We start from the raw sequence: 108,087 nt of genomic DNA, 5'->3' as shown, positions 1-108,087 counted from the left end.
GAATCTGCCACTGGTTCAAGACAGGGTATGCACCACTTCAATGCCTTAACTGCCACATGATGCTGAGGGTGCTCGTCGCAGCCAGATAAATGCATTGCTGGCCAACAGGGTATGAAAGCAGACAGTGCCTGGCCAACCAGTGAGACCCTGACCAGAAATAAGGGCTTCTGATTTGCCCACTTGAACTTAAGGTTTTGTCAGGCAATTACGCCCAGCAGACCAGCTACAACATGATCTCTAACCACCCGGGGATGGTTGCTAGGAAAAAGGGGGAGGCCGTAAACATGGCCCGCCCAGGAAAGGGGGTGAGCGGCCATTGCTGAGCCTCCTTACCCAATTGCACTCTCATTTTTCATCCCTGCTTACAACACATTTTCATAGCAGCTACTTCCAAATTGATCGTCGAAGTGATAACATGGCAAAAATAATTCATTAATTCCAGCTGTGCTCCTGCCTCTAAGTGCAGCTACTCACCCTCTGTGTTAACAGCCACATAAAGCTAGAATGAAGTGTGGACTCACAAGTGTCTTAGCCACACCTATGACTGAAATTGAGTCACTAATATACGTAGTGGGAAAGACAGATGTTACCCTTTAACAGGGTCATGACAGCAATGGAAAAGTGAGTTCAGTTTCCTTAGATTTCCCCATGTGAATTATGTATTTTCAACTGCTGAATAATATTGGCATGCATTTCCTTAAACAAGAAACATCTTAATCATTGCTCTTGTAGGTACTGGCAAAAACTGCTTAGGAATATGGGTGTATTTTGTTAGAGACACACACAGCGTGCCCCACCGCTACTGCCCATATTCAGCCCGGCCATGTTTACCTCAGTGTGGCTGGCATGAGAAGAAGCCACATCTTCCATCACAGGCTGAGCCAATTCCAACTGCCTCAGGAGGGCTTTGGCATGGACTGTCTCGTGCGGCACCAGGGAATAAGAAGGATCACAGCCTGAATGATCCTGGTCCCACATGTTCCTCTACCAGATTTCAGCATGAAGCAGCTCCGGTGAGTAACAGCTACAGAAATAAACAACAAATATAGAATAAACAATGAGTAGCAGCTATAGAATAAACAGCACATCCCCAACTTCGTAGCTTTTCTTGAAATACACACAATGGTGATTTACAACAATGGTTTGTTTGAAAGCCCGGCAATTTATTTTTCACTATTTGGTAACAAATATGGGTCGCAACTGACCCCTTTAGATAGAGAGCATGCACAAATCACTGCAGGTTTTTCTGCTTGCTCTTGCTCCCCACCATCATTCTGCAACCCATTTGATTTATAGCTGAATGCTGAGAAAGGAGCCTGTCTTGCCCCTCCTGGTGGCAGAACACAGTCTCTGGCATCTCCGAGTAAGGCAAGGAAACACTGCAGCCTGAAACAACTGCGTCAGTATAGAGACAACAGTCAGCAGCAAGATGAACCTATACAGTGGTACCTCGGGTTACAGACGCTTCAGGTTACAGACTCCGCTAACCCAGAAATAGTACCTCGGGCTAAGAACTTTGCTTCAGGATGAGAACAGAAATCGTGCTCCGGCAGTGCGGCAGCAGCGGGAGGCCCCATTACCTAAAGTGGTGCCTCCGGTTAAGAACAGTTTCAGGTTAAGAACAGACCTCCAGAACGAACTAAGTTCTTAACCCAAGGTACCACTGTAATCTGACTCACAGTGGGGCAGCTTTGAATGTTTGCATTTTCTTTCTTTAAAAGAAATTTAAAATGCTGTGTGTGTGCGCATTCATTCAATGTTATGTACATTTGTTTTATTGCTCTTTAAGAAAAAAGGTAGCATTCATTTTTAAATATTAAAGAGACTTCTTTGGGCAGTGAGTTAGTGACCTGACTTGTTTCCCACAAGCCACTGCTGTGTACAACAGCTTTTGCTGCAAAGAACGTATTTCCAAGAGAATTACATCAAAGTTCTATGAAAAACCTATTTCCTTCAAATTTAGAAACTTCGGGGAGGAACAAAAATATAAATAAAATTATTGGGCACACTGAATTCTTCCCTCCCCCGACTGCACAGCTAGGCATGAAGAAGATGTAGAAGAGATGAACAACACTCATTATTCACAGGTATTCCATGGCAGATACAGAAAAGCTCCTCAGAAAATATCAATATTGGCAAAATAACAACAAGATGGCTTGAGTGTGTGCTTTCTGATGGTGCCTGTGGCATAGCTTGGGTTGCCAGTGCCCAGGGCTGTGCAGAGGGGGAGGGAGGGAGGAAAACGGACGGAGCATGCTGTCCTCCACCACCCCGCATTCCCAACTGACAATAAAGGTAAAGGAACACATTTCTAGCATTTCATAGAATCAGAATTATAGAGTTGGAAGGGACCCCCCAAGGGCCATCTAGTCCAGCCCCCTGCAATGCAGGAATCTCAGCCAGAGCATCCATGACAGAGGACCATCCAACCTCTGCTTAAAAACCTGCAATGAAAGACAATCCACAATCTCCCAAGGAGGACCTTTCAGTGTCGGACAGCTCTTACTGTCGGAAAAACTGATGGACTTTTGGTATCAGACAAAATGAGTGGGAACTATCCTGAGTGCCTTTCCTTGCCACCCGAAAAATCCTTCCAGGTGTTCAGGGCCTTTGTACTAGGGTTGGGGAAGGCTGGGAAGCTGTGGCTCTCTGCAGATTCCATCATGCTGACCACTGGCCATGGCTGGCTGGGAGTTGGGAGCCCAATGACATATTGATGGCCACAGGGTCCCTCACGCCAGTTTTGTACCACCAGTGGCCAGTTCCCGGTCTCTCCTCGTGTCTGTTTGCACAGTTAAAACACTTTTCTTCTAGCTGGTAAGTGGTGCTGGCAAGTGTCCATGCTCCACCATTCATTCCAAAATGCTGCCTGGCAGTTGAAGAGTCTGCAGTCAGAACTATTTACATCTGATGGGGCCTGTGGCGTAGCATGGATTGCCAGCACCCGGGACTCTGCAGAGGGGGAGGGAGGGAGGAAAATGGACAGAGCATGGATGCTTATTCAACTGCCTAATGATGTCCATGACACCTAGGAGATAGCAGCTGCAGAGCTAAGAGTCATTCCTATTTCTGGGGAGGGCACTTCCTGGTTTGCATGGAAAAGCCATTTTCAATGGAGCCTGTGATGGAAGCGCACAGCTCTATTGAGGCAGCACCGGGTGTTGAAATTTTGTGCCTCTAATAATTTTGCGCCTGGGGCAACCGCCCCAGTGGCCCTCGATGCCCCATGCTGGATAGCGCCCAAGAACACTTCCATAGCCATTTGGGAACTGCACAACTCTGGCAGTGTAAAGGAAGGAGATCTAGAACATGTGCAAGGAATCTGAAAAACAAAATCCATGCCAAGAGCAAAAGTGATGCTTGTGATAAGGAGAGTGAGGCCACAAGTAGACATGTGGGAGATTGCCTGTCTGATACTATCGGTCACAGGGGGAACCTGTAGATATTATACTGGTATCTATATTATTTCTAAAAGAGCAAAAGTAGCTGTGTTGGCCAAATTCCACAGTAGGTCAATACCATTTTTAAATTAGCCAGAATATTGCAAAATAGTGAGCAAGCTCCCCGTAACTCTTCATAAGGCTAGTTTACCTCCCCCTGAAAAAAGTTCTGAAAAGTTTCCAAGTATATTCATTAGGTTATAGTGGCTGTCAAGACATAAAACCTGTTTACATAAGGGAATGTGAACTAATGCTGTGTTCTAAAATACCCATCAACATGACTGGCTACTATGAAATGCCCATTGGACCTTCTGTTCCCTGGTAGAGGCTGAGCACATTTTATTGTAGGATATAGGAAAAGTGTCTTGAGTGTGTGTACATTACGGCCTTGCTTCCCATTTTCAATGAAATCAAACATTTAAAAAACACCACCACCACCACTTTTTGGCAGTAACAGATTTAGCATTTGATACATCTTTAATATGCAGCATGGGTTTATTTATATTTTAGTGAGAAATTTGGTGAATCAATAAATGGTAACTGTGGCTTAATGTAGAGCATCCAGTTCATTTTTATAAATCTGTTCCAGAAGATGATAAATCTGACTCAATAGGCCATTAATCTGAACCCCTAGGTGATAAATATGGCTAGGAAAGCCATCTATCTGAGTCAATAGGTTATATATCACCTACTGAACTGCATCTGCCCTGTCTTATTTAATAGTTATATCTTTCCCTTTGAGTAATTTATCTTTTCAAGAAACAATTTATTGCTTGCTGTTTAAATTCAGCATGTAGGACATTTATTGAAGGAAGCGTACACATTTCAGTAGCATGTAATCTGCCATGTGTGATTTTTAGAAGCATCTCATGCACACATCACATTAGACTGAGTGCTTTAGGGATGGGCTTTCCGTGAGACATTTTTTCTTGTTTTGTTACACACTTTTAACTTGCCATCCATCATCTGTAGAACAAAACGTTAGTTTATAAAGTAAATTAAAATCAGAGCTATTGAGAAATGTAATCCAGTGTACTTTATTGCTTTTTTTTGCTGAACTTGTTGATAGTAAATCACTTTCAGCTGCTAGAGGGTGCTAAATCCCATTGATTTGACCAAAGTCCAGTTCCTCAATTAGCTCTTTGCAATTCAGAGCCATATGTAAATTAGCCAAAGTGTAGTGCAGTATTAGGAATAGACTCCTCTCGGGAGGAAAACTCACCTGGTAGAGCCACCTCTCTCATGGAATTCCTGATTGCCTTCCATTGTATTCTTGCACATAAGAGAATGGCTGCTGTTTTCCCACATGGGATAATTCTAAAAAACCAGACTGCTGCTTCTGCAGATACTATTACAGAGGCAGCAAAGTACTGTATTTTCACGACTCTGCCAGTGGCTGGTCTTGTGTGTGCAAGCACAGTATATCTTTAAGAACAGACGGCACAAATATTTACTGCATTCCTCTATTTAATGCACACAAATATTTATTGCACATATATCCCGACTGTCATAATGGGAGTCAGAGAATCATAGAACAGTAGAGCTGGAAAGGACCAGTGGGGTCATCTAGTCCAACCGCCAATGCAGTAAACTTTTCGTCCAACATGGGGCACAAACCCACAAGCCACATGCTCTCCTGACTGAGCTCTCCCACATAGTTGGCAGCCTGTTGGGCCAGAGAGATCTAGGTTTTTAAATCCCTGCCCATCCACAAAGCTTAAAAGGTGACCTTGGGCCAGTTAGTATTACCTGCCTCACATGCTTGTTGTGAGGACACAGAATAAATTAAATCATAAAGCAGCGGCAACAGCAAAGGGGCGCACTGCTTCTGACGTGGCTGGCAGCAGTCCTCGACTCTGCACAAGTCTCTGGGATCCTGTTGTTTCACATATCCTGCCAACTCTTTATCTTCATAGCGCTGACATGAACATTGGGCTTTGCCATCACTCCCTGAAGCGGTCTGCCAAATGTGACAGATCTTTCCTTAGCTGAGAAGGAGAAGAACTGGAAGAAGATACTAACAAGGCTCTTGTGCCAGCAGAAATTCCCACTTCTCTTGGGACTAGATTTTTGTCTGCTTGGATTTTTGTCTGCTACACGGTACTTAAAGCCACACAAACTGTATAGCAGTGGCAATCCCAAAGATGAAAACTAGGATAGCTGGTGATATCTATTTTTCTTTAATTTCAAACATTTAGATCTGATAATACATCATATACAAAAAGGAGGTTATGACCATCCTCTTCTGTGGCAAAAAAGGGAGCTCTTATTTTACCTGAAAAACTATTATTATTATTATTTTATTTAAAGACATTTTGGACAAAAGCATGCAAGTCAACAGAGCACAATGCTTTTGCATGCACTAAGTACTGGATCTGGCCTGGGAAAAGGTACAAGGGGGCAATTTTATACTGCTCTTTGAAGAACTGAGTATTTTCTTTGGGGGATTTTTTTGGTTGAAAACCTAAATTTCAGCAACCTGCAACATGGATTGATCTCAAATGTTTAGATGAATTATAGCCTCACAACTCTATTGCGCCCACTGTCCTGCAAACGGTGTTGGCAAGAGTCTGGTGCCAGTGCTGCAGGTTCGATCCCTGGATGGGGCAGCTGCATTTTCCTACATTGCAGGAGGCTGGACCAGATGATCCTCAGGGTCTACTCCAACTCTAAAATTCTATGATTCTAAGAGTGTGGAGGATTGCAGCCTTATTTATTTTTACATGGAAGACTGGGCCTTGTCTGGACAGGGCTGAAGGAACAACGGCCGACTCACTTGTTCCTAGTCACTGCCGCTGTAAAATGTTGGTTTTCTCCGTTGAGTCCTGCATTGCAGGGGGCTGGACTAGATGACCCTGGGAGTTCCTTCCAACTCCACGATTCTGATTCTAGAGTTCGCAGGGTATGGGAAACAGAAGGATCCCAGTGGACTGCAGAGGGCAAAGACTGCTGCCAGCCAGATTAAAACAGTGGCGTAGCATGGGTTGTCAGCACCCGGGGCAAGGCAAGTAATTTGCACCCCCTAACCCGTGGATTTGCACCCCCTAACCCATGGATTTGCACCCCCTAACCTGTGGATTTGCACCCCCTAACCCGTGGATTTGCGCCCCCTAACCCGTGGATTTGCACCCCCTAACCCGTGGATTTGCACCCCCTAACCCGTGGATTTGCGCCCCCTAACCCCCTAACCCTAACCCCCAGATGTTGCGCCAGGTGCGGCCGGGCCCCCCCTGCACCCCCCACGCTACGCCACTGTTAAAGCAGCCTGTCCCTTCATATGATTTCATAAACAGGCGTCTTTTATTGGAGTCTTTGGCTCCCCAATAAAATATGTGAGCCCTCCCCCCCCCCCAGATGATGTCCATTGCCATTCAAATGGTGTGCATGGGCTGCATCTTGTGATCAACTGTGGGGTTTTTAATAATCTGTTGGGAGCCCCTCAGAGTGGCTGGGGAAATCCAGCCAGATGGGCGGGGTATATTATTATTATTTATTATTTTTATTGAAGTTTGCACCCCGATTTCATATGATTGCAAAGGGCAGCTCCCGCCCCAATCCCAGGGGGCAGATATCTGAAACCCCCAGCGACCGACACGCCCGGAGGCCTCTGCCTCCGTTTCCCCCCTTGCATCCCCTCCCACCCGGCCCGGCGGCGCCCCGGACCCCGCGCCCCAGACCCCGCGCCCTAAGGGGAGCCTGGCGCGCGGCTGCCGGGGACGAGGGGAGGAGCTGGGCGCCGGAGAGCCGAAGCGCGCAGCCGCCGCAGGAAGGCAGGCAGGCAGGCGTCTCCGGCCCGCCCCGCCGTCTCCGGGGGAACGGCGGGCCGCGCCACGGAGTCGGGCGCGCGCTTCCTCCGCTCTTGCCGCCAGAAATGAGGGGCCCGCGCGCCCTCGGAGGAGCAAAAGGTATGTGCAAAAAGGAGAGGGGGGCGCAGAGGAGAAGCGGCTCGGAAGGCGAGTGCATTTCTCCGTTGGGACTTCGCCTTCCTCGGGCGGCGGCCTGCGGCATTTCTGGGCAAAAGCCCGACCTGCCAGTGGCGTCTCACACCTGCAGTAACCGGCGAGGATGTTCCCGGCCATTCACGGGCCAACCTGCGAACGCGGGCGCAGGGGCGCCAGCTTGAATAAAACGACACAAGACGCGGTGCGCACACACCGTCTGAATGGCAGTGCCCATCAACTCGGAGTTGGTTCTTGTGCCCAGTGACTCTTCTGAAATTCGAGATGAACCCCATTGTGCCCCTCTTATACCGTAAAGTTGTTCCAAAGGATTATTTCAAAGACACCCCCCCATCTGTTCCCTGGTTTATGCCAACTCGCTGCAGTTTATCATAAATGTCTCAACCTGAGCCCTAAACTGTAGTTACTGTGGTTTATTGAAACAGCCATCTTCAAACCATGGCTTATGATTAATTGCAGTTTAGGATTAAGATTAATCACAGGGGGAGGAGAATGGAAGAACATCTGAAAAGCCCAGTGCTTGTCTATGTAATGATAAACCATAGCTCTTATGTTGAAATGTAGTCAGCACATCTGATTATGCTGAGAAACTTCTTTGGAGCAAGCTGGTTTTATGGTGGCATTGTGCCTTCTCAGTGAGCAGCTACTGCCCCACTGGGTTACCTGCAGATGCATCTCAGGCCACATTTACCTTCCATCACCTGTTAATGTGTTTCAGCTGCTTGACTGCTCACCTCTCTCCAGTTTCTAACAACATTGCAAATCTTTGTTTTGCAAGCTAAAGTCATTTAGATAAGGAACTTGAGAACCCTCTCTGGCAAGGTCAGCCACTTGCTGCTCGTTCAGGTACATAGAATAAAGTGTTCAAGCGAGATGCTCCTGGAATGAGCAGTGCATGGATGTGTGTGCACTAGTGAAAAGCAGCCACACACACATTTATTTCTTGCGTCATTGGGAAAGCCATCTTCCACCTGGGTCACCTAGAAGCCACCCATTGTTGCTTAGCAATGGGATCTCCAACCCTTTCTCACTCACACTCCTTCTTCCCTCCCTCTCTTCTTGCCTGCAGAGAGAAGACAAGAAGTGCCTAAGAGATAGGCGGCTGAGTGAGAGGGACACACTATGGCAACTACCAGTGACCGGTCACCACGCAGTAAGTGCTCCAATCATTTAGGACTGAGGGGTGGAGAGGGGCCTGCCCTTCCCTTGACTCACCTGCAGGAGTGGGCCTTGTTGAGCACGGATCACATTTGCCTGCCAGTACTAAAGGGGAATCAGTTCTGTTGGCTCAGCAGAAATTAACCATACACTTAGCTACTTTGTGACTAAAAATCAGCTATCTCAAAAAGGAAGATGAAAATAACTACAGTAATACATCCACGAACATCTGCCTCGTTTAGCGTCCATTCCGGAGAACGTCCATGGCAAACCCATGGCTGGGGCTCCGGGACGGATCCCGGTCACAAAACAAGGTACGGCTGTATTTCGTGTGCGTGCATTTTGTTTTGCTGCTTTTGTAAGTAATAAAGTTGCATTCTTTCAAGCTTTTCTCTTTGATGCAGCCACAAGGACTAAAATCCTTTTCATAAGATGAAATTGGTAGCAGTTACTTCCTATTGCATGTTTCTTATCTAAAGTACAGGGCAGAGAGCTTTCTAAATTGTAATGTAATTGTGTGACACATGTTTATAGTGCTGGGTTGTTGAGCTGAACTCTGCAGAGCCTTTTCAAATATTTATATATTCTGTAGCAGAGGGAACTAAATAATGCAACTGTTCCCCGCCTCCATATGAAATACCCCAAAATTCAGTTGAGTGTGGCTTATGTTCATTCTAGGTTAAGAGCCACCTGCCATATCAGACTGAAGCCCAAGTTAGCTCCGTGTTTTGTGTCAACCAGTGGTTTCCCCCCAAGTGCCTCTGAGAAGTTCACAAACAGGACATGTTATTCTCAGCTCATCCTTCTTTATCCCCCCAGCATAGGTTGCTTTTAGCAAGAGTGGACATTTCATTTACCTAATATTGTCATAGTTCTATTAATTTATCTATTTTAAATATAAAACGCTCCCTTAAGTTAGTTACTTCATGTATATCTTTGATAACTGGATGGTTTGAGCTGCTCAACATTATGCAGAGCCCTGCATAATTCAGAAGCCTGCATGCACTACCAGTGTTAAGTCACTGGAATCAATACAATCATCATTCCTTGCCAATGTCCCTGTGCTGTCCATTGTGGCAGTTCGGACGGAGGGGTGTGGTGCTGCATACCAAGGTGGGAAAGAAAATGAGGTGGGAAAGCAGAACAGGAAGCTTAAGGGCTGTGCTCTTGTGCTTCTGTTATGCTGTGTCCATCATGATTCCATCACACAGATGCAACATGCAGATGCAAGCCCTTAGTGGACCAAATGACAGCAAGGCTAAAAAGAAGCAACTTGCTTCCCTTCAGCTCAAGGTCTAATGGGGAGTGGGAAAGTGTATTGTTCCCATACCCCTGTCAGATGACTCCTGCTCTGAGGATCGGGTTCAGGATGATCTGGACCCTCCAGAAACTTAGGAACAACCCAGAACAACAGCCAAGGAGCAGCCATGATCCTGCAGAAAGGGAGCTGAGCATCTGAAGCAGGGGCAGAACAACCCCTTAGCCCCAGGAGTGATGGCAGCTCTGGTCAGAAGCAGCTCTGCTTGTGGAGTAAAGGGCTACTCAGGAGTAGGTCCCTCAACATGTGAAGAACTCTCTGCTGAAAGCTCTAAGAGGCAGCAACTGGGCCCAGGATATGATTCTGGAGCCTCAGTGGGAGAGTTCTGATCATGATTTCTGTTTAGCTGGCCCTTGAACTGCCCCTTCCCTGAATCCTTCTTAGATCTGCTTGCGTGAAATTGGACCTTTGTGAAGTTCCTTTGGAGAGGGATGGAAATAGTTTAGGATTTTAGGAGTAGGTCAGTATGGACAGTAGAATATAGCAGGTTGAAAGGGATCACGTGATCCACAAGGACCTAGGTTTTGTGCATATGCCCTCACCCACAAATATTCCCACCCAGATTATTCCCACCCTCTAGTGTGCTCCAAGCAGAAACAAGCACTGAACTGCAATACAATTGGACTGGATGTGTTCTGATCCTGTCTATTAAGTATGTATTTTCCTTGCTAAAATGATTTTTTCAGGAAACCCACATTGGTGACTGTGCAGGCAAGAATGCGTTCTCACAGATGCTATGACATATATGAGATTAGGAGTCCCTGCTTTCTACCTGAAAGTAGATCACGTGCAAAGCTAGAAGAAGGTTCCTTTTAAGATGGCACTATGTAACTTGATCTTTTAAAACATATATTCAGTGTGCAACATGTCCTCACTAAATCTCTCTGCATTCTGATCTCTGCCTTCTCATGAGCGCTTTTACTCTGATTCTGGTACCTTCCCCCACTAAATAGCTGTAACTTAATCATAATTGTTCTTGAAGGTTGGGGATCTGCTGTCTCCCATTTTTTAAACAGTCTTGATGAAACGCTGAGATTATTCTCAAAACTTTTCTTTTCTTTTTCTTTTTTTGGTAGAGGGGTGATGTGGCGTGTCCAGAACTTACTCAATATCCCTAGGAGCCACTCAGTGTAATATTTATTTTGTTATCCTCATTCCCCGTCTGACAATGTGTATTTAAAATTACATCCATAGAATGACTAACAATTGCAACAAGATACTTTCTTTTCCCTTTGAGTATTGTTCAACAGTTTCCTTAGCCTTTTTAAAGGCTAAAATCCCTTGGCAAAAATCTTTCATTTCCCTTTTGTTTAATCTTTGCAGTCTCTTGGATTCAGAACTACCATTTTAATTCCAAGGCACTGGCAGTATTTTAATCCCCTAATCAAGCAGACTAATAGTGAATAGAAAACAGCTGTGAATAATGAGGAAAAGGTGTTTTAGGAGATGTTAAAGATTTGACATTTATTCCCATGACAAATGCTGCAAGATGAAAACATTGTGGAGTTCATTCTCTATTTCTAGTGCTGTTGTTAAGATGGCCACAGGGGTCGTGCCTCAGTACATTTTTATGAGCCGTGGGGGTTTTAGGAGTCTGCACAAGTTCACACACAAGGAGCAGTATCTGTATTTAGTCTGTCAGATACAAATCTTGATTGTAGTCCTTGATTTTTATTTTAATGAAAGGAGAAATGTTGGCCTGTTCCTTTCCTAGCTTCAAGTGTTACACCAGTGTGGTGTTGTGGTTAAGAGTGGTAGTCTCATAATCTGGTGAACCGGGTTCGCTTCCCCGCTCCTCCACATGCAGCTGCTGGGTGACCTTGGGCCAGTCACACTTCTTTGAAGTCTCTCAGCCCCACTCACCTCACAGAGGAAGGGAAAGGAGAATGTTGGCCGCTTTGAGACTCCTTCGGGTAGTGATAAAGCGGGATATCAAATCCAAACTCCTCTTCTTCTTCTCTATTGCTGTAAAGAAAACTGTCCCTGAACAGCCTCTCCTCACTTGTATTCCTTACATTATTGTTGCACACATACATTCTTTCACAAAAGCGTGAGGAAAGAAGTTAGAGTGGATTTTGTAAGAAGTCTTCTTTTCCCACCCACTGCCTATTGCAAAATGGCCTGAGGATCCCACTGCCCTGGAATACATTTCATGCAGGCATTTATCAAAAGATCCCAGAGTACAACATTAAGATCATAATGTATGCACCATAATAATAAAAACATAATATGCAGCATAATAATACACAGCATAGCATAATAATAATATAATCATAATAACAGCCCCCCCCCCGGCATTTAACAGGCCATAGATTATTTCAATGGCTGAGGGCTTGGGTAAAGAGGAATATTTTCACCTGTCATCTAAAGACATGTAATGATGGCGAGCCTCTTTGGGGAGAGCATTTCACAGATGAGGGGCCACTGCGGAAAAGGCCCACTCTCATGTACAAAGTTAATGTTCATGTTAATTTCATTCCTACCCAATTTTGCCTCTGGCCCAGGCCACCACTGGCATGTAAACCTCCCAGCAGGAAAGTAGTTTGATTTGGAATCAGTTTACTGGGATAGATGGGATAGATGTTGTCTGATCCAGCAATGCAGTTATTAAGTTATTAAGTGTTTGTATTCTCTGTTTTGATAGAGCAGAACCTACCAGCTAGATTGGTTAATGTACAGTCTTACTGAGAGCCTTGATTGCTAAACTATAAGATTTCCATAATAAAACATGTTTTTTCTTAACCTTAAGCGTCTTCTTTCAAAGTTTATTCCTCTCTAACCCAGATTTCCAAATGCTGTAAATGTTTTGAAAAGTTCTCTTAACGCAGGGTCAGATTAATCTCCAGTGTGAGGATTCTTTTGAAATTTATGGCATTGCTTTCTCCTGTACAGGCTTGCCTCCAGCTCCAGGCACCTCGGGGACAAGCTTTGCGGAGTTTTCCATGAGAGAGCGAATGAGAGAGAAACTGAAAGCTGCACGGGTGAGACTACGGGTGTAAAAATTTTAAAATGAACTCTGGTGGTTTAGTGCTTATCAGTCTGGAAATGAAACAAGGAAGAAGTGGCTGCCTACATGGAGACCCCCTAGCCATGCAGAGCTATCCATGGTTTCCAAACGCTTGGCAATTTGGCCTGCAAATGGCCTGACCAAAGACCTTTGAGCTTCCTGATTTGAGGACATAGAGTCAAGAAAATAGTAGAGTTGTTCCTCTCATCTGGGGAGAGGATCTCCCAAGTCCACGTTGAATGCCATTGTAAATCACATTGAAGACATGAACTTCTCTATCTGTGGAATGGGGTGCAGGGACTGAGTGGGAGGAAAGAGGTGCTGTGTTCCAACCAAAGCTAGGTGTGGGTGAAAACAAGGCATACTAACCGCCGTACCCACTCCAAACCCGAACTGCATTGGAAGAATCCTTCTCTAGGCTGACTGAAGACCTAGGTTAGAGACATACACTGAATCATTCTCTTGCTGATCCCAGTAATATACAACATTTCTGGTTTCTTCCTTAACATACCTATTAATGTGCTGCTGGCTGACACCACATGCTTTCTGATAAGGACTCTTGTTACCGATTTTAAACAGCTAATTTCACCTCTTCTAATAATAGATTGTTGGTTAGAGGAAATATTTGTATTCTAAGTTGAGATTTGCCAAGATACTTAAACTACTATGAAATAATATCACAATCTGTACACAGTGTGTTCATGTTAGCAAACCAGAAAATCGAAAGAGTTGGGCTACAACTTTGAAGCCAGGAGATTGTGCATGCAGGAGTAGCATCTGGGGAGAATTTGGGAGTTTCTTCTTCATCTGCCCTATTAGCAGCTCTGTGTGGAAGTTTTGTGTAAGCTGCCAAGCTGTTTTTTTGTACTTCCTGGTTGTGGACTGTTAACGGAAAGCAGCACATAACTAATGAAAGCTAAGATTCTTCCCTTTGTTTAGTCTAAAGCAGAAAGTGCTCTTCTGCAAGAAGCCTCAGGTCCTCATCTTCGGTCCCTGAAAAGCCTCAGAGAGAGGAAAAAACAAGCTAGTTTGGAGAATGAGGTGAGTAGATTGTCAATCCCTGTGTTGTTTCCCTTCATTACATCAAAATATTTCACAAGAAAGAGATGGGTTGTCTGACATTTGGAAGGTTAATTTAATTCCTTTTTGATGACTTCTACCAGTTCTTACTCTTATTTTTTTGTAAACTATTCCCTGTTTAGCAGAAATTGCACACAGGAACCCTGTACACTGAGTAGGAATCACTAGGTTTTAGGGAATCAAATGAAAGTTGCATCCTATGTGAGGTTGAGCAAAATAACCTTTTGCACCAGACAGGTGTCTTAGGTGTCACCCTTAATTGTAGTTCTTTCATCTTGTTATGCCCTTCCTCCACGGCGTTCAGGGCAGTTTTCATGATGTCACTTCTTCCCTTTTTACCCCTCTGACAAGTCTGTGAGACGGGTCAGGCTGAGAGATGATGACTGCCCAAAGATCACCCAGTAAGCTTTGTAGCTGAGTAGGCATTGTTTTGTTTTTAATTTTGTGGCTGGATGGACAAGTGTGTGTTTTATCAACCAGCTGTTTCTTAAAAAGAGATAGGAGGTTTGACTATTCCTGTCATCCCCAATGGAAAAGGACCGAGACCTGATTCTGCAGCGTTGAAAACCCTTGCTTGTGTTGGTGAAGCTTCCATTTCAGCTGAGCAGGCATTAATCGCTGCTTCCAGCGGCTGCAGCTCAGCAGCAGTAAGTGGGTGAAGGGAACAAGTCCAGAGTCAGCCTGCAGCACCAAGGAACTGCCTTATCACCTGCCCAAAAACTGAGTGGGAATTTGAACCCAGGGCTCCCTAGTCTAAGTCCCTACTCTGTCTGCTGCTCTACACTAGAACTCTGTATCATGCGCCCCTCCAGAGCTTGCCAGAACTATTACGTTCTAGGGCAGTGGTCTCAAATGGAATTGGGCACTCAGCCCTCAAGCCCCATTGCAGAGCCACAGAGGGCATGTATTGTAGTGACCCTGCATGTAGTGATGCCGTGAACTGGCTTCAGTTTGGAGCACAACTTGACACACATTTGCTGTCTCTTAACAGTGGCCAACCTGACCTCTGCTGACAGAGATGCAGGGTGTGTGTGTGGTGTGTGTGTGTGGTTTGTGTGTGTATGCATGTATATATGCATGCACAAAAACATTTTATTTTATTGAGATCCCCCATCATTTCCCACATGTTGCATGGCCGACATGTGACAACACCTAAAATACACACTTCCCCACATTCCGCCACTCATAATTAACAGTGATCATTAACAGTGTGTGTGTATGTGCAGGTAGATGAAGGTGAACTGAGTGCAACAGAAGAGAATAAATGCAAGGTGTCAGCAAGAGTAAAGTTCCATGATTCTGTAAAAAAAGTCAAGCAAAAATCACAGGTAAGGACCGATCTTATTTTGAAATAAAACGTGAGGTGTATAATTGCAATTTAAAATACACAGGCTGAGCCAGCCAGTCCTTTATGTGTACCATCTGTTATGTGCTGCTTTCCTCTCCCCAGAGAGTGATTTCTTGGGGAGTGGTCCCATTCCTGCAGCAGCAGCAGGAGGAGGAGGGAGTGGGGAGCGTGTGGCAGGTGACCAGATTAACCCTGTAGTTTGTAAAGCAGCCTGCAGTCTCTCCAGTTCTTCTGCATAAAGAGGCCTCCCTTCTCAACTCCAAAAGTATGCACATTCAGTATGTTTGCTTCAGTATAAATGAACAAAGTAAAACAGTTCTTTATTAAAAAGTAATAAACATATCAGTTGGTTGACAGTATAATCCCAAGGCTTGCTGAGCCTGCAAATATTTGCAGAGACTACAAAATATTAGCTGCTGCGTTTAATGAAAAGATTGCGAAACGTGACTTTTCAACAAGAGAGTCGGCTGTATATGATGCACAAGTTCAAATATTTTGGTTTGGAGTGTACAAGTTTTTTTAAATAAAAAATCTGGGGGAAGCAATCTGTGTTTTTGTATTGTAAACCGCCCTGTGAACGGTGGTGTAGAAATATAAATTAAAAAATAATTTTAACTGTTTTGTTTTCATTGAAATATTGCACTGTGAAACTGATCTATAATTACCTTTTTTCCATTCGTTCCAGACTAGTTATCCTTCTTCTGAAGAAGCCTATAATTTCTTCACTTTCAATTTTGGTCCTGAACCAGAGAATGCTGTGGATGACATGCAAAACAAGACTAAGGGTGTGTTGAATCTAGATGGCAAGGAGAGGGAAAATCAGGAATCTGCACTCAGCCCCCGAGAAGAACAAGAAGAAAATGAAATGGTACTAACGAAATTATGTGTCCCTACCTGTTTGGGCAAGGTTTTAGTGTTAAGTTATTTGTTTTGTATGGTATATGAAACTTGGAAGTGTGCAGCCAGCAGCTGAAGGGCAGCAGAATTCTATCTATATGACTATTTGACTTGTCCTTGCATATTGAATTTAATGGTACACCTGACATTTAAGCACATAATGTCTACCAGCTCAGACTTTTGTCTGAAACTCTGGCGATACACTGCAAGAAAGTGTGGCCGATGCTGACCTAGTGAGACCAATATTCTAACTTAGTAGTTTCCCGAGTACAGACGTGATTTGTGCAAGCATAGCCTTTGTGCTGAAGATGCTTGAGTGTAATTCTGAAGTGATGGACATGAGGCAGGAGTTGATAATGCAGGTGAGCTGCGCACAGGTGAGCTGCATTCAGGCTGCCGGCCAGCCCTATGGAGCCTCCTTTTATTGACACAAATATGCAAAAAAATATGCATTTTGGGCTGTGACCTTTACACATCTTCTGGTCCCGAGATAGTGGGGTGGTACAAAGTTATTTTGGCACCTGTTTCCACCACGTCATTTTCCCCTTGCACAGTGTATGACGAAGGAGACAAAAGGTCTCAGAGACAAAGGTTGCAGACAGGACACCGTAGACTACTGAGACCGCAAAAGGTTAGACAGAGGGTACGATGTTCAGACAGCTGTGGCTTGTCTGTGAGGGGGAGTGTGCCCCGCACCCCAAAGTCACGTGTGCAGGCAGGCTGAGGCTGCCTGCGGGTGGGGAGTGTCCTCCCTCCGGACCCAGCAATCATCCCTACATAATTCAAATAAGGAGTGGGAAGTTTTTAATATACCAGTGGCTGAAAAAAACATTTGCATATGCAGACCTGTGAAGTATGATGTCGTTTGTCCAGGGATTATGATGAAAAGTTGTTGTTTTTCAATGTTTGCATGTGAAATGCAGGATGAAGAGGAGCATCTTGTTCATGAAAAAGAGGGTGATGACCTATTCCTTATAGAACACACAGCCCCGGACTTCCTAGTGACGAGACCTGCAGAATATGAAAGCTACTCTGCACGTGTGCAGAAAGAGAGAGAAACATTGTTCACCCCGAGTATGCGAAGAGGTATGCCTGGTGTATTTTTACTGTGAGGTTTTGTGTGTTATTCAAGTTGTTAATTTGCCACTTGTAGTTGCAATAATTATTAGTTGAGCTTATGGGTCTATAAGTAAAGGGCATGTTTACAGAATGATTGGGATATGAAATAACTCAAGATATATTTGGTGTACAACAAAACAATTCTGAAATGCTCTAGGTGGGTGGCTTGTCTCATACAATGCCAAGGAAACATCCATCCAGGCCTTGATCTGCCAAGAACAAAGTACATGTCATTAATCTCTGTTGGCTATCACTTCTCAAAAACTAAATGTACCCAGTACTGCAGTCCAAAGCACAGTTAACATGGAAATACAGTAGTTTAAATAGCCTCTATTTTTTTATTTTTAAATTCAAAATCATAGAGCCAAATGACAGTGAAAGTAAGGATATGGTCAGGTATGTAATTTACTGATGGTATGGAAGTGACATGATAAACTGTATCTTCATAAGGGATTTTTTTTGCTGTTGCTGCAGAATTCAGAGGGTGGTACTAAGGGGATGTGGTTGCAATGTAGAACTGAAGCTGCAAGACCAAGACTAAACATACATGATGAAGGGCCAAAAAAAAATCATTAAAATTACAGTGCACGCTCTCTCGCGCGCTCTCTCTCTCTCTCTATATATAAAAAACATCCAGCCTGAATAATTGTTCTTGTTTTTTAAAAAAGCCACTATTTGTTGTGGTGGTTGGTCCTAAGAAAAGTATAATTTTGCCACCAGTTGTTCCCTTCATTTTTCTGTAAAAATAAGGTTTAATTGCTCAAGGTTTGTGCATAGTTTTGCATTTTTCTTCTTTGATGATTCTGACCCATCAATTTTTACAGCAGATTATTAAGGTAGATTTGTATAGGACTACTCAAAAGCTAGGGACGCGGGTGGCACTGTGGGTAAAACCTCAGTGCCTAGGACCTGCCGATCGTATGGTCGGCGGTTCGAATCCCTGCGGTGGGGTGAGCTCCCGTCGTTCGGTCCCAGCTCCTGCCCACCTAGCAGTTCGAAAGCACTCTTAAGTGCAAGTAGATAAATAGGGACCGCTTTATAGCGGGAAGGTAAATGGCATTTCCGTGTGCGGCGCTGGTGCTGGCTCGCCAGCTGCAGCTTTGTCACGCTGGCCACGTGACCCGGAAGTGTCTTCAGACGGCGCCAGCTCACGGCCTCTAGAGCGAGATGAGCACGCAACCCTAGAGTCGGACACGACTGGCCCGTATGGGCAGGGGTACCTTTACCTTTACCTTTACTCAAAAGCTATTAACATTTATTTCTTATTCATCTCAGTTAGACAGACCCTTTGACTTAAGGACACCTAGAGTTCTAGTTCTCAGCCATGTGCTTGGATCATTCACTGCTTCTGCCTTGAGTTCTCTGCCTGTAATATGGGTATAGCAACTCCTCTCAAAGCTAAACAAATATTGCAAAGAAAAGTGCATGTTGAGAGTGCAACACGTAATGGCGACATTACTGGACGAGTGGCTAATAGTATGTTTGTGTACTGTGTGTCTCTTGCTTTTAGTTCCTGCCTCTCTGAAGGTACCAGAAAATATGCAGCCAAGGTACCTTGAAGATGAAGGACTGTATACAGGAGTGCGTCCTGCTGTCTCACTGTCAAACCAAAATATTGTAGAGAACAGGATTCTCAAGCAGGAACAGGTAACATTGTCCTCTTCTTTTTCTCATTTTGGTGCCACAAATGCACTCACTCAAGCAGTGCCTCACTTCAGCATCATAAAAGTTAATGCAGGCGGAAGCTTCCTTCACACAATGCAGGAAAAGATGTGGCCTCATGATTTTTGGTGGCTAGGTGATCCTGCTACGTTGACAAGGGTCTCTCCTCTGCAATCCAGCCCAAGGGCCCTTGATCCATGTGAGCTGTGTCCCTTTCATTTTAGCCTCATTGACTTCAGGATTTCAAATGGCTGGGTTTTCATCTTGTTTCCCTTTTAACAAAACTTCCGTTTCCCTGGTAGTGGGAAAGGTTTTGTGTTTTGCAGGGTGAACTAAATATTCGTACAAATCTATTCAAGATTTCACGGTAGAATTATTTAAACAACATAAATGTGTATGGCATAAGAGCTGAACATCAGCTGCGTGTGTGTCTTAATTAATCGACAAAGTGAACGACAGGCAACTGGTTGTTTCCTTTCAGGTTTTCAGAATGCAGATATGGAACTGACAGAGCTGGTCAGACCATATTTTAAACATTTAGCTATCTTCGACCATGCAGTCTTATCTATTTATTTTTTAATAAAACAATGGACATGATCTGTCATTGTATGGGCAGAGTTGTCAGACAGTGCTATCTGAGCACTGAGGAAAGTGAAGGCATAGAGTTCAGCAGGCATAGAGTTTGTTCCTTTAATGGCCTGTTGTGCTGTGTGTGTGGCAGTCCCTAAAGGAACAAAGCTCTGTGGGGTTTTCTGCGATTCCTGTGGGTGGGTGGTTATGCCTGCATGGAAGTGTGCCGTGCCCAATGTTGCATATTCCATTGCTTTAAAAGCACTTAATTCTGGTGATGGACACATGAATCCTGGATGCACAAATCTTGCAGGATCACGGCAACTATTTAACCTATTAAAAGCCTTTCCAAGCTACGCAATATCTACAAAATCTGAACAGTGTGCAGAAATAAAAGCAGAAAAGCTTTGAAATGGTTATCATAAAAACAGAGATTTAGTAATCTCTCTATGGGTCAGGGAAAGGCTGAATGAAAAGAGACGACTTTGCAAGATGTCTGAAGCACCTGAGAGATGATGTTTGGCAGAGAGAAGGGAGTGGTGGAACGTAGGGTTAATGACGGAAAGTCACTGGACTTCCATTTATTGAAGATAGTTTTGAGCATTTTTATTGTCTTCTGTTGTTTGTAGGGGAAAAGGTGGTTTGGAGATGATGGCCAGATTCGGGCTTTGCCCAATCCAGTTAAACAGTCTCTTACTAGACCTCCAATATTCCCAGTCGAGGACGGGAAAGAACCAGAGCTGGTGACATTTTATAAAAAGGTGAGTTTGTTACTACCTCTTACTGATCTTTTCAGAGCAGTGTGGCCTACTGGATAAGGAGAATAAATTATTCTGTCTTAAAAGACTGGGCAGTTTTTCCAGCCTTGAAGCCAGCTATTTAAACAGACCCCAACTCCTCCTGTGCAATCGGTGTAGTTTCACATTCAAGCTTGTGGAACTGAAAGGACTCTAGGCTCCATAGCAGTGTATTGAAGTGTGTCTGGTTTGGCGCTGGCTCACACTGACTTCAGGAGCAGAAGCCAAGAAGGAGGCTAGGATTTGTATGCACAGTTCACCTCACATGAAATATTTTGTGATCTGGAGCGTACATAAAGATTTCTGTACACCTTGTGCTTGCAGTCTGTCCGCCTTACTAATTTTGGGATTTTGTGGCAAATGAATTAGATGTACAACCAAAGTTTCATGTTAAGTTTTGCATATGGGTGAGGGTGGGTGAGAAAGACACATATCAGTACTAGATTCATTTATTCCTCCCCTGCCTCCTTTCTTTGCGTGCTGACTTTGGTACTGCAGTCCTTGCCAGTTAAAACCAGTGTTTCCCAGTTCATGCAATACAATAACTCTGGTTTAACATTGGTTTGCTAACAGGGAACTTATACCACGTTCCTGGTTAGTAAATTGTCATTAGAGTTCCTAATTGTGGACATAGTGGAGAACTCTGTTTCAAACAGTGTTGCAGTACTGAAGCCAGTGTATGAGGCGTGGGGAAGAGTGAGGTTCAACACTCATTTCTAGATTGGCAACCCATCGTTTAGCAAGCCAGGATCATTACATCCAAAAGGGGCCAAGATGTGCATTTGTGGTTTCATGGCTCTGTTCTTTCCCACTCTAATGCACACCTCAGAGAACTGTTTTTGTGGTTTTTTTTCAAACCTCTGCTTTGTGTTTGCATTTTTAATCTGCTTCCTAGGCCATAAAAATGAGGCTTGCTAATCAGTACATTGTCGGATCCGGGGACCCCCAGGGGCAGTTTCAGCTGGATGTCGATATTTCTGGATTAATATTCACTCACCACCCCTGCTTTAGCCGTGAGCATGTCTTAGCAGCTAAGCTGGCTCAGTTGTATGATCAGTATCTATCAAGGAGACAGAAAAATATTACCAAACTTCTTACAGATAAGGTAATGTCAAAGTTTTTTGAAGCTTCACAGTAAAATAGAAATCCTGGTGAAGCATTGCAAATATACCTTTCATAACATGTTTGATGAGCATATAGCAAGTGTCTAAAGATCCACTTTTATATACTTTATATGACAGAAAGAAGCTGTCGCTCACCTGTCACCTGTCTGTGAGTTCTGCCTAAGTGTAGAATCTTCCTTTCTCTGTCAGTTTTTTAGGTTGAGTACAGTAGCGCAATTACAATATATCAATTAACACACACACACCCCGATTTATTTTTAAGCTGCGCGCTCTGAGAAATGCCTTGGAGAATATTTCAGATCCTGGCGAAGGTGGGATTCTTAATCCGGTAGCAAAACAAAGCAGAACTGAATACAAGATTGAAATAAGGCAAGTAGAGGACATTTTAGTATTTACTGCGTCTTGTGCGTGTGTAGAAAGGTTCTCCAACTTGATGTTTGAAGGCCTAGTTTCTGTGACATGATCAGCTCCCTGAACCACTGCTCTGGTTTGCTCATTACTTGCCCTATCCCGGACACTTGCCAAGAGTCAGAAAAGAACAAATGGATGCCTTTTTTCTTTTCTTGCCCCCTCTCCAAAAGCTTTTTTACAAAGATTGTCAAGCACACCAGCAGGCCTGACAACCTTTGTAGGAAGTTTTGAAAAAGGGTCCAATTCATTCCGTTCTTGGTTGGTCCCTTTCCCCTCATACCTTTAGCTGGTGGTACAGGCGGCACTTGGCATGTCTTTCCTTTCTTTCTGCCTGTGGGAAATGAAGATGCTGGGCAAGTCCGTTTGGACTTTTTCCTTCAAAAGGAAAAAGAGAAAGAAAGGGAGTTGTGGTTCCTGTTGCTAAGGTCACACCATAGCGTCCAGCCCTGGCAGCTCCTCTATGTGAGAAAGTCCTTTCTGCTCATGCAAATCTGGATCAAAGTCTTAGTGTTCTGAGCCCCTCATAGGCATGACATCCATGGCATTGTTTCATACAGAAGGAGCCAGGTTGTATCCAACTAGGTCATACTCAGAGTAGACCCACTGAAATCAGTGGACTTCAGTTAATCAACTGAAGTCCATGTATTTTAATGGGTCTACTCTGACTATTAGTTGGCTACAACCCATTGTTCTCTTTTTTTTTTTAATAAAATTTTTATTGGGTTTTTAACTTTTTTAACAGACAGACAAACATATAAAAACAAAACAAAACATGCATGATTTCATAACCTTACTTTCATTACCTTCTTTCATTGACTTCCCCACACCCTCCCTCCCACATTCCAATTTCATAAATTATCTCAGCAAGTTATTTCCTCTCATCCCTTAAATATTTCTTATCTTTTCCTAATATTTGTCTCCTTCACTTAACCCAGTTTAAGCTATCCAATTTTACACAGTAAATCATTTCCCTAAGGGCGGCCTAGATTTTCTCCCATGAATTCCTCCCTTCCCATATTACACCAAAAATCATATTATAACAATTCTAAAATCTCAGATATTAGCTATTCTACTCTCCCCTCCCCCCCTGCCCCGGTTTCTGTCCCTTCCCAAACCGATGTCCCAATAGATTGGCTGCTTTAGCCCGGGTTTCTTACGTCAGAGGCTCTTAAGCCCCAGTTAGTCTTTCTCCACCAGTTTTGTTGATAGTCCATTTTGTTGGCCCTCTCTTCTTGAGGAGGTTTTGTCATCAGCCCCTCATGTTTTTCTCCTTCTGAGTCAATCAATATCAGTTTCTGTTCGGGACCACTCATTCTCCCATGCTCCAGCCAAATGAAGAAGTCCCTATCATATTTGTTTACTCTTATATAGTCCAATATTCCAGTTATTCCAGGGACTTCTTCTTTTCTCTTTCCCTCCTTTTGCAAATTTGTGGTCCACTTGTCATTTTCTTTGTTTCCTTTGTTCCCAAAGGTTGTCGGCTTTTGATTGGTTTTTTCCATCAGAGATTCCTCTCCTTCTTCCTCTTCCTTTTCCCCCAATTTCAAAGTTATCTCATCCTCTGCAGCTGCAGAGTTTTTTTCCATCAACTTTGTATCATTAGCAGAGTTGCTCAGTTCCAAACCGAAAGTCTCCAATTGTTTACTCATTGTGGTACTTTGCTTTTGTAAAGTTCCCACGAGAAAAAACATCCTTTCAATCTCTGCCCACAGTTTCTCTTCTGCAGCCATTGCAATATCTTTAATTCCCTCCAGGGGGATTTCCATCATAGTCCTATTCCAACAATTCGTTACTGTTGTTTCCAGCCACTTTGTTATTCCCAATCACTTTGTTTCTAAAAGTTCAATTTTAATGTAGCTCTTTTAATCCAAAGAAATACTGGCAACACAGTTCCGCTTTACCGCTCGTTTGACAGCTCTTTTGACAGCTGTCAAACTCTTGATTCTTTTTCCTCGGGCTCACATACAGGGCACTCCCGGGTCCAGGGGGGGGGGATTGCCAAGAAAAAGAAAATTTTCCGAGATTCTACTCTTTTCCACTCCAGCACGATAACTTTGTAATCCAATTCATGAGAGCTATTTATTTGAGCACCAAAGTCTTTTCCGCCTTAGTGCTCCTCTCCTTACTTTGAGTCTTTCTGTGGGGGGGGGAGTGCGGACTTCCTTTTAACACACCCCCGATCGTACTCAATTTTAGGTATAAAGCTTTTAGTGCCGAAATTTCCTTCTACTTACGGGTTCTTTGTTTCAGTCCGAATTTCAGGAAGAAAGATAGCGCTCTCCGGTCATGGCTCGCGGCTCCGCTCCGCCAAGGCAGCGATCGACTCTCAGCACCACACCACTCTCCGGTCCACTCCGTAGCCTTTAAAAAGGCTCTTCGCGGGTCAGGGAGGGCGCTTAAGGTGCCCACCGAGTCACCATGTCCGCAGGCTTCCGCGCCTGCGGTTTCTAAGGGTCCCCGTGTCGCCAGCACGGCAAGACCCGTCCTTAGCGGAGCCGATTCCCTCCGGAGCTCGGAGGGAATCCGCCATTACCCGTTCGCGCTATCCCGGAAGTCCTACAACCCATTGTTCTCAATGGCTTCATTCTGTTTGTGCCTCTATTCAGAAAATAGATAATTAAATATATGGATATAAATAAATTGACTTCATGGGTTTTTTTAACTGACACAATAATACATACCTTCAGTAAGTATTACTTCATAGGATCACTGTAATTGCTGTTTATGCATGCTGACTATAATTCAGCCCATAGCCATGTGTATGAATTTTTGGCTTGCACATAATGGGACTTGCACATATTTGTGGGTTGGTTGGCAGCCACAACCATTGGCATGTTCCTGATGTGGTTTGTTTTAATGAACTCAATCTGAGCTGGAGATCTCTAGTCGGGGAAATGATAATTGGCTATTAAGAATCACATAATGCAGGTCCAAGGAGCTGCATCCAGTTATGGGATAGTGGGTTGAGTGTTGGACGAGGACTGAGAAGACCTAGATTAAAATCCCTATCAGTCAGGAAGCTCACTGGGCGATCTTTGAACAATCGCTACCTCTCAGCCACATCTACCTTATAAGGTGGTTGTGTAAACAAAGTAGATGGGGTAGAGGGAGAACCATGAGCAAACTGGAGCAGGAAATGTGGGATAAAAATACAATAAATAATCGATACAATAAAATAAATCTTTGTTTTAATGTTTTGTTTGGTCACATTTCTATTTGCTCTTTTGAGCACCTCCAGTGGAAAGGACAAATAAATACATTTATAATAAACGTTTAAGCGATGACCAAACTAGATGCATCACAGTGTACGTGAGTCCTAAAGGTTTTGGGTTTTGTTTATCTTTCATGCAGCCACAAGGACATTTTACTTGAGCAGTAGTAAGGGAGAAGTGATGCTATAATCATTTTCTCTCTTCGCTCTTTCGCCAGTAGCTTTACCCTAATAATAGAAATATAGAATTGCAGAGTTGGAAGGGGCCACCAGGATCATCTAGTCCAGCCCCCTGCAGTGCTGGAACCCTAAGGCTCAACTGAATCCAGCGCATTGCAGTCGGGAAAGTTAAATGTCAAGACATCATTTGACTTTTAACGGCGCATGTATTCAGTGTGTGGTTCCCTCTAATGGCATGTGTGTTTGTGTGCACAGGCAGACAAGACGACTTCGTGATGTTGAGCAAGAAAGAGATCGGACATTGCTTAAGGCCATTATCAAAGTTTGGAAAGAAATAAAATCCCTGCGTGATTTCCAGAAGTTCACTAACACACCCCTGAAGCTCTACCTGAGGAAGTATGTTTTCACAGGAACTTGGTTGTTTGTTGTAGCAGTAAGATAAGATTTAATGCTTCCATTTGGTGCTGATTCATTTCTAAGGTCTAATGTACTACCCTAGCCTACTCACGGGGTTGAATTTTCCTCCAGACCATAACATCAAAAATACCAACAAACAGAAATCTAGCATGTCAATCAACCCAAAGACTTATTTCAGTTCATTTTTAAATCTTTGTATCCTACTTTCCCATTAATAATGTGCCCATCAAGAGTTTAAGATATTCATTAAAAACAAGTACAGTAAATCAGTCGCAAAATAAAGTGTAAGTCGGCAAAACCAACACAGCTGGTGACACTAACCCCACATCAAAAGCCCAAAGGAGCAAAGAAGGCAGATGGAATGGTCAAAGTTGTCACTGTATTAGTGTTACAGGCTACCTCTCCAGTTAGTACTTTCAACAGTTGAGTTTTGTGCCAGTTGAAGCATTTTTCAGAGGCAGCCCTAGAAAGAACATCTTGCTGACATTTAAGCTAGAGGTTACCAAGGCCTCCATTAACTGTAGTCAGGCTCCTGCTCCCAAACTATGAACCCTCTTTTTCAGAAAAAAAAACACATACCCCATCCAAAATAGTCTAAACACCTAAATCTCGATCATTTTCACCCCCAAGCCACAAGTACTTCTATCTTGTACGTTGTAAGTTTTTGCTTGTAGCCCCATCCAACCCTTCATTGATTATCATAGAATCTTAGAGCTGGAAGGGACCAAGGGTCATCTAGTCCAGTGTTTTTCAACCACTGTTCCGCGGCACACTAGTGTGCCGCGAGATGTTGCCTAGTGTGCCGTGGGAAAAATTGAAAAATTCGAAAGATTTAAAAATAAAGTATTTTATAATTTTTCATATTTCCGTTTACTTACTATTTCATAATAAAGTAATTACAAAATACTTTCTTTGTGTTTATTTGATTCCTATTCAAGAGAATTACTTTATATATAGTCAATATAGGCACAGAGTTAAATTTTTTAACAATTTCTAATGGTGGTGTGCCTCGTGATTTTTTTTCATGAAACAAGTGTGCCTTTGCCCAAAAAAGGTTGAAAAACACTGATCTAGTCCAACCCCTGCAATTTGGACTAGAATCTGCTGGAAAGGAGATGGCATTGAGACATAAGGCTGAACTAACAACCCCCTCCCAACCTTCTCTTTCATGCCTGCAAGGAGGATTTCAGCTCCTTCCCCCCCCCCCCCCTTTCCATTTTTAGATTTACCGCAGCTTGTTGTGGTGTCAGAACTCTGAAGTGTGGATAACCTTAAATCAACCTTATAAGTAATAAATATATTGCTTGTTGTTGAAGGGAAGATGTTGATCAAAGGTTGGACGAGAAGGCATATGAAGCAGAAATTCAGGCTGAAATATCTGAGTTAACAGAAGAACACATTGAAGAGTATGAAAAGAAAATGGAAGAATATAAAACTGAACTTCAAGAGTGGAAATCTTGGAAGAAGGCACAGGTTTGAGAGAGCATAATTGTGTATTGGAACATGCATGGGACAGGCTCAAGACTAGTTATCTAAGCCCTTCCTTACTTCTTCCTTGCAAAATGGCATTTCTTAGATGAGATGTCATGGTGGTGTAGCAGGAGGTGAGAGGCCCATGAGGAGCTGGGGAATCTTTAAGGGCTGGGAAAACTGTGGTGTAGTGGTTAAGAGCAGTAGACTCGTAATCTGGTGAACCAGGTTCAATTCCCCGCTCCTCCACATGCAGCTGCTGGGTGACGTTGGGCCAGTCACACTTCTCTGAAGTCTCTCAGCCCCACTCACCTCACAGAGTGTTTGTTGTGGGGGAGGAAGGGAAAGGAGATTGTTAGCCGCTTTGAAACTCCTTAGGGTAGTGATAAAGCGGGATATCAAATCCAAACTCTTCTTCTTCCCCCAAAATGGGAGGACAGCTTCACCCCCATATATATCTGTTATTGATAATATTTATAACTACCACAATATTTGTGCTATTTTATGATAAAATAAATCATTTGCATTCAGAAATTATGACCACAGCCAACACAGTTTGTTTCTTTCATTTTCCAAACCTCTAGTCATCTGCACATTGCAGCCTTCCTGGGTGCCTGTGTTTCCTGAAAACTGCATGACTTTCCTCAGCTCGGCTTAGAGGAGACTGCCTCCTTTGTTCCTGACAGCTGTCTATCATTGCTTTAAAGTCTTTTTACTTTTGAAGAAATCAGTGTCATTGTTTTTTAGGGCGAAAAGAAGGACTGTCCTTAAAATCAGCAACTGCACATATCTCAGGCCCTCAACAGTCATCCTTCCGGGCTTCCTTGTGTTTCAAATAAACCTCAGAGGAAGACATCATGAAGCAACTGCTTCTGTGGAGCTTTTTCAGTTCAAAGACAGCTGGAGAGCAGTGGGAAAATGTTTAATGGGATTGCGGGGTGAGAGGTGTACCACTCATAGCTACCACAAAGTGTTAAGTTAAATAAAGAGAAAGAGGCAGAAGAATGGAATCTTTCACAAGGAAGGAAAGTTTTGAGAAATGGAAGGACAAGTTTCAGTACAGCTTTAATTTTTGAACCTTTTTTGTCAGTCTTTGTACAAAGTTTTTCATTCTCGATAGGTTTTTTTTAAAAAAAATGGCTACTTGTTTAATTACTTTTTATCTCACTGCTTTATCTGTCCTTTAAAAAAATGTTGTGTTGTGTTGTAAATTTACGTTTGGATTTATTGTCTTTAGCTTATAAGCTGCCCTGGATCTCAAACACACCCACACCCACACCCCAAGGAGTGTGAGATACAAGTTTGTGAATTAAATGACATTGTGTGGATACATATCTGAGTGGAAGAAGATCAGATGAGAATAGGAAAAATCTGTCATAATAATAAGTTCTGCGTGAAACTAAGAAGCAACTGATGCTAGAAATAGCAAAACTTTCTTTTCTTAGATATTTGGCACTTTTTTATTATCAGTTTGGTCACTTCAAAATTATCAGAAGTAACTAATCCAAAGATAGGTCCAGTTTTTATTGACATTCTCTGCTGAAGGGGGAAAATCTTTTTTTAACACACACAGAAAATCAGAAAGAAAAAGAAGAAGAAAACAAGCCCAAATGCAGATGATGAAGCGGAAGCAGAAGAAGCATCCGATTGTGTGGAAGGGGAACGTATGAAACCTGTTCCTCCGCCGCCCGTAGTTGACAGGTTGGAGGAGGAACAGGAGGTGAGAGAGAGAGCTGCTAAGATTAGAAGGAAACCAGGAGAATCCATTCTAATTCCTGAGTTGAGCTTGACGGGGAGCGTCACTCCAAACGAGCTTTGTCCTAGGTGAGCTTATACATGAACATTTTTATGAAGGTAAGGTGGGAATGTCTGTTCAGTTATTTAGCTCATGCTTCATACATCCCTACTTTAAAATGTTAATTTGCAACTCATTGAAATCTTAAGTTACCCTTGCTCTACAAGAAGTCATTGGATGATGTGGTGCAATGTTCTTCCGCCCCGAGGACCGCATCAGATGGATGCCCCTCCCATGCAGATAGCAGGTGCAAAGAGCTGGATCTGGATCAAGATTCTAGTGTTCAAGTGTGTGTGCAGGGGGGCTTTAACCTTTTTGCCCCCTACTTTGGTCCCATTCAAGATTGGGCTTCCTGCCCCTGGAATCTGCACTACTGAAAGAGATCCATTGTTTTTAATATGAAGGCTTATAGCCGACTAAGTCCTACTCAAAGCAGACCCGTAGAAATTAAGGGGTGCAAGTTGGTCATGGTCACTGATTTCAGTAGGTCTGATCTGAGTAGAACTAGCATTGGATGCAACCCATCCTTCTTTGGGCAATGCAAATTGCAATGCAAGGGGCCCCATTCTGGATCAGGACCACAGAAGGGAGGCAAAGGGTTAAAGCTGACCCGCACATGGACACCCAGTGGTCAGATAATCACTGACAAAGAAGGTGGGAAGGCATTATCCTGTTAACCCACAGCGTGTGGAGGCAATACTTGTTGGGAGCTCTGTCATACTCTATAAATAACAAGTTCTGCATGTTTGAAGTAATAAAAGTCCTGCCAAGCACCCCAAAAGTGAAAGACAACTTTCTGGTGAATATGCACGTTTTAAGGTGATCTTTTAAAACTTGTTTCCAGGGCTGAAGTTTCAAGACGCGAAGATGTAAAGAAACGTTCTCTGTTCCTAAAAGTCCTGTTCAATTCGAAAGAGGTGTCAAGAACAGTGTCCCGGCAGATGAGCTCAGACTTTAGAGTTCATTTTGGGCAGATTTTCAATTTGCAAATATTCAACTGGCCAGAGAGTTTGAAGCTTCAGGTATGTTGCATATTGGTTTTTTAAATATATATATATATATTACTGTACATAGATATACATACTGAGGTCCTGTGCATTATTTATTTTATATTCCTACAAAGTAAAAAACAACAACTTCATAATATTTATCCCAGCATGGTTCACAGAGTAATTTAAACAAAACCTTATTGAAATATTCAATAAACCAATTAAAGGTAATAAACAACATAAGCTGTGCAATAAGCAATTAAAATAGCCCTTAGAACTGCAAAGTAAAAACTTCAGTTCCAGTTTTATGAAGAGTTGTAATGAGGACCTGGCTATGCACAGCTCCATCTCAAAGGAATAGTCACTTGGGCCCAGGGTTGTTGGTCTTTTCTGGTTTTTCCCAAGGAGTTGTCTGGACTGTACCACTTCAGTCAACAAGTGGCGGACTTGAAGGACTGAATATTCCTCACAAAAAGTCCATTTACATAGAGAGTTAAGACATCAGAGAAAAGATTTTTACCCCTGCATTGCAGGGAGCTGGACTAGATGACCCTCAGGGTCCCTTCCATCGCTACAATTCTACAGTTCTGTTATTTTAGCCTAGCACCTGCACCTTCTGGCAGTTCCCTCACTGCGAAAAGTGAGGCTACAGGGAACCAGGCAGAGGGTCTTCTCAGCAATGGCGCCTGCCCTGTGGAACGCCCTCCCATCAGGTGTCAAGGAAATAAACCACTCTCTGACTTTTAGAAGACATCTGACGGCAACCCTGTATCGGGAAATGTTTAATGTTTTACCATTTTTTATGTGCTATAAGCGGCCCAGTATGGCTGGGGTTTAAACAGTAAAATCATTTTCACTTCAGGGTATCTGAAGAAGTGTGCATACACACGAAAGCTTATACCAAGAACAAACTTAGTTGGTCTCTAAGGTGCTACTGGACCATTTTTTAATATATTTTGACTGTGTCAGACCAACACAGCTACCTACCTGAATCTAGTAAAATCATTATTATTATTTGGCTTAGCGTGTTATCAAAAACTGGTCTAATGGTTAAGATCTCTCCAGACAAACCACAGGCCGCAGCCAGGGTTTCTCCTATGGTTTACAGCTTGCGGTTCATGTGGGATAGCTCAGCCATGAGCCTGGGTTTGGGTGACACCCTAAGCCAAACCCCAGCTGAGCTCCACATGCTGTAGCATTGGAAAAAACCAAGTGCCCCAGTGCCCACCATCTTTTTCCTGGAAGGCCTTGTGTTTTCTTATTTGTGGTAAGCCATAGCATGACTGTGATTATGTGCAAACGAGGGCATAGTGTCTGGAAATGAAAATGGTGTTCTGCTCTTGGCCACACAGCTCTATGAAACGGTAGGGCTCGGCAGCACTAACCTGTTGGTGGAAGTGTTCATACCAGTCCCTGAGACTACGGTTCTTACTGGGAGAGCTCCTGTGGAAGAGATGGAATTCAGCAGTGACCAGCGTGTGCAACTGGACCATGAAGGCGTGGGAAGTGGTACAGAGTTGTCTTTTAAGTCCAAAGATTTAGAAGTTGCTCACATGCTTGTTGCAGACCCTGTGTTGGGACATAGTGGATTGTTTGCTGCACCTGGGTTCAAATCCCCAAAGGTCTCTGGGTGCCTATGAGTTAATCTTGATCTTTCAGCCTAAAGGGCCTAGGGGGGAATCATATTTATATAGCAACCTGAGCACCTCATATGATGATAAATGTAGTTAAAGAAAAGGCATTTATTACCTTATCTCGTTTTATCCCCCCCCCCATCCCCCGGAACCCTGGATAGTGTGTCTCCTTGTTTCCCCACCACCAGCCATTTTATTTTCACAAACAAGTTCTGCAATGCAGATTTGGCTAAGAGATGGTGACGTGCCCAAGGTTACCCAGTGAGCATTATAGTTGAATGGGAGATGAGGATTGAAATCCAAGTCTGCCTGGTCCACATCCAATACACTGTTCGCTATACTGACACTCTAATTGAGTCGAACAGCTCAATACATACTGCCTTTACTTCTTTATTGGGCTGTAAAAGTCTTATTTTACGATTGTTGGTGCAAGCCAGCCAAGAGCTGCATGTGTTCCATATTACACTCATGATTAATTATTTTGATTTTTCTGCGGGATTAAAATGTAGGAAAACAATTGAGGTTTCTTTCGATAAATACTCCCTAGCTTTCTTTTTCCTGTTTCTTTTATGATTATAAGCATTTATAAGGAACTTTCACTTTATTGATTACTTACTAAGTAGATATTTTGACTAGGTGTATTTCCTAGAGTTTGTGTTTCTAATCTGTTCAGGGTGTCCTGAAATTTTGGAGAGCTAATGAGATCAGCCTATAGGACCCATTTGGGGAATTTTCATATCTAAATTTGACATAGTATCCAATGCTATTCTGTAGGGCAGGAGTGGAGAGGGGTGGTAGGCTAAATCTTTAGGACACTCCCCACTCCAGCCTCGGTGGCCTCTGTGACATATAGGTGGGGTTGTCCTGCTATTGTTGTGACCCTGCTGTCTAGTGATCCATTCACTCAGGAAGTGTGATCTGGACCACTGACTATCTAGCATGTCCCTGGCATGTAACAGTTAACAAACTGGTTTGACGAAATCACCATTTGGTGAGTTTGGACAAAGCAACAAATTTGCTGCTAACCAAGAATGGAAATGTTAAATCTTCTTCCTATGCTTGTGAAAAGGGGGTGGAGCTTGAGATTTCTGACCACTCATGCGTGTAACAACAAGCCACATTTTTGTTTGCTACATCTGATCACGCTAATGTGTTTGGTCTCTCATTGCAGGTGTGCCGTTTTCATTTGAAGCCGATGGCAGTAATAAAATTATTTTAATGACCTCAGGCAAAGTGTCCTGCAGTGTTTCCTGGGCAGTTGGAGAAAACGGGATACCCTTAATTCCACCAGCCTCACAGAAGAACGCTGGAATCTCAAGGTAAATGAACTTCAGCAAGCATTTCAGAAACATTTTTAGTATATGCAGTTAGATAAATCATTCTATGGGCAAGCAGTTTCATTTTAATATCTGTTTGGTCATAAGGTAATAGAAACCTCTCTGCTCACTGCCTATAAAAGGCATTTTATTTATTGTGCATGATTGCTAATTCTAGTTGTACTCAGAGTAGGCCTGTTGAAATCTCTGTACTGACATACATTGATTTCAGTGGGTCTTCTCTGAACATGACTAGCATGATAGACCACTATTCATCAAGAGAGCTCAAGATGTCATGATAGACCACTATTCATCAAGAGAGCTCAGATGTCAGCAGATTTCCAGTATCATATGCCTTAAGACCAAGACTTTCCCCTAGATATAGTTTGCTGGTGTTCTGCAAAGCTCAAGATCTGTCCATTTGTCTCCCTTATGTTAATAATATAAGAGTTTTGCTGAAATTACAAAAAGTTAGGTACCTTTTTGCGTTTTGTGGAGAACTACACAAAAACATATTATTTTTCTTCACCTCAGATGAAGGGTGTTATATAAATATAATTATTAATAATAATAATAATTAACCCAATTAGGGAGTAGGGGGCGTATGCTGCCTCTTTTTTCACTGCCCCCCAAGAGTTGTAGGTTGAACTTGTGTAGTGGAGAGTCCCTGTAGCTGCCTCGTTTCTCTGTAAACTTAAAACTTGCCCTTTATTTATGCCCCAGTGCACAGGGACTCCTTAGGAGACAAATCAATACAGAAAAACTTCTTGGAGTTCTAGGACATTTTAGTTGCTGCTGTTATTTAAGTTAAGCAATTAGGAATACTGAGAAGTGAGTTTCAAAATGTAACCTTTGGTGTACAAATAAGAAGGCAAATGAACTAAGTTTCCAAAGTACAGAAACCCATACCTATTAGAACCATGGATTGTAGGACAAGTGTCACTTATCTGGTCCCAGAAAGAATAGGCAAATTTCTTTTAACTTGTGTTTGTTTGTTTTAAAAAATATTACTAAAAGTTGTCATTTCAGTGCTTTAAAGAATATTGATGCCATTGCATCAATCGGCACATCGGGGTTGACTGACATGAAGAAACTTGCCAAGTGGGTAGCAGAGGCAAAGCTTGATCCAAACGACCCAAGCAATGCTGCTCTGATGCAACTCATAAAGGTAAGAATGGCTCCGTGAAACATGGTGCTGAAACCTTGGATTTGCAATCCCAGCTCCCTCTGCCTCCGGAGTTTCATAGAGAATTTCCTGCCCAGTGCTGAGAGAACTATGCCGTATTTCTGCATATGGTTGAATAGTCACAGAGATTGCCACATTGGGTTCTTGGTCTGCAACTAATTTTTGCAGAGGGGGTGGGCCAGAATGTTGCTCCCCTATGTCCTCAATATCTCTTACATCTGGGTTGGCAAGGAGGTAAAAGCTGGGACGCCTCCAGGAGGAACCGTGTGCTGATTCCCAGTGCTGGGGGTAGGTTAGAAGCCACCTAAATTTGCAACACCTTTCCATAAACTTCACATTTATTGTTTAGGTTGCTACAAGCGGCGATGCTTCCGTTCCTGATTTCTTCAGGCTGGAGCAGCTGCAGCAAGAATTTAATTTTGTTTCTGATGAGGAGTTTGACAGATCTAAAAGATTCCGGCTTCTCCAGCTCAGAAATAGCGAAGTGGCTGAGTTTCGAAGTTATAAGTGCATCCCATTGTTGGAAAGAGAAATCAGCGAAAGAATCTTCCAGGTCAGACGTCACCTAAAATGGTTGGGATTAAGTTCATCATCCAAAACCCAGTGAACCTCATTTTAGAGTGTTCAGACCAGTTCTTCCCAAACTTTGTTAAGACCACTACCCCATTGGTTCCATAAACTCATTCCCAATGTCCCCTTAAAAAAGGTAAAGGGACCCCTGACCATTAGGTCCAGTCATGACCGACTCTGGGGTTGCGGCGCTCATCTCACTTTATTGGCTGAGGGAGCTGGCATACAGCTTCCGGGTCACGTGGCCAGCATGACTAAGCCACTTCTGGTGAACCAGAGCAGCGCACGGAAACACCGTTTACCTTTCCGCCGGAGTGGTGCCTATTTATCTACTTGCACTTTGACGTGCTTTCAAACTGCTAGGTTGACAGGAGCAGGGACTGAGCAATGGGAGCTCACCCCGTCACGGGGATTCGAACCGCTGACCTTCTGATCGGCAAGTCCTAGGCTCTGTGGTTTAACCCACAGCGCCACCCACGTCCCTAATGTCCCCTTACCCTGTCCTATAAAAGGCAGCATTTAGTATAGTGGTTTGCACAACCCAGTAAGGAAGATAACAGCACAGTAAAATTCAAACAGTTAACAATTAATTGCACATTTTCAAAATCCAGTCAAAATGATTACATTAAATTAGATTAATTCCACTGGGGGCAGGACCACCCACTTTGGGAACCGCTGGTTTACAAGATGGTGGTAGTATAATACATTTGAAGCAGAAAAGTCCAGGACTACATTTTTTTAAAAAAAAATCTGACTATTTACTTGGATCGCTAAAATTCTAGTTTCTTACTCATCTTTATCACTTGACCACCCTTTCATTAGTTGGAGAGTGTTTAGGGCTCCCTGCCCCTCCCCAAAAAGTGGGATTTTCTGTTTATACCTCAGGGTCCCTTTTAAATCCCTTTGAAGCCCCTATATCACCAGAAGTGATATAGAACATTTAAAGAACTCGTGGTTGTTGGCATTTTCGTTTTAGGAGTACGAGAAAAGATTGCGTGAGAGGGATGTCGTTGATACTAAAGACCATCTGGATGCGCACAGAGCATTAGTTGCAAAGTACCTCCAAAAGGTAGGAGGCAAAGTAGAGTCTTTCTTTTTATTATGCACAATTCTTTATTTTGGCAAGAACTGTGCTGAAGTCTTCAGCGGCCACCCTCTGTGGCTTCTGCACTCTGGTTCCTTCGATGCAAAGGGCCAAATTAGATGTTAATCAGGAGACATGTGAATACCTTGAAGGCACTTGCATACGCTCCCTCGGCTGTGACATCTCCAGTTTGGTTCAGCAAGTTCCTTTTGGGTATCCTGACATTGTGAAACATTGCAAAGCTGCCAATCCAAAAGGATGAATTAAGAGATAGCACCTGCGCGTCCAATGAGCTGTAGAAATCAAATGCTGAATACAGAGACAGTTATTAGAGTTTCACAGTTATTTATGCTTTTTGGTCTTGTTCCTTCAAATACAATACAATGGTACCTTGGGTTGAGTACTTAATTCGTTCCGGAGGTCTGTACTTAACCTGAAACTGTTCTTAACCTGAAGCACCACTTTAGCTAATGGGGCCTCCTGCTGCTGCCGTGCTGCTGGAGCACGATTTCTGTTCTGATCCTGAAGCAAAGTTCTTAACCCGAGGTAATATTTCTGGGTTAGCGGAGTCTATAACCTGAAGCGTATATAACCTGAGGTACCACTGTAATCTCCCAATGGTATGTGTTTTTAGTTCTTTGGGGTGTTTTCCCCCATGAAAATGTGTACTGGGGGCTGCAGTCAGGAGCAAAAGTGATAACCAAGGCCTTCAAAGCAGGTTAATTTCTTCCACCTGAATGGCTAATCTTATCTGGCTGTTGCTGATTATGCTTGGGGGGGGGGCGCTGTTAGGCTGCTCCTGTTCAGTTATCTTGTTTGTAGGCACATACAGTGGTACTTTGGGTTACATACGTTTCAGGTTACATACGCTTCAGGTTACAGACTCTGCTAACCCAGAAATATAGGTTAAGAACTTTGCTTCAGGATGAGAACAGAAATCGTGCTCCGGCGGCGCGGCGGCAGCAGGAGGCCCCGTTAGCTAAAGTGGTGCTTCAGGTTAAGAACAGTTTCAGGTTAAGTACGGACCTCCGGATCGAATTAAGTACTTAACCCGAGGTACCACTGTACTCTGTTTTTAAAAACGATTGTGTCCTGCGTGTCCTGTGGATTGTTAGGCAGCCTAAGAGTATTTATATAGATAAATAAACCTCCTAATTGGGTGTTTTCAAACAGTGCTTAGGTTGGGTGGGGAGCAATCTTATGGGCAGATCTGCCAGGATGAGTGGTTTAGGAAGCATTGTATCTCCAGCTCAGCCAAGCTTAGCTGGCGTTTAGTCCTCAGCCTGGTCTTATACCTCAGTGTAACTTGCTCATCCTGGCTTAGCTATGGCCAGTATAAGTCCCCCAAAGGGGGCATTCTGAGAATGTGGTGGTGGTGGGACCAAAGAGATGAGACTTAGGCTGCATCCTTTTTTTAAAATTCTTTTTATTAAGCTGGTGGTTGTTTTTTTTAAGAAACACAACATAAACTAAAACACAACCACAAACATACCAAAAAGCGACACAAAAACAAAAATACATAAATTAATATCATAAAAAAACATTAATTCATAGCATATCGCTAAACTTACTTCCCTCCATCACGGTTTGAGCTATATCTTCTCGTTATCTTCTACGGTATCCTTTTTATAACCTTTGTGTATACATCACAGGTTTTATATTACACCTACTGTGATTTTAATGTTTCCTAAGTTTGTTTCTATGTATGTAATAAATTTATTCCAGTCATTAATAATTTTTATGTTTTTTGATGCCTGATCTTCTGTGTCATCATTGCTAGTTCTATATATTCAAATAACTTAATTTGCCATTCTCTAATAGTTGGGATATTAGGTGTTTTCCAGTTTTGTGCTAGCAATATCCTGGCCGCTGCCATTGCGTATTGGAACATAGTTTGGTCTTCTTTCCTAATCTCGTCTCCCACCATTCCTAGAAGGAAGGCTTCGGGTTTTTTAGGGAAAGTATATTTCAAAATCTTCTTTAGTTCGTCATAGATTAGTCCCCAAATCCTTTTCACTTCTTCACAGGCACACCACATGTGATGGAAATCACCCACTTTTGTTTTGCATTTCCAGCAAGTTTTGTCCCCGGTCTTATACATTTTCTCCAATTTTACGGGAGTGATGTACCATCGGTACATCATTTTTTCCATATTTTCTCGGAGTCCAACACAAGCTGTGAATTTCATATCCTTATTCCAGAGTTTCGCCCATCTGTCGTAATCTAAATTATATCCAAGATCCATGGCCCACTTGGTCATAACCTCCTTCACCTCTTCATCTTTGGTATCCCAGTCTAATAATTGATTATACATTTTGGATAAAAGTTTGGAATTTCCTTCTAGTATTTCCACCTGATATTTGGATTTTTTCTCATTCATCCCTATTTTTTTATGTTCATTCCACAGGGCATTAATCTGATGAAACTGTAACCATCCGGTTAATTTATCCCTTAAATCTTCATATGGTCTGATTTTCCATCTTTTATCCGATCTCACTAAGAGGTCTTCATAAGTCCACCTTTGACTTTCCATGTTTAATTTTTTAGTTGTTAGGATATCAATTGGTGATAACCACCAGGGGGTGTCTTTTTCTAACAATCTCTTATTTCTGTTCCATACTTCTAGCAACGCTCCTCTAATAATATGATTGGCGAACCCCTTATGGACCCTCTCTTTATCGTGCCATAGATAGGCATGCCAGCCAAATCTGGTGTTTACTCCCTCTAAATCCAACAGATCCGTGTTTTTCAGGACTATCCAATCCTTGATCCAACACAAGCACGAGGCCTCATAGTATAATTTTAGGTTCGGGACAGCAAAACCTCCTCTTTCTTTTCTATCTGTGAGTAATTTAAATTTAATTCTTGCTCTTTTGCCCTGCCAAATAAATCTAGACAGGGTCTTCTGCCAATCTTTAAACATTGTTGTTCCTCTAATCACCGGGATGTTTTGAGATAGGAACAGCAATCTTGGGAGAATACTCATCTTAATTGCAGCCATTCTGCCCGTCCATGAGAGTTTTATCCTGCTCCAGATATCTAGGTCTTTTTTAATCTCTCTCCAGATCTTAATGTAATTGTCTTCTACTAAATTTATATTTTTTGTGGAGACCCAAATACCCAAATATTTCACCCTTTTCACTACCTTAATCCCTGTTTGCAGCTCTAACTGGTTTCTTAAATCTTCAGCCAATTTTTTTGTCAACATCTTGGTTTTAATTTTATTTAACTTAAACCCGGATAGTTTTCCAAATTCTTCAAGTAGTTCTAAAACTTTATTGATACCCTTTGTTGGTTCTTCTAACGATATTACTAAATCATCGGCATATGCCTTTAATTTATATTCTTTTGTTCCAATTCTGATTCCTCTTATTTCCGGAGTTTCCCTTATTTTATTTGTAATTACTTCCAACACCATGATGAATAGGAGAGGGGACAGAGGGCATCCCTGTCTTGTACCCTTTGAAATCGGGAACGAATTAGTTAAATTGTTATTAATAATTAGTTTAGCCCTTTGGCTTGAATAAATCGCCCTTATACCTTCCATGAAGGGCCCCTCTATTCCTACCCTCTCCATACATTTTAACAGGAACCTCCAGGACACATTGTCGAAAGGCTTTTCGGCATCAATGAAAATCAGTGCCGCAGGAATATCGTTCTTAAGTTCCAAATATTCAATGATGTCTATTATGTGCCTCACGTTGTCTTTTAATTGCCTATTAGGGAGGAATCCTGCTTGATCTTTATGGATGGACCTTATCAAGTATTTCTTAAGCCTGTTCGCCATTATTTCTGCGAAGATTTTATAGTCATTATTGAGTAGTGATATCGGTCTATAGTTTCTTATATCGAGTTTGTCCGAGTCCGGTTTAGATATTAAAGGGATGTGTGCCTCTTTCCAAGAATCGGGTATTCTCCCTCCTTGTAAGATATTATTCATTACATCACGTAAAACCGGGACCAGGTATTCCTCCAAAACCTTGTAGTATTTCTGTGAGAGACCATCTGGGCCTGGTGCTTTCCCTGGCTTCATCTTTTTAATTGCATCCTTAACCTCATCTTCAGTTATTAGTTTATTTAAATGGGTTTTTTCTTCGTTTGTCAACTGTTCGCCTCCATTTCTTTTTAGGTATTTATCTATTTCTACTATATCTTCATCTTTCTTTTTATACAGAGTTTCGTTGGGGGTCTTCTAATATTTGCTCTTCTGATTTAATTTTATTAATCACATTTTGTTTTTTCCTTTTTCTTAATTGTCAAGCCAATAATCTCCCCGTTTTGTTTGCAGATTCGAAATATTTTTGCTTCATTGATTTTATTCTCCATTCTACTTCTTGGTTTATTAATGTTGAGTATTGTGTTTGCAAGACTTAGGCTGGATCCTAAGCCTCTTCAGCTTGGTCATATGACCTGGCAACCTAGCATAAGATACTATTTTAAAGACCAATTTCCCCATCTTTCATTGCTTTCATCTTTCAATACTGAGCGGAGCTTGCCTCTAGTGTAACTTTAAAGGTAAAGGACCCCTGACAGTTAAGTCCAGTCGTGAACGACTCTGGGGTTGCAGTGCTCATCTCTCTTTACTGGCCGAGGGAGCCGGCGTTTGTCCACAGACAGCTTCCGGATCGTGTGGCCAGCATGACTAAGCCGCTTCTGGGAAAACCAGAACAGCGCACAGTAACGCCATTTACCTTCCCGCTGGAGCAGTGCTTTTGAACGTCTAGATTGGCAGGAGCTCACCCCGTCGTGGGGATTTGAACTGCCAACCTTCCAATCGGCAAGCCCTAGGCTCTGTGGTTTAGACCACATCGCCACCCTTCACCATCTTAAATTACACCAGCCTGCCTTACGCTCGCTTCTTGTGCATAGGAATCCATCCTTTGTCATGGTCAGTGGCTAGTACAATAAAGTTATTTGATTTGGATTGGATTGCATCCTTGGTTTCAACTTAGCCTAACGATTGCTGAGGAAAAAGTAGTGAATAAAATGCATAAAAGTGTGTTTACAAAGTGAAAATAGCTGACACTACACAGCCCACTAAGAAGTCAGCTCTTAGCATATGCTTTTGAGTTTGTGAAATAATTGGTTATGTAAGTACAGGCTGTAATCTTTGACCTGCCTTGTTGAGAAGTAAATGAAGATCCCTAGAAATGCTACTCCAATGTCTTTTAAGTGATTTCAGATTCAAAGTAAGTTTTGTATTCTTTTCAGGTTAGGGAATCGGTCATTAACCGATTTCTGATTGCAAGGCATCATTTTCTCCTTTCCGATCTGGTCAATGAAGATGAGATCCCTACTCTTGGGTAAGGAAGAGAATGGAACCATAATAATGAGCTGCTAGTCAAACACATTTCTGTTTTATTAAGTTCTTGATTTGTATTTTTGCCAAGCTCTCTTTTCCTTTTCGTCGTTTTAAAGTGGAAGATTTCTGCAAGGTGTCACAAACATCTCTGCAAGCAAATGATATCTGACTTTTACAGAAATGTGTATGCTTTTGAAATAACATAGGGGCCAAATGCAGCCCTCAAGGCTTCTCTGCCTGGCCCTCAGGACTGCCTTCATCCCACACCCCTCCCTGCCCCTGCTTTTTGCCCTCCTCAAGTGCTTTTGCCTGGCTGAGATGTGGCCTTGAGCTGTGAGAATGCCCTCCTGCTTGCAGGAACCTGTGAGCTTTCCTTTGCGTGGCTGGAATGTCACCTGCTTACAAAGCTACAATAATTTCACCAACCACTTTTTTTCAGCCCCCACTAGCATGCAGCCAGTGCTCTGTGACTTTGGCCTAGGCTTGAGTTGTCCTTAAGAATCTCAGCGCAAGAAAAGGGAGTGGGGAGTTTCATGTGTTTTGCAATGTTTCAGGAATGACCTCAGCCAGACTTTGGCTGAAATACAGTGTTTTAGAGCATTATGCCACTGCCTTGAGCTAGTGAGGAGCTTACTAAGACTTGCATAGTTTTATTTATACATTTAACTGGTCATCCATGCATGCTTAGGTAATTATCATTCCATACATGCAGATGTGGCAGAAAACACCTGTCAGGCTGTATTTCATGCTACAGAAAAAGGCAACATTAGGCACACATGATTGATAGATCCATTCCCCTCCCCACTTCCCCCAAGCGGCCTGTGAGGAGAGCAGCTGAGATATCACACACACACTTTCATTTACATGGGAATTTGACTATGATTCTTATTTGTTATTTCTGGGAAGTTTTCAGATAACTCGCCTGTTGTGTGCATGCATTTGTTTTTGCTTGGGATTTTTCTTGGGAGTTTGTAACATACAAATCCACATAACTGTGTTTTATTCTTGGTTTTTCTTTTTGTCCTGCTTTGCCTTCTGTTAAGTTCTGATGGCCCAGGGTATGTCATTATGCATCTGTTAATTTCTGCTTCTCTGTTGGTGGTTGCTTTTTGCTATGATACATGCATCCAAACAGGCATGTTTTGTAGAGTACTATCATTGCTTATATGCCATATGTATCATACGATGTAAGCTCTTATTTATACCTTCCCATATCTATTTCCTGTCTGTTTTTCCTTTCCTTTTTATGTCAAATAACGTTGATAATTACCTTTTTAATACAAAGTATTTTATCATTTATTATAATAACAGAAAAAGTTACATGTGCAAATCTATTTAACTCTGCTTTTTATAATTAGCATTTTGGGACTCAGCCTGTTTAAATTGGCGGAGACAAAAAGACCCTTAAAACCAAGACGAAAAGAGAGGAAAAAAGTAACTGTGCAAAATCTCTCAGATGGTGACATAAAACTCTTGGTGAACATCATTAGAGCTTATGAGATTCCCATTAGAAAGCCTGTTGGGAGGTATGGAACTTTCTTTCCATTTTTCTTCACACACAAATTGTCTTTCCTGAGAAACATGTATGCTGTCTTTAGAAGGCTGATCAAGGTCTTCATTTTCTGAGGATCCTTTGAGTAGATCACTTAGTCGATTGATTTTGCTGCTGTTTTTTTGCACTGATTTATTTGTCTTTGTTTATCTTAAGTGTTTTCAGCACTATCTTTTGTATACTGTTTTGATGTTTTTATCAAAAAGGTATAAATTATTTATCCATCTTTATCTTAGTGTAAATAAAGTACAAATCCCTTGGGGCTTCTATCTCTAAACTCTAACCCACACCAACCTCATAACATGTGAAGATAAAAATGGAACAGTTTCTTGTACTCTGAGCTTCTTGGTAGGGTCCAAACAATTCTGACCCCCTCAAAAAAAAAAAATCCAAGTCATTTTGTTTCTGGTTATTTGCTCAAACTGGTTCTTCTTCATGGTCCAAAAATGCAGTAGCCCTAGGACTACAGAAGCAAAGGGAAGGCACACATTGGCATCTGCCACTAGCCAAAGCACCAAGGGGCACTAGGAGACTGCAGCCCCTGCCTGCTAGGAATAGTCAGTGTGCAGCAGCTCTGAAAAAGGCAAATGACACACTAGGGTGGTCAGTAGGACAAGGATTGAAAAGAAAACTGTTGACATAACACCACTATACAAACCAATGGTGCAATCACACCTGAAATAATGTGTACCCTTCTGGTCAACTCACCTTAAAAAGATATTGTGGATGTATCAGTATCATATTGGAGCATCCAGCCTATTTTGGACTGAATACACCTTAAATTCCATGTTTTCTAAAATTATTTCCTTTCACAGAGTGTATATTTTGGGTGTACGAATCACAGGTTCTTTGAGTTCACAGGCAGAGAGTTGAGTGGGCTACAGCTTTCTCAGTCCCCCGTTTCCATATGCTCTGTGCTCACTTACCCACTCTGAAAGATGGAGATGGGCATGGAAGAGACTTGATCTGGATTGTGGCTATTCCTTCAAATAAGATCAAGAACCTTAGTCTTTAGTGCTGCAAAGTCTCATTTATGAGAGGTGCATTTGCAACAAACTAGCTCCTGTTGTTCGGTCTCTGCTCCTGCCAACCTTGCAGTTCGAAAGCACGTCAAAGTGCAAGTAGATAAATGGGTACCGCTCCGGCGGGAAGGTAAATAGTGTTTCAGTGCGCTGCTCTGGTTTCGCCAGAAGTGGCTTAGTCATGCTGGCCACATGACCCGGAAGCTGTACGCCGGCTCCCTCGGCCAATAAAGCGAGATGAGCGCCACAACCCCAGAGTCGTCCACAACTGGACCTAACAGTCAGGGGTCCCTTTACCTTTACCCTTTATATAAACAGTGTATCTAAATAAAATTAAATAAAAGCAGAGCGTGATCACTTGGCCTGGAATAACTGGCATGATGGATCCAGATAAGATAATGATTAGGACAGATGTTCCTTTTACTCAGGGTCCCCTTGGCACACACTGTGGAGCTCTCAGTACATTGTTGAGTCTCCATGTCTAATGGCCTTTTCCCAGTCCACACTTTGGCTTTCGACTTCTATCCACACTGACATCCTTTGTCCAGAACTGGCAGATCCAGACCATTGGCAACCAGAGTCTTTTCCTCTAAGGAGCGGCAGATGGAGTACCTGTCTCTTAGAGCTGGTGGGGAATTCTCATCCTTTGGTTTCTTGTAGCTTCCATCCTGATTTTAGTGTGGTTGCACCATAAGGTGAGATTTGTGATGTGCCCATTTTGGTTAAAGGATCTACTCATGCTTCTGAAACACTCTTGACAACTCCTTTATTGCTTGCCTTGGCAATGTTATTATAGGAAGAGCATAATTCAATAGCATACATTTCCTTATATTGTTTGAATAGTAAGAAAAAGTGAAGACATCAAAAGCTATACAACATGCTAATTTTAATACATATTATTGTTAGCAAGCCTAACAATACATTTATTATATTTATATAAAAGTGTATTACAACTTCAGGCAGCCTCATTTTGATTGGAATTATATTACATCTGTAAGTAGTGTTTTTTAAAAATCCCAGGGAAAAACATTGCAGCAGAAAAACATCTGCCCTGCAAAGCTTTCTTGCAAAGGTAGTGAATTTTATATATACCGTATTTTTTGCTCTATAAGACTCGCTTTTTCCCTCCTAAAAAGTAAGGGGAAATGTGTGTGCGTCTTATGGAGCGAATGCAGGCTGCGCAGCTATTCCAGAAGCCGGAACAGCAAGAGGGATCGCTGCTTTCACTGCACAGCGATCCCTCTTGCTGTTCTGGCTTCTGGGATTCCGAATATTTTTTTCTTGTTTTCCTCCTCCAAAAACTAGGTGCATCTTATGGTCTGGTGCGTCTTATAGAGCGAAAAATACGGGTATATATAATTTTTTTGCAGAATTATATTTTATTCAGTTTTCAGTGTACCTGTATTTTTTCATGGTCTTCTTGGAAATTCACTGTGATTTTAAAAACTTCTTCCTCTCTAGCAAGCTGCAGCAGCCATCTAAATCATCATGGTCCTTCAATGAGATGTTTGCTGCTTCTGCGCCCCCACAGAGCCCAACCCACAGCGTAGACTGGGCCTTTAATCAGGTAACACCAAGCGCCAGCCAGACGCAAGTTTGGAAACTGCTATATCAGATCTGACTATTAGTACAGAAAAAAACCAGAACATTTATTTTAGAAATATATTTCATGAGTTTGCAGCTATTTATTTTTTTAAAAAAATCATAGAAAACTGGGGTTTGTTGTCTCCTTTTTCCTTATAACTCCTCAAGGTAAGTCAGTTTGGTTCCATATCTTCTTGTACTAATCTAAAAGTAATGGAATATTTATCCTTTTCTGGAAAGCATAATACATACACTTTAGCAATAATCAGATGATTGGTAACCAATCCAAGTCTATCTTTTAAGACAGCGTAACAAAATAAATAATTTGCAAGCATCCTTCTGCACACTTTGGAAAAACGTGAGTGCTTTGTCTGTTTCATTGTAGGTCTTAGTCCGACCTTTTGTGGAAGTTTCTTTTCAGCGAACGGTTTGCCGAACAACCACTGCTGAAGGACCAAACCCAAACTGGAATGAGGAGCTTGAACTTCCATTTAGGTGTGAATGCATCTTCTGAAATGTTTAATCCTCTGCCTCGTGGTATGACAAATGATAGCCTAGCGTGAATGTTTAAGGACTCCTCGCTCTCTCTCTCCTTATAACCTAAATAGCTAGCTTTTGACTTCTGAATTCAGGAACACTGTTGAGGCGGCAGAGTGAGGCCTCAAGCCTTTTTCTGATATTGGTGTCCCCAGTGTATGGTGGTGCTTGAATCCGGCTTTCTCGCTGCTGCCACCACCATAAGGTCTCTGTTTGCACTTGCTTTGCTTTCTCTTATTAAAACAGATGGCTTCCATTGGCTTGTCAGAGAGAAAGAAAAGATGTGTAGTTGACATGGGCAGTCAATAGAATTGCCCCTTCCCCAGGCTCTGCAATCCCAGTTTCAAGAGAAATGCGGTGGGTGGCCTCTACTCCATCTCATAAGCATTTCCGATAGCAATTCCATCAACTGCTTTCCATAGAAGTTAGTGAGATGCGCTGATGTACCTGAAGGAAGAGCTCTGGCAAATGGAGTTTGCTCACCACTGATCCTTCTTGGTCTGCAACCTAGCACTGATTATCAATGTGCTCGATATTTGAGCAACATGAAACATTCCTTGATATGTAGTGAGTTGAATAGGATCCAAAATGCAGCAGTCTGATTGGTCCTAGAACAATAGGATCCAGAATGCAGCAGTCTGATTGGTCCTAGAACAATAGGATCCAGAATGCAGCAGTCTGATTGGTCCTAGAACAATAGGATCCAGAATGCAGCAGTCTGATTGGTCCGCAGGAGCCAACCAATCCAACTCCAGGTGGAAGTGAATCCGTGACCTGATTGGCCTACAGGAGAATCCCGGAATTAGCCAATCACGTGGGGCCCATCGCGTAAATAATGTATATAAAGCAGACATTTCGGGGGGACTTCCATTCCTCATTACTATGAGCTGAATAAAGAGCATGAATGCACTCCAAGTATACAGTGGTGCCCCGCAAGACGAATGCCTCGCAAGACGAAAAACCCGCAAGACGAAAGGGTTTTTCGGTTTTTGCGTCGCTTCGCTAGACGATTTTCCCTATGGGCTTGCTTCGCAAGAAGAAAGCCCATAGGGAAATCTCCGGGGACCTCTTTTAAATGCTGGCGGTGGGGAGCAAAGCCTTTCCCCCCCCTCCGGACTTCAGAAGAGGTCCAGGAAGGCCGGCGGGGGCGAAAGGCTTTGCTCCCCACCGCCAGCATTTTAAAAGCGGTCCGGGATAGCAGGGAAGCGCTTCCCGCTATCCCGGACGGCTTTTGAAGGCAGGCGGGGGGAAGCAAAGACTTTTGCCCCCCGCTGGCCTTCAGAAGAGGTCCTGGACCTCTTCTGAAGGCCGGCGGGGGGCGAAAGTCTTTGCTCCCCCCCCCCGCCTGCCTTCAAAAGCCGTCGGGGAGAGCGGAGAATCGCAGCGCGTTTTTCCGCTCTCCCGGGAAGACAGGCAGGGGGGAGCAAAGACTTTTGCTCCCGCCGGCCTTCAGAAGAGGTCCAGGACCCCCTGCCTGCCTTCCCGGGGGCTTTTAAATCGCCCCGGGACAGCGGAGAATGTCCCGGGGTTTTTTAGAATGCTGGCGGGCGGCAGCGAAGGCTTCGCTGCCGCCCGCCAGCATTTTAAGATCGCCCCGGACAGCCTCCGCTGTCCCGGGGTTTTTTAAAATGCTGGCGGGCGAGATGCCTCCGCTGTCCCGGAGCGATCTTAAAATGCTGGCGGGCGGCAGCGAAGCCTTCGCTGCCGCCCGCCAGCATTCTAAAAAATCTCGGCACAGCGGAGAAGTCCTCTGCTGTCCCGGGGTTTTTTTAAAATGCTGGGGGTGGGAAGAAAAGCCCTTGTCCGCCCCCGCCCCCCAGCCTTCAGAAGAGGTCGGGGGTCAGACTGTCCCCGGACCTGGTCTGAAGGCGGTTTCCATAGGAACGCATTGATTGATTTTCAATGCATTCCTATGGAAAACCGTGCTTCGCAAGACGAAAAACTCGCAAGACGAAAGAACTTGCGGAACGAATTAATTTCGTCTTGCGAGGCACCACTGTATTTCGCTCCTGAACACAGGAGAACTTTCACTGGCTAAGTTAAATGCTTTTTTGCCATCAGCATTTATGGAAAGTTAATCAGGCTACCTGAGCACCTGACAGATTGTCCTTATTAAAGCAGCTTGGTGTAAACGTTAGTTCAGGTGATTCTCGGCAGCAATTTTTGGCGGGGCATAAGAACCTGTTTCATCTCAGCTTGGGAAGATTCACTTGGAGTTTAATTTTATGTCTCAGTTTTAATGACAGATTCCAACCAAGATCTCAGAAAGATTTCTATAGCCATGAAAATCAGGTCACTTTTGTTAAAGGGAAGATGAGTTCTGAGTAGATTATCTGTATTTTTAACTAGTTGGATTTTGTTATACTTTTGTTTGAAAAGCCACTTTTTGTTTGCGTTTATACCGTATTTTTCTCTCTATAGGACACACTTTTTCCCCTCCAAAAATTAAGGGGAAATGTTTGTGCATCCTAGGGAGTGAATGCAGGCTCCTTGGCTTCAGCGAAAGCAATGCAGAGCCTCCAAAGTGCAGAGGGAGCACTCCCTCCGCGCTCCAGAGGCTACGCATTGCTTTCGCTGAAGCCTGGAGAGCGAGAGGGGTCAGTGCGCACCCCACGCTGCACTCCAAAGGCTTCGGGTGGCTATCCCTGAAGCCTTTGGAGTGCAGTGGGACCTCGCGCTGCGCTCCAAAGGCTTCGGGGTTAGCAGCGCAAAGCCTCTGCAGGGCAGCGGGGTGCCTTCACCCCGCTGCCCTGCGGAGGCTTCAAAGGCTGTCCCCGAACCCAAAACAGCGAGACGGAGCACTGCGCAACGCTCCGTCTTGCTGTTCTAGCTTGGGGATGGCTGCACAAAGCCTCTGCAGAGGCTTCACAGGCTGTTCCAGAAGCCAGAACAGCGAGACGGAGCACTGCGCAGTGCTCCGTCTCGCTATTCTAGCTTCGGGGTTAGCTGCGCAAAGCCTCCGCAGGGCAGCGGGGTGCCTACGTCCCGCTGCCCTCCGGAGGCTTCACGGGCTGTCCCAGAAGCCTCTGCAGGGCACGGGGATGAAGGCTCCTCATGCCTTGTGGAGGCTTCGCACAAAGCTAGACCAACTATCCCGGCGGCTATCCCAGAAGCCAGAACAGCAAGAGGCTATCTCAGAAACCAGATCCCTCTTGCTGTTCTGGCTTCTGGAATTCAGAAAAAAATTTTCTTGTTTCCCTCCCCCCCAAACTAGGTGCGTCCTATAGATCGAAAAATGCAGTATATATATTTTCCTTTCTTGGTTCTGGTTGCCTTGGTACTCATGCACTCTTATCTGATGTTTATGTTCTATATACCAAATAAATAAACTGAACTGAAGGAAAGAGGGGGGAGCAGGGAGGAGTGAGAGGGAAGATGCACATAAACTGGAACTATATATGTATGATTGCAAATTGTACAGAGGTTTTATTTTAGACATTTCTCTTCATTTTTTTATAATGTTGCAGAGCCCCAAATGGTGACTACAGCACCTCCAGCTTGCAGTCAGTGAAGGATGATATCTTCATTAACATTTTTGATGAAGTATTGTACGATGTCCTAGAGGTAAAAAAAAAAATAATTTATAGAGTTATGCATAATAAGGAGGTCAAGGTATAAGGAGCCTGACATGTTTGCCCGAATGGAGTCCAGTGATGAAAAGCCTCTGGAATCCGCCCAGGATTCATCAGCTGGCTCCTTGTGGCCATATCAGCCTTTGTGGGTTGAACTGTCAAGCACTGGTCTCTGGCAGAGATGGGGCAAGAGATCAGGGCTGGGCCTAAATAGAGAACGCAGCGTCTGTCACGCAGAAGCCAACAAATGTTGGGCGGTCTTGGTAGCCAAGCATTAGTCTCTCAGTCTGGTTCAGTCGCACTGTGGCAGTTTGACACAATTTGCATGCACTTCTCACTGCAGACAGTATCTGATGAAGTGACATAACACTTGCATTATGCAGACTGATGGACCACTGCTTTTGACAGATCCCATCCCCACCCTTTAGACCCAGATACATAGGTTTCAGTATAAACGCAAATATTTTCTGGCGTAAACTTAAAGGTGCCTATTTTAATTTTCTATAAGACATTCTGCTATTAAAAAATGAAGGCAGGCAGCTTGCAAAGGAGCAGTTCTTTGCTGCCTTAACGACAAGATTTCTTTTGTGTGTGGCATGATTATTATCCAGAGCAAACTTACCTGGAAGGATTGCTCAGTGATTCTGACTTCTGGACGCCTAAGTTCAATGTCTAAACCACACTGGGCATCTGCAAAAGGCATTGCAACGTTTTAGCTTTTAGTTATGAATGCAAAGGATCTTACAAAGAGGTGTTACCATTTAAACGGCTAGTGTGAAGTACAAAGAAATGCTCTGCTCTTCTCTGGTCTCTCGTGTGTGTGTGTGTGTGTGTGTGGTTTGGTGCTATAAGGGTAGGAATATTTTCCACCCAAGAAGAACGCTTTTGCATCATGATGCAGTGCAGTTTGTGGAAGTCTTCTGTTTCAGGGAACGCAACGAGGAGCCAGGGCACTGCTTAAAGCAGCTTCAGTAAAACCCAGAGCAACCTCATATTTTGACATTGCACAACCCCTGCAAAAGTTTTTATAATTCATCCCCCACCCCCACACAGCCAAAATATCCTCCTCACTTTAATGGGGAGAATAATGCAATAATGGCAAGTAAAAGTAAAGGGACCCCCGACCGTTAAATCCAGTCGTGGCCGACTCTGGGGTTGCAGTGCTCATCTCGCTTTATTGGCAGAGGGAACCGGTGTACAGCTTCCAAGTCATGTGGCCAGCATGACTAAGCCGCTTCTGATGAACCAGAGCAGCGCACGGAAACGCCGTTTACCTCCCTGCCAGAGTGGCACCTATTTATCTACTTGCACTTTGACGTGCTTTTGAACTGCTAGGTTGGCAGGAGCTGGGACCGAGCAACGGGAGCTCACCCCGTCACGGGGATTCAAACCGCCGACCTTCCGATTGGCAAGCCCAAGGCTCAGTGGTTTAGACCACAGCACCACCCGCGTCCCTAATAATGCAGAGTAGCTGTGTTGAAAAAGGAGAGGCATGGGAAGTAGCCACTTCATTTCTGGAAGAATTTGTCAAGAGTTTTGTGACTTTTCTTAGGATGATCGTGAAAGAGAATCCGGCGGAGTTCATACGCGTGTCGAGAAGCACTGGCTTGGTTCTGTTCGGATTCCATTTACAACCGTATATTTTCAGGCAAGGGTAAGTAAACATGAACAGGCAGAGGAGCATTAACGTTTTTGGAGCCTTAAGCAGTGAATAAAAAAAAATCAAAATAAGGCATTGTCAGGGACTCAGGAGCAGAGGCACAGGGGAGAGAGAAAATGGAGAGCGAAGGGGAAGAATCTGAGGGCAGCGTAGGGGAGTATGAAAGTGGCCCGAGAGATTCCATGAGTCTCTCCAGCGAATCAGAAGATTCCCAGAGGGGGGCGCCGATGGTCAGGGCAGGGGGGGTCCCAGGGGGGACACACCAGAAACAAGGGGCCAGCGGGGACTCCCAAAGCAGCAGCGGGAGATCAGGACCAGCTCATCCACCAGAGCGTAGTGAGGGGGAAGAGTCACATGTATCTGGGCCAGTTTCTCCTCCAGCAGGGAGAGGAGATGAGTCAGAGCTGGCCACGCCTCCATCGCAGAGTGAGGGAACGGAGGGGAAGTCAGGTTCAGCTAGCCTCCCCGAAGGGGGAAGCAGTGACAGGAGCAGTGTGGCGGTCAGGAGGAAGGTGGCCGGCTGGGCGCGCACGCCAAGTTCAAATGTACAGGCGCGCGGCACAGCAGGAAACACGGATTGGGAACCAGGTCCTAAAGCCCGCCGGAGAGAGGGGGAAGACTCAGGGGACTCCTCAGCGTCAGAAGAGTCTAGAGGAGGCGAGACCCCAGCGGACAGGCGGGCCCAGAGGAGAAGAGAGCAAAGGAAGAGGTGGAGCAAGGCGAGAGTCTTAAACTGGTGTCAGGGGGGAGGAGATTCAGACGGAGCTTCAGCGGTCTAGAGTTTGAGACGTAGAGCTGCGCGCCACGGCTTTGAAATCGAAACTGAACTTCAATAAAGACTTTTGTAAATAGTAACGCACTGGCGTTGGTCCTTTGTGAGCTGGGACCTCGGGCAGCTCTGACAGGCATCCTTTTTATTATTAATAAAATAATATTGTTGCCATTCGTGGCTGCTTATGCTCAACTGCATATTGTTACATGGCCCTTTTGTTTTTTGTTTGTAGATAGATGGTACATTTAAGGTAGATATTCCTCCAGTTCTTCTTGGATACAGTAAGGGAAAAAATCTTGGAATTGAAAGAGCCTATGATTCCATTCGAAATCTGAGTGAAGGATCATATCTATCACTGTTTATTACTATTGAACCCCAGCTCATTCCTGGAGAATCAGTTCGCGAAAAGGTAAATCTCTTCGCATTTTACTTCTGGGCATGTTTTTAAAATCTACAGCATAGTTCACTTACCCCTTAACTGCTGAGCTTGACCAAAGATAGTGGAGCCAATAGTCATATAAATGACCTGTGAGTTCCTGCTGGAGTGACTTATTTTCTGAGCCAATGTGTATACACTTATTTTAATAGACTGTAAGGGCAAGCGGCAGTAAAAAAGTAGGAAATACATCACTTTTAGAACTAGACTGAGTGGAAACCTGATTAGCAATACAGTGGTACCTCAGGTTACATATGCTTCAGGTTACATACACTTCAGGTTACAGACTCCACTAACCCAGAAATAGTGCTTCAGGTTAAGAACTTTGCTTCAGGATGAGAACAAAAATCGCGCTCCGGCGGCGCGGCAGCAGTAGCAGGAGGCCCCATTAGCTAAAGTGGTGCTTCAGGTTAAGAACAGTTTCAGGTTAAGAACGGACCTCCGGAACGCATTAAGTACTTAACCCGAGGTACTACTGTAAATAAGGTCATTTGATTGACCAAATGCATTAATTAACTGTGGCAGTGCTATTGTCTGAAATAAGTAATTGCAATTGTCACAACTCTGGCACTGCTGTTCCTTAAGTCTCTCAGGTGTGCTGTAAGGTGGGACATGGTGGATTCCCACTTCCTCTCTTTACAGAGGTCCTAGAGAGAGTAGCTGACTGCAAGGAATCGAGCAAGCCAAGCATAGGAGATGAGCTCAGCTTAGCTCTCCTCTTGACATCTGTGGCAGTTTGTTAGCATGCATGCATAAATGCTTACCTATATATGTGGCCCTTTACAAAGTAATGTAAGCAACAGAAGAAGCTCTTTAGATTTCACTGACCTCATTTGTTCTCTTTCAGAATCAATGTTAGCTAGTTTCCTTCAAGACAGAATCCAGACTCTTAAAAGTTAGAAAGGAAAGGATGTACCCTGGAGTTGCAGCAAAAAGCTATACTACCAACCTTTTTAAAAGTAGTAGCTAGAACCAAAATTTCAGTCTGTTGGAAGACAGTCACTATGCTAGCTAGACAGTGCTATTAAACATAGTAGATAACTCAGAGGGAACAAGTCAGGTAAGAAATTTCACAGATCAGCTATTTATTGTGCCTTAAGTTGCTAAGATGAGAATAGAATGTATTTTGCAGGGGGCGGTGGGTGTTAACTTCTTTTTTGCATCAGTTCTTTTAATGTGATTATTCTTCTATCTGATAGAACCTCATAGTTTCCAGAAATTTTCAGAAGGTCTCTTCCCTCTAGTTTATGCAAGCACAATCCATTCTGTGTGTCATAGCATGGAGACCATGCAGAATACCTAAACCTCCCCCCACCCCTGTTATTACTTCTAAGCTTTCCACTAATACAAAACAATTGGATGTGTGCCTGTATTTTCTCAGCTGCTTAACGTTGATAGTCTTTCATGTTGCATTTTTTTTTACATTGTTCACACCTTTATCTCTTTTCTTGCTTACCTTCCTGAATCTATGTAGATGAATGAAATGCTTAAGAAGGTACAAAATGTTCATACTACTTATTTTACAGTGGTGGTGATCTGTTAGAAGTGTTTCGTGTGTCCATGGCCTAACAATTTTTGTTAATGTAGTATTTTGTCTATAAGGTGCGAATTAATATAGTGCAAATTCCTATGTGTTTAATTGTTGTACTAAAAAATGATGGGTGGCAGTTTTACTCAGAGTAAACCCACTGAAATTAATTGACATGACTAAGTTAGGTCCATTCAGTTCAATGGGTTTACTCTGAGCAACAGTTGTTGCCAAATAATCTGTAAGAAACTGTTTTTAAACCAAAGGTGCAAACATTTCTGCAAAGTTTAGAGCCAGGTAGAAGAAAGATGGGAGTGATGAAATTCTGAGTGCTCCAGCCACTATGGGCCACCATGTTGCAGTGAAAGTCAGTCATAGAAAGGTCTCTGGGCAATTCATGCTTTGTGCATCCCATAGATTCATTTTTTGCTGTTTGGAAAATTTGAAAAGTGTAAATTGGTATTTATTTTAATGGGAATCTAGAAAAGCATCAGTAACTTTTTAGATGTCTGGCCAGATAAGTATTATATGATGATAGTTAAATATACATTTCTATCCTTTTTCTGTACAGAAGATGTATGGAATATGCCCATTCTTTATCTAGAATTACAGCACCCATTCCCTATCAGCTGTTCTACCAGTTTATTCCTGACCACCTAACACCAGAACAAATTAGATATTACAGCGTTTTCATTGTGACTGGTAATACTGTACTTCCTGGTATAATATGGAATTCTGAGAGACATGAAAGTTGCACGCAAAAACCTTGAAGGCTCCATCTAGACAACATACCAAAATCACAGTGTGTTATCATCGTCTTGTACTTGAATGGAGGGCATAGTTCATGAAGCGGGGATGTGGTGGTGGGAGGGAGAATTCATAAGCAAAATCACATGCACTTAACTTGTTTTTCCCCAAGTTTGACACCCAGGAAGATGAACAACTTCTCCAAGCCGCTGAGAGGTACCAGGCTGACTGTGCGCTCAAGTTTCCAGGTCGCCAGTGCCTGACGACTGTAATTGACATCAATGGGAAAACAGTCTTCATTACCCGATACATCAAACCTCTGAACCCACCAGATGAGCTCCTACGGGTTCATGCCGACAATCCCCAAGAAACGTCAGTAAGTGTTTCTCATGCAGTAGAGGAATATGTTTTCAGTGATGGGTCAGAAAACAGGCTAGGAATCCAATCCAATAAGTGTGTGTACTGTATATGTCTAAGAGTTTGGTGGTTGCCATGATACAGTCAGTTAGGCTCTGGGTTTCACTGGCAGCTACAGCACCAGACTGATGGAGTGTTCTCTGCTTGTTTTTGTGTAGGAGTTGGTGGCCCGCTATGTTTCCTTGATTCCTTTCTTACCTGACAGTGTATCGTTTGCTGGAATCTGTGACTTGTGGAGTACATCAGATGTAAGTTAAAGGCTTAGATTTTATTTTATTTACTTATTTTATCTACTTACTTATTTACAAAGTAATAATCATAAATCAATAAGAATGAAAATGTGCGAATTTATTGAATTGGCCAAATAGACGGCGGCAATCAGACTACAAACTAATCAAAATTTAAGGAAAGAATGGGTATGTGTTGATGGATATATGTTAAAACGATGTTCCAAAAGTGACGTACTGATATGTTTGGACTGAGATCCACAAAATTAAAAGGAATCAGAGACAAGATTTTACGGTTAATAGCAATAATATACCGTTCAAGCACAATTTAAAAGATACCGTAACAAAGCTCATAGTGCTAAACATGGGTGGAGGGAAGTCACAGAGGGTGATAAATAAGTAAAAGTATTTGAAGATATGTATTGTCAGGGAACTGCCATCTAAAGCGCCGGGGGCGCAAAGGCTCACTGAGGTTGAGAGAGGAGTAGCAGCGGAAGAGGGAACCAGTAGAGGGCGAGCAAGAACTCCAAGGGAAAGTGAGTCGGAGGGATGGCTCAGAGACGCTTCCAGCGAAAACAGTGGGGAGGTCTCAGGACCTCCTATAGGGACACCCACACCTCGCCGGAAACTGTCACGCCGAGAGGCCAGACGACGTGTTTCCGTTAAAGAGCTTTTATGTTGGAAACGATTCCGAAAGCAGCCACTTTCGGATTCTACTAGTGATTGACGCAGCCATGCTGGAGGGGCTCCGTCACAGGCAGAGGTTTGAAACCTGATCAAACTCTGAGGGACTTGCATTTTACGCACAAGCAGCTCATCGTCCCATCACAGCAATCCGAAAGTCACCGAAAGCCAGCTTGTGCAGGGAGAAGCATCATGAGCAACCCAGCCGGAACCGGAGGAGCAGGAGCAGCTGGAGGGGGTCCAAGCCTGGAAGAAAGGTACAGGGCGTTGGAGATCCAGTTGGCGCTGCAAACGGCGAGGCTTGAGGAGAGGAGGGCTCAGGATGCAGAAAAGGGAAAGGAGAAAACCACCCCGCTCGCCAGAAAGGTGCCAGGATTGGTGCAGAAATTCGGGGGGGATCCCAGGAACTATCATGCCTTTAGAACAGAGATGCAATACGCTCTAAACTTGCAGTTTGATGACTTCCCCGACGAGGAATCGCGAGTGGCTTTTGTGATTGGCCATCTCGAATCCGGGGCGAAGGATTGGGTTAGACCCCTGATGGCAGTGAATAATGAGATCCTAAAGGACACGAGGAAGTTTTTTCGTGCCATGGACCTGATGTTTTCCAGCGATATTGAGCAGGGGGTGGTGCGAAGGCAGTTAATGGCTTGCCAGCAAGGAAGCAGATCTGTCCGTGAGTACTGGACTGAGTTTACTATGCTGATTCATAAATTGGGGTGGGACCTATCGGCGGAGCCCATCCAAATGCTTTTCGAAGAGGGGCTTTCTTCACCCGTCAAAGATGAGCTTTCCCGGGGGCCCAGGGCGGAGTCTATGGATCAGTTAACCAAATCTGCGCTGTGCATAGGAGCGCGCCAGGAGGCGAGGGCTTTGGAAAAGCGGGAAGGGAAAGGAGACCGTTGGAGGGAGTTCCGCATTCCAGACATTCCAGAGCCACCTTTCCCGCCGGCAGAGCCGATGGAAGTTGGAACAGCGCGGGCGCGCGCAGTTTCAAATCCCAGTGAAGGGCGGAAGAAGGAGGGAAGGAGCGCCAAGAGATGTTATCTCTGCCAACAGCCAGGGCACTTTGCCAGAGTCTGCCCACAAAGAAAGGAATGGCAAGGGATGGCAGGAGCTGTTGGGGGAAAGGAAGAGGAAGGCAAGGAGCAAGTAAAAGCCAACGCCTGGCTGCCACCGTCGGGGCACAGCAGCCAGGCCAAAGAGCAGTGAAAGTGCCCATGCCGGAACCTCCCAGACCCGCTTTAGTGATAGAGGTGTTACTAGAACTGCCAAACGGACACCCACTAAAGATCAAGTCGCTTTTGGATTCAGGCAGCTCCTGTAATTTCATGAGTAAGGAGTTTGCAGCTGAGCACCAGATACAGACCATCCCTTTAAGTAACCCCTTGCAGGTGACTACGATTGACGGCAGAGAGCTGTTGGGGGGAGAAGTTAGCCAACAGACTGTCCCGATGATAATGAGGGTGGCAAGGCACACCGAACAGATAGCGTTTAATGTGGCCATCCTGGGAGGAGCACCCATCATTTTGGGGATGAGCTGGCTGGCGCTACACGATCCGCTAGTGGGCTGGCATCAGAGGGTGGTCTCCTTTGGGTCAGCGCATTGCCTAGAACACTGCAAGGAGGGGAAGGTTTCGGGAGGAGACAGAGTCACCCTAGCCGGGATGGAAGTAATGGACAAAGGGAAGGTGCCCCCGCAATACGCAGATCTGAGCAACGTATTCAGCGAAAGGGAAGCAGACAAACTGCCACCGCATAGACCCTTTGACTGTCAAATCAACCTACTCCCTGGGGCCCAACTCCCAGTAGGCAAGCTGTACGCCATGTCAGACAGGGAGATGCAGGAGCTGAGGGAGTTCATTGACAAAAACCTGAAGCGAGGTTTCATCAGAGAGTCCCGAGCGGTGGGGGGCAGCCCAGTGTTTTTTGTGGACAAAAAGAACACAGACAAACCGAGACTGGTGTGTGACTTTAGGGCCCTCAATGCAGTGTCGGAGCCCCTGGCTTTCCCTATGCCCCGAATTGATGACATTTTGACCAGAGTAAGGAAGGGAAAGATTTTTACAAAGCTGGACCTGCGGGGGGCGTACAATCTGATACGCATAAGGAAGGGAGATGAATGGAAGACCACCATGTTTACCCCTTTGGGAGCCTTTGAATACCTCGTTATGCCCTTCGGTCTACAAGGGGGCTCCGCGTGTTTTCAAGCTTTTATAAACCACGTTCTGGGACCTTTGCTCTACAAGAATTGTGTGGCCTTTTTAGACGACGTGTTGGTGTATTCGGAAGATGAGGAACAGCATGTGAGGGACGTTCGAGAAGTGTTGGGCAGGCTGCAAGCCAACCAGCTGTGGGTGAAACTGGAGAAGTGCCAGTTTCATACCAAGGAGGTGGAATTCCTGGGGTACCGCTTGTCAGACAAGGGATTGGCCATGGATCCAGGCAAGGTCCAAGCGGTACTGGAATGGAAGACACCGAAGACCAAGAAGGACGTGCAAAGATTCTTGGGGTTTGGGAACTTTTATCGGAAGTTCATCAAGAACTTTGCCCACTTGACGGCGCCCATCACCGACTGCCTCAGCAGCAAGAAGAAATTTGTTTGGACGGTAGAGGCGGATCGAGCCTTTGAAGAACTGAAAAGGGCTTTCGCCTCGGAAGAACAACTTCTGCATGTGGATTTACGAAAACCCATGAGAGTGGAAACCGATGCATCCGACCGGGCGGTAGGGGCGGTCCTTCTTCAACCGGGGAGGAGTGCGTCGGAGTGGAGACCGTGTGCCTTCTTCTCGCGGAAGCTGAATAAATCCGAGAGGAATTACACGGTGTATGACAGGGAACTACTTGCCATTCACGAAGCATTCCGGAGGTGGAGACATTTATTAATTGGGGCACAACACAAGGTGCAAGTGTGCACCGACCACAAGAATTTAGAGTATTGGAGAACAGCTCGAGTGCTCAACCAACGACAAGTGAGATGGGCACAGGAATTCTCCAAATTCAACTTTGAAATTTGTTATGTGCCAGGCCCAGAAAACGTCAGGGCGGACGCGCTCTCACGCAAACCAGAGTATTGGGAAGGGGAGGGGGTGATCGAAGAGAGACATGTCATCCCTGAGGACCGCTGGGTGTGTGGGGCGGCGCTGGTGGGGCAACGAGAACTGGTAGAGGAAACGGAAAATGATGAATATGCCCAGGATAAGCTCAGAGGTCTCAGGGGGGAGGGCGAGAGCCCCGGAGGTTTTGAGGAAAGAAATGGGGGCATTGTATTACAAAGGGGCACTGTATATACCCGAAGGTGAATTGAGGGGGAGAGTACTCAAGCAGTTGCATGATAGCCCCACGGCGGGACATTTTGGACAACACAAGACCATGTGGTTGGTTACCAGGGAATTTTGGTGGCCTAAGGTGAGGGAAGATGTAAGGGAGTATGTAAGAGGGTGTGACCAATGTCAGCGAGCCAAAGGGGAAAGAAGGGCGCCGGCAGGGTTATTAGAACCATTACCCACACCAGAACGGCCTTGGGAAGCGATATCAATAGATTTTATGACGGATCTGCCAAAGTCCAAGGGGAAAACAGCCATCATGGTAGTAGTAGACCTGTTAACTAAGATGTGCCACTTTGTAGCATGCTCACATGCAGTCACAGCGGAAGAAACAGCGAAGTTGTTTGTAGAACACATCTTTAGGTTGCACGGGGCTCCCTTGAGGGTGATCTCAGATCGCGGCAAACAATTTACTTCCAGGTTCTGGAGGAAGCTCATGAGCTTGCTGCACGTGGAAGTCAATTTTTCAACTGCCCGGCACCCTGAAACCAACGGGCAGGCGGAAAGAGCAAATGGCATTCTTCAACAATATCTGAGGTGTTATGTCAATGACAGAGAGAACGATTGGGTCGAAAAGTTGGCGTTGGCAGAATTTGCCTACAATAATGCGGAGAATGTGTCCACAGGGATGAGTCCCTTTTTGGCTAATTACGGGTGTCACCCCAGGGCATTTCCAGGGGAAGGAGGGGAGAGATGGAGCGTCCCAGCGGCTGAACATTTTGTAGAAGAGATGGAAGCGATCCATCATCAGCTCCAGCTCAACTTAGAAAGGGCTAAGGCACAATATAAGAAGCAGGCAGACAAGAACAGAAGGGAAGGTGAAACCATAAGGGTGGGGGATCAAGTGTGGTTGTCAACCCAAGGGTTGCCGTTCAAAGGGGGTTGTAAGAAATTGAGGCCCAGAAGATTGGGACCCTTTGAGGTCATTCAGCAGGTCAACCCGGTAGCTTTCAAACTCCGATTACCCAACCACATGAAATTGCACCCAGTGTTCCACAGGTCGTTACTGTCACCATACAGGGGGGGACGTGAAGGGGAGTACGTCAGGGGACCAGCCTTGGAAGAGAGGGAACGCCGCAACCATGTAGCGGAAATCCTCGATTCCAGGTGGAAGGGAAATCAGGTGGAGTATTTGGTGGCGTGGGAAGGGGAACCGGAGTCAGAAAACACCTGGGTGAATGCAGAGGAAGTCAATGACGAGGTTTTAACAGAAACGTTCCACCAAAGGTTCCCGAGGAAACCTCAGCCGATAGCAAGGTTTAGGAGGGAGTATTTCGGCACCACCGATGAGGAAGAGGAAATGGAAGGGTTCGCGGAGTCGGAGTTGGAAGAGGGAGTGGACTCTGATGACGAAGATTACCGAGAGAGTAGGAACAGCAACAAGTGGAGGGAAGTGTTCGCGACGTCGGAAGACGAAGGAGGTTCTTTCAGGGGTTTTACCTCCTCACCGCCAGTAGGGGAGGAGACGGGAGGGGGTGAAGGGGGCCCTGGAGGGGAGGTGGATGTCAGGGAACTGCCATCTAAAGCGCCGGGGGCGCAAAGGCTCACTGAGGTTGAGAGAGGAGTAGCAGCGGAAGAGGGAACCAGTAGAGGGCGAGCAAGAACTCCAAGGGAAAGTGAGTCGGAGGGATGGCTCAGAGACGCTTCCAGCGAAAACAGTGGGGAGGTCTCAGGACCTCCTATAGGGACACCCACACCTCGCCGGAAACTGTCACGCCGAGAGGCCAGACGACGTGTTTCCGTTAAAGAGCTTTTATGTTGGAAACGATTCCGAAAGCAGCCACTTTCGGATTCTACTAGTGATTGACGCAGCCATGCTGGAGGGGCTCCGTCACAGGCAGAGGTTTGAAACCTGATCAAACTCTGAGGGACTTGCATTTTACGCACAAGCAGCTCATCGTCCCATCACATGTATGTTGAATGTTTTGTTAGAATGTTAAAAGAAGGTTGATCTATTTTTGTTCACATCATTGTAATACTGTGATATGGTAAGAACTAAATGGGAAAAAATGGGGAAAAAGAATGAAAATGTGCACTCCACCACCGAGACCATTCCATTGTAACTATGCAGCCTCCCAAAATTTCAACACCCCTTGCAATGGTTTGACCCTTTTTCGTTTTAACAGTACAAATTCTACAGTCACCCTCCATATCTCCTCAAAATCATTTATTCTGCATATTCCCTGTCTTACCTTAACATGAATATCTATATCCCACACCTCTTTATACGACTCTTCCATTTTATATTCTGCTTGCCCTTTCCACTTCCTAGCTATAATAACTCGTGCAGCCGTCGGTAAATTTGTGAACCTCCCGCCCCATCGTAAATTGATAATAATGCTACCTCTGGACTTTTGGTAAGCTTTAACCCAGTGATTTCTGATATCTCCTTTAAAACCCTTTGCCAAAAAATTGTACATATTTACACCCCCACCACATGTGTAGAGTTCTTCTTAATGTCAGCTATCATCTATGGATTAATTCATCAGCTGTTGTAGTACAGTCTCAGAACAGAATCAATAAACTCACAAGAATGTAATTTTTGGGGAGGAAAATTTGATAATTGATTTTTAAATTCTGTGGGGTTGACCTTTTTGAGTTCATTGTGATTTTTTTTTTTTACTATAGAACTATCCTTCGGCTACTATGTGTGCCTAGAATGCACAGTTCAAGGTCCAGATTAAATAGAATGAAGAGCTAATTGCTGAGGCAATTTGAAAGGTTCCTTGAAAGGTTCTGGGTTCTTTATGCCAGAAATGCTCTTAGCCCAGAACCAGAATCTAATGCCTTAAATATAAATAGATCCCAAATCCTGTCATTATGGTTCCATATCAGAACTGCAGGCGGAGGTTCTTTCCACAGACACCTGAGAGACTTTATCCAGTCTGTTTTTACAGTCCACCTCCACAGAACTTTGAATTGTAGGAGACGGGAACATTGCCTGCACTTCATTAACCTCAAAAGCTGCTTGTCTGCTTTTGTTTCCAGCTGTTTGGTTCATTTACGAACTAGAAAGATGGTGTGTATCTTTTTAATAAGAAAATGTTTTTCTTCATCTATATATTTATTTTTCATAGTTTTCAGATGCCTTTCATGGTTCATAAATTAACCTTTCAAAATGAATGGATTTTGGAGCAATGGTTTGCCAAGTCAGACATCATGTAAAATCACAGTTCAGCTTCTTTAACTCTAGTTTCAATTGAGCCAAAATCTTTGGGGACCTAAACGTATTTCCAGACCAACAGAGCCATACTTTATGGGAGGAAGATTCCTGAACAGTGCAGATAAACTAGAGACATTGGCTATATTGTTGATGCAACTTGTTTGCTTGCATTCATTAGCAATTCCTTGATCTTTTGGCTGGAGATGAAGAAGAGCACGCTGTACTCTTGTGCAATTATTTTCTTGCTCTTGGCAAAAAGGCTTGGCTTTTAATTGGAAATGCGATTCCTGAGGTAAGTCAGGAATTTATTTATACTCCAACAAACTTCCACATGCCTGAGAATGCAGTACACACGCTGAATGAATTGCGTCACAAATAATGGTCAGATTTATATTGTAGTCAAACTTTTAAAGCAACTTTGTCGGACAAAGGCATGATGCAAGCAAAACTCTGGTTTTGATATTGTTATCAATAAAAAAAATTAGTGGTTGCAACTTAATCTTCTTCAGATGGAATTGAATGGTATTGCATGGATCACATACCTGGTTGTACTAGACTAGGCTATTTGCAAAGACCCATAATAAGATAGAGATATCTTCCCCTGCTTCCTAATGCTGGTCTAAGTTACATGGCAAATTTACTGTTTGTTCTCAGCCCTACAAATTTCCCCAGAGAATATGGATATTTGCCTAGAGTTGAAGATAAGTACATAGTCCTCTCAGGTGTTCAAAGCACCTCACATTTACTATCTTCTTGTAGTTCTCAAATACACCCTCATAGGAGGAAGAGATTACTTATCTCCTGCTGAGGCTAAGAGAGATGAGTTGCCTAAAGCCATCTTGTGAGTTCATGAAAGAGGAAATAATTCAAAACAAGGAATTATTGGTCTGTAGCTAAGAGCCTTATCCATTATACTTACAACACCCTGTCTCCACCCTCCAAGTTAAAACACCTTAAATCTTAGTAGACAGTTTGTGCTTCAACATGAGGCCTGCTAAAGAAAAACTTAATTTTTAAAAACTTGGAAGATTGGTGCATACAACCTGTTACAGAAATCCTTACATTGTAGAATCTCTTAGATTTTACTCTGTGCAACATTTAGCAGCCCCTGCCAAGGCAGCGTGAAACTGCAAGCCTGTGAGTAATTGGAAAGTCCTGATCTTGCATTGGACAGAATTCATTAATACCAAAGAACTGGATACAAAATATGGAAAATAGTATTGTTTCATTGGACAAACTTCTGTTGGCAATGGAGTAGACAGGTTTCCAGTTACATGGAATTCTTCACTGTGCAAAATGGGGAACTAGTTCATCCTGTTTAGCGGCTTAGCAAAAATAATATTTTTTCAGCGTATGAATTGCAGATATAATCCCCAGTGTGTGTGCTTGGTAGCCTTCACAGAGGCTACTGCAGAGAAAATGAGCTGAAACTTATATCACATACATCAGCTGCACCCACTACTAAGTTCTGAGGGGGGGGGCATGCATGTAAAATGTAAATATATCCTGCATTGGAAAAGCAAGGTTTGAAGGAACGTGACAATTATTTCCAGGGACCAACAGCATATTTACTAACTTGGGAGCAGAATCAGTATGTGATCTGGAATCCAAGTTGTGGCCGTTTTTATGGACAGTATGATGCCTTCTGCCCCTTGCAGAGTGTGGGCTGCCTCATTTCCTGTGACAATGTAAGTAATTCACATCTCTCTATCTGCCATTCTTTGAACTTACAAAGCTGCCTTATAGTGAGTCAGACCATTCATTCATTTAGGCCAGGATTGTTGACTGATGGCAGGTGCTCTGGTCAGCTGTTCAAAGAGAGTGGGGGGAAATTCCACTGGCTCTTCCATGAATCAAAGTTAACTCAAACAGAGGGCAGAAGTAGTACTGATTTGTGGTTAAGATGAAGAAAGTAACTTTAAAAGTTCTCTTTCAGGTTTGGTTCAATATTCAACAATATGATTCTCCACTAAGAATAAACTTTGATGTCAGCAAACCAAAATTCTGGAAACCCTTTTTTTCAAGAAGTTTACCATTTCCTGGTCTCTCCAGTGTGCAGGTATTAGGATTTTTTATTTTATAGGGCTGCATAGAAATAATATCTGCATCCTTTCATCTGTATCTGAAATTGTTTTGACCTTAAGGGAGAGATTACAGGACAGATACGTTAAAGAACTGTAACAAAATGAGAGGTAAAACTTATTTTACTATTTTAGGAAATGCAATAATGAATTTTGCTTGCTGAAAACATTTGCATGTGGTTTGTTCCACAAACTGGATACCAATTAAGACTGCATTCCTACCTTATTCATAACCATGGAAAATCAGAATGTTTATTATAGTATGCAGATGCTTAAGCCTAGGATAACACTGAGATGATTTTGCAACAAGGAGATGAGGTAATATTTTGTAGTGTGGGAATCGTTCTTCTTAAGTACCCAGAGAAAAACTTCAGTTGCTATATTTGCATTGCCAACTTCTTACTATGTACAGATTATTCCAGATAATCAGGGAGTTGGGAATCTCTCTCCTAAGTTTGGAGTCTAATGTCCATCAGAATTTGGGAACATTATCCAGCTAATGGGAGGGAGTAGAGAAACAATCTGAAGTGCAGCTTTTAGCACAGTACTGAGAATCAGAGAACTGCAAGTTGGATTAAGACAAAAAACTCTGGCTACAGGGACTCTCTGGGGTTCCTGTGTAGGTTTGTAGATTCCCTGCTTGCTGCAAGAGTGCCCACTTTAAGGTGCCTACCACAGGTACAGTTCTCCAGTATAAACGGCCTCGGTCCAGTATACCTGAAGGAGCGACTCCACCCCCATCGTTCTACCTGGACACTGAGGTCCAGCGCCGAGGGCCTTCTGGCAGTTCGATCGCTTGCGAGAAACCAAGTTACAGGGAACCAGGCAGAGGGCCTTTTCGGTAGTTGCACCCGCCCTGTGGAATGGCCTCCCACCAGATGTCAAAGAGAACAACAACTACCAGACTTTTAGAAGACATCTGAAGCTTTTAATGTTGGATGTGTTACAGTATTTTAATATTTTTTGGGAAGCCGCCCAGAGTGGCTGGGGAAGCCCAGCCAGATGGGTGGGGTAGAAATAATAAATTCTTCTTCTCCTTCTTCTCCAGGTCTTGTGGGTGGCAGAGTAGGTGGGTTGAAGTATCAGTATATCCCAGTACATCTTAAAAGCAAGATTGCATATTTCACATTATGTAAATACCAAATTATACCTTACCCCTTCATATTTTGTTAGCCTGACGAACTAGTCTATCAACGGGTGGACAAGACAGCTGCCCTAGAACTGCAGAACAGGTACCCATGTCTATTGAATGTGTTTTGCAACCGCATTTAACCATCTCATGCATCAGATGTCAGGTGTATGGGGTTTTAAGAGGAGAGGCAGTACCTCTGGTCCTTCTGGGGTAGTTTGTCCACCTTTGGACCACATCAGCGAGGCCAAGGGTGGGGGTCCTTGTTATTTGGGCAGCCCAGCACCTCCATACACACTCTGAAGAAAAATGAATGCCAGCAATATCAAATGTCAGTTCCAATTGGATATGGAATCCTTGGTGGTTCCGATTGTGAAATTATTTGATTCATAGCTCTTTTAAGTTCAATACTTTATAAAGGAATCTGGAAAATTCTAGTGACTTGGACTACCGTATTTTTTGCTTTATAAGACGCACTATTTCCCTCCTAAAAAGTAGGGGGAAATGTGTGTGCGTCTTATGGAGTGAATGCAGGCTGCGCAGCTATCCCAGAAGCCAGAACAGTGAGAGGGATCTGTTCTAGCTTCTGGCTTAGCCACGCGAAGCCTCTTCAGGGCACGGAGAGCCTTCATCCCGCTGCCTTGAAGAGGCTGCACAGCTATCCCAGAAGCCAGAACAACGATCCTTCTCATTGTTCTGGCTTCTGGGATTCAGAATATTTTTTTATCTTGTTTTCCTCCTCCAAAAACTAGGTGCGTCTTATGGTCTGGTGCGTCTTATAGAGCGAAAAATACAGCACTTTATTATGCAGCCATTTTGGTTGCCTTGCAATATATTTAGTTTGGCCCTCTCCAGGTTTGACATTCCATAACATCCTGACACACAAATAGCTGAAGAAAACTAGTAAATCAGATGAGCTTAAAGCTTTTATCCCAAGCATCTAGTTTTTTAGATATGTTATTTTACCAGAGGAGCATTCAATAATGTAAGGCTTGGTCCTCCTCCAGTCTGAAATGATGCTTGAGAATTAGGTTTACCACCTCGGTTTCTTACGTAAGCATGTTGTGGAGAAGTCATTGAAATATGGAATGCCTGTGGCATTTCAAATCTGGCTGTAATTGTGGAATTCTAAAGATCTCTAGTGTGCTTGTGAAGCCACAGTTGCACTGGAGCAGCAAAATTTCAAATGCAACTTTTAAAACATTTTAAAATGCAGACTTGAGAAGATACTGAAAGAAAAGATCATGGGTTGGAGGCCAAGACACTTGACACGTTGGAACAGATACTGTACCTCTACCCTTCGACACTTCTTACCTCTGCTGGAAAAAAATCAGGGCAAAGATGTAGAGGATGACCATCAGGCGGAATTACAGAAGCAACTAGGAGATTACAGGGTAATGTATAGAATAACGGCCCCTAGGGAACTGGGAGTTTAGTAACATTACTGGGATTATAGGATAGTGCTTCCCTGCCTCCCCACAGGGTGATGTTTGTATTGGGGCCTAGCAGTAATTCCCTCCACGTGAATGATGAAATCTCTCCATTCTAGCTTGTGATACAGTGAAAGCATTTTGCTGACTTATTTGAAAGTAGTCTAGAAATGTGTCTCTTATGTTAAGTTTTCCAAAGCTAAAAAGTTTTTCTTGCTGGCGAGGGAGGGCATCAACTGGCCAGCAGCATGGGTGGTCCACCTGGGCAAGGGGGGAAGTGTGCTACCTGCTATTGTACTACCATGACAAGTACAGAAGTGTAATGGTGAACAATGCTTCAATCTAAGAGAAAGCTAGCTGTCAAGATACCCCAGTCAACAGAGGTCTTCCCTAGGGCAGGGGAGGGTGATCGGGAGGAAGGCATGCAGTTGATCTGTTTTTCTCCCAGTCATCTTGAGCCAAGAGATTCAATTTACCTTAAGTCAGACATGGCCATACTTGGCCCTCCAGATGTTTTTTGGGACTACAATTCTCATCATCCCTGACCACTGGTCCTGATAGCTAGGGATGATGGGAGTTGTAGTCCCAACACATCTGGAGAGCCAAGTTTGGCCATGCCTGCCTTAAGTGGAAGGGCTGGCCCATAATTGCAGAATGTATATGGCATCATTGCATTCATCATAACATCTACAGTGGAACCTCGGGAGACAAACGGCTCTAAACTTGAACGTTTTGGCTCCTGAGTGATTGTTCCAGTTTTTAAATGGTTTTCGGAAGCTGAACGTCCAGTGCAGCTTCCGATTAACTGCAGGATGCTCCTGCAACCAATCAGAAGCCACGCCTTGGAAGTTGAACATTTTGGAAGTTGAACGGACTTCCGGAATGGATTCCGTTCGACTTCCAAGGTACGACTGTATTTCATTTTCTTAGTGGCCAACTGAGTCCAGAGGTGGTATTGTGGGTAAATTGACAAATTTTTACATTTTCCCCTCTTACTTGCAGGTGTCAGGATTTCCTATCCACATGGCATTTTCAGAAGTTACACCTTTAGTGGAGGCGGTGTATAGTACTGGAGTTCATAGCATTGATGTTCCAAACATAGAGTTTGCATTAGCTGTGTATGTTCATGCATACCCTAAAAACATTCTTTCAGTGTGGATTTATGTTGCTTCACTGGTTCGTAATAGGTAAGAGTTACTCAGACTCACTTTTTACTTCTAGTATTTAAATTCATTAGTATCATCTTATGATTTTGTATTAAACTCTAGATTATTAAAATGTGCAGATTAAAATGCTGGAAGGAGTCTCTTAATTTGATGAGTTTTCTGCAATGCCCCATTAAAGCTGTATAAAACCTTTCGGCTCCAGCCACACTGGAAATCATGTGCTCAAACCCCCTGAAGCCATGCTGTGCTATGTATTCACAATTAGGCCAAGCAGCGTAGCAGGTTATTTTCTTGTGATTAAGAATTGCCATAGCAAAGCCAAGCTGCAGAAGACACTTGCTTACCTCTGGTGAAAGGAAATATGTAAGATGTTTAAATTCCTCCTGACTTACTGCCATGTCTGTATGGGTTACTCACTCATCAACTTGACATGTGAAATGCTCTAGGAAGTCAAGGTAGCTATAAGGTGGCACCTTATTCTCACTGCTCCCATATGGCAGTATCAGCACAGAAAAGGTATTTGCCTAGTCCTGGCAGCAGTCTGAAGTAAAACAAATTCCTGGCCCTCCCCCATATCAAGGAACATCTTCATATTTTCTACCCAGGGCCTCTGATGCACAAAGTGAATGCTGCTTTTGCTGGAACACAGCTAAAATGTAACAGGGCAGGCATATGATTTCTACATACAGAATGGTTGATGATAAGGACCATTTAAAGATGCTACACAAGAGGTGGGACCAATCTGTCTATTGGTTTAACACTGTCTGTACTGCAGATACCTTTCCCGTTTATAGGCTAACAATTAAAACTCAGGGTCAAGATACAAAATTAAAGAGATGGGATGAAACGTCTGTTATTGTCCCTAAATTTCATTCCAGTTGTGGCAGAAAGTTTTGTGCAAATTCATCTTCAGCTTAATGCCATACACAGTTGGAGAGCTCTAGTTCACTTGATGTGCAAACGCAGCAGTTACTCATACTGCAGCAGTACAGTCTGACCGTCTCTTGTGCGGAGGTTCCATTCCTGGGGTAAAACGTCTAGGGGAAAGCATGTATACTCAAACCACTCCCCTGGAACCATTGTGCAAGCATGCTTACCTTTGCGGAGCCATGCACTGAGTAGGCCTTGCCCACCTCGCCCACCCCCACCCCCCAAATGCAGGGGACAACTTGGATTGGCCACACACACTGGTTTGTTTTGCTCTTCTCCTGGGATGCTCTCGTGAGAGCACTGCAGAGCCTGATAAGCAAAGGAGAGGGCTTAAAAGCTTTCTGCACCCAAAAAAACTCTGCACTAAAAGAACTTTGAAGCTGTCTTCCTTCCAGGCATTTATGTGATTTTAACCAACCTTGAACTGTGTTAAAGCTGAAATTGCACACGTTAAACACATGTAAGTTGTGGCCGTACTGCATCAAAAAGTTTACCAACACATTTAGCTTTCAAGTTGCTGGAACAATATTGTTATTTTGCAATGCAACTGAACTTCCCCTCCATTCAAATAAGCAGATTACCACCAGCAAGTTCCTTAAAGCTGAAAATTTATTTATTTCAGTTGCTCTTACAGCAGAGAAATCACTTCTTGGAAAGTCCCTTTCAGAATTCAGCGTCTTTAATGAATTTCTATAGACAATACAGGGGTCCTGGTTGCTATGCAACTACAGTTAAGCAAATACTTTGTGAAGCCCACAAAAAGATGTGGCAAACAGTCATTGGCTTGCTAACTTATCCAGACTAACAAATTCAGATGCTGATGGGAATGTTCCATGTGCTGTTCTTTAAGCTTATAACATACGAAGTCAGTGCTAAGACAAAGTATCTGTAATTCTGCAGTAAGACAATTCTGGGATCAGAAGTTATGGGAGGAATCACTACTGAACAATATATATTGTTATCCAGATGTATTTAATATTTATATTGAAGCATGAGCTTAAAAAATAATAATCTTAAGGGCTTAGCACAAAACACAAAATAAAAATATTAAGTGCCAAACGTTAGGGGGAAAGTGTCAAAAACAATCTGAGTAAGTTTCACGGCACAAAGAATTAAACCTCTCACCTTCCGAAATCAGAGTGAAACATTGTGAGAATGGTGTGACCCTACACAGTTTGCTTATAAGATTCTGAATTATGGGGCAGAAAGGACCTACAATTTGCACTTCAGAAGGGAACTGTTAACACAAGATGCGGACTGTAAGTAAAGTGCATGAAGGGAAGTCTGCTGAGCTAATGAAGTAGACTGAAAAGGAAAGTAGTCAGGTCATTCACCAGAGCGGCAGCAGGCTCTGAAACCACACTGCAAGTTCTGGCATCCACTGGCGGTTTCGGCGTGAGGACCTGTGTAAAGACAGAACAAATGTGAAAGGAAGAAAAAGGGATGGTGTTCATTTTGTGCAGTAGCCATTCATATCCTTTTTCATCAAGGGATATTTCATATTCATTCAAAGTCTCACATTGCAATTGTAATATCTTACTGGTATACAACTGATTATACCACATTTAAATATACAAAATATTATTTTCACAGCAGCGCTGTGGCCTTCCAGGTGCTAGACTACAAAACCCATCATCCTTGGCTGGGGATGATAAGTGTTGGAGTCCAGCAGCATCTGGAGGGTCCAGGTTAGCTTCCTTGGGCTTAACAAATGTAGCTCCTATATGAGCTACCTATTTTACTTGGAAGAAATGATAAAGCACCTAATTTTTAAAAAACCCTCCAGAATAGATGATCTGTTTCCCAAATGTATACTCTGGCTCAACGTTCTGGCTCGAAGATTATAATTTATTTTTTTAAAGTCCCATACCAAAGTTTTACCAAGTTTCAGCAACCATCACTTACCTTCATTTGCAAGTAATTTTAATAAACAGTGAAATTACTGCACTATTGGCAAAAGCCACATATGCATTTAAAAACAGGTGCCCTACATTATTTCAGGCACAGGACATTCATCTTAATGAATTAAAGCCATGAAACTGGCCAGACCAACCCTGCTGTCTCCTTGCAATACTCAGGGTATTTTATATAATCAAAACTGGACAGAAAGTATGTGAGGGTGTGTTAACAAATAATAACATGCCTGAAAACAGTTAAGGGGGAAATGAACCTCTTTCATTACTGAAACCAACATTTGTTAGTACAATTCAATATTCTGGAAATACACTGAACACACACTTCTGGCTATTCATCTTGTAGGATTCATGTGAAGGGCACCTTCAAGTAACAGCAGAATACTATTATTAATTAATTAACGGCTTATATGTCAAAATGTCTTCTAAGCAGATTACAGCTATAAAATAAATCCATAATTAAAATGCACAACAATTTAAACAGTTAAAATAAGAAAGTCATAAGATCAGGGAAAGGCTTGCCTAAACAGATGTGTTTTTAGGATCATATGAAATGATCAGCAGTGCTTTGCCTCCTGTAAGGTTGCAAGTAAAACCACTTATTTCATGTACCTGGGTTAAATAGATCAATTTTCATAAAGATATGTTCTTTCTTTCTGCATGCCCTGTCACAAGGCCAAAGTACAGTTTTTATATTGAAGGAAAAGTGTCCTGTTCCAGCGTCACACTTGTTTCCTGCCAAAATTTGATCTCCCAACCTGCTACTTGCTCCTTGTGCTTGTAATAAACAGCATCTCTTTGGGCAAAAGCAGCTGGAGAGGGAGGTATTCTTGGCAAGAAATGAAGGCAGCGTCTCATTTCAGACTGGGAGAGTGCAACTGGTTTTCCTCGAAAAGCAAAGCTGAGTATGCTTTTAAAAAGTGTGAGTGACATTAATCAACATGCAGTTTGGTTCTTAGACGGATACTCAGTTCCTTAATTTAAGAAGTTTGAAGGTGAAATTTACTGAGACAAAACTAGAGAAATAGCAATTCTGAATTAGAATTTTAAGAAATACGTTCAAGTTAGGCTATGTGTCATCATCTAATCATGACCATACTTTTCCATGTATAAGACTAGGTGTTTTTTTTTTAACTAAAAAAGAATGTTAAAAGGGGCAGATAGTCTTATACACGGGGGCAATCTCCCTCCATTTTCTTAATTTTGAGTCCCTAAAAATTTCTGTCTTATACACAGAAAAATACAGTATATGCTGGAAGATCACAAAAACTGTGGTTTTGCGCCCCAAACTCAGAATTAAAGAATTTCCATGATCAAGAAGAAAACTAGCTAGCTTCTGGAAGGGTTGAATGATTTTCTTTTTCTCTGAGAGTCCAACACTAAATATATATCTTCCCCCACCCCAAAACACAAATCTTAACTAAAAAACCCTTGGTCATGGATGAAAGCCTAATTGACTGAAGCATTTTTTAAGACCAACCACAAATGCTTTCCCTTTTACCCAACAAATCATATTCAATGTGTTTTATTTGCTAGTTTTCCAAGTACTCTGACAGTGCACTACTATACATGCCAACTCAGAATTAAGTTTAATTAAATGCAGTGGGATCATTTTCCAGGTAAGTAATCCCAAATCTTATATTCAAGCTACAATTTTAAGAAGTTTAGGAAAATCTGGGCAGGCAGAATTTAATTATTTGCTGCTGCAAAACATTAAACAGGGAAAAACTGAATGATCTCTTTCACCCAATCGATATACCAATTCACAAGTGATAAAATGAAATGAAAAAACTAAACAATGTTTCAAGAAATATGATCTAGAAAAAAACAGCAAAAAAACTTGAGTAAGAAGGATACCCTTAGAGGTATAAAATGTTTGGCTTTTAAAAAGCACTTTAAATAGGGAAATAAACTTTTAACAAGAAAGTGACAGGAAAAAATAAGTCCCCCCATTTAAACATAATGGCAATTTAGCTAAAGGAATGAACTTAATGGTTGTTTTGTGAAGCTGTTATAATTCAGAGGTCAAAAGATGGAAGTATGCTTTACAGAATATTTTCTATTAAGGAATGGTTTTATCACCACTTTAGTAATAAACAGGAAATTTTAGAATGAATAAATTAAAATAAAGAAGAAATCTCCTGCACCAAACACTTTGTTGAAGTATACTATAAAAAACTTTCTAGGAGATACTGGTTCCTGTGTTTGATTCCTGTAATTAAGAGTAGTACCCAATTAGTCACTCTCAACTTACAGAACACATCCATCAGGAGAGGGATTTTTTTTGGCACTTACACCTTGTCAGCAAGAATATAGACAGGTAAGAAGGTATATATATATATATATATATATATATATATATATATATATATATATATATATATATATATATATATATGCTTTCGTAGATTTTCACGGGTACAGGAATGCAGGTTTTGGTGTCCTCGGGTGTCTTCCCGTGTAAAAGTTGGGGTGTCTAGGCGACGTTTCGACGAGGTCTCACTCGTCATCTTCAGGCTGGTGTTTTCGGCTTCTTGTTACTGGAACAGAGCAGGATCTCAGTGTTTGAGTTCCTATAAATACTGTTGAGGGGGTGTGGTGTATAGCCTCCAGTGTTCTGGGCAGAGAGGAAGTTCCCAGGCTAGTGTGCCTTTTCTTCTTTTGTTCCTTAATTACTTGAGGGATATCTTGAGTGATTTCTTGAGTGATATCCTGAGTACCACTTAGGTGGGTCATTAGGTGTGGATTAGTTGCTAAAGTCTTTGTGTCTTGACCTCTTGAACTTTGTGAAGAGTTTTTCTGAGAAGATGGCTGTACTGCACTTAGTTGTGCTCTGGCTTGGCTTCGTGTATAGGGGCGAGCTGTGGTTTTGTGGCCTGTGTCAGCCAGATCTGTGTAGGGATTGCAGGGGGGTGCAGCATCCGGAGGTGTCACCATGGTTTGACGACACATCCCGCTTGCCAGACATCTGGAAATTAGCCCTCCCCACAAAAACTGACACCAGATCCAGAGGCACACAGAACGCCATCACCAATCAACCACACCAGACCCAAACCCAGACCCTCTCCACAGATAAATTACAGACACCATCCAGTAGCCAAACCATGGTGACACCTCCGGATGCTGCACCCCCCTGCAATCCCTACACAGATCTGGCTGACACAGGCCACAAAACCACAGCTCGCCCCTATACACGAAGCCAAGCCAGAGCACAACTAAGTGCAGTACAGCCATCTTCTCAGAAAAACTCTTCACAAAGTTCAAGAGGTCAAGACACAAAGACTTTAGCAACTAATCCACACCTAATGACCCACCTAAGTGGTACTCAGGATATCACTCAAGAAATCACTCAAGATATCCCTCAAGTAATTAAGGAACAAAAGAAGAAAAGGCACACTAGCCTGGGAACTTCCTCTCTGCCCAGAACACTGGAGGCTATACACCACACCCCCTCAACAGTATTTATAGGAACTCAAACACTGAGATCCTGCTCTGTTCCAGTAACAAGAAGCCGAAAACACCAGCCTGAAGATGACGAGTGAGACCTCGTCGAAACGTCGCCTAGACACCCCAACTTTTACACGGGAAGACACCCGAGGACACCAAAACCTGCATATATATATATATATATATATATATATATATATATATATATATATGCTTTCGTAGATTTTCACGGGTACAGGAATGCAGGTTTTGGTGTCCTCGGGTGTCTTCCCGTGTAAAAGTTGGGGTGTCTAGGCGACGTTTCGACGAGGTCTCACTCGTCATCTTCATTTGGTGTCCTCGGGTGTCTTCCCGTGTAAAAGTTGGGGTGTCTAGGCGACGTTTCGACGAGGTCTCACTCGTCATGTTCTTCTGCCCAGAACATTGGAGGCTATACACCACACCCCCTCAACAGTATTTATAGGAACTCAAACACTGAGATCCTGCTCTGTTCCAGTAACAAGAAGCCGAAAGCACCAGCCTGAAGATGACGAGTGAGACCTCGTCGAAACGTCGCCTAGACACCCCAACTTTTACACGGGAAGACACCCGAGGACACCAAAACCTGCATATATATATATATATATATATATATATATATATATATATATATATATATATATGCTTTCGTAGATTTTCACGGGTACAGGAATGCAGGTTTTGGTGTCCTCGGGTGTCTTCCGGACTACCAAGCAAAACTATCAAACCTACTCCAAGATCCTACCTACCAACCTATAAAAACAGATCCCACCACCTATCTGGAAAAAACCACCAAATCCAAAATAAAAGCCTCTCCTATCAGTGAAGAAATCCAGCTAAGAATCATCCCCAGAGAAAAATCATCCAGATGCCCCAAACTCTACGGCCTCCCCAAGATACACAAAGAAGGAACACCACTCAGACCAATAGTCAGCTCCATAGGCTCACCTCTACAAAATCTCGCTAAATTTCTCGCCAAGCAACTTCAGCCCTATGCAGAATCCATCTCTTCACACGTTCCAAACTCCTTCCAGTTCATAGAAACAATAAAGAAGCAAAACCTACATCCTAATGACCTACTTGTGAGCTTCGATGTTGTATCTCTCTTCACACAAGTGCCCATTAATGAAGCCTTGACAGCCATTCAAAACAAATACAATCCCCCCGAATACATCTTGGACCTGACCAACCACTGCCTAACCAACACGTACTTCATCCACAATGGACAAAGATACAAACAGATAGAAGGAGCACCTATGGGATCACCCCTCTCACCGGTCATCGCAAACCTGTACATGGAACACTTTGAAACCAATGCTTTAGACAAGTCAGAACACAAACCCAAACTTTGGCTCAGATATGTTGACGACACCTTTGTAATTTGGCCACACGGGAAAGAAAAACTGGATAGCTTCCTCACACATCTCAACAGCCTACACCCCAAAATACAATTCACTATGGAAATAGAAGCCAACAACCAACTTCCCTTCCTTGACGTCCTAATCTACAAAAAACCTGATGGCTCCCTAGGACACACTATCTACCGGAAAAAAACACACACCAACCGCTACTTACATGCACAATCACACCACCACCCTGCACAAATAAACTCCGTAGCCAAGACTCTCATCTCCAGAACCAAACGCCTGGCTGACAAAGACCACTTGACAACTGAGTTACAGAATCTCTCAAATGTGTTAATTGCCAATGGATACCAGCAAAACAGGGTTACGAAGCTAATCCAAAAAGAAACACCCCCCAAAAACCAAGACACAGAAGAAAACAATGGCATGGCCCTCCTTCCTTATATCAAGGGCACTACAGATAAAATTAGCAAAATCCTCCATAAACACAATATCAAAACAGCCTTTTGCACCAACCAAAAAATAGCCAATATCCTCAGAAACCCCAAGGATAAAATCCAGTTGGAAAACCAAGGGGTCTATGAAATACCCTGCAAAGTCTGCCCAGCCACGTACATTGGACAAACAAACAGACGAATAAATGCACGTATCGCAGAACACAAGAATGCCGTCAAAAAAGAAGAAAAAACTTCCTCTCTTTTCCAACACATGAAAGAAACAGGACACGAAATTAATTTTGCAGATTCCAAATTGCTCTTTAACATGGAACATCACCACAAGAGAATAATCATGGAAGCCATCGAGATAGAGAAACACCCTCACAACATGAACAAGCGTGACGACACATCCCGCTTGCCAGACATCTGGAAATTAGCCCTCCCCACAAAAACTGACACCAGATCCAGAGGCACACAGAACGCTATCACCAATCAACCACACCAGACCCAAACCCAGACCCTCTCCACAGATAAATTACAGACACCATCCAGTAGCCAAACCATGGTGGCACCTCCGGATGCTGCACCCCCCTGCAATCCCCACACAGATCTGGCTGACACAGGCCACAAAACCACAGCTCGCCCCTATACACGAAGCCAAGCCAGAGCACAACTAAGTGCAGTACAGCCATCTTCTCAGAAAAACTCTTCACAAAGTTCAAGAGGTCAAGACACAAAGACTTTAGCAACTAATCCACACCTAATGACCCACCTAAGTGGTACTCAGGATATCACTCAAGAAATCACTCAAGATATCCCTCAAGTAATTAAGGAACAAAAGAAGAAAAGGCACACTAGCCTGGGAACTTCCTCTCTGCCCAGAACATTGGAGGCTATACACCACACCCCCTCAACAGTATTTATAGGAACTCAAACACTGAGATCCTGCTCTGTTCCAGTAACAAGAAGCCGAAAGCACCAGCCTGAAGATGACGAGTGAGACCTCGTCGAAACGTCGCCTAGACACCCCAACTTTTACACGGGAAGACACCCGAGGACACCAAAACCTGCATATATATATATATATATATTGGAATGTATCATTATCTCCATATTTCAAAAAAGATAAAAGCCATTTAGCAAGCCATTTACTTTGGGAGGGGGAAATGTTAACACTTCACAGAAAAGGATGACATCTGTTTGGCAGTACCTAATTTAAAGGGTGTATTATGAAGCTCATCAGTTCGGCTAGTTAGCTTCATATTTTCACTATGAGAATGCAAAAGCCCTACACTATAGAGCTGGAATTGTTTTATTTATTTGCAAATGTTTAAACTGCTTTTCAGGCACATTGCCGTCACAAGGCAGCACACAAAGATTCACAACAGTGCACTATATATAAGACCATCAGATTAAAACCATATCACATCTCTCTTCAAGTGAGCTGTAATAATAAAACACAGCAATTGGTTAACTCAGGTCAAACTATAAATAACAAAAGCTTGTTTAAAAGTCAACAATGAAAGCCCATATTGTACTATCTGAGGGTAGGGCATTCAAAAAATGTGTGACCAAGGAAGACCTGCAAGTCTAACATCTTTCACTAAAGGGCCAGAGAGTAGTAGGGCACTAGCAGTTGGTGTTATTATAGCTTTACAGAAATTTAACAACTTGGAATAAATATAGAAAAATTCTTTTAGAAGGTACTTAGTACTGAAACTAGGGTAAAGAGAAAGGAAGGGAAAGGTAAAGGACCCCTGACAGTTAAGTCCAGTCGCAGACGACTCTGAGGTTGTGGCTCTCATCTTGCTTTACTGGCCAAGGGAGCCAACGCTTGTCCGCAGACAGTTTTTTTGGGTCATGTGGCCAGCAGGACTGAGCCGCTTTTGGCGAACCAGAGCAGCGCACGGAAAAGCCGTTTACCTTCCCACCGGAGCGCTACCTATTTATCTACTTGCACTTGACGTGCTTTCAAACCGCAAGCCCAAGGATCAGTGATTTACACCACAGTGCCACCCATTTAACTTGAATTAATCTGTTAATTATCTTTCAACTTTCTGTGCACTACCACATTCGCCAACTTACTTCCTGTTGTATCCAACAACTTGGAGCTCGTTTATGAACTTACTTTCTAATAATGATAGATTTCCCAGAAGATCAAGTACATATGATGACCTCTGGTTCCAACACACAGCTAAGAGAGGCCCCCCCCCCATTTTGCCATCACCTTGTTCTGCACTCTTGAGAAGAGCATCACACCCACAGCACAGCCTTATTCGTCCTTATCAAAGCAAATTTGGATATCATAGCATTATTTCTTCCCCAGCAGAATCTGCTTTTCTTTGTCTTTCCTTGTCATAAGTGCAGCATGAGCACACACCATCAGAGAAAATAAGGCAGGTATGCAGTCAGTGTGGTGCTTTATTTATTTATACAGCAAGAAAAACAGGTAGGTGAGAAGCTGCAGCATATATGGGCTTTCCAAAAATGAAGGGCAAGGCATGGCTGGAACTGAATACCATAGTTGCCTAGCCTAAAGGCACTGAAGGGCTTTAGCACTTATGACCCCTCCTTAAGTGTGAACAAACCCATAAACCCATCCCAAAGGGAAACAACACCCAAACAAGGAAATGTTTGTTAAGGCATGAACCATCCAGTACTTACATTTTGAGAAGAGATATTATGTTAAGAGCTATCCATTATAGCAGTTCTTCACAATCTACTCTTAAAGATGATGCCAGCGAAATAGTTACAGTTTATTCAAACATTAGCCAAGGTGAAATATTTTTCAGTGGCTGACATTTGGTCACTTACACACGTTAAATTATACTTTTAGGTTGTCGGCAAGGCAAAATGCGCTGTTGTACCATGCAAGAGGAACAAAATAAAACAAAACCTGGGCAAGCCCCTCTCAATAGCAGATAAGCCCCAGGATGTTTCCAACTGAGTCAGTTAGGACAAATTACCGTATTTTTTGCTCTATAAGACTCACTTTTTCCCTCCTAAAAAGTAAGGGGAAATGTGTGCGCATCTTATGGAGCGAATGCAGGCTGCGCAGCTATCCCAGAAGCCAGAACAGCAAGAGGGATTGCTGCTTTCACTGTGCAGCGATCCCTCTTGCTGTTCTGGCTTCTGAGATTCAGAATATTTATTATTATTATTTTCCTCCTCCAAAAACTAGGTGCGTCTTGTGGTCTGGTGCATCTTATAGAGCGAAAAATACGGTAGTCTTATTTTCCTGAAATGGCCAAACAGCATAATCTTTTGGGAGGTAATAAACTGTGCAATGAGGATTTGTTGTTGTTGTTACTGAAAGGGTTGGTGTAAGTTTGCTCCTTAGGCTAATTTCAACTGGCCCCAAACTCTTTTTATTCATTAATTAATAATAATAATAATAATAATAATAATAATAATAATAATAATAAATTTTTATTTATACCCTACCCTCCCCAACCAAGACTAGGCTCAGGGAGGCTAACATCAGGTATAAAAACAGGATTAAAATACAACCTAAAATGCAGCCTCCAATAGCTACCTTAAGACAAACCATTCATGCATCCACTGTTCGCTAAGGACAAATTATTTTTTAAAAAAGAGAACTCTCCATTTATGTTGTGAGAAACTTCAAAGAGGAGCACAAAGCTAACACTACTGGAAGAGATACGGATGCAGACTTGTGAAACGTTCAGAAGTAATAGGATGATTCAGTTTGTTCCAATAATCGTATCTGAGGCAGACCTGGGAGGGGGAAATTACGTTCCGGTCTACTAGCTTGAGAGCTGTCTCATGTCAATAACTAATCCAGTATCACAGCTCCTCTTCTGTGAAACAAACCAGTCAAAGTACCTGTGCCAACAAGATTCCCACAGAACACGGAGGTCTAGGCTAGGCTTAATAGGATTTCAACCTTGTACACTACCATGACTTTTGTCATATTAAAACAAAGGCATTTCAATAGTTAGGAAGTTAGCAGCAAATGTTAAACGTGATCAATCAATTTTCAAGAGCTCAAGATCAGTGTTAAAAACTGAGATATGAAAGATAGGAGCTAAATGGCACCTTAATCCAAGTTACGGGTGCAACAACAGAATGTCTAGGTGTGCTTTTCTATAACAAGAATCCAAAGCTGAAAATGAATGAAATGCAGCTGAAATACTATGTTCATTTTTCACAAGGTCTAGTCATTTCCACTCCCCTAATATTCTTAAGAGGGTCTCTTCTCCAGTCTTCAGGGAGTAGCTGGAAGTGGGGAGGTAGAAAAAGGTCCTCCTTGCCTTCCACTCTGCAGTTTTAATCTGAAATCTTAGGCGCAGTACTTTGCCCAGAGCTTGGAAACTGCTCACACCAATGATATTCCCTGTCACAAAATGCGCCTAGAACAATGGGAATTTTGAACACTGCTCAAGATACACAACACTCCATATTAACATTATTCTTTCAACTGATTCAAACTTTTTCAATCCTAATGTAATCTCTTTATATCAAAATGAGAGTTATCAAGAGGTGGAGCCAGTTACTTCACTGAAATTGGATTTTAAATGATCCACCACAAGTATGCTTCCCTGTTCTATGTCTAGAATGGTATCAATCAATCAATCAATCTTTATTGCGGTCAAAGATCAGACAGCAAAGTTAACAAAAGCAACATATGCCACAACCGCATAAAGAAGCAGATGTAATTAAGAATTCCCTATAAACTTATTTACATTAAAAATAACACTCCTTCAGCTAAAATCTGTATTCCAGATATCATAATCAGTAGTCATTCCCCGGCTAACAATGTCACCACTGCCTGTTTTGTCCTCGCTGCTATAAAACAGAATTTCGCAACAGGCCTGATGATATCCAAATCCTCATCGGCATTTAACGTAAGTTTCCTCTGAACTGCCAGATAATTTCCTCAATAATGGTAAAATTAGCTCTCTTCAGCTAACACGGTACAACGGGAAGTATAGAAGAACTTGTAATAGTTAAATCTATGCCTTCACAGACACATTAAACTTTTAACAATGAAAGGCTAACGTAACTCAGAGGACCTACAACTACAGAAAGGAAGTGGCTTCAAATTCTGAACATTCCAAGGGTTAAATATAAATGCTTTTAAAAGGTACTTTATTCAAAAGACATTACCGTTAATGTTATCACAGTAGTAAAAGTGTTCATGATTCAGAGAAGGGCATACAGACACCAAATCCTGCAGGCCTGCACCGGTTACAGTCAGACAACCGGAGAGATTGAGGTGTTCTAGATGAGGGAGCCCACCGCCCAGAGTCAGCATCCTAATGCGGAAAATAAAGGCACATTAAGAGCATGCCAGGAACCAAACAGGGAGCAGGAGAATTCAGCTTCTTTAGCAAGATGATATATACATTTGAACCACTCAGGACTTTTGATATTTGAGCATTTCTTTCCTCGACCTTCATTATAGCAGCCATAAAATTCATTAAACACTACACTGCTTCATGCAAAATGAATTCAAGGCTGCCACTATTAGTGTAGGGCCCTGCTGGAATATATGGTTTGTTCAGACTTAAACAAAACTTTCTAAGAATTAGACACCTACTTTGCTCACCCAGCCATACCATAGATGAAATGCAAGGATGAAATGCAAGGAACAGAGATGGGCAATGGAGTAAAGTAGGGATACTACAGTCATATAGGATCCCGTTTGACTTTTGTCTGTAACCAAGCTTAGAGGAAAGCAGAGATTCCATAGTAGTGATAGGTAAATAAGCAAACAAATCAGAGTTAGATCACAAAAGAAATTGACCATGGTAATAACAAAAAAGGAGTAGCCTGGCATCAAGACAACCTGATGAGGCTTGAAGTGCATGAGAGTAGACAGCAGTTATTAAGAGACAGGGGTAAGGCAGCGGATGTCTTCCTATGCGAATCTAGAAAGCCTATTCAAGGTAAATGAACCAATGCTCCCTTCTCAAGTTAGCTTTTGCACATACTCTAAGTGGATGTCTCCCATGCTAGGTCACATCTAACAGTGAATCCCAGCAGAATGAATGTAGCTGTCTAAACTGGTGGTAAGATGTTCTAGAACAGGGGTAGGCAACCTAAGGCCCGAGGGCCAGAGGCCACCCACTCGCCTTTTAAATCCAGCCTGCGGACGGTCTGGGAATCAGCATGTTTTTACATGAGTAGAATGTGTCCTTTTACAGTGGTGTCCCGCAAGACGAACGCCTCACAAGACGGAAAACCCGCTAGACGAAAGGGTTTTCCGTTTTGGAGGCGCTTCGCAAAACGAATTTCCCTATGGGCTTGCTTCGCAAGACGAAAATGTCTTGCGAGTTCCTGCAGGTTTTTCCCCTCCCCCCCCTTTCCCTAAGCCGCTAAGCCGCTTATCAGCTGATCCGCTGATAAGCCGCTTAACAGCTGATCGCTAAAAGCCGCTAAACCGCTAATAGCGCTAATCCGCTAAGGTGTCAATGGGCTTGCTTCGCAAGACGAAAGAAACGCTATACGAAGAGCCTCACGGAACGGATTAATTTTGTCTTGCGAGGCACCACTGTATTTTAAATGTTATTTGTGGGGTACAGGAATTCATTCATATCTTTTTTTCAAAATATAGTCTGGCCCACCACCTGGTCTGAGAGTCAGTGGACCGGCCCCCTGCTGGAAAAGGCTGCTGACCCCTGTTCTAGAAAACCCTCCTTTTGAAGACCGCTTGAGTTTATGTGTGTAATTCTAACTTGTAATGTCTGGTGAATGTTGACGCACACATCCATCCCAAAGGCTATTTCAATTTCCAAGCCAGAAACTGGTTTCATGAATTATAGAAGATAGTAGTCATGGGAACTCCAGTGGGAGCACATATCAGCAACATGATGATGCCCAGATCCAGTTGAGATGGAAGAGCAGTAAAGGTCATCCTAAGTTGTAGGGAGAGATTAGCATCCACTGTTTAGTTGGGAGCTTTCTTCCCAATGACAAACATGTTTTCTTTTATTGTCTTCAGATATACCTAAAAGGGGGGGGGGGCAAGGAGACACCAGAAGAGGGAAAAGTGTAGGGTTGGGTGTGTTTTTTTTAGAAAATAAATCTCCGCTCCCCACCCCGGATTCTGGAAGAGAAAACTTTACAGAGGATTGTAGTCTACGAGAAAGAAAAATTCAGAAAAGAGGAATGTGAACTCAAAGGCAGGGAGGAGAGGAATAATCATATCTGCTTTGGGCAAAGCACTTCTCCACCTCCAATCGTCAATGCATTACCACCAGATTCAGTGGCTAAGTAATGATGAGATAACAATATGATTTTGTGTTGTTTGTTTTTTAAAATGGCATTAATGGATTTTGGCAGGGGTTTCAAAGAGGCTGCATACCTGAGACCGTGGTCTGTTATCTGGTAACATCCTGACAGACTGAGGAACTGAAGAACTCGCGCTGTCTCATGGTCTGATTTTGCACTCCTGAAGTATGCAAAGTCTTTCCCTTCTGACTGTTTACTAGTCCTTGGTGCATGTTTAGATAGTGCAGAGGATCCTGGGAGTGCCTGAATAGTTCTTAAAGCCGTCCCAGCACAACAGAAAGAGTGACCGCAGTAGGTCAAGGCAGTAGGAGCACAGTGCTGCTGCCAGCAAATACTAGTCCTTAGTCCAAAAATGTCTTTGCTGCAGCATGATGCAGAACAAGTGAAATTTGATGAAGGTTCTACCACACAAACTCCTTCAATATTTCTGTGTTTCCACTCAGCAGCATCTTCAATATCTGCCAGATCTTCTGCATCTAACATCCAGATATAGGCAGAGTTAAAGCTCTCTGATCTGGCAGGTGCAATCCAATGGCTTTCATTTCCTTCTCCTTTAATCAAATTTTCATTTGCAATATCATGCAAACTACAATTCTTTTTGCTGGCCTGCATGGCAATGTCTTTGTTTTTCCACACAGTTTTTCCATTCCTGTTTTGACAACTTTTCAGAGATCCTGCTTCATTGGGTGACAAAACTCCCAAGGCCCTGGAAATCTTTTTTACAGCCACATCTGTGATTCTCTCACATCCAGAGAGATCAAGATGCCGGAGATTCTGGCAGCAACCAACCCAAGACCAACTGAAACAAATATTAACATATTTATTAACCAATATTTCGTTATTGTCCCAACCAGCATATTCAAGCTATTGCAGATAAAGTAGTCATATCAATGAATGTTCAACCCTAAATACATAAAATACTAAAAGAAATCAGTTAAGGATTAATAGCAAAATGCCTAAGTATTGCTGGTCTGCTCTGCAGAAACATTGTGCGCAGAAGCAAAAGACTTACACTTTATCAGAGACAGGAGCAATGGAATGTAGAGTCTTAGACAGAATAATAACCCTTGTCTAACTCTTTTTCCTTATTCTGCAGGTAGCGTATGATACGTAACAACTTCCAAAACTAACATTTCTCCCTGCCAAAAACAGTTCACATAATCAAGGCCATTGACAATTTACCAATGGCAAAGTAAGCAACAGACACCCCAAAGGATTACCAACCTTTCAAATGCAGAATCAGAAATATCAGTCTGAGTGAGATCAAGATGTTCCAAGTTAGGACAGAGTTCTAAGATCTGTCTGACCTAGGTTTAAAAGAAAATGGAGTATCAGTTTATGGTTGCAATAAAAATTGTGTCAGAGATTATATTGCTGTCTTTATACTGTTAATCCACCTTGAGTACAGAGCAGGCAGAAAAGCAACAAAGAGATTATTTTATTGAAAAACACCCACTTAAGCACCCTTATTATTCTTTACAGATTCCCCAGATGTATTCATTATGTATACTGTACCATTTTGTTAGATATGGCTGAGCTGTATGCGAGCACAACTGTTTTCACTGAGGTGCCTACACGTGGGAGAACATTATGAATTAAGCCCTGAAGAAAGTCCTTTTCTTTTTGAATAATGCTGATAGCCAAGGATTCTTCTGAATTTTCTTCTATAAAAGAGATGAAAGGACAAATTTAAGAATGAAAAATGGACATATATACAAAGTATGCAAATATATTAATTTTAAAAACATCTATATATCAAATGCAAATTAGTATAATAAAAGCTGCAGCCTAAGTACTTTAGTCAAAAGGACAAATTCCAGATGCAGAGCATCTCCCTGCATGTTTTGCCAACCACCACAAGAGGTCAGCCTTCAGAGCAATGAAAGTTACCGTAGTTCTCTACGGTGTCAACAGTCTTAATCTGACACTGAGCAAAAGTAGTTTTCTACCCTGAAGCTAACTTACCATATACAGGTGAAACTCGAAAAATTAGAATATCGTGGAAAAGTTCATTTATTTCAGTAATTCAACTTAAAAGGTAAAACTAATATATGAGATAAGACTCATGACATGCAAAGCGAAATATGTCAAGCCTTTATTTTTCCGAGATTGTTAATTTGGAGTTGTTATCAGCTGTATACCATAATCATCACAATTACAACAAATAAAGGCTTGACATATCTCACTTTGCATGTCATGAGTCTATCTCATATATTAGTTTCACCTTTTAAGTTGAGTTACTGAAATAAATGAACTTTTCCACAATATTCAAATTTTTCAAGTTTCACCTGTACATACAAACCAAGCTTTCCCCAAAACAGCAAGGAAACTATGCCTTAAATTTGACGGGCATGGTAGTTCTAACGAAACTGTCAAGCACAACTCAACTGACAGAAAAGGCGGTTTCTTTATGAGAAATATGGCAATCAAGATTATATAGATTTACAAGTGTACAAGTATGCTTACTTAACTCTAAACATCAGTCAAAAAGACCAGCAGTACTAATAAATATCATCAAAGAATAGCCCCTTTAAATGTCCTGCTGTTGGTGACTTGCTTTTTTGGTGACTAGTGTCTACATCCCTCAGACAAACAGATCTATTCCTCTGCAAAAACAAGCCATGATCTCAAGGTATCCTTGCCAGGTATAATACTCTAAATGAGGTTTTCAAGCTTTTTGGGTCCATGGCTCCCTTGACCAACTACACTTTGTGGGGCACCCCTGTGGGGCTCAGGAGCCCCGTTATGTCACCCCTTCCCTGCAGACCTGGCAGCCTCTTGCCCTTTTCCGAACACCCTCCCTTGTGGAGTGTTCCCTTAGCCTCCTCTCCCCTCTTGGGAGTCTTCTGGGCAGCCACAGCTGCCGCCCCTGGTTTTGAGCCCCCCCCCCCCGCTCCAAAGAGAGCTGCCTCCTCCCACTGCCCCTCAGGGACCCTGACTAGTCCCAAAGACACCATTTGCCTGCGGAACTTGCAGCCAGGGCTGCTGCAACAGCTGTGCAATCCTTTGGGAGGCAGGGATGCAAGAGGGCATCAGAGGAGAGAGGGGAGAAAAGAGGGACAGAGGCCAGTGTCGCCCATGGCACCTGTGACCATCATTCAAGGCACCCCAGGGTTCCATAGCACACTGGTTGGAAACCACTGCTCTAGACCACCCAAGACAAAACTGTAAAGGGAAGATATACAGTTCACCCCTTAACTTACCAGACTCATCTATATCAGCATCTTCATCCCATTCCTGAAAAGCACAGCTTTCATCTTTTCTGTTTTTCACCCATTCTTCATCAGGATCTGTATCAAGATCACCAGGTGGGCCACTGGACCAGTCTCCTAAGTAGCCGACAAGAAAGCATTTAATTATGTTACAGCAACCTTTGACTTACCCACACAGATCAGAAAGAAGTAGGCTTTTTAAGGAGTGTCAGCCAGCAGAAAACACAATGGTGTTACAAAGATCATGCAAGTTGCTCTCCTTGTCCTTAATCCTTGGAGACTGGGAAAGTAGCACATGTAGAATTTGTATCTCCCCTCTCCTGTTCTGAAAAGGGCCCTCCCTTTTCATGACATACCAGCGGTTCAGTGCTCGGATGCCGTTCCCGTAATCAGACGTTTATTGCTACAGCTTAGCCATTGAGGTGTCAAAATCAGTTGTAAGAGAATTGCACTGAATTAACAAGTGGAATAAGGAAAATTAAAATTAAAAATCCTTAATTTTTCTTTAATTTTAATCACAAGTGGACTCTTTATTACTGCAATTGCAGTTGTTCAAAATAAAATCTAGTCGTACCTTGGTTTTAGAATAGCTTAGTTTCCAAATGTTTTGGCTCCTGAATGCCGCAAACCCGAAGTGACTTTTCTGGTTTGTGAACGTTCTTTGGGAAGCCGAACGTCCGACGGGGCTTCCAATTGGCTGCAGGAGCTTCCTGCAGCCAATCAGAAGGCACTCTTTGGTTTCCAAACGTTTTGGAAGTTGAACGGACTTCCGGAATGGATTCCGTTCGACTTCCAAGGTACGACTGTATTTTGGAAAGAGAAGAAATGAGCACTGAAACACTTATTTTAATCTCCTTACTGCACTCTTTACTGCATTTGCAATTGTTTATGATAAAACCTATTTGAGAAGGAAACTACCCGTACTTTTGCCATTTTTATGGACGTTTATTGTTTGTTTACAGATAGTTGCCTTGGTGATATTATCTTGTAATACAGGTAAAGGTAAAAGTACCCCTGACCATTAGGTCCAGTCGCGGACGACTCTGGGGTTGCACGCTCATCTCGTTCTATAGGCCGAGGGAGCCGGCGTTTGTCTGCAGACAGCTTCCAGTTCATGACTAAGCCGCTTCTGGTGAACCAGAGCAGTGCACGGAAACGCCGTTACCCTTCCCACCAGAGCAGTACCTATTCATCTACTTGCATTTGACGTGCTTTTGAACTGCTAGGTGGGCAGGAATCTTGTAATATAGGTGTGGCTAATCAGGTGCCCTTCAAATATAGTATGACTACAGCACCCATCATCCCTGAAAGTTGAATCCAACAATTTCTGCTGGAGGGCCACAGGTTAGCCACCCTAAATGTGTTAGATACAAGATAAATAATTCTAAGCCCAGTCTTAACTTGGTGATTTAAAATAACTAAGACTGAACATAATTAATTAATTCTGTCTGTCTTGTATGTAGTACAGTGGTGCCTCGCAAGACGAAATTAATTCGTTCCGCAAGTCTCTTCGTCTTGCGGTTTTTTCGTCTTGCGATGCACGGTTTCCCATAGGAATGCATTGAAAATCAATTAATGCGTTCCTAGGGAAACCGCCTTCAGACCAGGTCCGGGGACAGTCTGTCCCCGGACCTCTTCTGAAGGCTGGGGGGCGCGGGCTTCGCAGCAGCGCTACGAAGCCCGGCGGCTGGGGCAGGTGTTCCCGCCCCCCCCTGCTTCGGAGCAGCGTTCCGAAGCGGGGTGGCTGGGGCAGGTGTTCCCGCCCCCCGCCCGGCTTCGCAGCAGCGCTACGAAGCCCGGCGGCTGGGGCAGGTGTTCCCGCCCCCCCACCCCGCTTCGGAGCAGCGTTCCGAAGCGGGGTGGCTGGGGCAGGTGTTCCCGCCCCCCCGCCCGGCTTCGCAGCAGCGCTACGAAGCCCGGCGGCTGGGGCAGGTGTTCCCGCCCCCCCACCCCGCTTCGGAGCAGCGTTCCGAAGCGGGGTGGCTGGGGCAGGTGTTCCCGCCCCCCCCCGCCCGGCTTCGCAGCAGCGCTACGAAGCCCGGCGGCTGGGGCAGGTGTTCCCGCCCCCCCGCCCGGCTTCGCAGCAGCGCTACGAAGCCCGGCGGCTGGGGCAGGTGTTCCCGCCCCCCCACCCCGCTTCGGAGCAGCGTTCCGAAGCGGGGTGGCTGGGGCAGGTGTTCCCGCCCCCCCCCGCCCGGCTTCGCAGCAGCGCTACGAAGCCCGGCGGCTGGGGCAGGTGTTCCCGCCCCCCCACCCCGCTTCGGAGCAGCGTTCCGAAGCGGGGTGGCTGGGGCAGGTGTTCCCGCCCCCCGCCCAGCTTCGCAGCAGCGCTACGAAGCCCAGCGGCTGGGGCAGGTGTCCGGGATCTCTTTTGAAGCAAGCGGCTGCGGAGAGACGCGATCTCCCCGCAGCCGCTTGCTTCAAAAGAGGTCCGGGATCTCTTTTGAAGCAAGCGGCTGCGGAGAGACGCGATCTCCCCGCAGCCGCTTGCTTCAAAAGAGGTCCGGGATCTCTTTTGAAGCAAGCGGCTGCGGAGAGACGCGATCTCCCCGCAGCCGCTTGCTTCAAAAGAGGTCCGGGATCTCTTTTGAAGCAAGCGGCTGCGGAGAGACGCGATCTCCCCGCAGCCGCTTGCTTCAAAAGAGGTCCGGGATCTCTTTTGAAGCAAGCGGCTGCGGAGAGACGCGATCTCCCCGCAGCCGCTTGCTTCAAAAGAGGTCCGGGATCTCTTTTGAAGCAAGCGGCTGCGGAGAGACGCGATCTCCCCGCAGCCGCTTGCTTCAAAAGAGGTCCGGGATCTCTTTTGAAGCAAGCGGCTGCGGAGAGACGCGATCTCCCCGCAGCCGCTTGCTTCAAAAGAGGTCCGGGATCTCTTTTGAAGCAAGCGGCTGCGGAGAGACGCGATCTCCCCGCAGCCGCTTGCTTCAAAAGAGGTCCGGGATCTCTTTTGAAGCAAGCGGCTGCGGAGAGACGCGATCTCCCCGCAGCCGCTTGCTTCAAAAGAGGTCCGGGATCTCTTTTGAAGCAAGCGGCTGCGGAGAGACGCGATCTCCCCGCAGCCGCTTGCTTCAAAAGAGGTCCGGGATCTCTTTTGAAGCAAGCGGCTGCGGAGAGACGCGATCTCCCCGCAGCCGCTTACTTCAAAAGAGGTCCGGGATCTCTTTTGAAGCAAGCGGCTGCGGAGAGACGCGATCTCCCCGCAGCCGCTTGCTTCAAAAGAGGTCCGGGATCTCTTTTGAAGCAAGCGGCTGCGGAGAGACGCGATCTCCCCGCAGCCGCTTGCTTCAAAAGAGGTCCGGGGGCAGCGGGAAGAGCTGCCCCCGGACCTCTTTTGAAGCAAGGGGCGGTGGGGAGAAGCGATCTCCCCGCCGCCCCTTGCTTCAAAAGAGAAGACCCGCTGTCCCCGGGGCAAGCTTCGTTTTGCGAAGCAAGCCCATAGGGAAATTCGTCTTGCGAGACAACTCGAAAACGAAAAAACCTTTCGTTTTGCGAGTTTTTCGTCTCGCGAGGCGTTCGTCTTGCGGGGTACCACTGTATATCAGCAGTAACGGGTCAATGTAGGGCTATTCACAAGTGCACACTAGCCAAATAATATAGATATGCCATAAAAAGAGTAATTTACGTTTACAGTGCTTGATCTCAGAAATTATATACCTTCTTCCTTAATGGCTTTTCTTTTACACATAAATGGATGGTAATCTAAGCTTCTAAAGAGCTGGGAATTTCAGCCACTTACCTCTGGCCCAGTGCACGGGGTAAAGATGTTTCCAAAGAGATCCAGTTTTAGCCAACTGAGACCATTTGCTATTTACTTGACTGCATCGACACAACTCCTGAGGGCTAAGGTAACTAAAAATAGTCAGCACAACCTCAGAAGGAAGATCAACAATATTGGTGGTTTGCCCTTTTTCTTCGGTTTCTGAAATATATGGGAATACATTCAGTATTTTGGCTTGAAGAGTATTATTCTGTTTAGAATGCAACAATAAAAAAATCATCACTGAAGCTGTGGCAGAAAAGCAAAGCTGACAGCATGTATAAATGGGGGGAGGGGGCAGAGCCCATCAACTTTTACACCTCTCCCTCAGAGCCATAGCACTGAGTGTTGACGTCCTTTCCCAAAAGAATAACAAACATAAATACCCCAAACTCAACTGCTACTAAATTGCATGAACATTAAGCAATTAAACAAGTATAACTAGTGAAAAACCAACAAACATAAGCCCACTCAGCTGTCCTGGATTGAAGCCTAAATGTTATTTCCCAAGCTCTCTGGTGTCAATTCAGCCATCACTTTTTAAAGTCTTGATTTCTTTGTTGCCATTTATCTAATGGGCTTTCATATTAGCCACTTCATCCAAAAACAAAGCAGCATGCAGGACAAAATCATTGTGTTTTTATTTATTTTTATTATTTTCTTAAATTTATATACAGCCCTATACCTGCAGGTCTCAGGGCGGTTCACAGGATAAAATCAGAATATTAAACCACCATAGACATAATTCAAAATAAAAACATAACCAACCCATTTTAGAATATTTCCCAACCTTTTCTTACCATCCTGCAGGTGTTCCTTATTAATCTCTATACCACAAAGTAAAAGATGTATTTGGAAATAAATGCTGCTATTTTCAAGAAAGCTCATCAAAGCACTGCTGCTACTTGTTTTGGCAACCCAGATATTTTCCTGCAGGACTCTACTCTGCAGCATTATTATTATTATTATTTGGCACTACCTTCAATCAGAAAACGAAAGCTAGCCTGGGGTGAAAATGTGCAGTCTAGGATACGAAAAATGTTTCAGTGAGTAAGACCTGAGTTGAGTATAACAGAGACAAGATCACTAAAGAGACCGAAAGTAACTGCAACCTACATCAAAAGCTCCAGAAGTTGCAAGAACATAATTTTAAGTGCCATGGAGTTATGTGACATAATTTTCTAGAAAACCAGCTGAGAAATTCAGAAGATTGCTACAAATAAAAGGTTACCTTCACCTTGATCTGCTTTTTCATCCACAGAATATTTAAAAGCTTTCTGCAGTTCCTCGGCTTGATTCCAGAGACTAATACCTTTACGTATTTCTGCTGCAGCTTCCTTTTGGGAGCAGTGTTGCGCAATTACTTTCTTTTTTATGTCCTTCAATTCCTCATAAGTAAAATATTCCATCAACATCGGCTGGAAAACCTAAGATACACAACAAACGTCACTTTTTGAATAACCCAATTGTTCCAACTTGCTCTTGTTTTGGAAATACTACATTTAACTTTCTCAGTCTAAGATCATCAAACACATATGATACACATACAAGGATGAGAAACAAGATACACATAGGATTAGCTGCAGTAGGGCTGGGCGATATCTGGTTTTTAACATGAAATATCACCAGCGAACCATCACAATATAGCAATATATCATGGTGTCTGAAAGAAGGATGGGTGAGAGTGGACTGAGGAGGGAGGGAGCAAGCAGGAAGCATGACCAGGAGAAAGGAGGCAACCCGCTTGCTCCAACGAAGGTGTCCAGGCAGGTGCCCAGGTTCTTGGGCGCCCTCTGCCAATTCCGGCAACTGGACTACAGAGGGAGCGAGCGAGCACTGGGCGCCCAGGGGTGAAATATGCTTTGCTGGCAGCAGCTAGGGAGCAAATGGAGATGTGCAATATATTGCTAGCTCAAAAATTCTAAAGCCATTATCACAATCTGAACTTCCAACCAGTTTCAGACGATGTATTGATATATCACCAAGCTCTGCAGGTTCTTTTGCAGATTAGAACCTGGACAGACAGTAACTCATAAAAATTGAGACATAGAATCATAGAATTGTAGAGTTGGAAGGCACCCAAGGTCCAACCCCCTACAATGTGTGAAGGCCCTGCCACATGTCACTGCTAACTCGGTAACCCTCAGTGGGGACACCACCAACAGAGCCTCCCCTGCTGGTTGTATGGCCTGGGGAAGGTGCTCTTTTAGGTAACTGGGTTCCAAGCCATTTAGGGCACTGTATGCTCAAACTGAAGTGAGAGCTGGACCATAAATAAAGCTGATCGCTGAAGAATTGGTGCTTTTGAATTATGGCGCTGGAGGAGACTCTTGAGAGCCCCATAGACTGCAAGAAGATCAAACCTCTCCATTCTTAAGGAAATCAGCCCCGAGTGCTCACTGGAAGGACAGATCATGAAGCTGAGGATCCAATACTTTGGCCACCTCATGAGAAGACTCCCTGGAAAAGACCCTGATGCTGGGAAAGATGGAGGGCACAAGGAGAAGGGGATGAGAGAGGATGAGATAGTGTTCTCGAAGCTACCAGCATGAGTTTGACCAAACTGCGGGAGGCAGTGGAAGACAGAAGTGCCTGGCGTGCTCTGGTCCATGGGGTCACGAAGAGTCGGACACGACTAAACAACTAAACAAAAACAAATGCTCAAACTATTCTTGAACTGGGTCTGGCAGCTCAATGACAGTCGTGTAGTGATCCAGGTACTGGTCACATTGGGCTGCCATACTTACCAATCTAACAACTGCATTCTGCACTAGTTGCGGTCTCCAAGGGCAGCTATACATAGAGCACATAACAGTAGCCCAGGTGTGAGGTCACCAGAGCACGGACAACTGAGGCCAGGCAGGCTATCCCGATTCAGGAAAAGCTGATGAAGAAGCCTAGGCTGGGCATAAGAACTCCCAGCCATGGAAGCCATTTGAGACTCCAGTGACAAATTGGAACCCAAGAGTACTACCAGACTATGAACCTGTTCATTCATTGGGGTATAACCCTACTGAAAACAGGTTGTATATCCAATTCCTAGACCTGGGAACTAATGGCCCACAACACCTCCATCCTATCAGAATTCCGCCTTAGTTTATTAGTCCCTCTCTATCCCATCACGGCTTCCAGACACTGGTCCACCTTCACAGCCTTTCCCGAAAAAAAAGTGACAGAATGGAGAGATAGAGCTGTGTGTCCTCAACATACTGATGGCACTGTGCTCCAAATATCCTTGCAGAAAATGGAAAAGAAGAGAAGTAGACGTGAGCTTGCCATTTTTGGCAGCAGACCAGTTTTGTCTTTTGAGGAGGACACTCAAATCTAAGACTAAAAGCTCTTGACTACTACAGTCAGAATCGAAAGAGTTACTTAGGATAATACAATGAGGCTCCCCTCCCCCCTTTCTTTAATTTGCTTTGAATAGCAAAATCCGCATACCACCAACTGCTCTTAAAGCTTCAAGCATTTGCCACAAGGTAAATATGCCTCCTGTTCAAAAAGCACATCTAAAGCCTGCTTGGACACATGGCATTCTAAAGCTTAATTAACCATCCAATTCCCATCCATTCACTGGGTACAGTCGAAGTAATGGCCAGAAACCATTTCCTAGTGCAGCTCACCTCCTCCTCTTCTTTCATGTGAGGAAGAAAATCCCTGGTAAAAGCTTCAAGCCTCTCCTTTAGCTGTTTCGCATAGTTTAGTTGTTCATATTCATTCTGAGAATGATAAAAAATACCATTACTAAGCATTTGTGCCATTTGAACACTTACGATCAATTGTTAGAAACTGTTAAGTTCTAAAATCCTTAAAATTAAATATGAAGCAATATTGAAATACCAATTCGTTTGTGTCAGTTTTCACAGTAAGTTCAAGCCATCAAAAACAACACACCTCTTCATTAGATGTTGTAAATACCCAGATACCCAGAGACCAACTTATATAAAATATGTTAGCATTTCATTTCTAAAATGCTATTATTTTAGTGCAAATGTAAACACTTGTTGTCAGGATGTCTAATTACAGTAAGGTAGATTTTGAAATAATTCCCCAGACGATGCTTCAGATTAATTTTAAAGAATTTATAGGTGACCAGATTTTGTGAGTATTTCATTATATCATTTAAGTACTTAACAGGCATTGAAAACTAGCAGTGGTACCAGTAGAATTCAACAAATGAAAAGATTAAAAGGATTACCGTCTGACATGTCACAAGCATGGAAAAGTAACTACATATGCCACTTTGTAAAGATAACATACAGTGAGTCAGAAGCCTATAAACTCATGGGTCTCTCTGATATACCTATACATTTAAAGGGGTCCGAAACTGGCAGTCCAGGGGCCAGATGCAGCCCCTCCATTCAGTCTGCAGAACCCCCTTCTCTTCCCAGACAAATTTCAGGTTTTTTTAAAAAAAAACCTTGGTTGGTTTTTCAAGTCTAATTTTGGGAGGGAAGAATCAGGCAGGGATTGCATCTTTGTGCTGTGAATCCCTCATGCCAGAATAAGGGGAAAAAGCCTTCTACTTGGGGGGAAAAGCCTTCTACTGGTGCTAATTGAGGGCTGTTTTCAATGCTAACTGCCACTTGGGAAAATTGGCTATCTTTAAAGAAAGTACATCTAGCAAAGGAAGGCTTAAACTTCCCCTTCTTAACTAATACCTATGAAGATCACACACACCCCTCCATGTAGCTATTTTTCCACCCAATGTGGTGGAGGGAAGAAAGAGCAAGAATCTGCATACATACATGTGTGAGGAGTGTGCTATATGTGCATTCTGGTGGTGCAGAGGAGAAAGAGCATGGTGTGCCCATGGAAACTTTAATCACATACTCCAGAATTAGCCTCTCCTGCCAAGGGCGTACGACCCCCAAGAGGGGTGGTCAAGATGGAACATAGCCCTCCAACTGAAAGATTCCCCACGCATCAAATCTTAAAGCTATGATGTTCTTATTCATCCACATCCCATGTGACACCTGTTTTATAAGGTGTGTTCTTCAGGCATGTCATACTGCCAGAAGTGTCAGCTGCTGACATCGCCCAAACTGCTCTCAACAAAAAGCAGCTGCTTGCTAGGAAGTAAACCATATTTTTAGAGACCTTCCCTTCTACCTGGAGGAGTCAAGGATGCACAAGAAAGTTATGACTAAGCTGGAAATTCTAAAGCACACTTGCAAGAAATAAGCCTCACTAAGCGTAGCATGGCTTCTTTCTAAGCAAGCATATATACAACCAGCCTTGCGGCACCAGAACTACGCTGAGATTGCACAAATTCACACATGATCTCAGAAACGGGATTTTGCATTGTACTACCCAGAAACCAAACACTCTTCTTTCTGAAAGCTCACCTTCACATTCTTCAACCCTTTCTCAAAGAGGCTAAGCATTTCTGAGAGTTTATTGTCTGAGTGTACATTATACACAGTCCGGCTGCGTTGCTGAAGTAATCCAATTATGTATTCATTTTCAATTTGTTCATGCATTTTGAATTCCTTAAAAGTAGCATATAGGGATTGGAGGAGAGCCCGGAAGTCATTGTTGTTGGAGAAGTTGGTCTTAGAAAGCTGATGGGAAGAAACAAAAAATAATCAGTTTTTTCTGGGCTAATACTCAGTAAATCATGTTATCCTCTAAAAAGGTATTTGACACCATCCCACTTTCCTGGTCAAATGTGTTTCCCCTCCCCACCACAGGTGTTTCTAACTCTGATTAAGAACAAAACAAAACCTGCCTGACAACACATTATTACTACAGGTAAAAAGTCCTGGAAAGTTATTTTAACATATGGCAAATATAGCAAAACCTCAGTTTTAACTTCAGTAGTAAATGTAAAGGGCTTTCTCGGTAGTGGCACCCGCCCTGTGGAACGCCCTCCCACCAGACGTCAAAGAGAAAAACAACTACCAGACTTTTAGAAGACATCTGAAGGCAGTCTTGTTTAGGCAAGCTTTTAATGTTTAACAGACTATTGTATTTTAATATTTTGTTGGAAGCCGCCCAGAGTGGCTGGGGAAACCCAGCCAGATCGGCGGGGTATAAATAATAATAATTATTAACATTATTTTTGTTGTAATTATAGAAAAAAAGATTTTGCTCATAAATCTGGTAAGAGCACAAGCTTTTAAAGTGCTTTTAGGGTTGCGCTGTCGTTCAGTGCTGAGGTTCAGAGACTTTTCATACATACACACACACACTACTCCCACTAGACTGAAGGAACCATCAGTGACCCTCAGCTATGGACTGCAAATTCATTTTGTCACAGACACTCTCCACAACAGATGAAGTGTCTTGGGATATCCAGTCTCTGGCATCCTTTGACTCTCAACAGAGGTCATCCCACAATACAAGGACAGAATACTGGAACAGATGAGGCTGGATGCTTCATCCCTCTCTAGGCATCGCCACACATCCAGGACAGACTCAATCATTAGCTTAGGAAAGATACCACATTCAGCTCACTCTCTAAGATGTGCCAGTGAGGCTATAATGTTAGCACCAATGAAGGCAGAAAATGAAATGTCTTGAAAAAGAAGTTCAAGGAATTCAGATAATACACTCAGGAGTACAGCCCAGGATGATGCTCTTTTACAATAAGTTGGCAACCATCCTTCTACACTAGAAATATGTGACTATGGTCTACTCTGAGGTATCAGTGTTCCCAACCAGAGTCAAAGGACAAGCCCCAGAACAACCACAGAGGCAACATCCAGGCAAACCTCATCACCCAGACCAGGAACATCTGGCCAGACAACAAAGACTTCTTCCCGCCTTGGGACCCCCAAAGTAGGGATCAATGCCAACTCTGCCACTAGTATCCAGCACTCTTGTTTCTCAAATGGCACCCACACTGGGTGAGGGAGAAAAAGAAGAGAGAGAAATCCTTTCGCAAATTGCAAACAACACAATTAAGGTCAAAGGTTTATTTCAGAGATTATGTAGCATGTTCTGACATAACTGTGTAAGCCCCGCAAAGGCACTAATTAAAGACTACGAATTTCAGAGGACCTCCTCCTCCTCTCTTCTTTCCACTCCCATATTCCATCAAATGACTCAAAGGAAAACAAAGGAAAATATCAACCCACATTAGTGACCTTAGTACTGGCAGCAACGACATAACTTAAGAGGATAGTGTAGGGGCAAGGTGGTGATTTAAAACGCCGGGGGGGGGGCAAATTTAAACCACTAATTTAGATCAAGTTTCCCACAGACACTTTTCATATAATACCAAAATAATAGTGTAAATATGACCAGTACACCATGTTAACTTCTAACTACAGTATCATAATATTTTGACAGTGACGCCTGTCTACAAACAAAAACAAAATGAAATACCCATGGCTGAAGAAAATGTTTCTACTAGAAGCTTCTGGATCAGGAAGTTCTACCTAAAACGCAGAGGCTGAGTCACAGTCCCTTCAGTGAAAATGTCTGTACTTAGCCTGAGAAAAGCTGATCTATGGAACTTCTTGCCACAAGAAAATGTGACAAAAAAAGCAAATTCAAAAGTTGGATTAAATATCAGTGGGAAATGATGTCCATAACTGCATTTTGTTAAACCTCGCTTCCATCTGCCACCATTTGCCCTGCACCACCATCTTGTTGGGCCTCAATATTTTTCAGTCATCTCAAGTGGGCTCTGGGGGTTGAGAGTAAATTCTGTGTATTTGACATTCATATGGCCAAGTAAAATGGCTCCTCACCTGAAAAAAAAAATTAAATTGCAAATAATGTTTACCATGAGCTGCTCTTTTCTACAAAGGCTTTCCTGTAGTAGAGCAGGGGCAGGGTGTGGGGAGGTAGATCAGGATATACCTGTACATGTGGGAGTGACCTGAAATAGATCAAGTCTTTCTTACTCCCAGATAATTAACAATGGCAACAAATATGCTACTGACTGAAGGGTGGAGAAGAGGCGTACACAGAAATGGATATTTCTGTATTGGTGTGTGAGTTCAATTCAGTTCTGGTTCAAAAAAGGTGTGTGAGTTCAATTCAGTTCTGGTTCAAAAAAACCGCTCACGGACTGAGATTTAATTCTAAGTACCTGTATTTTGTACCTCTCTCCACTTACTAGGCCTCAGGAATCTAGTGAAAAACTAAGTCTTGCAAGCCTGCAATGTGCCCTGCCCTACAGTTTGATAGTACCCACCTGAAACCTACAGCTTATATTGTTTTAAGTTATCATTTACTGGCAACTTGAAATAAAGGCACATGAACACACTCAATAATCAAAATCTGCATTGCTATGTGGAAAAAACTGCTAACAAAAATTGTATAGTCATACCTCGGGTTGATTGTGCTTCGGGTTGAGCGCGTTCCATGGCAACCTGGAAGTAACGGAGCGTGTTACTTCCGGGTTTGGCCACTTGCACATGCGCAGATGGTCAAAATGATGTCACGCGCATGCACGAAAGCGGCAAAAAGTGACGCATGCGTGCGCAGATGAGCCGTCGCTAGTTACGTTTGCTTCTAGATGCGAACAGGACTCTGGAACGGATCCCGTTCATATCCAGAGGTACCACTGTAGTTGCAAATTACTTTTGAGCGAAAAGGGGTGCTCAGCTGCCAGGTAAATCAGTTATGTTCCCCATTCACAGTGTGGGACTGCCTATTTTACAGAGTGTGCTAGACCACCTTGCTTCAACCTTGAGCTTTTAAAGCTTGTTGGGATTACAACTCCCATAACCTCTGATCATTGGCTAAACTGACTGGGTCAAGCCAAACATGCCATCAGGAAGCTGTAATAACCAAAAGACATTGAGCAATACATTATCTTGGGCCCCTGTGATCTCTGCATTTCCTTGCTCTCCTTTACTTGTTAAGCTGCCAACTTAAGCACACCAACTCTGCATTGCAAATGTGACATGAAGGCTGGAAACATTAACCTCATCATGTGGGAATTCTTGTTCATCCACAGCAGTGACAGGAGGAGGAAGGACTGCTGGGAGAAGCACAGAGAAAAGAAATGCCAATGTCTCTACAGTGAAAGCAGGCACTGTAACTCTAGGAGAGTTCAACCCCGGAGGCGCACAGAGGGATGCCAACCATCTATGTTTTTTGACATTTGGATTTCTGAACGAGCTTTTCTTTGTCCATATTCGACACGCATGGCTCATGTCATCAAAAGTCCAATAACGTCTTCTACAGACAAAACAAAAAATTCCTTTCAGTAGCACCTTAAAGACCAACTAAGTTAGTTCTTGGTATGAGCTTTCGTGTGCATGCAGATACACTGAAACAGAAGTCACCAGACCCTTCTATATAGTGAGAAGGTGGGGAGGGGTATTACTCAGAAGGGTGGTGGGAATGGGTGATTGGCAGATAGCTGTGATGAGCCTGTTGACGACTCTTAACGACTGCAATAGGTCTTACAAGAAAAAGCAAGGGGTGAGAAGGTGAAAAATGGCTTTGTCATGTATAATGAGATAAGAATCCAATGTCTTTGTTCAGACCAGGTCTCTCCATGGTTTTAAGTTTGGTAACTCTTCTACAGAGTTTCTGCCTTGATGTAGCAGCATAGCTGGGAATCGCAGTGGAGGAGGGACAGTCGGCGCCTAAGGCACTTAGGCCGCGCTTCGTTCGGGGGGGGGCTGCCTTTGGAAAAGATTCTTAAGCCAGGAACACACGTGCGTGCACACGTGTGGCGAGAAGGCCTCATCCGAGATACAAAACCCCACCACCAGCGGAGAAGCTGCGTCACGTCTCTGCTAAGACGGGGAAGGAAGCGCAGCCGGCGACAAGAGCCCTGCGAGGGAAAGGGCTTCGCAACCAAGCGCCAAAAAACCGGGGAAGAAAGAGGGGAAACCTGCAAGCGGAGGAAGGTGAAAACAAGTGTGCGGACGACGGTGGCCGAGAGGAGTCACGGCGCGCGCCAGGCGGTCGCAGCTGCGCAGGCGCCCCTCTCTCCTCCGGCTCCCCCCCCCAGGGTGCGCGCGCATCCCCTCTCACGCAGCAAAGGGACGCCGGCCGAGCGAGGCCTGCGGGGGCCGAGGGGCGTGTCCCGGCGCCTCACGTAACGAGGGGCGCGCGACCACCTCGCCCCCCCCTCACGGCTATGGCCGGCGCGTCGCCCCCTCAGAAACCTCCCCTTCCCCCCTCCTACCTTGTCACAATAAAGCCCGACGAGCTGCTTCATCCGCCAGTGCGGGGCCGTGAAAACATCCACCTCCTCAGGGAAGGGAGCCATCTTCTCTCCCCCATATATATAGAGAGAGACAGAGAGAGACCAGGCGCTCTCGCTCGGCAGCCGCGGCCGGAGACGCTGCCCCTTCTGCGCCTGCGCCCCGCTTCCACCCGCCGAGTCACGTGCGCGAAGGACAAACCCGAGAGCTGCGGAGGGTAGAGGAGACGCGCGGACTGGATAGGCTGCTTCCGGGTGTGTCATGGAGGAGCCTTCTCCCCCTCTTCGTTTGTTTCAATGTCTCCCAGGGCAGAAGTGGGAAGAAATCAATCCAGGGATCTACATCCACACCCCAGTTAACAGAGAAGTTCCAGCTCTTCCGAGATCAGTTTTCAAACATTTAAGTTTGGGGTTTCTTTTTTTAATATATCATTTTTATTCCATTTTCTGTTTTACAATTTTTAGAATATTCATTTAAACATCCTTAAGATATCATGGTTCATTTTGCATATCACAAATCCCTGCATATTTTATATAAACTATACCATTCAGTATTCCATTATTACCTCCGTCAAAACTTATTTACACTGTTGAATTTATCTTAATGCTGCCAACATTTCCAGGTGTACATAATTCCCCCCATATAGTCCAACATTTCCCAGTCTCCTTTAAACGTCAAAACAAAAAAAATTCCTTCCAGTAGCACCTTAAAGACCAACTAAGTTAGTTCTTGGTATGAGCTTTCGTGTGCATGCACACTTCTTCAGAAGTTAGTTCTTGGTATGAGCTTTCGTGTGCATGCACACTTCTTCAGAAGTTCTGAAGAAGTGTGCATGCACACGAAAGCTCATACCAAGAACTAACTTAGTTGGTCTTTAAGGTGCTACTGGAAGGAATTTTTTTTGTTTTGACTATGGCAGACCAACACGGCTACCTATCTGTAACTGATCCTTTAACGTATTTTCTTCCTGTTCCCTTAATCTATGTGTTAAGTCTGCAAGTTGGAGGTCTGAGACTTGGAGAGAGAAAAATGGATCACAACTGTGATAGGAATTTTATGGTCTTAGATATATGGCAACGTTCATAACCACACATACATAGATCAGCACAGGAAAGCCAACCTGGAACCATTTTGATTCCTAAACTGAGCAAATGTTTCTCTGCATGGTCAAAATGGAAAAGTCTCCCCATTGTCTCTTTCCTCACAAATCTTGTCTTAAGGACACATTTAAGATATGAATAAGGTGTGAGCCTGTGACCTGGCCCAGGAAATAAGTATTTTACCACTACAAAAGAATGGCCAGGCTCCCCAGGAAATCCAATCAAGTAACTTGCCAGACAGGAGATAAACTGTGACAGGAGAAAAACAACATTTAAATTTCTGTAATGTAGGTGGGATGTATCTGAGGGGTGGTCTTAGGTTACACCCCTTCTGTGATGTATGCATAATGTTTCTGGGGGTGGTCTTGATCCACAGGGTGGCAATTTCAATAGTCTTTATAAGGCCTTGCAGGCCATTGTTCTGGGTCCTCTTCCTCTCCTGCGTGTGAGGGGAGCACCCTGTTGCAACAGCTCAATAAAGATCAAGCTTACTAGCTGCTTTGCTCTTGGATACCCCATAAGGGAAAAGGGCAATTTTTGTTTGCAACACCTTCCAAAGGAAAAGGGCATATTTTTATTTACAACACAACATAGTACTGCAAAGTACTCTAGAAGGTGGGAGGTCAGAGCAAGGCTGAAATAATAGTGGCAAACCTATTGCACCCCCACCTCCAGCATCTCCAGTGGTCACTCACAAGTAGGAAGGACAGCGGCAATCCAGCAACAGCTGGTGGGTCACAGGTTCCCCCAACCCCGCTCTTCAGAACCCCACCAAATGTGGAGAAACACTCCACTCCTCTGTCGTCTTATATAGGGAGAACCAGCTTTTATCCAAACTACTGATTCCTCCAAGCGCTGCCATCACTTACCTGTACTATAAAAGGTAAAGGTACCCCTGCCCGTACGGGCCAGTCTTGACAGACTCTGGGGTTGTGCGCCCATCTCACTTAAGAGGCCAGGGGCCAGCGCTGTCCGGAGACACTTCCGGGTCACGTGGCTAGCGTGACATCGCTGCTCTGGCGAGCCAGAGCTGCACACGGAAACGCCGTTTACCTTCCCGCTGGTAAGCGGTCCCTATTTATCTACTTGCACCCGGAGGTGCTTTCGAACTGCTAGGTTGGCAGGCGCTGGGACCGAGCAGCGGGAGCGCACCCCGCCGCAGGGATTCGAACCGCCGACCTTTCAATCGGCAAGTCCTAGGCGCTTAGGCTTTAACCCACAGCGCCACCTGCGTCCCATACCTGTACACACAAAACAAAAAAAATTCCTTCCAGTAGCACCTTAAAGACCAACTAAGTCAGTTCTTGGTATGAGCTTTCGTGTGCATGCACACTTCTTCAGATAGGTAGCCGTGTTGGTCTGCCATAGTCAAAACAAAAAAAAATTCCTTCCAGTAGCACCTTAAAGACCAACTAAGTCAGTTCTTGGTATGCACACGAAAGCTCATACCAAGAACTGACTTAGTTGGTCTTTAAGGTGCTACTGGAAGGAATTTTTTTTGTTTTGACTATGGCAGACCAACACGGCTACCTATCTGTAACTGGAACTATGGAAGGCACCACATTGAGCCGCATGAAAAATGAAGAAGTATGCATGCACACGAAAGCTCATACCAAGAACTGACTTAGTTGGTCTTTAAGGTGCTACTGGAAGGAATTTTTTTATATAATCCTACTTTGCTATGAAATCTAAAGGCGAATGATTCAAATCTGCTGAACACCACTGTGTTATACGAGGTTCCAGGAGCTTACCCAGGGTTTGTGTTTCCTTTGGAAGGTGTTGCAAACAAAAATTGCCCTTTTCCCTTATGGGGTATCCAAGAGCCCATATAGGGTCCTTACATAAGTTCCCTATTGGTAGGAGAGAATAACAGAGGCCAACCAAAGACTATTGAGAAGCAAAGCAGCCTGTAGGCTTGATCTTTATTGATCTGTTGCAACAAGGTGCTCCCCTCACACGCAGGAAAGGAGGAGGACCCAGAAAAATGGTGTACAAGGCCTTATAAAGTTCCAGTTACAGATAGGTAGCCGTGTTGGTCTGCCATAATCAAAACAAAAAAAATTCCTTCCAGTAGCACCTTAAAGACCAACTAAGTTAGTTCTTGGTATGAGCTTTCGTGTGCATGCACACTTCTTCAGATACACAGTGTATAAGGCCTTATAAAGACTTTTGAAATTGCCCCCCTGTAGATCAAGATCACCCCCAGAAACTTCATACATACATCACAGAAGGGGTGTAACCTAAGACCACCCCTCAGATACATCATACCTACATCACAGAAAAGGCGGTCTAAACAGAAATTTAAATTTTGTTTATCTCTTATCCTTGTTTATCTCCTGTCTGGCAGGTTACTTGATTGGATTTCCTGGGTAGCCTGGCTAGTCTTTTGTAGTGATAAATACTTAGTTCCTGGGCCAGGTCTCAGGCTCACACCCTATTCAAACACAGACAGGATTTGTGAAAGAAAAGACTATGGGGAGGCTTTTACATTTTGACCATACAGAGAGTCAATTTAGGAATCAAAATGGTTCCAGGTTGGCCTTTCTGTGCTGATCTATGTATGTGCTTGGTTGGTACACTTATGAACATTACCATATATCTAAGACCATTAAATTCCTATTACAAAGGGTAAACATGGCAGATTGTGAAGCTGAGGCTCCAGTACTTTGGCCACCTCATGAGAAGAGAAGACTCCCTGGAGAAGACCCTGATGTTGGGAAAGATGGAGGGCTCAAGGAGAAGGGGGCGACAGAGGACGAGATGGTTGGATAGTGTTTTCGAGGCTACCAGCATGAGTTTGACCAAACTGTGGGAGGCAGTAGAGGACAGAGGTGCCTGGCGTTCTCTGGTCCATGGGGTCACGAAGAGTCGGACACGACTAAACGACTAAACAACAACAACAACAAAGGGTAAACAGCAGAGACGTTTTTATGATACTGTATAGGGTAAAATGTGGGCTGGGCAATGTAACTGTTAGGTGGATTTGTAGCTTCTTGATTGACCAAATCCAAAGAGTGCTGGAAAAAAAGCGACTAGTGGGGTGCCACTGAGTTTTGTCCTGAAGCCGTTGTAGTTCAACATCTTTATAAAGGACTGAGGAATTGAGGGGATTGCCTTTAGCTTTAATCAAATCTGCAGATGATAGCAAAGTGGGAGGGGTAGCCAATGCCACAGAAAACCAGATTGGAGAATTGGGCCCAAACTAACAAAATGAATTTTAGTAGGGACAAATGTAAGGTTCTGTACTTAGCCAAGAAGAACCAGCTGCACAAATATAAGATGGAGAATACCTGGCTTGCCAGTAGTACATGTGAAAAGGATCTAGGAGTCTTAGACCACAAGCTGAACACGAGTCAACCGTGTGGTGCAGCACGGGGGAAACCTACTGCTATTCAAGGCTGCATCAACAGAAGTATATTGTCATCTTCAAATATCTAAAGGACTGTCACGTGGAAGAGGGAACAAGGAGATTCTGACGAAGGAAGAACTTTCTAACGGAGCTGTCCAACAGCAGAATAAACTCCAACAAAAGGTGGTTGTTAAGTTGTGGGTGGACATATCAGACAACACAACGATTCTTCAAACAGCTCTTGTTTATTTACAGGCCAGAATAGAACTGAACTGAAGGGTTCAGCCAGCCTGCTTATATAGAGCTCCACTACAACGCAACAGTAACAACTTTCTGTAACTATCCAATCACTGAATGTCACTTTCAATCCCTTATTTGCATATGTGGACCTGAATGAAAACTATCTACAGTATCCCCCCTGCTGGCCCAGGGTGAGAACTTCAGTACACAACAGTGGTGGCCTCTCCCATTTACCCTCTAACACAGAACAACTTCCTTTGTTCAAGAAATACATCAAGAAACTTGCCTGGCTAGTTTAGGGTTGCCATATGCCTGGAATTTCCCGAACATAATTGGAATACTGCAGTCGGAAGCAGTGTCCATGTGGAAATCACACACACAAAAATGTCCGGGAAAATCCGGATATATACGGCAACTCGTGTCAGCACGCTCCGCCCCCCCCCCCCAATAGCTCAAAAACTTCAAAAACAAACCACAACCACTTCAAGAGCTCAACAACCTCAGGTATTAAAAGGGACTCAGGCTGTAAACTCACACCAGTATTTGTATTATTGTATGATTGTATGATTGTATGATTGTATTATTGTTATTAATTTATACTCGTCTTTTTCCCTGAAGGGACTCAAGGTCTGCATGCTGCTCAGCCCTCTGAAAGCTCAAGGGAAATGAGGTTTCCACTCCTTCTACCTTCTGTAAGGCACATTGGGCTGTTCTTGACAGGTGGAAGAAACAACAGCAGCCTTGATGAGATGTCTCAAATGTGGGACCCTGATGTTTCTGGTGAGTGTTGCAGGCTAATGGTAAAGGACCCCTGGACGGTTAAGCCCGATAAAAGGTGACTATGTGGTGTGGCCCTCATCTCACTTTTCAGGCTGAGGGAGCCAGTGTTTGTCCACAGACAGTTTTCTGGGTCATGTGGCCAGCATGACTAAACCACTTCTGGCGCAATGGAACACCGTGATGGAAACCAGAGTGCACAAAAACACAGTTTACCTTCCTGCCGCAGCGATACCCTATTTATCTACTTGCGCTGGTATGCTTTTGAACTGCTAGGTTGGCAGAAGCTGGGACAGAGCAACGGGAGCGCAGCACATTGCATGGATTTGAACTGCCAACCTTCCGATCAGCAAGCCCAAGAGGCTCAGTGGTTTAGACCTCAGTGCCACCCACATCCTTAGGGACTGTAGGACACAAGATGGAAGCTGATGGTAGAAGCAATGGTGGATGGGCTGGTAGAAGCACCCAGAGGAGGCAGCAGGTGAAACAGAGCCCTCGTGTCCTTATTTTGCAGGCACAGTCCTAGATTTTCAGGAGCCATCCCAGTTTCTGATTTGATCCCAGAATGTCACGCTTTTCCTTAGGACATTACTTTTTTCATTGGAGAAATGTTGGGGGTTATGATAGGGTGTAAAAATGGTAAAGGATCCCTGGACAGTTACGTTCAGTCAAAGGCGACTATGGGGTTGCTTCGCTCATCTCGCTTCAGGCCAAGGGAGCCAGTGTTTGTCCACAGACAGCTTTCTGGGTCATGTGGCCAGCATGACTAAACTGCTTCTGGCACAATGGAACACTGTGATGGAAACCAGAGCAGCGCACGGAAACGCCATTTACCTTCCCGCCGCAGTGGTACCTATTTATCTACTTGCACCGGTGTGCTTTCGAATTGCTAGGTTGGCAGGAGCTGGGACAGAGCAATGGGAGCTCATCCCATCATGCGGATTCGAGGCTCAGTGGTTTAGACCACAGTGCCACTCGCATATGATAGGGCATACAGTGGTGCCTCGCAAGACGAAATTAATTCGTTCCGTGAGGCTCTTCGTATAGCGGTTTTTTCGTCTTGCGAAGCTTAGCGGATTAGCGCTATTAGCGGTTTAGCGGCTTTTAGCGATCAGCTGTTAAGCGGCTTATCAGCGGATCAGCTGATAAGCGGCTTAGCGGCTTAGGAAAAGGGGGGGAGGGAAAAAACCCCGAAGGAACTCGCAAGACTTTTTCGTCTTGCGAAGCAAGCCCATAGGGAAATTTGTTTTGCGAAGCGCCTCCAAAACGGAAAACCCTTTCGTCTAGCGGGTTTTCCGTCTTGCGAGGCGTTCGTCTTGTGGGGCACCACTGTACCTATTTTCAAGAGAGAAATGTTAGAGGGTATGGTGAAATGATGGTTGAGGGTGGTTAAAAAAAAGAAATAGTGGTACTGATAAGTCCCTCCTTCTGGTCCTCCAACTGGGACAAGGGTCTGTCTCAGCCTTCCCCAACCTTGGCCCTCCAGATGTTTTTGGCCTACAACTCCCATGATCCCTAACTAGCAGGACCAGTGGTCAGGGATGATGGGAGTTGTAGTCTCAAAACATCTGGAGGGCTGAGGTTGGGGGAGCCTGTTCTATCTCTTCATATCCACTTCTCTCCTTGCTGAGTGCAACAAGGACTGCTGAGTGAATACGTGGTCTATGTCAGGCCACCATAACTTGTGACCTACCAAACTGGATGAAGCAGACAGCAAAATCTGAAGGGTTTGCTGAGTCCCTGCCAAGGTATAGCTGGCAGGCTGTATTTAGCAGGGAGGATCTGCAGATTTCACCTGTGATTTTAAAGTTACCTATTCTGCGGTTGTTGTAGGAAGCAGGCTGCCATTTGTCAGATTAAATCTATTAAGAGCCATATCCTCTAGATGGCACCTTTGTGTAACGGATACAGTCAAGGGAATGTTCAGTTTGCAGCATTTTATTAGACATTTGGTGTTGCAGCATCCTCTGTCCTGAGCCAACACCAACAATGCTTCCTAACCAGGGCATTAAAACAGCCTACTTGGATTTAGCAGATCATGAAGCCCACCAACAGTTCCTCAGTCATCCAGCTCAGGAGCAGGGGGCA

The 108,087-nt window shown here is 43.7% G+C and overlaps 2 protein-coding genes across 5 annotated transcripts; one reads left to right on the top strand and one right to left on the bottom strand.

The window, feature by feature from the left end:
- Positions 1-8,444: 8,444 nt before the first annotated feature.
- Positions 8,445-83,543, top strand: CC2D2A (coiled-coil and C2 domain containing 2A; the record flags this gene model as incomplete). 3 transcript variants are annotated; one of them, XM_081925536.1, is made up of 36 exons in its annotated part: positions 8,445-8,552; positions 12,768-12,856; positions 13,822-13,923; positions 15,189-15,290; positions 15,996-16,178; positions 17,131-17,293; positions 18,837-18,973; positions 20,188-20,319; positions 21,251-21,460; positions 21,742-21,852; positions 25,541-25,677; positions 27,015-27,171; positions 28,742-28,992; positions 29,808-29,985; positions 31,305-31,461; positions 32,758-32,905; positions 33,932-34,070; positions 34,438-34,641; positions 35,635-35,727; positions 40,954-41,045; positions 42,403-42,570; positions 45,080-45,185; positions 45,588-45,697; positions 49,207-49,303; positions 50,864-50,965; positions 51,976-52,152; positions 53,654-53,674; positions 54,627-54,830; positions 55,030-55,119; positions 62,450-62,563; positions 63,825-63,959; positions 64,208-64,330; positions 65,526-65,584; positions 66,698-66,875; positions 67,914-68,098; positions 83,495-83,543. In XM_081925536.1, exons 1-36 carry the CDS (start codon positions 8,522-8,524, stop codon positions 83,541-83,543), a joined length of 4,734 nt encoding a protein of 1,577 aa, XP_081781662.1. In that variant the 5' UTR covers positions 8,445-8,521. The 3 variants fall into 3 exon arrangements, with proteins under 3 accessions (XP_081781662.1, XP_081781663.1, XP_081781664.1); XM_081925537.1 differs by lacking the exon at positions 83,495-83,543 and having other exon boundaries at positions 67,914-68,949; XM_081925538.1 differs by lacking the exons at positions 53,654-53,674; positions 83,495-83,543 and having other exon boundaries at positions 67,914-68,949.
- Positions 69,599-100,721, bottom strand: FBXL5 (F-box and leucine rich repeat protein 5). 2 transcript variants are annotated; one of them, XM_081925613.1, is made up of 11 exons: positions 100,515-100,721; positions 95,761-95,976; positions 94,036-94,131; positions 91,644-91,839; positions 90,392-90,574; positions 86,647-86,772; positions 84,959-85,107; positions 84,668-84,750; positions 83,517-84,242; positions 81,317-81,465; positions 69,599-70,410 (listed from the first exon to the last, which is right to left on the bottom strand). In XM_081925613.1, the coding sequence occupies exons 1-11, from the start codon at positions 100,596-100,598 to the stop codon at positions 70,334-70,336; spliced, it is 2,085 nt and encodes a 694-aa protein (XP_081781739.1). In that variant the 5' UTR covers positions 100,599-100,721; the 3' UTR covers positions 69,599-70,333. The 2 variants fall into 2 exon arrangements, with proteins under 2 accessions (XP_081781739.1, XP_081781740.1); XM_081925614.1 differs by having other exon boundaries at positions 91,650-91,839; positions 100,515-100,719.
- Positions 100,722-108,087: the final 7,366 nt, after the last annotated feature.

This window comes from Podarcis melisellensis (assembly GCF_964234715.1).
Source record: "Podarcis melisellensis genome assembly, chromosome: 9".
Lineage (NCBI taxonomy): Eukaryota > Metazoa > Chordata > Lepidosauria > Squamata > Lacertidae > Podarcis > Podarcis melisellensis.
Note: the sequence above shows the minus strand (reverse complement) of the source record. Positions and strands in the feature narration are given on the sequence as shown.

Coding starts and splice junctions, on each gene's coding strand:
- FBXL5 (XM_081925613.1), bottom strand. CDS start 100,598: ATGGCTCCCTTCCCTGAGGAGGTGGATGTTTTCACGGCCCCGCACTGG. Junction 85,108..86,646: donor TGCTGATATAGATGAGTCTG/GTAAGTTAAGGG, acceptor TCTCTTTTATAG/AAGAAAATTCAGAAGAATCC. Junction 84,751..84,958: donor CAGCCATATCTAACAAAATG/GTACAGTATACA, acceptor TTTTAAACCTAG/GTCAGACAGATCTTAGAACT.